The 144,179-nt window shown below is 35.5% G+C and overlaps 1 protein-coding gene across 10 annotated transcripts; it reads left to right on the forward strand.

Annotated features, from left to right (window-relative positions):
• The first annotated feature begins 11,458 nt into the window (after positions 1-11,458).
• Positions 11,459-120,885, forward strand: Hnf4 (Hepatocyte nuclear factor 4). Of its 10 annotated transcripts, none has more exons than XM_073966869.1 (8): positions 11,459-11,604; positions 19,769-20,242; positions 38,691-38,885; positions 113,689-114,046; positions 114,110-114,606; positions 114,676-114,813; positions 118,956-119,192; positions 119,253-120,885. In XM_073966869.1, exons 3-8 carry the CDS (start codon positions 38,783-38,785, stop codon positions 120,167-120,169), a joined length of 2,250 nt encoding a protein of 749 aa, XP_073822970.1. In that variant the 5' UTR covers positions 11,459-11,604; positions 19,769-20,242; positions 38,691-38,782; the 3' UTR covers positions 120,170-120,885. The 10 variants fall into 10 exon arrangements, with proteins under 10 accessions (XP_073822970.1, XP_073822975.1, XP_073822971.1 ...); XM_073966874.1 differs by having other exon boundaries at positions 11,567-11,604; positions 19,715-20,242; XM_073966870.1 differs by lacking the exon at positions 11,459-11,604 and adding an exon at positions 12,266-12,507.
• The last annotated feature ends 23,294 nt before the right edge of the window (positions 120,886-144,179 follow it).

The raw sequence follows: 144,179 nt of genomic DNA on the forward strand, positions 1-144,179 counted from the left end.
GATCCTATAAATTGAATTCAAAGTCAATATAATGACACTCGTCTGTCGCATTATATTCGATAGAGCTATCAAATTTGTCAGAAACCTTTAAATTCGTTCTTCGCCATGTATTCTTCGGACGTCGACGTCTTCTGTCTTAGGGTTCCATTCCAAAGCATATCTCACAATACTGTGTGGGCCAGTTCTTCCTTTTCATTATAGTACGTTTTTATGTAACCTGATTTAAGGGGTTATACCTAATTGTGCAGACCAAAAATAACTCATTTTTCGTGATTTATTACAAAGATGAAACTACCAATAGTTTAAGTAGTTCAGTCATTCATCTGAAAGAGCACATTCTAAACTACTTTTGGAATTTTTGTTATTGAACAAGTAAAAAAGTATCAGTCGGCTTTGCCGACAGAGATATACCCTCAGCCTGTGCAAATTGAAACACTTTTCACAAAAAACTTATGTATTTAGGGGGTTTCAAAATTTTTGGTCGTATGAACCGACAAAAATGTTGATTAGGATTAAAGTTCAAAAATTTTGCGGAAAAGGTACTTAAAGGAATGGACCGTCATAGACCATGGGGTTGCCATAGGGGTTTTTACACCATTCGGGCTGTTTTCTCAAGAAGTATGGACTTGCCCCTGAAACAACTTTTGCCAACGTAATTGAGGCAGCGAATGTAAGTTGCTTCAACAAAAATCAAAGTGATTCAAGTGAACATATCCAAAATGTGGTGTCCAAAACATGGTGTCATAGGGTTTGTTTTTCAACCTTCAGGCTATTTTTTCAGGAAGTATGGACTTGCCCCTGAGCGTGTTCCTTCATATAGGGGACAGTGAATACAAGATGTTACAACAATAACCAATGCGATTCGAGAGCAGGTCCTAAACTGAACTTTTCCGAAATTTTGTGTGAGAGGTACCCGAAGGCGTGGACCGATTGAGTCCATATTGGAACCTCATCTAAGTTTAGTAGAAATATCACGATGTGCAAAGTATGGACCAAGTCGGTTATTCCCTTCAATAGTTATCGTGCGCACAAATTTTCCGAACATTTTCGAACTTTTGTGGGGGAGGTACCGGAAGGAGTGGACCGATATAATCCATCTTTGAACTTGAACTAAGTTTGGACAAAATATAACGAAAGCCAAATTTTGGACCGAATCGGCAGATCCGTTCGAGAGTTATCTTGCGCTCCAACCACTACACACGGTGTCATAGGGTTTTTTGTAACTATCAGGCTATTTTCTCAGGAAGTATGGACTTGCCCCTAATGAAACTTACAGCGTCGTATAGAGGACAGCGAATACAACTTGCGTAAACAAAAATCAAAGAGATTCGAGACCAGGTCCTAAACCGAACTTTTCCGAAATTTTGTGTGGGAGGTACCCGAAGAAGTGGACCGATTGAGTCCATATTGGAACCTCATCTAAGTTTGCTACAAATTACACGATGTACAAAGTATGGACCAAATCGGTTATTCCCTACAAGAGTTATCGTGCGCACAAGTTTTGCGACAATTTTTGAACATTTGTGGGGGAGGTACCTGAAGGAGTGTACCTATATGGCCCATCTTCGAATTTGAATCGAATCTGGACAAAATATTTCGATACCCAAAATTTGAACCGAATCCATTGATCCGTTCGAGAGTTATCGTGCGCACCAGCCAGACAGACAGACAGACGGACGGACATTGCTAGATCTACTCAAAATTGTTTGAAACGGATATCGTACAAACATACTTGGGGTCTAAAACCATTATTTCGATGAGGCACATTTTTGGTCGTATCAAAGTGTAAATACCCTCTTTAGCCTAAAGGCTGAGGGTATAAAAATATATCCTAGTTTAGTAGGATAGATGTAGATAGATGAAAGTGATAGGTAGATGTATTCGATTGGTCGATAAAACTGAGTTGGGGTCCAAATCCGGCCTTTTTCGTCGCGTAATGAGCCCTCGATCTATAGCCTATTGTTGACGATTATGGTTAATACTTTATAAACTGAGTTAAGAAGGATGATTCCCATCCAGGTATTACAATCTTATAAGTCGCCTTCACCAAAGTGTTGCTTCCGCTTTTGGGCTTGCAATTCAACATCATCTTTTGCCATTTCTTCTAGATGTTTCCTTTTATCGGTAAGGTCAGCAGGTACCACGTTTTACATGTTTTGCAACGTTTGGCTATGTAGGTAGTATATTAGGACTGTTAAATAATTTTATATTTTAAACGATTTCTTTCTTGGATCAAGTTCCAGATATTTCGGATATTCAGCCTTTTATTTCTTGGTTACTGACATCGAATTTTATCATCTGCTAGTATCTTAGCTATTACATGTAGTTTTCCATGAGTAGTAGTTTGGCTGAAATGCATCATTTATTTCTTGTCTCATCTCTTATATTGGCGTTTGTTAGTTTTCGAACCTCAAAACGTTTCCTTTCTCCCTGAGTATTCATCCTTCTACGGTGTCTCTTGAACTTAAGCCGAATATATAGACTTCGTTTTGTGCGGATAATTGTTTGCGAACTTCTGGTAGAACAATATAAGGCAACAGCAATACCCAGCTGATCGAACTGGGCTGTAATGTTAGTGTCAAATATCATACGACATCTTATATTATAGTCTTGTGCCAGACTATTAAAATTTTTTTATGAAAATGTTTTGAGCTTGTGGGCAAGGCCTACAGAAGGTCGGCCATTCAGAGTACTGTTAACAAGATTTGACAACAAACATAATAGATTTTCCATTATTGTGATTTTAGTTTCTTTGTATTTTAAATCACAATAATGTTTTTGACATCAAACATAATAATCAGCTGGGCTTATTATGTAGGCCTTGCTTGTGGGTAAGAATGGAGAAAGGGAGATCCTTCACCTCCGCTCTCTCCTAAAAGCTAAAATATTTTCATGTATTATTTTCAGTGTCTGCCACAAGAGTTTATTTATATTTTCGATGTATATTAGGGATATATATAATGGGGAAGTTTCGTATGAAAGTTTCAGCGTGTAGCTTTAGAGTTATAGAAGCGGTACAATATTTGTTAATATCGATTATCCGGAAACCTCCGTTATCCGTGATAGAAAAGAAATGTTGGACTTTGTTCCATTTCCTCTATTTTTCGTTATAAACTTCATTGCCCGGGAGTAAAAACACACTTTCCAATTAATTTGATTAAGAAAACAAAAGGTGAACAAACAAAAACTGGAAATTCTCCCGTATTACACAATTTGTGTATTTATGGTATCACAAAAACCATGGGACAAAGTCAATTCAGATAAATCTAATGATGGTGATGATATTAAGTATCTTTTAAAATGTTGGTAGATTGCCGTAACAAACTTGAAAAATTGCAGATTTTCATATAATTGTACGATAAATTGAATTGAACTGCATAATGTCATGTTCACACGAGCGTTTGAAGTACGTTGTTCGAGAGTCGAAATACGTACACGAATTAACCTGTTTCCACGACACCATTCGTTGTTCACAGTAACGTATTTCAATTCTTCTCACTTTTTGTTTCCTTGTTTTTAAGGAAATTTGAACAAAAAACACACATGATACACATTAAAAGAACAGGAAAAACAATAGCCATTCCTTTGAATGTATGTTTTATATTTAATTACACGCATTTCATCATATTTTCAATAAATTCTGTAAATTTTTCTATTTTCCATATATTTTTATGTATTTCTATTTTCAAAATTAAGGAGAGAGAGAGACATGTCAAAACTATATTTGTGTATACAGACTTTCAGGCAGGTATTTGATTTTTGTTTCTAGATTTGTACGCGAAATTAAAACAATAGACCAAAAATGGAACTGCAATGAAAGAGAATAGAAAATTTGCTATGCTTTGAATGTATACTAATCGTTGAACCGCTTAGTTTTCATTCATGTTTTCCAGTTTTTCTAAAAATGCCCTACATTTTAAAATTTTATATTTTGTCTGTCATAATTAATTTATTTCGATAAATTCTCTCATTTGTTAGAGATGGGACTTATTTTATAGTTGTTCTGAGAGTATTTCTACACGAACAACGTAGTCAAATCGTCGTTCGTTCACAAAATTTTGTATGTGGTAATAAGTAATTTATTCGTAGTTATGGGTCGAACAACGAATAGAGAACGAACGACGTACCGTGGAAACGGCACATAAAGGCATTGCCTCCATTATCCGGGAAAATCGATTATCCGTAATGCCTCCGGTCCCGACCATTACGGATAATCGAGGTCCGACTGTATTTTGTTAAATTTAAAGCCTTTACCTAATTAACTGCGTGTTGCGTGTGCGTTCCAAAATACAAAAACAAAATACATCCCAGCAAAATAAATTGGAAGTAGTGCAATGTAGACTAGTTCTTTCACGGCATGTTTTTATGCAGTTCAAACGGAGTCGTGAAAAAGGCACTCCATTCCTCACATTTTAACTGCATTTGGATGCAATCCAAAGAATCAAATCCATTTGTCACATTTTAACAACATCCGGAGGCAGTTCAACGGAGTCGTGAAAAAGACACTCCAATTCCTCACAATTTAACAGCATCCGGATGCAGTGCAAACGGAGTCGTGAAAAAGGCACTCCGTTCGCTACATTTTATTAGCAGTTGTTAGAGATCCCTACATGTACATAAATCAGTTTGTACATCTCTACAGGCAGCGGCATACATTTTCCTAAAAGAGAGAAGCGTGTTAACATTTCCAAACATTTGTTAATACAAACTAAATAATATTTAATTTGTGAATATTTTTCCGGTAACTCACGAGAAGAAAATTTCCGAATGGAGTGCTGTTGGAGTACATGTCGAAATCTTAACTGGTGATGGGAAGACAACCCATTTAGCAAATGAAGTAAAAACAGTTCAGCTTGGAACAAATGGAGAGCGGAGGAAACACGCATGTTTGCGATTGAATTCAATGGAGAATTTTCATAATTTGTGTTAATGTTATAATGTTCTTAATATTTTTGTTTTACACAAATAATGCATTTTATTTGTTCTGGCATATTTTGTAATGGCTTGCACAATTTCCGCAGAATGCCTGTATCAAAACGTGCTTTGGAATGCCTCCTATTCTACCCCAAAGGGTTAGTTAAAATGCAATGCCAAAGGGTCAGTTAAAATGCAATGCCAAAGGGTCAGTTAAAATGCAGTGCCAGAGGGTCAGTTAAAATGCAGTGCCAAAGGGTCAGTTAAAATGCAGTGCAATGGAGTGCCTCTTTCCGTAGTCACGCTCTTGTAAAAATCATGAGTGAAAATGCATAATTTGATGCACTTCCAGATCACTTGTACATATCATTTAACTGCCTCTTTGGAGGCAAACTTTTTGCTGGGATGTATTTCAAATTGAAAACAAAAACAAATACATGTATTTTGTTTTTGTATTTTTGAACGCACACGCAACACGCAGTTAATTAGGTAAAGGCTTAAAAAAATAAAGCGATAATAAACATATGCTTCTTTGTTTTCAAAAACAAAAGTTTGAAAGAGCTTCTCCTTTTTCAATGAATTTTTAGCGACCCCAAACATTTTTGCAAGAATTCTACTTTCTGTGAGAAATTATCCATTTAGTACAATGATAGCTTTGTTCCTTTACCTGCCTGAGGTTACCATTTCTTAACATGTTTAACCTGCAAAGCGTTCCTTTACTTTAACAAGCATACAATTTATATGAGACCAGTTCACCACTTTTACCATTTTTTGCCACTGTTACCATTTTTTAAAGTAAAGGAACAGACCAGATATGAATACTTTCAAACAGGGGTGCCAAGTTGGTGGTTTTCCCGCTACTTTTTGACGTACAAAAACCACTGTTTGAGCAGGAATGTCAACTGTTTTAACCCTGCTATTACGTTGGGGTCATTTGATGACCAAAATCGTATTTATCATCACCGTATGTCTTACTGGTGGGATATAATTAAAAGTCCTTACTTACTCAGTGCATGAATTTTTGAGATATACTGAAATCAATTAGTTTCATCAATGTTTTGTGCTTAGAAGTTTATTTATTGCATGTGTATACACATAACATGTTAGGGTCATTTTATGACCCCGTGCATATATGTGGCATGTCAAAATTTAATTTTATTTTTTTTAGCATTTTCCTTACATATTTTTCTTGTTTTAGATGACAACAAAACAAAATATTAATAAATAATACAAACAATTGACATTTATTGTTGTAATTTTTACATTCAAAAACAATAAATCCTAATGCTTTCAGTTCAGTGACAGATTTTTTGCCGATAATATTGAAATCGAATTTATGTAAATTTTTAGTTCTTTACTGAATTTATTAGTGCTCAGACAAAAAATTTCTCTAATAAACAGTTATCCCCAGCCTTAAAAACCTTTTAAAAATGTATACTATATAATTTTTTCAATAAATGGGTCATCAAATGACCCTAACATAGCGTATGTGATTTTTTTCTAACGTAGTAGCAGGGTTAAGGAAAAAATCGCTACAGACCTATGGTGCGTATGTGGCTGTAGCGATTTTTACCTCGGAACAGTTGGCATACCTGCTTTCAAATTGAAAATGTAACTAATGTTCATTCATGTTTTCCAAAATATTCAATAAAACGTGAAAAAATATTAGTTTTATAAATTCCCATAATTTATAGAAATTTCCTTGTTTTGTTTACATGTACCGGTGACACTAACATTACAAACAAAAACAAATTTCTATGTGGTTGTTGTTGAATTGTATTTGTTGTAGTACTTACTCTACCATCTTTGTTCTACCATGCCTGCATTCGGATATAAATGTGCTCGATTTCATTTTTTGTGTTTGGACGATGTGCAAGTATGTTTATGGGTTTATTTGTGTGTAAACAGCGAGCCACCAATGATGATATTGAGGGCTTTACACATCGCGATAAATTCCCACCCCGTCACTCATGACTAGAGTTCAGTTGCCCATATAACTCGTCTTTTTATACCCTCAGTCTTTAGGCTAGAAGGGTATATCGTCACCTGAAATGTCCAAAGACGTAACCCTCAAAGGGTTACATTGAGGGTTACGTCTATGGGCATTTCAGGCGACGATATACACTTTGATACGAAAAATGTTTGTCTGTCTGGCTTGTGCGGACGATAACTCTCGAACAGTTCAACCGATTGGAACCAAATTTTGGGTATGGTAATATTTTGTGTAAACTTAGTTTAAGTTCGAAGATGGGCCATATCGGTCCACTCCTTCTGGTACCCCCCCCCCCCCCACAAAAGTTCAAAATTTTTCTGTAAAATGGTCTGAACGATAACTCTCGAAGGGAGCAATCGATTTGGTCAAAACTTTGCACATCGTATTATTCCTTCCTGATATATGTCTGGTTCGAATATGAACTATATCTGTTCACTCCTTCGGGCACCCACACAAAATTCGGATAAAGTGAAGTTTAAGGGCTCCACTCGGATGGTTTTGCAATTTTTTCAGTAAGTTTTCATTGCGGCTCCCTTTATGACGGTACAATTTTTTTCTTGCGGAAGTCCATACTTCCTTAGATATTGGCCTAAAAGCTCCAAGAAACCCTGACGGCACCAACCAAAATGGCAAATCCGCAAGATAATCCTCGCAGGGAGTTTTTGATTGATGCAAGCTTTGCACATTTTATTATTTGCACATTGTATTATTTTATCCAGTCATGTATCAGGTTGGAATATGGATTGTATCGGTCCACTCCTTCGAGTACCTCCCACACAAAATTTGGATAAAGTAAAGTTTAAGAGCTCCTCACGGATCGTTTTGAAATTTTTTTCAGTAATTTTTTTTGTGGCTCTCTTTACGACGGTACAATATTTTGCCGGAGTAAGTCAATAATTCCTGAGATACTGGCCTAAAAGCTCCAAGAAACCCTGACGGCAGCAACCGAAATGGCAAATCCGCAAGATAATCCTCGCAGGGAGTTTTTGATTGATGCAGGCTTTGCACATCGTATTATTTCATCCAGTCCAGTATGGGATTGAAATATAGACTATATCGGTCCACTACTTCGGGTATCTAAAAAAAAAACATTGTTCCACAACATCCTATACGGGACAAGGGAGACTTCTCTCATACCAATGAGTGCACCCCTATTCATATTTAGCTCAATGATATGGGACCTACTGTTTATCGCCGAGTCCGAACGGCGTGTCTTAAGACACCACTTGTGGAGAAGTTTTTCAAGGCTGAAATACTCAGAAAATGTCGCCAACATTACCGGGGGGTATTTTGCCACCGTTGAAAAATGTTTGATGTTGCCTGGCCGGGGAATCGAACCCCCGACCTTCTGCGTGAAAGGCGGGCGTGCATAACATTGCACCACGGTGGCACCCACCTTCGGGTATCTCCAACACAAAATTCGGATAAAGAGGTTGTTGGAGCGGCCTCATTTACAATGGTACATTTTGTTCCGGAGTAAGTCAATACTTCCTAAGATAATGGACCAAAAGCTTCAAAACCCTGTCGGATATTGTGCAAGATAACTCTAAAACTTTTTCAAAAATTTCTTTCACACTTATTTTAACATAATTTAATATTTTGAGTCCTTTATGAGGAAGTTTGGTTGCCAAAAATGTTTTGTATATGTCAACGTTACGGTACCTACAGATTTTAAAGCAAACTCGTGATATAAAATCAATATATTTTATATACGGATAATTATTGTGTTTGGTTTTGTTGTTTTTTTCTTGGTCAGTGGCTGAGGGTATTTCTCCGTCAGCACAGCTGACTGATACGTACTTACTTGTTTACAATGAACGGAAAGAAACAAAACGATTCCCGTACCAATCACACAATGCCACAAACTTTTCAGCTTCTCTGAATCGTTTCATTCTCACAACCAAAACAAAAACACAAACTTTTCAACGTAAAAAGATGGAAACCGTACGATTGGTGAAATGTAACTTCGGCTATGCTTTGCCAAGTTGTTTCATTCACCACCGAAACGACAAGTATTTTTGGGAAACGTTTGCCGTGCGTTATGGTCAATGACACACTCAGGCACACTCAGACACACACACACATGTGATGCTTAACAACCCTATAACACTGCCGACCAAGAAGAGGGCACACAAAATTCTGAATATTGGCATCTTTTGACAGTGTGTTAGTAAGGTTGTATGCACGCATGCTGCAAAACAAAAACAAATCAAAACATTTGCTCTCTTTTGTGTGCTCTTTCGTTGCCTTTGGGACGTGTGTGTGTGAATTGCCGAAAAACTTCGTAACTTCAGCAATATCAAAGAACGGCATTGCCCTATAAGATAGCATCAGCATACCACAGTGAATTTTATCAACCACCAATCAGCATACCACAGTGAATTTTATCAACCACCAAACGTTTTTGATTTATTCACATGTGTTAAGTACTACAGTCGGACCTCGATTATCCGTGATGGTCGGGACCGGAGGCATTACGGATAATCGATTTTCCCGGATAATGGAGGCAATGCTTTTATGCAGTTTTTGAACATATTTTTAAGTAAAAATGACATAATATTGTACAATAATATGAAAATATGCAATTTTTATTAAATTTGTTACGGTAATCCACCAAATTTTAGAAGGATACATAATACATATCATCATCATCAGATTCACCTGAATTGACTTTGTCCCATGGTTTTTGTGATACCATAAATATACAAATAGTGTAATACGGGAGAATTTACAGTTTTCGTTTGTTTACCTTTTCTTTTCTTTATCAGATTAATTGAAAAGTGTGTTTTGAAGTTTATAACGAAAAATAGAAGAAATGGAAAAAAGTCAAACATTTCTTTTCTATCACGGATAATGGAGGTTCCCGGATAATCGATTAACGGATAATCGAGGTTAAACTGTATTTAGTTTTCTATCTGTTGTTGTGGAGTTGAGTACTTTTCGCTTTTCGTTTTGTTCGTACTCACGAATGTAAACAAAACGAAACTAAACAGCGAGCTCGGCCAACGAGGGTTATGTTTCGTTTTGTATTGTTCCTATGGAAAATACAAAACGAAACGATTGGAAATTTTATTTAAAGTATTTTTACGTACTCTGCTTGTTTATACTATCTTATGTTGGGGTAGGTACATGGTACAATAATACAGGTAGCATTATCAAGCCAGCTGATGGTAACATAATGTGTCAATTGCATTGAATTGATGCCAAATTTTGACATCTTATGTTACCAACAATTGCCGATGCGGCTACCTGTGTATTTGTACCATGGGTAGGTATAACATTAATAAATTGTAACACATTTCCTCACTGTGTTATTGAGGCTTGTCGCCAAGCATGCAAGATTTTAATGCATGCTTAGTTCCTTTTGTAAGTAGAATGCCGACATCATTTTCTAGTCTTGATGTTAAAACTTCCCATTTTTTGGTCAATCGCATTTCACTTATCCCCAGAATTCCGATGGCAAAGATTTTTCATCGCATTTCAGGAGCAATAAAACTATTAACTTGGAATTTTATAAACATTAGCTTCGTTCCCGTACTTTTTAATAGTAAAACTCGTAAAAGAGAGAACTGTAAAAAATTATTCTCACATAAAAGTTTTTTGAAATAGTTCAGGAACGGAAAATACGTAAAAAAAACGGAACAAATGTCAAAGTTAGCGTATAAGCCAATCAGGCGCCGGCAACCACTTTACTATTTTTTACACGCTTAAATTCTTCGAGTAAAAAGTTTTTAAAGAGAGCGTCATTCAGCGCCACTTTTGTTTAAAGAGAAGTGAACATTTTACAACTTTATTGTGTACCGGAACGCTTTTTCGGGTAAAATGTTTAAAAGTGGTAAAAATTGTAAAAACTTATTCTGTAACTTTTATCGATTGAAAAGTTGTTAAAATTTCTTTTGTTTTTGTAACAACTACAAAACAAACAAATGAAATTGTTGTAAAATAAACAATGAGTAAAGTTGTTAAAAAGTTACAGAACAGCCCCCCTATTCTGTAACTTTTTAACAACTTTACTCATTGTTTATTTTACAACAATTTCATTTGTTTGTTTTGTAGTTGTTACAAAAACAAAAGAAATTTTAACAACTTTTCAATCGATAAAAGTTACAGAATAGGCCTACAGGCCTACTGTAGTGGAATTCTGTAACTCATTTTTTGAGTTACCGACAAAAATCGGTAACATTAAAACGCAAAATTATGAATAAAAAGTATCAATAAAAGTTGACAACACTGTTGCTATCGGTAGGATTTAGCAACTGCTTTATTTTGGTGGTTAACTTACCGAAAAATTTCGTTAATTACCGAAATTAGAAGCATTTTAATATTACCGACATTTGTCGTTAACTCGAAAAATGAGTTACAGAATTCCACTACTGAACTCGAGATTGTGATTACTGCCGAAATTAATTAATTACCCAACGGCAACCCTGGCATGATCAATATTCAAGTTTTCAAAACAAAACTACAATACGTTTATTATTTCGGATGAAAGAACGGGATGGCACCATTGTGCTGGTGAAGCTTTCATGAACACTTGTCAGTTACAAGTGTTCTCCATTGAAAAGGCGTGTGTCATCCGTCAATCTCATATCCACACTTCTCTCACTGATTGACTCTCTGGGGGACAAAGCTTAAAAAAAACTACGATAATTTCAGTATGCCATTGACGGACGACGTTTGCATTGTGTTTTCGTTGAGTGAGTTAAGAAATATAAATTGATTGTTTCAATGGACTATGTTGCTGCTCATCATGCTGCCCAGCTTCTTCTTCTGCTGTTGTTGTTGATGATGATAACAATTCACAACAAACAAAGATTCTACTGGTTTTTTATTGTTTTCCATTGTGTTGTTGTTTGATACATTTTATTCGCGTCGTGTGATCGCATTGAGGAAATACAAAAAGAGGCGTTGGTGTCTTCCGCATCCTTAAATTAACTTCGGCTGTCGGCTGATTGCAACTCGACGTGGCGACTCGCTTTTTACATTTCAATTAAAATTTAACCGCTAAACCAAGTCAACAATTGAAATATTTATGCAATCTACAACAACTCAATTAACCAAAACGAAAATATAGACAAGACGCAGAAGAAAAAGCAAACAAAAACAACAAACATTAAAATTTGCAAAACAAAATGTAAAAAGCGGTCGGTCCCGGTCGGTGGCTTTTTCGTCGTTGCGTGGAGACAGCGCATTATCAAAAAAATTGAGAAAATATAGCCCCCCAAAATAAACTCCTCTCCATCAGGGGAGAATACCAACTACTCATTGACAAAGAGCACAACAATCAGCCCGAGAGATAGACCAAACCTCTGAAGAAACAACTCAGACATCTTAAAGAGTTTATCTATCTGTCAGTCTTTCTTTTCTATATGTAAATTTTGAGACCATAACCGCAAGTTAGTCGGCGGAATTGACAGCGTGGTGTTGATGTGCTTGTTTTCATAGTTTAAAATTGTTTTCGCTTATGCGATTTTTTTTAATTGTATATTACAAAGAAATCTTAAACAAAACGTGATGCGATTAACATAGAAAATAATTGCAAAGTCAACCAAGTGTGAACAAATTTCCAAAGAGACACAAAAATATTTAAAAATCAAACCGTAAGTGAAGAATAACAAAAGCAGGCATTAGTTAAAATACAAATGGTGTTGACTGCAGCAGAGTTCACTAAACTTGTTTCCAAAAAGAGCAAGAGCATAAAAGACGATTAATAATAAAAAATACTCTCTCGCTCCCCAATAAAAGAAGAAAACCAGAAAAAATAACAATTGAAAACAACGAGTCTTTCACGGTAAATCTGCAACTTTTATTGCCTTTTGGTTTTGAATGAATTTGCACAACGGTATGTTTTTTCTGCTCCCCACCCACCCTTTTTTCAAACCAAAACAGCACAGCACCACTCATCAATGGGTCATCCATCTGTCCGTCTTTATTAGCGCCCGCCCCAACAAACTTTCAACCGACACAGATGTTTATGAAATGAATGTGAAACGTAATTCAGGCAGAATCTCTGTGCTACAAAAATAAACTGACATTTTATTTTTTCAAAAAAATAAAATCATTTTCCCCTCCTCTCTGCCCCCCTTTATTCATTTAATAAACAACAACAAACAAGTGTTTGCAAATTGTAAACGTAATTATTATTTTATTAAAAAAATATTTAAGTGTATCAGCGTCAATGTAAGTGAACAATAACAACAACAATAATAAGCAATAACAACGAAATGAAAACATCGAGAAAATCCGGAGGCGTCTCCGCGGCATGAAAAGTAATACGTAACGTGACAAATATCGGCCATTATCGTTGCTTGTACGAAAAGTAATGCTAATTTAGCGATTTATGTATATAGAAATATAAAATGCATGGACCAATACTAAGGGCCTGTTTCAGTTTGTCGAAAGAAAACCCTGTAGGGACTCTGGCCGATTTAAAGCTCACATAAAGCTAGCTTTTTTTTAAACATAAGTGGCATTTTATCGATTATTTTGCCTTATGCCAACTGACTAATTTTACAAGGCGATGAGCGCCTGACTAGTCAGTATTGTCCAACGCCAGATAACTTTTCGACTTATAATAAACTAACTTTTTTTTGCCTGTTTTTAGTCAATTTAAAACATAATGTGAAGAAAAAAAAACAATTTTTGTTTCTGTGTGTTTTTTATTTTTGACTTTTCATATTCTCTCTCTCTCTTTTGTCCCTGTAGGGACTGTGGCCGATTTAAAGCTCACATTAAGCTAGCTTTTTTTTAAACATAAGTGGCGTTTTATCGATAATTTTTCCTTATGCCAACTGACTAATTTTACAAGGCGATGAGCGCCTGAGAAGTCAGTATTGTCCAACGCCAGATAACTTTTCGACTGATAATAAACTAACTTTTTTTTTGCCTATTTGTAGTCAGTTTAAAACATAATGTGAAAAAAACAATTTTTGTTTCTTGTGTGTTTTTTTATTTTTGACTTTTCATATTCTCTCTCTCCCTCTCTTTGTCTCTCTCTTTTTTGTTAGAGAGAAGAAGAGGCAAATCTGTATATTTCCTTTGTGCTCCTTTTTAATTCCAGAATAATATGAGTAATATGTACGAATATGTTCAGTCCATCAACACTGTATTGTATAACTGGATGTTGCATTTATACGAAGAATATTAAGAAAAAGCAAGTGCGAATTATTTATACATTTGTGCCTTATTTTTTCGACAAACACAAATACTTTGCAGAAGGTACATGTTTCTGTTTTCAGAGTGGTTAATCTCTAGATAACTTTTCGACTAACTTTATATTGGTCGAAAAGTTATCTAGACATGGACAATTGCCGAAAATATTTTCTGTTCAAAGTGGTTCATCTCTAGATAACTTTTCAGCCAGTTTTTAGACAGTTTAAAAATTATCGATCTATTATCAACCATTTTATCAACTGGTTAATAAAAGTCCGACAGGGGTTAGACAGAAGAAGGGGCATATTTGTATATTTCCTTTGTGTTCCTTTTTAATTCCAGAATAATATGAGTCAACACTGTATTCTATAACTGGATGCTGCATTTATACGAAGAATATTCAGAAAAAGCAAGTGCGAATTATTTATACATTTGTGCCTTATTTCTTCGACAAACACAAATACTTTGCAGACGGTACATGTTTCTGTTTTCAGAGTGGTTAATCTATAGATAAGTTTTCGACTAACTTTATATTGATCGAAAAGTTATCTAGACATGGACAATTGCCGAAAATTTTTTCTGTTCAAAGTGGTTCATCTCTAGATAACTTTTCAGCCAGTTTATAGTCAGTTTAAAAATTATAGATCTATTATCAATCATTTTATCAACTGGTTAATAAAAGTCCGACAGGGAATGAATGCGAACGAAAACACCTAAACTTTGCTTTTCATTGTAATACAGTAATTGCTACCTGCATCATTCATAGCTGCATTTTCGCGTTTCCTGACCAAAACCAAATTTTAAGGCTACTATTCTCTAGATTCCTTTCAATATATTTTGTATTAGTGTACATTTAATAACTGCATTTTAGACATAGATACATCAACATTTTGGGGATTTTACTTCAATCTGGTTGTAAAAATTAAGTGTTTTTGCGAACTCAAAACACGAACAAAATTCAACCATTCTGATTTTGTATTCATATGAAGTGTGCAAAACAAAAGCTACACAAAAAAAGAGAACGAAAAGTAAAAAATTATAAATGTTTTTTCTGCCGAACTTGAAATGCACGTAAGTAATATTGAAGATATCTGTTTTGTTGGGCAGGTAAGCGAATTTAAGCTTCCTGCATTTTGGGCGTTCCTGCATAAGAAGTCGTGCAATTTCTGAATGTGCAGGTAAGCAAAAAATACTGTATTGGCTTTGTGTTTTGCTTTCAAACAACTACAAAATTTGAAAATCATACACGAGTTTAGTAGTTTTTCTTTCTTTCGTTTTCATTTTCGTTCGACATAGTGAAAGAGGCTGTAAAAGGGCCCGCACTGATGGCAATACCTATGTTCCTTTCCTTGTAAACATCTACGAGTTTTGCTAATTTCTAATCAAACAAAGTTCTCGGAGCATTTAGGGTTTACGCGCTACTTGCAATATTTTTTACTTTAACCCACTTAGCGCCTAGATTTTTTTTCGAGAAAACTAAAAATTGTTTATAAAAATTATATTTTTGAGACTTTTTAAGCATTTAAAAAAAAACAGTAAGGAAAGGATCAAATTCGGGCGGGGCAGACTATTTAATACCCAACAACACTGTGAATATGTAAAATGTATATGGGAGCTAAATCCAAATCAGAACAGATTTCGATATAATTTTTCACATTTATATACAGACCAAATTCCTTCCCATAGTCCAAATTTTATCAAAATTGGACATATATAGGGTGTTTCGTGCATCAAATACCTCAAATCGGTCGAAAATATATATGGGAGCTATATCCAAATCTGAACCGATTTCGATATGATTTGGCACAGTTATTTCTAGACTAACCTCCGTCACACATTCCAAATTTCATTGAAATCGGACAGATATAGCATGTTTCGTGCATCTAATACCTCAAATCTGGCAATTTTCGTGCGAATCGGACAATAAATGCGACCTGTACTTTGTTTACAAAAATACATGGACAGACAGACGTACATGCGTAAATCGACTCTGAAAGTGATTCTATGTATATCCCTAAAAGGAACTATGGGTCTATCTCGTTTCCTTTTGCATGTTACAAACTAATGCACAAAGACATAATACCTAAAATTAGGCCAATTGCGTGGAACTGCATCGGTCAAATGAAGCTTTATAAGCGTGAAATGACAGCTAACAGACAATACTATAACAAATGCAAAAAACCCCACAAAAATTTTCGAAAAAAAACTAGAGTTTTACGTCAATTTTTGCAACCATTTTTGTGGCGTTTAAAAGACCAGTGGCTTTATCTGGATTAAAGTCCCAAATCTCGGGAAGTATGGGTTTTCCCAGATAAAAAAAATATATGTTTGTATTCAGGACAATAACCTCTATGTGTGGTAAAATTTTTAAAGAAATCGCAGGGCCGCGATTTACCCAACTGTAACACAAAATTGTCTTATAAATAGTAATATTTCCCGAGTAGGCTGCCTCTGGCCGAGGATTTAAGGCTTTGTGCTATGAAAAGCTGTAAAAGCCAGCTAGTTTGTCCCAGCCGGCCTTTTGAATGGAATTTAAGGGGTCGATTATGTATATCAACTCAACTGTAGTTTCGTTGGCAGAATAGAAAACCATTGAATTAAAATACGTGAAATGAGTGACATTGCTGTTAAATTCGTTCAATATCATGTATTAATTTAATGGCAAATCGTAGGAATTTTACTGCGGAAATGTTTTTTTATTACATATTAAAATTGCTGTCAGCAACGCAATTGGAATTTGGTTTAGCGTTAGCTAATGGAAAGCAATAATCGATTTTTCGACTTTTCGATTTTGGTCCAAAACTAAAAATGCGATGTTTCGGTCTGACGATTATTTCAGTTATCCTAGCAAAAGCCCATATATTTCCACCTTACACCAAGAAAGTTTATATGGCAGCACTTGATCTGTGGACCATTCGAAGATGATAGCTCTGTTCCTTTACGTGCAAGAATCTTCAATTTTTACCACTTTTTACCCGAAAAGCGTTCCTTTACTTCGGACACAATGCAATCCATATGGGAGCAGTTTACAACTTTTACTACTTTTGCCGGTTTTACCACTTTTAAAAGTAAAGTAACAGACCAGATGTAATGAACTCTTCCTAATCATGTCAAACGTTGAATTGCTATCTACGCAAATTGAAGGCAAGCCTTCGTTGAATTCCCAGGCCCAAAGTACATGTACCTGTCCCCCAATTATGGCATCCCGGACTTCCTTTCTGACTGACACACAATGGAAAAGCCTGCATACGTGCCACAAAGCAATCCGAATTGCTACCGACTGTGTCCAGATGACAAATGTGGATAATTTTACCGAGATGACTAGGCTGCTGTCAGTCAGTTAACATTAGGCAGTTCCTCCTGCATGTTATCAGGCGAGTCAAACTAATGATCACGTTGTTATGCAAAATCCACCACCTAGACGCATCCGTAAGGACTTCGATGCTATCGTGAGAACATTTAAGACGTTTTTCCATCTGACTGTCGACGATCTCTGAATCCATGAATGACCACAAATGTTATAAAGTCCTAAACCTATATCTTCTAGCAATTTCAAATAGTTATCGGCTTATTTCAAGCTCAATCAATTCGTGGTTTCAAAAGTAAACGTAAATATAATATAATAATAATTGTTCTACAAACATTCCGGAAAGGACAAGGGAGACTTTTCTCGTAAATATAACACATATAAAATATTTTTCATGATATTTCTTTTTACAGTGTTTTTTTACTATGGAACTAGTTCCTACTGGGAAGAGGTCGATCACTTTTTGACACATATTGGTTTTTAAGTGCTCAAGAGTTGAAGGTTTATCTGGGTTAACAGGGTCTTTCGCGTAGCCCCTAAAAAAGTCTAACGATGTCAAATCGCATGATCTTGGTGGACAGTTGATATCGCCACGACGAGAAATTACGCGGCCAGAAAATGTGTCTTGCAATAACGACATATTTGCTCGAATTTTGTGGCATGTGACACCATCTTGTTGAAACCACATATTCTCCAAGTCATACTCTTCAATAGCAGGCAAAAATGATCGGTTATCATATGACCATAATGTTCCGAATTGACGGTCGTTCCATCGGAAGAAGTAAGGTTCAAACAGTAATATTTTCTGGATGTAATGACCTCTCTTGAGAATTCTCAGAACCCCAAATACGACAATTTTGTTTATTAACATATCCACCGAGTGAGAAATGTACTTCATTGTGAGCTGAAGAAGTTTTGTTCAAAAATCAAGAAAAAAAATCACCATTTTTGTAGTTGGTTTTGATAATTTTTATGCGTTGTGTGGTAGTTGGGAGATCCATTTTCGTCAATGTCAGAGTTTCAACTGAAAGGAAAAAATTGGCTTAAAACTTAGTCTGTCGAATTTCAGTCACATACTTTTGAAGCCACGAATAACGCAATAATTGCAAATGGCTACTGGAAGGTGTTGCTACACAGATGGCTCGCTGCTAGGCGGGAAAACGGGATGTGAGCTCTTTATAAAAGAACTACATAAAATTGTATCCGTCTGCCGTTCCATAACACGACTTTTCAAGCAATAGTCCGAGCAACTACAGAGTGTCTAAACTTACCCAATACTAACTCGAGTCCAATTCGATGTAATCACGGACAGTAAAATGGCAATGAATGTCAATTCAATAAAATCATGAACTGTGTTGCACGATGCATTTTCCATTGTATGATGACCAGAACAAAAAGTGAACTCTCTCGCAAAAACCGCGTAAAATGTAGCGCGTCTATACTAAAAAAATTTGGGCGAAACTGTGAGGAGATAGTGAAAGACTGTAAAATCAATAATCTGGGAGGACCAAACCAAAAGGCATTCTTACACGACACCCAGGCCTACAAAATATGATGTACAAATAATAGATTACGCGAAGAAGGCGATGAAACATTTCACACTTCACTGTCAATGCCCAGCATTTGCAAGCTCAGATCCCGATTCTTGGGACCTGACACCAGATCTAATCACATGGCACAGAATTCATGATGTAAAACTAAACTGAGGATCCTTCTTCGGGAGAAATCCGTTCCGAGAACGGCATTCTTGCTTAAGCCATTTCTGGTAAAAGGCAACCTCGTTCGAATTTTGCTCGTCCATTCTTTATTCATTGTCCAGAAATGACTTAAGGAAGAATGTCATGTCGGTACTTAGGAGTTTTTTTTAGAGAATTTTCATACACTTCGTTTAAAAAAACGCAAATTTTGCTTTGAGTTGACATCACTATTTCATGGTGCTGGGTTGGGGTTTATTAGAGTGCTTTACTAAACGGGTTGTTTGCTCCAAGCATGCCCCAAGTAAATGCACACAGAGAATGTAACGAGGAGTTAAAGAGAATGAGAGAATACAAAAATTGAGCTAGGTTTAATAAACCTCAATTGAGTGTGCAAACATACGCCAACCAGCCCCAAAAAAGATCAATCTGTGTTGTTCTTTCAAACATTCAAGCGATAAATGTGCTCCCCTCCATTGCCGTCATCAGCAACAACAGCAGCAACAAAAGCCTAGTAATAAACTTACAAAAGTTCAGATTCATTCCATTGCATGTGTAACGAGCGTGCGTGTATGTGCGATTGTTCCTATGTAAATGGAATTGTGTTTTATAAATATTTAATAAATTAATTTAAAAACCGATTGTTAAATAAAGAGGAGCAGCATCAACAGAGAGTAAACTAAAATGTTTGTGATTTTTTTCCTATAGCATCAAAAACAACAACAACTAAGTTAGAAAACTGCTGGTCAGTCAAGTAGTCAAGTGAGAGTGTGTCGTGTGCGCGAAGCGGTGAAATCAAAAAATAATAAATTGAACAAAAACAACAAATAGAAATACAAAAATAAAGATTGAACGAAAAGAAAACACTAAAAAACAATGGTGAATAATAAATAACAATAAAAGAAATGGAAATAACAGAAACAACAATTGTGTAAATGATAAAGAATTTGTATGTCCGTTTGTTTGATTATTATTTAAATATTTGAGTTAACAAGTTTCTACAACAACAATAATAAAAATACAAATAAAGCACCAATTGGTTGTCCTCACCAAAATCATCAGTCCAAAAAGTGCGGAAGACTTTGACAACTGCGGGATAAAACATCCTCCCGAATCAGCAGCCCACATAAGGAATTTCCAGAATACAATTTCAACATTTAATTTTGCACAACAAAAATAAAAGTAAGTACGTAAATATAACAAAGGCCCGGCCCACTAACAGACAGATAAGCTTGTCGCGACATTCGATATAATTTCTACCATATTTTAAAGATAAACAAACTATGCGATATCAAAATTATCGAGGAATGTGTCAATTTGTCATAGTTTTTTAAGACACCCACTGGAAAATTGTTATAAAAATAAGGTAATTTTTTTCCTGCACGCTTACTGAAGCGAGATTTTTTCCTATACGAAAAAAAAAACACACTGACGCGGGATTTTTTGTTTTCTATACGGAAAAAACGCTCACTGGCGCGAGATTTTTTCCTATACGGGAAAAAAGCTCACTGACGCGAGATTTTTTCCTATACGGGAAAAAAGCTCACTGACGCGAGATTTTTTCCTATACGGGAAAAAAGCTCACTGACGCGAGATTTTTTCCTATACGGAAAAAAAGCTCACTGACGCGAGATTTTTTCCTATACGGGAAAAAAGCTCACTGACGCGAGGTTTTTTCCTATACGGAAAAAAAGCTCACTGGCGCGAGATTTTTTCCTATACGGGAAAAAAGCTCACTGACGCGAGATTTTTTCCTATACGGGAAAAAAGCTCACTGACGCGAGATTTTTTCCTATACGGGAAAAAAGCTCACTGACGCGAGATTTTTTCCTATACGGGAAAAAAGCTCACTGACGCGAGATTTTTTCCTATACGGGAAAAAAGCTCACTGACGCGAGATTTTTTCCTATACGGGAAAAAAGCTCACTGACGCGAGATTTTTTCCTATACCCCACTGGAAAATTGTTATAAAAATAAGGTAATTTTTTTCCTGCACGCTTACTGAAGCGAGATTTTTTCCTATACGAAAAAAACACACTGACGCGGGATTTTTTGTTTTCTATACGGGAAAAAAGCTCACTGACGCGAGATTTTTTCCTATACGGGAAAAAAGCTCACTGACGCGAGATTTTTTCCTATACGGGAAAAAAGCTTCACTGACGTGAATTTTTTTCCTATACGGAAAAAAGCTTCACTGACGTGAATTTTTTTCCTATACGGAAAAAAGCTTCACTGACGTGAATTTTTTTCCTATACGGAAAAAAGCTTCACTGACGTGAATTTTTTTCCTATACGGAAAAAAGCTTCACTGACGTGAATTTTTTTCCTATACGGAAAAAAGCTTCACTGACGTGAATTTTTTTCCTATACGGAAAAAAGCTTCACTGACGTGAATTTTTTTCCTATACGGAAAAAAGCTTCACTGACGTGAATTTTTTTCCTATACGGAAAAAAGCTTCACTGACGTGAATTTTTTCCTATACGGAAAAAAGCTTCACTGACGTGAATTTTTTTCCTATACGGAAAAAAGCTTCACTGACGTGAATTTTTTTCCTATACGGAAAAAAGCTTCACTGACGTGAATTTTTTTCCTATACGGAATAAAGCTTCACTGACGTGAATTTTTTTCCTATACGGAAAAAAGCTTCACTGACGTGAATTTTTTTCCTATACGGAAAAAAGCTTCACTGACGTGAATTTTTTTCCTATACGGAAAAAAGCTTCACTGACGTGAATTTTTTTCCTATACGGAAAAAAGCTTCACTGACGTGAATTTTTTTCCTATACGGAAAAAAGCTTCACTGACGTGAATTTTTTTCCTATACGGAAAAAAGCTTCACTGACGTGAATTTTTTTCCTATACGGAAAAAAGCTTCACTGACGTGAATTTTTTTCCTATACGGAAAAAAGCTTCACTGACGTGAATTTTTTTCCTATACGGAAAAAAGCTTCACTGACGTGAATTTTTTTCCTATACGGAAAAAAGCTTCACTGACGTGAATTTTTTTCCTATACGGAAAAAAGCTTCACTGACGTGAATTTTTTTCCTATACGGAAAAAAGCTTCACTGACGTGAATTTTTTTCCTATACGGAAAAAAGCTTCACTGACGTGAATTTTTTTCCTATACGGAAAAAAGCTTCACTGACGTGAATTTTTTCCTATACGGAAAAAAGCTTCACTGACGTGAATTTTTTTCCTATACGGAAAAAAGCTTCACTGACGTGAATTTTTTTCCTATACGGAAAAAAGCTTCACTGACGTGAATTTTTTTCCTATACGGAAAAAAGCTTCACTGACGTGAATTTTTTTCCTATACGGAAAAAAGCTTCACTGACGTGAATTTTTTTCCTATACGGAAAAAAGCTTCACTGACGTGAATTTTTTTCCTATACGGAAAAAAGCTTCACTGACGTGAATTTTGTTCCTATACGGAAAAAAGCTTCACTGACGTGAATTTTGTTCCTATACGGACTTGCATTTTTTTCCTATATGGAAAAAAGTTTCACTGACGTGAATTGAATTGACTTGAATTTTTTTCCTATCCGAAAAAAGCTTCACTGACGTGATTTTTTCCTATACGGAAAAAAGCTTCATTGTTGTGATTTTTTCCTATACGGAAAAAAGCTTCACTGTTGTGATTTTTTTCTATCCGGAAAAAAGCTTAACTCACGTGAATTTTTTCCTATCCGGAAAAAGCTTCACTACTTGAATTTTTTTCCTATCCCGGAAAAAGCTTCACTACTTGAATTTTCTTCTTATCCCGGAAAAAAGCTTCACTACGTGAAGTTTCTTCCTATTCCTATACGGAAAAAAGCTTCAATGTCGTAATTTTTTCCTATACGGAAAAAAGCTTCACTGTTGTGATTTTTTTCTATCCGGAAAAAAGCTTAACTGACGTGAATTTTTTTCCTATCCGGAAAAAAGTTTCACTGACGTGAATTTTTTTCCTATCCGGAAAAAAGCTTCACTGACGTGAATTTTTTTCCTATCCGGAAAAAAGCTTCACTGACGTGAATTTTTTCCTATCCGGAAAAAAGCTTCACTGACGTGAATTTTTTTCCTATCCGGAAAAAAGCTTCACTGACGTAAATTTTTTTCCTATCGGGAAAAAAGCTTCACTGACGTGAATTTTTTTCCTATCGCGAAAAAAGCTTCACTGACGTGAATTTTTTTCCTATCGGGAAAAAAGCTTCACTGACGTGAATTTTTTTCCTATCGGGAAAAAAGCTTCACTGACGTGAATTTTTTTCCTATCGGGAAAAAAGCTTCACTGACGTGAATTTTTTTCCTATCGGGAAAAAAGCTTCACTGACGTGAATTTTTTTCCTATTCGGAAAAAAGCTTCACTGACGTGAATTTTTTTCCTATTCGGAAAAAAGCTTCACTGACGTGAATTTTTTTCCTATCCGGAAAAAAGCTTCACTGACGTGAATTTTTTTCCTATCCGGAAAAAAGCTTCACTGATGTGAATATTTTTCCTATCCGGAAACAAGCTTCACTGACGTGAATTTTTTTCCCTATCCGGAAAAAGCTTCACTGACGTGAATTTTTTTCCTATCCGGAAAAAAAGCTCCACTGACGTGAATTTTTTTCCTATCCGGAAAAAAGGTTCACTGACGTGAATTTTTGTCCTATCCGGAAAAAAGATTCACTGACGTGAATTTTTTTCCTATCCGGAAAAAAGCTTCACTGACGTGAATTTTTTTCCTATCCGGAAAAAAGCTTCACTGACGTGAATTTTTTTCCTATCCGGAAAAAAGCTTCACTGACGTGAATTTTTTTCCTATACGGAAAAAAGCTTCACTGACGTGAATTTTTTTCCTATACGGAAAAAAGCTTCACTGACGTAAATTTTTGTCCTATCCGGAAAAAAGCTTCACTGACGTGAATTTGTGTCCTATCCGGAAAAAAAGCTTCACTGACGTGAATTTGTGTCCTATCCGGAAAAAAGCTTCACTGACGTGAATTTTTTTCCTATACGGAAAAAAGCTTCACTGACGTGAATGTTTTTCCCACACGAAAAAACCCCAATGATGTGATTTTTTTTCATATACAGAAAAAAAATCGTTGACGTGAATTTTTCTATACGGAGATTTAAAAATTTCAGGTTTAAATAAAAATTACCATAGCCCTAATAACCGTTGACTACAGTTTGTAGTTACGAACGATTTAAAATATAATTAAAAAATATGTACATATGTATGTGATTTTAGAAATTCCCATATATCCAGTATATTAAATTAAAACAACTGTCATTACGAAATGTCAATTGTCAACATCGTTAAATGACAAAATAATGATACCACTACAGATTAAATATGTTTCGAAGTTATTAGAATGCGCTTAAAACTAGAACCCTTTTTGGGTTTGTTTCATTGAAAAAAAGAGATAAGCTACAAAGTAGGATGAATGAAATTAAATACACTAAAAAGCGACTTTTGTTAATCAACATTATGTGTTGAAATGTTAAAAAATTAAAAAAGGGTTTTGATTTGAAAAAAATGTATAATATAGGGACTTCAAATCAAGAATCTTAGCATTCAATACCTCAACATTGTTTACTTTTCTCTAGTAACAGTTTCTATTAAGCTTGTATGAAATATGTTTATATGTCTATTTAGTATTGAATAAATGTATATATATGTCATTCAACATTATTTAAAGCCTAATTTATGTGTATTACTATTTAACACCTAGACATTGTCTGTCTACTTTTTAACAACAGCAACAAAACAACACTAAAGAAGATCCACTTTTCTGCTTAACATTTTGACTTCGACTCTGCCAAGAATTTAAATTCCGGCAGCCAAAAAAATTTAATTATGTCTGGCCAGACAAAAAATCGTCTGTAGATTTTTCCAATAAACCTGTTTTGGTTCCACAACAATATTTTTTTCTTTGGTGATTGATGAAAGGTTTTATTTTTTAATTCAAAGTGAATTCTGCAGATGATAATAACCTCTATTTTCCCTAAACCTCTTCATGGTTTCCTTGTCTATTTTTAAAGATCTCCTCTCTCGTTGTTTTGTTCAATCATTTAGAAAATTTGCATAATTTAGAAGCAAGTGTGTCCCAAAAAAAAAAAAAAAATGAAACAAACTTAAGGTTTTGCCATTAATTTGAATAAAATTTGCCAACTTTCTATTTATATTTTTGTGTATTTTATTAACTTATTTTCGTGTTGTATTTGTTGTATTATAGAATCATGGAACGTGCTTATTGTAGAAACAAACAAAACGTTATGAAGAAATTTCGATAAGAAAAGTGTTTTGTGGAAAAACGCTTCCTACTAACTTATATGTTATGTTTTTTGTTATTGCAAAGAAAGTATTTTCCTTACTATAAACAATGCAAAATAGGAAAATCGCTTCGACTTCCTAATCGATGAAATTCTTTCACTTATCAAAATAATTTCCCACATAGTTTTGGTTCATTTACCTCATTAAGAACCACTGTACTGCTATGTTCTCTACAGAATATTTTTGTGAAGTTTTTTTTTATCGCTTCATCGAAATGAGCTGATTATGCAAGTGCTTCGGACATTACTGATAAGTTTAGAGAAAATATTTCCTTCAATGTCGAGATTTCACTCAAAGAAAGAATATGGTCGAAGCAAACCTATTTTAAAAGATAAAATATTTATGGTAAATATATATTGAATGTCACTGTGGTGCAATGGTTGGCAGGACTCCTGGCTACACTATTTAAAAAATTCCAATGGTGGCTAAAACTTCTCAGGACTAGGGGATATCACTACGCTTGAATCAGGCAGCTGTCATTGGTATGTGAAAAGTCCCTCTAATATTTCAGGATGTTTTTGGGATAATTTTATGGAAATTAGATTGTTTGTGCAACTATGTATATTATAACAAGATATTAGTTTGTTTTCCGCAATACACATTTTTTCTTTATACATACATATGTATTTACAAAAATCGGAACAGACCTAACATCTCCAGGGGGAGTCTCATTTAGCACCGGATATCTTCATATTTATACACGCAGAAGAATATATGTTAGAAATACATATGTTTGGATCCGAACAAATATTTGTTTGGGACTGATTACATATAAATACGAGTATATGTTTGGATCCAAACATAATTTGTTTGTGTCCAAAAAATATATGTTTGCAACATTGTGTAACATATCTCAAATTTATTGGTGTTAGAACATATTTTTTATGGGTGGAGAGAGGATTTTTGTCAAAGAGAGTAACAACAGGGCTCTCGCGGCTGTGGAATGCTGTTTTATAATAAAGAGCTGTGTGTTTGGTATAATAGGAGACGAAATAACCAACGTAGCAAGCGAGGAGGAAAAGAAACAAGTAAAAAGGTAACAGTCGGCTTTGCCGACAGAGATATACCCTCAGTCTATGTGAATTAGAACATTCATCGAATGTATTTGGTGTCTTTTCAGAATTTTTTGGCACTTGGATTAGGATTCAAGTTCAAAAGTTTTGCGGAGGAGGGAAAGGACAGACATAGTGCATTACGGAAGTGGATCTTACTTTGAGCGTCATATCTTTTCGATAGATATCGCGCCCACTAGTCATTTCATTGGGTTATCGTACACCTGTCGGACCAGTATGCCAGGAAGCATAGACTTGTCCACGGAAAACATAATATGGCTGTACATCATCGGTATAAATTTCCAAAGGATCTCCGAACAAACCCTAAACTGCACCTGAATACAAATGTTGAACTATTGTGGGGAAGGTATCCTAAGGAGAGGACCGATATGGGCCATTTTAGAAGTTAAACTAAGTTTGGAAAAAATATGACGTAGACCAAATTTTGGACCAAATCGGTCTATCAGTTCGAAAGTTATTGTGCTCTCTAACTACTACATATGATGTCATAGGGGTTTTTTACAACTTTCGACCTGTTTTCCCAAGAAGTATGGACTTGCCACTGAAAAACCTTTTACCGTTGTAATTGAGACAGCCAATGCAAGTTGCTTCAACAGAAATTAAAGTTAGTCAAGAATTTATCCGAAATTGTGTGTGGGAGGTACCCGAAGGAATGGGCAAATATAGCCCATATTCAAACCTGATATATATCTGGTAGATATATTAGAATGCGTAAAGTATGGACCAAATCGGTCCGTCCCTTCAAGAGTTATCGTGCGCACAATTTTTTTGAACTTTTGTGGGGGAGGTACCTGAAGGAGTGAACCGATATGGCTTATCTTCGAACTTAAACTAAGGGTTCGATTATGGATAGCAACCCAACTCCAGTTGCGTTGCCGATAGCAAATTTATTGATAAAAAAAATCCAATTTCTACATTGAAATTCTTACTTTTTTACAATTAAATTAGTAGCTGAAGGTTCAAAACACTGATATTGAATGATTTTTTAAATAATTTCTGTCGTTTCACTCATTGTAATTGTATGATTTTCTTTTCTGGCAACGCGAGAGTTATCTTGCGCTCCACCCTTTCAGGCTATTTTATCATGAAGTAGGATTTTGCCCCTGATGAAACTTGTACCGCCATATGGGGGCCGTGAATACAAGATGCTACAACAAAAATTAAAACGATACGAGAGCAGTTCCTAAACTGAACTTTTCCGAAATTTTGTGTGGGAGGTACCCGAAGGCGTGGACCGATTGAATCCATATTGGAACCTTATCTAAGTTTGGTAGAAATTTCACTCCCTTCAAGAGTTATCGTGTGCACAAATTTTCCGAACATTTTCGAACTTTTGTGGGTGAGGTACCGGAATGGGTGGACCGATACATCTTCGAACTTAAACTTAAGTTTGGACCAAATATTGCGAAAGCCAAATTTTGGACCAAATCGGTTCATCCGGTTCGAGAGTTATCGTGCGCACCAGCCAGACAGACAAACGGACGGACATTGCTAAATCGACTCCAAATTGTCTGAAACAAATTTCGTCCAAACATACTTGGCGTCTAAAACCATTATTTCGATGAGACACGTTTTGCCCATATGAAAGTGTATATACCCTCGTTAGCATAAATGCTGAGGGTATAAAAAATGGCATTAATTATGTTGTTCTCTTTATACCCTCAGCCTTTAGGCTAAGGAGGGTATATACACTTTGATACTTAAACTTAGTTTAAGTTCGAAGATGAGCTACATCGGTCCACTCCTTCCGGTACCTCCCCCACAAAAGTTCGAAAATGTTCGGAAAGTTTGTGCGCACGATAACTCTTGAAGGGAGTGACCGATTTGGTCCATACTTTGTACAGCGTAAACTTTCTACCAGAGTAATATGAGGTTCCAATATGGTCTCAATAGGTCCACTCCTTCGGGTACCTCCCACACAAAATTTCGGAAAATTCAGTTTAGGGCCATCTCTCGAATCGCTTTGATTTTTGTTTTAGCAACTTGTATTCACTGCCCTCCATACGACGGTACAAGTTTCATCAGGGGCAAGTCCATACTTCCTGAGAAAATAGCATGAAACTTGCAAAAAACCCCTATGACACCGTGTGAGGTGGTTGGAGCGAAAGATAACTCTCGAACGGATCTGCCGATTCGGTCCAAAATATGTCCTTAGTAATATTTTGTCCAAACATAGTTTAAGTTTGAACATAACTCATATCGCTCCACTCCTTCAGGTACCTCCCCCACAAAATTTCAAACATGTTCGAAAAATTGTTCGTACGGTAACTCTTGAAGGGAGTGGCCGAATTGGTCTATACTTTACACATCCTAATATATGTACCAGATATAGATCAGGTTGAAATATGGGTTATATTTGTCCACTCCATCCGTTACCTCCCACACAAAATTTTGGATAAGTTCACTTTAAGACCTGATATCGAATCACTTTGATTTTTGTTCAAGCAACTTGCATTCGCTGCCTCAATTACGATGGCAACGTTTTTTTTTTTAGTGGCAAGTCCATACTTCTTGAGCAAACAGCCCGAAGAGTGTAAAAACCCCCTATGGTACCAAATGTTGTGGCTGGAAATCCACTTCCATAACGGTCAATGTCGATCCATTCCTTTTAGTATCTCCTTCGTAAAACTTTTGATCTTTAATCCTAATCAACATTTTCGTCGGTTGAAACGCCCAAAATTTTTAAAAGCCCCTAAATACATACGTATTTTGGGAAAAATTTGTTTCAATATACACAGGCTGAGGGTATATCTCTGTCGGCAAAGCCGACTGATACTTTTTTACTTGTTTCTTCAGTTTTCGAAATACAATCGTTGAGTAAAGTCGGCAAAGTGAATGAATAAATCAGTGCTTTTTAGTAAATTAAATGCCCAATACATTTTATAATTGAATAAAAAAAGGTAAATGGAAATATTTTATTGGACAAGGAAGAAATCGCATTTAATATTGGTAATTACACCAATACATATTCCATATATATATAAAATTTTAAACAAAAAAACAACAAAATAAATTAAAAATAATAAAAATTAAAATAAAAAAAAATATTATATAATATTTTTTTTAATTTCAAGAACTATCGCGGAAATGATCTTCTAGAAGTGTCGCTGTCATTTCTTCACAACGGAGGCCACTTCAGGGTGACTTCCGCGACTATCGCCCTGGGCGACATGCCTAAGTCACTTCCGCGATAGTTTTTGCTTGTAGGGTGCTCTCAGAAAGCGCCCACTAGTGCAGGTGTTTGTTTTTTTTTTTGTGGCTTTTGGTTTTGTACCCAGCAAAATTTTATGGAAGTGGTTCCATGAGATACCATGATTTCACTGGATCTTTTGCATTGGTTCAAATGAAGTCGTGAAATATCCGATCTTTTCATTAGCATTTAAACCCATGCAAAGGAAGTCGTGAAAGATCCGATCTTTTCATCAGCATTTGAATCATTTTTACAGATCACTACAAAAAAAAAAAAAAAACAAGTCGATTTGTACGTCCCTACATGTAGCGACATCAAAACAAAAGAGTATACATTTTCAAAAATTTTGTTATAAAATTACAAGTTAAATAAATGTAGGTTCACGAACTAGAAATTCTTAAAGGAGTGCCGTTGGAGTCCATGTCGAAATCTGAACTGGTGATGAGAAGATAATAGAAAAGCTTTTCTAAGATGAAACAAAATCAGTGGCTGAGAGTGGACGAAGTAAACTCTGTTGCGGTGCAGCGGCGGTGTTTAGACTGCCAAAGCTGGGACAGCCGGAAGTCCAGTTTCTCACTTAAATCTACAACCTGTCGCTTGTCAAACACATCGTTCCCGAAGTCTGGAAAATAGGTCAGCTACTGAAGCCCGAAAAGGATGCCAGCAAAGGTGAATCTTACAGGCCGATTTTGTCGCCCGTAGCAAGGACCCTTGTGGCTTTAGTTCTTCCACCATCAGAAATAACTTTCCAGTTGCCGATCAATAGCATAGGATCCATAAGCAGCACAACAACTGAGCTGAAGGCCATCTCCATATTAGCCGAAGACTCACTCAGAGCAAGCTGTGCGATAGAACAGTGATAGTGACACTTGATTTAGCAAAGCCCTTTGATATTGTCAAGCAACCTCGTTGTTTGATGTCATCGAGCAGACTACGTTGAAACGTTGGATAATAAATTTTAAGTGTGGATGACAGTAGTACGTAGAATTTAGGATCAAATAACTACTGTTACAACAACGAGAACAAACTGCAAATATAGATGTAAACTTTATGATGATAAATAAATTATAGTTATTTCATTAATTCCTTTGAATTAATAAAATAAAAAAATTAAAATCATTTTTCAATACAGCATTTTCCATTTTCCGAACAAGACGTGAAAATTACATGCCAAAGGGTTGGTGAAAATGACATGCCAAAGATTAGTGAAAAAGCTATTCTTGGGAATTGGTTAAGATGACATGCCAAAGGATTGGTATAGATGCCATTCCAAAGAATTGTTGAAGATGCCATTCCATTGAGTTAGTAAAGATGACATGCTTAGGATCTGAAAATGAATTGCATCTTTTGGGGGTCACGCTCTTGTAAAAAGAATGAGTGAAGATGCTGAAAAAATGACATTCCATTTCACTTGCACCCATTCTTGAATAGCATCCTTGGCATCGAACATTTTGCTGGGTATTTGTTTGCAGGACCCAAACATATGTTATTTTTAGGACTGATTGCAAACAAATATATGTTTGCAGCAAAATATGTTTGGGGCATATGTTAGACAGGCGTTTTTTTTTTCCTCCGTGTAATAGTCAAAAAGCTCTACAAAATCGATGATTGACTATAACGGACAACTCCTTCCGGTACCTCCGTCACAAAAGTTCAAAATATTCTCTTAAGCCAAGTTTAAAGGGTTTTCGAGGATTGTTTTGTTTTGATAAAGAACGGCCGAGCCATATTCGAACTAGTTTGTCCTATTCCCTTTAGACTGCTGCCAGAAATGACCTAAGTAAGAAAGGCAGCGGCTTATGTACAGAGGCCTTTAGTTTTCTATTTAAATTTAACTTTCAATTTTTAAATAAAAAATTCACTCTCACGACTTTTATGAAAAAATTCCAACACTAACCCTAACTAAAGCATCATTGAATTCAATATGCATTCGTATTTTTTGAAATAATCATAACCAAACTGTTCTATCTTGTATTCCACTTCTTCACAAATATTTCCTAACAATTTAGAGTTGCACTAACATTCCCATTATTTATTTCTTCTAATCGTCGTTGCTATCACAAATGAGATAATCTGTCATTAATGTTTGCGGCTACCATCGAATAAATACATTTCACTATTGACGGCCCGGTTTTCTACTACTGACGGACGTCAACAAAACTTTTACTTTCGATAAAAATCTACAGACGACATCTGCAAATATTTATATTTTTCTATTTTTTGTTTAACTCTTCTAAAATACTTCAACAATTTGACAACAATTTACGACAAACGTATCACATCATTATTATCGAAGGTTGGTGGGGGATGGGGAGGAAGTCGTATTAGGGTAGATTAGCGCAATTGAAATGTCCGCCGTGGGGGGTTGTGTTGCGGTGTTAATAATCGAAAGAAACAAAACTGCAACAACAACAGCGGCGATCCGCCAAGTACATTTTGATAAAAAAGCAACGAAATGATGTTGACACTCAAGAGGGTATTATCAAATAAGTGGAACGTTTATTATTTTATTTGTTTGTTTGCTTGTTTTACTCGTTTTACTGTGGTGTGTGGAAGGAAGGAATTTAGTTTTTTTTAGCTAAAAATTTTTAGTGCAGATGAAACATTATAGTACATGGGCTGGAAGGTATGGAATAAAGGCTTTAAAGGATTGGGATATTTTGTATTTGTAAATATCGTACATAATGTGTTAAAATATTGCAGATATCCCCAATTTTAACCCTCTCATCCCCGATGTTGCATATATGCAACATTGTCTTTATAAGCATCTAAGTACCGCTATTTTACATATTCTGCTTTGAATCTTTCTCAAAAGTATACACAGGAGGCTCTATAACCTTGTACCTACAAAAAATATCGGTTGTGTCCCGATCAACATAGCTACGGTGCATTATTCAGTGTGAAGTCTAGCACTCCAGTGAAAATTAAAATTCGTTGTGTACAGTCCAAATTATTCTAGTCTTTTCTAAATCAAAATATATGAGCTTCATGTTAAATTTTAGTTTTGATTTTTCAATAGTAAGACCAAAAGAACACACCTGAACGATTAAAATATTTTTATTTACACAATTCCACAAAATAATGGCCAAATAAATTTCAGAAATAATGTACTGTATCTTCCGAAACAGGGGGAGTTACGCTCCGAAATTTATGTTATAACTTTGTTTTGACATATACTTTAATTACATGTTTTCAAAATTGCTATTGCCGCAAGGAAAAAAATTTGGGTTGAGAGGGTTAAATTAGTTCCTATTTCAATAATAAATTCATTAATAAATTTATATTATTTGACTTGACAACAATTGTATTATACAATTATATGTAGGTATCCACAATATATTTATGATCTTAGAGCACACAACAATTTTTTGTTTGCATGATTTCATCTTTTTTAAATGTCCATCGTAGATTTTGACGCACAACTGCAAGCGAAAGCATCCGTAGATACATATATTTTTGGCTTTATCAATGCATGTGTTGTGTGTTATTTCCTTTTTTTGAAAATTCCCAACACCGCCCTTGCCTTCGATTTTCAAAAAAATATTTTTGCTTAAGATTTTGTATAAACAAACTTGACCATGACCTACAGTAAGAGTTTAGACTTGTGCTACAAAAACAACACAGAATCATATAAAAGATAGAAGACCTTACTGTGTCTACTATTGATAGAGGACCTTTACAATGTTTTCTTCAGAGTGATGACCTTTATGAGGTATCCTATAAATAAAATACCTTTATGAGGACTTCTATAGATAGAAGACTGTGGTCTTAGAAATATTTTTTGAGGATCGTGGTTCCTTTAAACAAATTTTTTTGAGGTTCGTGGAATTTTTAAAATTATTTTTGAGGATTTTTTAAATCTATTTTTGTTGGGGATTGTGGATTTTTTAAAAAAATATTTTTTGAGGATCTCGGGTTTTTTTAAAAATACTTTTTTATGATCTTTATTTGTTTAAAAATATTTTTTGACGATAGTTAATTTTTTAAAAATATTTTGAAGATCGTTAGTTGTTTTAAAATATGATTTGAGAACCGTGGATTTGTTAAATTTTTTGTGAGAATAGTGGATTTGTTAAAAATATTTTTTGTGGATCGTGGATTTTTTAAAAATATTTTTTGAGGTTCGTGAATTTTTTAAAAATAATTTTTGAGGTTGTTGGATTTTTTTAAAAATATTTTTTGAGGATCGTAGATTTTTTAAAAATATATTTTTGAAGATCGTTTATTTTTTAAAAATATTTTTTTGAAGATCGTTAATTTTTTAAAAATATTTTTTTCAAGATCATTAATTTTTTAAAAATATTTTTTGAGATTTGTGGATTTGTTAAAAATATTTTTTGAGGTTAGTGGATTTGTTAAAAACACTTTTTGAGGATCGTGGATTTAAAAAAATGTTTGAGGATAGTAGATTTTTTAAAAATATTTTTTGATAATCGTGGATTTTTTTAAATATTTTTTCAGAATGGTGGATTTGTAAAAAATATTTTCTGAGGTTAGTGAAATATTTTTTGAGAATCGAGGATTTTTTTAAAATATTTTTTGAGGATAGTAGATTTTTTAAAAATATTTTTTGGGGATCGTGGATTTTTTAAAAATATTTTTTGAGATTTGTGGATTTGTTAAAAATATTTTTTGAGGTTAGTGGTTTTGTTAAAAATGTTTTTTGAGGTTAGTGGATTTGTAAATAAATACTTGTTGAGGATCGTGAATTTTTTAAAAACATTTTTTGAGAATTGTGGATTTTTTAAAAATATTTTTTGGGAATCGTGGATTTTTTTAAATATTTTTTCAGAATGGTGGATTTGTAAAAAATATTTTCTGAGGTTAGTGAAATATTTTTTGAGAATCGAGGATTTTTTTAAAATATTTTTTGAGGATAGTAGATTTTTTAAAAATATTTTTTGGGGATCGTGGATTTTTTAAAAAAATATTTTTTGAGGACCGTGGATTTTTTAAAAACAATTTTTGAGTATCGTGGATTTGTTAAAAATATGTTTTGAGGTTAGTGGATTTGTTAAAAATATTTTTGAGGATCGTGAATTTTTAAAAATATTTTTTGAGGATTGTGGATTTTTTAAAAATATTTTTTGAGAATCGTGGATTTTTTACAAATATTTTTTGAGGATCGTGGATTTTTTAAAAATATTTTTTGGGGATCGTGGATTTTTGAAATACTAATACTTTTTGAGGTTAGTCGATTTGTTAAATTCCTTTTTTAAGGTTAGTCGATTTGTTAAATTCTTTTTTGAGGTTTGTGGATTTTTTTAAAATATTTTTTGTGGATTGTGTAGTTTTTAAAATATTTTTTGAGTGTCGTAAAATATTTTGTGAGGATCATGTTTTTTAGTTATTTTTTGAGGATCATGTTTTTTAAAATTTTTGAAGTTAGTGGATTTGCTAAAAATATTTTTTGATGATCGTGAATTTTCTAAAAATATTTTTGAGGATTGTGGATTTTTTAAAAATACTTTTTGAGAATCGTGTATTTTGTTTAAATATTTTTTGAGGTTAGTGGATTTGTCAAAAATATTTTTAAGGATCGTGAGTTTTTGAAAAAAATATTTTTTGAGGATCCTTAATTTTTTAAAAAGATTTTTTGAGAATCGTGCATTTTTTAAAAAATTTTTTGAAGATCGCTAATTTTTAAAAATATTATTTGAAGATCGTTAATTTTTTAAAAATATTTTTTGAGGATCGTGGATTTTTTAAAAATATTTTTTGAGGATCGTAGATTCTTTAAAAATATTTTTTGAGAATCGTGGATTTTTAGAAATATTTTTTGAGAATCCTGGATTTGTTAAAAATATTTTTTGAGGATCGTGAATTTTTTAAAAATATTTTTTAAGAATTGTAGATTTTTTAAAACTTTTTTTTTGAGTGTCGTAAAATATTTTGTGAGGATCATGCTTTTTTTTGGTAATTTTTTGAGGATCGTGTTTTTTAATATTTTTTGATGGTTTTAGACATTCATTTGACTTTAAAGGTGTATCCAGTGGTCACAAAATATCTCTAACAAAAATGTAAAGGTTCCTCCCGATTTTCGGTATTTTAAGTATTTTAACTACATCTTTTGACCGAACTACCTGAAATTTGACGTTTGACGTTCCAAGAGGTCACAAAACATCTCCACGAAAAATTGTCAACATATGTCCATGCTTCGGTATAGCCGCCATATAACGGTACATCCCGATTTTCGGTATTTTGAGGATTTTAGCTTCATTTTTTGACCGATCTACCTCTAATTTTACGTTTAAGGTTCCCAAAGGTCACTAAATACCTGCACCTAAAATTGTCAACATAGACTCATGTGTCGGTATTACCTCCCGATTTTCGGTATTTTGAGGATTTTAGCTACATTTTTTGACCGAACTACTTGTAATTTGACGTTTCAGGTTCCCAGAGGTCACAAAACATATACAGAAAAAAATTTTTAACATAGGTCCATGTTTTGGTATAACCCCCATAAAACGGTACATCCCGATTTTATGTATTTTGAAGATTTTAGCTAAATTTGACCCATGACATTCATCTTAGTGCTAACCTCTGCAGTACATGTGATGAGCAGAGTGGCCGTAGATTTAGTGGCGTATATTTTTATATCCTCGGGTGGAAAAAAGTTGGAAAGCTCAGTCAAGAGTTGGAAAGATCAGCCTTTCACAAATGACATCAGGGACGATCTCAATGCCATCTGGAGGGGTTTGAATATACGTTGGAGAACTTCAAAATTCACTCTATAGAGCTTGGACTTCTTGTTCCTGAATTCCACATACGACTGGCGTCCACACATAAAATTGATTATCCAATTCTTTAAATTTGGCTGCTCAATGTTCTCAAACAGCGTGGAGTGCTTTTGATAAGTCAAGCGCCACCATCACTGTTCTATCGCACGGCTTGCTCTGGTTGAGTCCTCGACTAATATGTGTGGAGATGGCATGCAGCGCTGTTGTCGTGCCGTGTGGCTTACGAAACCCATGCTGATGATCGGCAACTGGATAGCTATTTCTAAAACTGGGGAGGAGTAAAAACCCAAGTAACTTTGCTATGGGCGACTAACGATCTGTACGATTCACCTTTGCTGGCATCCTAGCCTGGCTTCAGTAGTAGACCCACCTGTCCACTTTGCAGACTTCGGAAACGATGTGGGTGGCTAGCGACAGGTTGAGAACTTTGGTGATATTCTCATCTCTCATCCAGCTGTTTCAGCATTACCATGGAAATTCCATCAGGGCCCAAAACTTTGAATGAATAAGCGTTCCTGCTGGCATTCGCAACATCATCCAATGTTAATAGTGGTAGTTCCTCCTCGGCAGGTAGAGATCTAATGTGACGTTGTATATTCTCTTGCCTTCGCACTCTGGGGTTGCTCGACAGACTGTCATTTAAAATAACTTGCACACTTCTTCGGATTAGTCATGGTAACATCGCCAATCGTGACTGAGGTCCTTTCTTGCGTCTTCTCAGTGTTCGAGAATTACTTAACCGTTGTCTACAATTCACATATTCCGGCTATAATTTTGCAACTCTTCAGATGATTTAGCCACTTGTTCCGCTTATGCTCACTGACCACCCTGTTAACTTCCAGTGTCAGCTCCCTGTCTCTGGGTCACTGGAATTGGCAGGACGAAGCTCATCACGCTCATTTGCTAATCCGGCGCCTCTGCTGGAAACTTAGGTCTCACTTCGGGTATTCGACCAGCAGGTATATGGCGAGCGGCTGTAGTAGTGATGGTGTAAGATGTTTTCTGCTACCCAAACATCAGAGGGGTTGGGCAGTTCTCTAAAGCTATGATTGGTGAACTCTCTAAAACTAGATTTTTCGATGATTGATGAAAGTGCGGCGTTCAGAGGTGATGAAATCGGGCGGTCTGCTGATGAAGAACATTATGGGGAGATGGTCTAACCCAAAAGAAACGACGGGTTTCCAGGTGACGTCATTTGTCAGACCACGTGACACGATGGTTATATCTGGTGGACTGGAAGGGCCGCCCTCATTGATCGTCCAGCATTATACCCCTCTGGTCAATGCCGGAACCAAATGCCACAACTCATGATGAACATTAAAGCCCAGGTCTTCCATAGATAAAATACTTTTATGAGGTCTTCTGTAGATAAAAATCATTTATGGGCTCTTCTACTTATACATGACCTTTATGGGGTCATCTATAGATAAAAGTCCTATATGAGGTCTTCTATAGGTGTACGACCATTTTGAGGTTTTCTTTTGACAGAAGATCTTAGTGAAGTCATCTATTGGTAGAAAACACTATTCAAATTTACTTAAAAATGGCAACCCTGTTTCCTTCCTCTAATCTGGAAATAGCAACTAGCGATTAGCTACACTATAATCGATCAATACTACAGGGTTCCACGTCAGAAGAAAAAATGCAGCCTTACTAAGATTTCAAAGTTTAGCCGCAATAAAAACCCCACCAACACACATAGACGCCAATGTGGATTGCATACAGGCAGGCAGGGTATTAGGCAATTACTTGGCAAAAACACAAAAAACGTTTATGGTCCGATGATGGTAAACAGGTATATAAGTACTTCTTATCATCTAAATAGCCCCCACTGGTTAGGAGGTGGTTGGTTGGTATAAGTTTATCTGTTCGACGATCGATCCAAATAGCACACAACAAAAATCTTGAAACGTGAAATGCACGATTGGTGATATACTCGTCGTACTTGCTGTAATCGTATGTAGATGCCATTGTTCTCACCTGAACGAACTAAAACACCAAATAACAATTTATATATAAAAAACATCGTCAATTGATTGAGTTTATATGGCCAATATTAGATTGTTTTTGTAGTCATAAAAAAGTAATAAATAACCAAGTAGAACAGAAAAGAACAACTGAGTTATGGACAAATGGGTGTACAGTGGTGAAGACGTAGCCACAATTCATTGATTGTTGGTTATAAACCACCAATATTAGCCGTAATTGTGCATAAAATACTATTACAATGGTTTATAATTATTAACCTGTTTATGGTTTAATCATTTAATTGAATTGTTGTAAATTTGTAATAATTTACTATTTATGTAAACAATTATTATTACAGGTGTCTGTCGGCGGGTCCTTTTGACAACAGCACAAATTGAACATTTGGCAAGTGTAATAGTGTAATGGCCATGATTGATATCATCGATAATTATGAGAGTAGCTGAGAATATAAATATTCCGGTGCCACTAAAAACGTCTAATCAGATTGCGAAAATGGAGGTGCAGATTGAGATGCAACCTCAGGAAGAAAGTGGTAAGTACCATATCCTATATTTTTTGGTCTTCCTTTACTTTTGAAAATGGTAAAACCCGCAAAAGTAGTAAAAGTTGTAAACTGTTCCCATATAAATTGCATGGTGTCAGAAGTAAAGGAACACTTTTCGAGTAAAAAGTGGCAAACCTTCAAGATTCTTGCACGTAAAGGAACACTGCTTTTGTTTCCTTGTATATTAAGGATTTTTATAAAGAAAACACTGCAGCCAATTTTTAGCTACCAGAATTAGGAAAAAAATGGTTACACTTTACAAGTGATTGTGTTCCATCTAATCAAAGCCCCTTCCATCGCTTTATTAAAATATATGTATGTATATTGGCATTTATTTGATGTGCGTATCTCAATATTTCTGATTAATTGTTTCATGGGCTTTACAATGAGCAGTGTGTGTGTTTGTGCGTGCGTGCGTTTGGTCTAGTCTAGTCTGGCCAGATAACCTCATATCAGTGTCTTGGTCGATTGTGCGTCTGTCTGGCAAAAAAAAAAAAAAACTTTTTATATAGACTTGAAATATAGTCTGTCATTTATTACTCTGCGTTTTGATGATATGCGAGGGATGTCCGGGAATTCAGAGCGGAACGAAAAATCACATTAGGATTGAAGGTTGAGGGTTGTATGGGTGTATATTAGGCCGGGGCGATTTGTATGGAAGGAAAAAAGTGTTATCGGGCGCCTGGAGTTTCTGATTCTTGGGATTGTACTGAGCAAAAAAGTCAACTAGACCATATGTCTACGGTGAAAATCGAGCCCCCGGATTTTGACTTGAAGTTTTTTGTCAGGGATTTTCGGATATTTTGGCAAATAACAACCAAACCACTGATATTTTCGATCCAACACAAAGACAACAATTGTAGCCAAGACAATAATAAAGAACTCTCTAGTACATCGCAAAAGCATTGGAACGCTCCTTCAGGCAGTTATGACCTCGAGAAGGTGCACATTTTTCGGCAAATATCGATAAATGACACTGTGCTACAAAATGGGACTCAAATTCAATGGGTGGAAAATCCTCTTCGGAGATAAAAGCCCTTCGTGAGTGTACTAAGAACCCAAAAGGAAATTTTCACCATAGGTCAAGTTTCCGAGATATCGCGTGATTAATGGTTTAATTTTGGCCCCTTAATTTGCGAGAAAATAGCTTTATATCTCTGTTAAGCGTTATTGTAGCTTCATTTTGAGATTACATGTCTTCAGTCAAAACGAATGGTGAATCTTTTTGTAGAATATTTCATCCCTCTAACTCAATTCCTTCCATGTCCTTTTCGTCCTTTATTTTTTGAACCGTAGTAAAAGTACCACAAGATGAGATTTTACAGCATCCAAATATTCTACAAAAATGTTCTTCAGAAGATTTTAGGTACGGTTCTCATTGATGACCAATCGATATTTCCCCGTTTTCATGGTCCTTTTTGACATTTGCCCGTATTTTGTTGAGAAAACCGTGTTTTGTTTTTATGTATATTCGTTATTGGTCTGTGGTGCATCTGAAATACTTACCATAAATAGCTCTTGTAATGTCGAACACGTTAATAACAAATTTTATTGAAGGATATATCCGGTTATCTAAACTTTTGAACCGGATATTCTGATATCAAAACCGATTTTGGAACCGGTTTTAAGTAACCGATTAATCGTATATGTATATCATTGGAAAGCTAATAAAATGGTCAATCAAATGGCAGCAAGTAGCTGATTACAACTTTCTTGGTTCCGATGCTAGAACAAAAAACCGCGTTCTTAAACCGATTTTGATGTAAAATATCACTGGGTTGACGTGGTTCAAACTTCTGAGTTATGGCGAAATTAATTCATTCTTGATGAACTTTAAGTGCATGATAACAAAACAACATAACACAAATTCATCTCACAATAACTCAGAAGTTTGACCTATGACATAACTGTCTTTCCAGATTTATAAAATATCTTAATCGACTTTCATCGCCAAAAAGAATTTTTCAACCCAGTGATATTTTACATCAAAATCGGTTTAAAAAATCGGTTTTTTTTTGTTCTAGCTTCGGAACCAACAAAGTTGTAATCATGTAATCAGCTACTTGCTGTCATTTGATTGACCATTTTATTAGCTTTCCAATGATATACATATACGATTAATCGGTTCCTTAAAACCGGTTCCAAAATCGGTTTTGATATCAGAATATCCGGTTCAAAAGTTTAGATAACCGGATATATCCTTCAATAAAATTTGTTATTAACGTGTTCGACATTACAAGAGCTATTTATGGTAAGTATTTCAGATGCACCACAGACCAATAACGAATATACATAAAAACAAAACACGGTTTTCTCAACAAAATACGGGCAAATGTCAAAAAGGACCATGAAAACGGGGAAATATCGATTGGTCATCAATGAGAACCGTACCTAAAATCTTCTGAAGAACATTTTTGTAGAATATTTGGATGCTGTAAAATCTCATCTTGTGGTACTTTTACTACGGTTCAAAAAATAAAGGACGAAAAGGACATGGAAGGAATTGAGTTAGAGGGATGAAATATTCTACAAAAAGATTCACCATTCGTTTTGACTGAAGACATGTAATCTCAAAATGAAGCTACAATAACGCTTAACAGAGATATAAAGCTATTTTCTCGCAAATTAAGGGGCCAAAATTAAACCATTAATCACGCGATATCTCGGAAACTTGACCTATGGTGAAAATTTCCTTTTGGGTTCTTAGTACACTCACGAAGGGCTTTCATCTCCGAAAAGGATTTTCCACCCACTGACTTTGAGTTCCATTTTGTTGCACAGTGTCGTTTATCGATATTTTCCGAAAAATGTGCACCTTCTCGAGGCCATAACTACCTGAAGGAGCGTTGCAATGCTTTTACGATGTACTAGAGAGTTCTTTATTATTGTCTTGGCTACAATTGTTGTCTTTGTGTTGGATCGAAAATATCAGTGGTTTGGTTGTTATTTGCCAAAATATCCGAAAATCCCTGAAAAAAAACTTCAAGTCAAAATCCGGGGGCTCGATTTTCACCGTAGACATATGGTCTAGTTGACTTTTTTGCTCAGTACAATCCCAAGAATCAGAAACTCCAGGCGCCCGTGATGGTGTTCAAATCGCCCCACTCTAGTGTATATACGGCCTTTATCCCTCATAACGGAAGCAACGAACAACAACTTGTATTTTGTGTCTCAAAAACTTTTGATTGGATAGCATAAATTAATTTCACAGCTGTCTTTAACTGTAGATATTTAGTTCACTTGGAGACCAGCGGTCGATTGGGTTTATCCTCAATATTAAGGGTGATATATTTAGAGGTTCCTACTTTCTTTAAAGAAAAACAAAATAAATAAAAAACACAGAAAAATAAAATAGAATGGGGAATGTTTATTATCATTTGAAAGAACATTCCTTGACATTTATTTTTTGCAGATTATGTCTGAGGCTACGTCTCAGACGCACACTGGTCGAAACCATTGATCTTGCGGCGCGAAAGTAAAAAAATCAAAGTATAAAATAGCGAAATGTTTTCCATTGCATCGATTACAGACACTCTGCTGGCTAAAATCCCATGCTGATCATGATTGACTATTTCTCAAGATGGGGAGAAGTAAAGCCTCGAGAGTCTATGCTGAGACATGCACGACAAAGGCGATGTCGGTCTGTACGATTTGTCTTTGCTGGCTGGAATCCTTGCATGGTTTTAGTAGCGGGAACTTTCTGCCCATTTTCCAGACCTCGGGCACGATGTGGGTGGCTCGAGTAGGGTTGAGAACTTTGGTGAGATACTGGACTTACGGCTCATCCACCTCTTTCTGCATTAACATGAAGTTTCCGTCAGGACTCAATGCTTTGAATGATTTTTTATTCGTAATGGAATTTGGAACATCATCCATAGTACGTAGTACTCTTCTTTTTTCCCTGTTAGGTGAAGTTAGGTTAAAGGACGCGCAGCTATCGTGTTGGACAGCCACTCCACTCGGAGACCTTATGTTCATCCTATAGTGTGGGTTGGAGAAAAGAAAAGAAATAAATTGCATAGAAGGTATCGAGGAAAGAAGTAAGCTGTAAGAATAATTAAGTAAGTGCTATGGATTGAAGGACAATTGAGAAATTATTTTAGATAGGAGAGCGAGTAAGGAGGGTTTGCCATATTAAGGTGCTGTAATTCGTTCATGTTGAAGCCACTTCAGACCCTTGGCAAGAAGAAGCAGTGTTGTCGGCTCGGCTTGGCAGAATGTTGTCAGAGATGTTTTTGTATGTTCACCCATTGCACTATAGGTAATTTGGACAGGTTTTTAGGGAAAAAGTCGATTTTGGAACTTTTAGTAACGCGAGTTTTCTAATTTGATTCGAAGATAGAACATGTCAAATTCTATGCATGTGCAATTTGTTTTCAAAAATATTCAAAACTCGCGGTATAATTCGAAGTTAAAATCACAATTTCGAAGACAAAATAAAAAAATGTTAAAAAAGGTTAAAACTCAATGCAAAACTAAACGCAATTTGTAAGAGTTTGGTAATAATCAAATACAAAGATATGATATTCAGTGGAATGGTGGCGGTGTACTTTCTGTTTAAAGAAATAATTTTCTTCAAAATGTTTGTTACAGCAGAAGAAATCGTCATATAGGATACAACCTAAGATTTATTTTTTTTTACAAAATTATAGTTTTATATTATAGACTTTTACAAAATTGTCCAACTTTGTCCGAAATTCTGCCACCGAGAATATCTTCAGCAAAGGGTTCTGAATCAACTACAAAATTACCAAGGTGCGATTTTTTGCGTTTTTTAAGTTATATCACTTTTTTGAAGGTGCCCTCCTTGCAGAAAAAATATTTTTTTTTTTAATTTTTTGTTTGGTGAAGGAAATATTAAACACAAAAAAGCATCCGATTTGAACTAAAAAGACATTTTCTCTAAAGAGATATTCACCATGTGTTGTAAAAATGTACAGACGTGTTGTGGTCAAAATTTTTATTAATTATAGCCGTAATACGTTCTAACTAGGGATCATGATTGGGTGATTTATTTGGTCCTTTAAAAAAATATTTATAAAGATCTTTTCACGAATCAATATTTTAAACATATCAATGTTTATAAAAATCTTTTGGCGGATCAGTACTATAGTTCATTGTAATCGTTTTTCTTTTGTTGTAACCGCGTTCATTGGGTTGAAACGAATAAAAAGGTAAAATTAGAAAAGAGGGTAGGAAAAAGAATGTTTGTTCGTTATATCCGGCGTTCGTTATAAACGCGTTCGTCTGTAAAATTCTTATTAAAGCTTACTATTAAATATCATATGTTAAAATATTTAAAACAGTGCTTAAGTTCGTCGCTATCCGCTTGTGCTTCAAAGCGGGCCTGAATATCCTAACAAATTGTAAAAAATTTTACTCGCGGCGTAACAATTTTTGTTTGTTATAATCGTGGTCGTTTTAGGAAGTTGAATGTGTGTACAAATATTAAGAAACATTTTTTGGAAACACACAACTTTGTTTGCTATAAACGTAGTTTCTTATAACCGATGTTCGCTATATCCGAATTTTACGGTGCAATTCTTTGTTTTATCTTACTTTTGCATATAAAGCATTAAAAATATATAAAAAGCACCGCTATTATTTTTTGCCTCAGGCCAAATTACCTATAGTGCATTGTTTGAATTCTCCTGGTCATGAGCATTGTTTCTTCTTCATCTTCGCATAATCTGCAGTAGTCCGTGGAGTCATATCTATCCCATTGATCTTATTCTGCAGTGTCTCGTGATTATTCCAACCATTAGTTTCAGGTCGGGCTTTCTCATAGAGAGTAGAGAAGTGGTCTTCCGTTTGGAGAGGTTGGGCCAGATTGCCTTTGATACCTTACAGCGGTTCTTTGTTCCAAATCTGACCAGCCTTCTCCCTGTATACTTGTTCTAGGAGCCGCATGAAGTGACACAAGGTTGGCTTGATTGAGTTATCGATTTCGATGTCGTTTGACTCAGATCCGCGACGCGCCAGTTCATCCGCTTTTTCATTTCCCTCGTTGTCGCAGAGCCCCGGGACCCAGCACAAGGTAACGATTGATCTTGGGGCCTCCAAAGCTTTCCTGCAGTGCAAGACCGCAGCTGACTTGATTGAGTGGGATCTAAGTGATTTTAGGGCCGCTTGACTATCCACATAGATAGTCACCGGTCCAACTATGTCCCCTTCCATGTTTTTATCAACTCTGCTGCTTTCGTGGCCGCAAAGATTTCGGCTTGGAAGACGCTACAATTTTCGCTTAGCTTGTACGAGATCCGTAAGTTGAGGGTATCGCTGTAGACGCCCGCTGCTGTTCCCCTTTCCATCTTGGAGCCATCGGTATAAACCTCTATACCGAGTAGAGGTGGGGAGTTGTGGGTCCAGGCTTCTCTCTCAGGTATCCGAACTTCAATTTCGTCGAAGTGTAATTGTGGTGATATATAGTCACTGATTACCTCCGATCCCACTGATAGTCCAGATCGTCGTAAAATAACAGCGTTGAAATAGTCGAAGTTGCACCATGAGCTTATCTCCTTGAGTCGGAGAGCACTCTTTGCTGCCAACTCTTGCACCACGAGATTCATCGGATGAAGATCCAGTAATACATTGAGGGCAGCCTGTGGAGTGCTTTTCATGGCACCGGTAATTAAGAGATATGTCGCTCTTTGAACGGTATTAATCTTGTGGAGAAGGCATGTCTTACTTAATGCATTCCACCATTTCAATGAACCATAAGTCAGAATAGGGCGAACTATGGTCGTAAAAATCCAGTGGATGACCTGTGGTTTCAATCCCCAACTCATACCAATAGAGTTCTTGCATGAATAAAGGGCTATAAGGCATCTCTTGGTTCTTCGACATTCCTTTTCCACGTTAGTCGATAGTCCAGGATAATGCAAAGGTACTTGGCCTCTAGAGAGAGCTTTAGGGCCACTCCGTCCAGCGTTGGTAGGGTGAATGGTTTGACTTTTCTCTTCTTCGTAAATAGAACCAGCTCTGTCTTAGATGGGTTAACCCCAAGTCCATTGTTGTGTGCCCATCTTGATAAATTGACTAGAGCTCCTTGCATGAGTTCTCCCTGTTGCACCCTGGGTTCCCGAGAAATTATTGATTAATGTAAGATACGCACCTCCTCTGAATAGGTTTCGAGAGACCGTTTCCCACAATTCACTTCTTTTGCAATTCTTCAGTTTATCTGGTCTCACTTGTTCCGCTTTTTTTATTTTTTCCGACACTTTTAGTGTAAGCCCCTTGACTCTGGAGTAACTGGGCTGGGTCCCACTAAGCTCAGCACTCTTCCGCTGGACAATTTGGTCTCACTTCGGGTATTCAAGGAACAGTTATATAGCGAGCAACTGCAGCAGTGATGATGTCCCGAAACGTCCTTTATGCTATCCGAACATTACAAGGGTTTGGCAGTTCTCTTAAGCGGTAATTCGTGAATTCTCTTAAACAAGTCAAGGTGATGAAGTCGCACGGTTCGGATGTCTGGCGAACTATTGCAGTATCTGCTAATTAGGGGCGACCTCATTTTCTAAGGAGCGCTAAAATCCCTCCAAGATTAGACCGAAAGCGGGCTAATGTTGGACCTTTAACCCATATAGTATCTATTAATCGGCGGGATAAATGTTAAGCAACTCTACCTCGAGAGTTCCACACCTGACTGCTACTCCATTCCCCGTATCCGTCAAGACCCAGCAAAAATTGGCCTGATCCAACTTCAGTTCTGGTACGATTCTTCATTAGTTGATTGAGCTTGATTTCCTGCACCGCTGCGACCATCAAGACCAGTGATGTAGGGATTTTTCAAAGTGGACCAATATTTGACCTATTACACGCAGTAAATAGATTAATCGGCGAGATGTATACTTTTTACAACATCATATCCCTGTACCATGGCGTGATGAGTTTCTACACGCAGAGAAAAAAATATGTTTGATCCAACAATATTCCAAGAGCAAAATATATATTGTTAACATATTGTTGGATTGCTTATGTAGTATTGTCAATCCAACAATCGTTATTGTCACACTGGACTATATTATGTGCTCTAAATATAAATATGCATTGTCTCTTTGACACTATAACGTTTTGGACTAAACATGTAATTACCATAGTTTTGGTTAGAGGTAACAATATTTGTTGTTTCAAGTCACAAACGTTTTGGTCCAAATGGACAATAAATATTGTTAGAACTTACAATTGTTTTGGTCAGAAGTAACAATATTTATTGTTGCAAAATAAATATTGCTATAACTTACAACAGTTTTGGTCAGAAGTAACAATATTTATTGTTGCAATTCACAATAGTTTTGGTCAAAATGGACAATAAATATTGTTAGAACTTACAATAGTTCTGGTCAGAAGTAACAATATATATTGTTGCAATTCACAATAGTTTTGGTCAAAATGGACAATAAATATTGTTAGAAATTACAATAGTTTTGGTCAGAAGTAACAATATTTATTGTTGCAATTCACAATAGTTTATGTCAGATGCGGATTTGGCAAACAAACGTAGATTTTTTAATATTTAAGTTCCAATAAAATTATTTAATTATGTTTAAAATTATTTACCAATAAAAAATAATTATTTTTCTACTAATTTTTTTTTTAATATTATTCTTTCAATAATAAGATTTTAAAATATTATTAATTAAAACAATTTTAAAAATTTTGCTTTTCAAAATAGTCAGTTGTTTTAATATTTTATTAAAACAACTTTAATTTATTAGTTTAATAAATTGAATATTTGAATTTTCAAAAGTCATTTGACCTATCCAAACTATAAATAGCTTTATGGAGTATCCGAACTTAAAAGTTCTTAATTATTCCTTTTGTATTTCTTTGTTGACGCACCACCACTCCAAGTAAATCCCAACAAAAGTGAATCCATTGACTTTATTTTGTTCTTCACACATGTACACACTTTTTCGTCCCTTTGCATATAATATTCAAGGTGGTAAGGTGAAAATAATTTGAAATTTTAATGAGTTTGAACGTGTTGAAGCTTCATTACACCAAATAAGCATAGGCTTAAAACAACGCATACACTTATGGCGTGGAATATTTCGAGGAATGTGGAAACAAGATGTCAAAAGGTCAAATACATTTTATATTTTTGTTGAAACTATTTTGAAGTTAAGCTATCAGACCTAATGCTTGAGGTGAAAATAAAATATTCGCTGACTTTGGGTAATGTGTTTGAATGTCTTTAGAAGAGAAATAGCGATTCGAAGTGGAGATTTCATAGTGGAGCTTCCAACTCAATTCAATTCATTTATTGAACAATTGTTATCAACAACTTAATTTTCCCATAATAAATTCATAAACAAATCAGTTTCATCGACTAGAGGAGAAGTCAGTTCCGCTGTCATTATTATTTGATTTATATGCTTCCACTTCTAATGAATTCTTCTCGACAAAAACAATAAACGGAAATTGTTGTCCTGTCCACAAAGCTAAAGTAGCTAATTTCCTTGGGTGCATCGTTTTCCTCTTTTTGATACAAGACATCTGTATTGAGTAAAAATAGCAAGCACTCTTGATAGGGAAGCGACGAATGATTCATACGCCTTTCATTAGAAACGACTCTGACACCACATGGTAGCAGTGGCGGAGGTATAACATGTGTTGTCATGTTGGAACACCCTTGTTTTACCTCACAGGCAATTTCTCTGAAAACAGAAAAAAGGAAAAGCTACATTTTAGTAGCAAAACTTCAATGTAAATTCAAAGTCTCCTTATAAATATTTTTTCTTACAATTCATTCTGACGACAAAATCCACAATCCAACAACGCTCACTGCTATGAAAAACCGAACCTATGGAAAATTGCAATCGAAAAAATGCAAGTTTTCAAAAACACAGCAAGCAACAATCAACACCAGTTAGGCACTGAGGGAATTCATAAGTAGAATGCATGTCATGTCCATATGTACGAATCGTGCATGGCGTTTCTGACTAGCTAAGCAAAGTAATAAATAAATAAGGGCTAGGGAGACTTACGATTGAAATGGCTCAACGCCGAGATCATATATTTTAAAGAATAGCATTACCGTGGATAAGACTCCAAGGGTGGGGTGTATATTTGGCGGCATTTACAACATAGTCTTCTTCTGCTTCTTCTTCTTCCATAAGCTTGGAGTTCAAACTCTACACTCACTTTCTGGAATATCGCCATGGTAGAATGCGTGTAGACGCATTTAAACGAATCGAAACCGTATGTTCTTCAAGAATCAAGAAAAACAACAAAAAATAGTCGCCGGTGTTGTTGTTTATTAAGTTAAAGTGTTGTTTTTTTGTTTACTTGCAAAAAAAAACAACAAATGTTGTTGTGTTTTTAACAACACATTTATATGTACATATTTATGTAAATACACCCTACATGACTTGGTCAATACGAGTATGTTAAAAATTCTTTTCAGGAGAGCTTCTTCTAAATGAATATCAGTAGGTCTTCTGATGGAAGATCAATTGATGAAAAAAGGTAGATCTTCCGATAGGTCTTCTTGTAGAAAGTCGATAGGTCTTCTGATGGTAGATTATTAGATCTTCTTGTAGAAAAACGGTAGATCAGTAAGTCTTCTGATGGCAGATCTTCTGGTGGAAGATCACCAAATACTTTGATAGAATATTAGTAAATCTTCTGATAAAAGGCCAGTAGATCTTCTGATAGAATGTCATTGTGTCTTGCAAAAAAAAAAAAATAGAAATTCAGTATGTCTTCTGTAGAAGATCAGCAAATTTTCTGATAGAAGAACCGTTGATCTTTTGATTAAAAATCTGTACATCTTCTGATAAAAGACCAGTAGACCTTCTGATGCACAAGATCATAAGATCTTCTGGTCTTCTGTAGTAGATCATTAGATCTCCTGTAGAGGTCAGAAGATCTTATGTAGAAGATCAGTAGAACTTCTGATAAAAGGCCAGTAGATTTTCTAATAAAAGATCAGTAAATCTACTGTAGAAGATCAGTAGATTTTCTGATATGAGATAATATCTAAGGATCAGTAAATTTTCAGTGGGTCTTCTGATAGAAGACCAATTGATTTTCTGATAGAAAACAAGTAGATCCTTTAATCGAAGATAAGAAGATACTCTTATCAAAAAGCAGTAGATCCTCTAATAGAAGATCAGTTGTACTTCTAATTTAAGATCACTAGATCTTCTCAAAAGAGATCGGTAGATCTTCTCAAAGAAGATCAGTGCATCTTATGACAGGAGATAAGTAGATCTTCTGATAGATGATCAGTAGATTCTCTGATAAAAGGTCAGTAGATCTTCTGATGGAGGATCAGTAGATATTCTGATAAATGATCAGTAGATCTTCTGATAAATGATCAGTAGATCTTCTGATAGAGGACCAGTAGATATTCTTATTGAAGACTTTTTGGTAGAAGACCAATAGAGCATCTGTAGAAGATCGGGATATCAGTAGAACTTCTGCAGAAGATAAGTGGAACTTCTAATAGAAGATCGATCTACTGATCTGATCCGATAGAAACTCAGTAGATTTTCTAGTAGAAGATAGGTAGATCAGTAGGTCTTCTGATAGAAGATCAGTAATAGATCTTCTGATGAAGAAGATCAGTAGATCTTTTGCTAGAAGACCAGTAGATCTTCTGATGGAATGTCAGTAGATCTTCTGATAGAACTTCAATAGATTTTCTGATACGAGATCAGTAGATTTTCCGATAGAAGATTAAGAGATCTTTTTTATAGAAGATCAGTAGATCTTCTGATAGAATATCAGTAAGCCTTATTGTTGAAGATCAGGAGATCTTCTAATAAACGAGCAGTAGGTCTTCTGATAGAAAATCAGCAGATCTTCTGATCGAACTTCGATGGATAATCAATTGATTTTCTGAGACGAGATCAGTAGATTTTCCGATAGATGATTAGTTGACCTTTTATAGAGGATCACGAGATCTTTTGATAGAAGATCAATCGATCTTCTGATAGAAGATAAGTAGATCTCCTAATAGAATATCAGTAGATCCTCTGATGGAACATCAGTAGATCTTCTGATGGAATATAACTAGATCTTCTTTAGAAGATCACTAGATATTCTTTAGAAGATCACTAGATATTCTGTTAGAATGTTAGTAGATCTTCTGATAGAACTTCAATAGATCTGCTGATGGATAATCAATTGATTTTCTGATTCGAGATCAGTAGATATTCCTATAGAAGATTAGGAGGTCTTTTTTTAGAGGATCAGGAGATCTGATGATAGAAGATAAGTAGACCTTCTGATAGAATGTCAGTAGATTTTCTGAAAGATCTTCAATCATTAGCAGATCGATGGATGATCAATTGATTTTCTGAAACGAGATCAGTAAATTTTCCGATAGAAGATAAAATATCAGTAAGCCTTCCTGTTGAAGATCAGAAGATCTTCTGATAGAAGAGCAGTAGGTCTTCTGATAGAAAATCAACAGATCTTCTGATCGAACTTCGGTAGATATATTGATGGAACACCTGTAGATCTTCTGATGGATGATGAATTGATTTTCTTATACGAGATCAATAGATTTTCCGATAGAAGATTAGTTGATCTTTTTACAGAGGATTTACAATACCTTTTGATAGAAGATCAGAAGATCTTCTGATAGAAGATTAGTAGATCTTCTGATAGAAGATAAGTAGATCTTCTAATAGAATATCAGTAGATCCTCTGATAGAACATCAGTAGATCTTCTGATGGATGATCAATTGATGGTCTGATACGAGATCAGTAGATTTCCCGATAGACGATCAGTTGATATCTTTTTAGAAGATCAGGAGATCTTATGATAGCGTATCAGTAGATCTTCTGATAGAAGGTCAATTGATTGTCTGATATTAGATCAGTATATTTTTCGATAGAAGATTAGTAGATCTTCTGATATAAGATCAGTAGATCTTCTGATAGAATATCAGTAGATCTTCTGATAGAAGGTCAGTAGAATATCTGATAGAAGATCAGTGGATCTTTTTGTAGAATAGCGGTAGAGTTTCTTAAAGAATATCTATAGGTCTTTTTAGAGAGGATCAGAAAATAATTGAGAGATCAGTAGGTCTTCTAATAAAAGTTCAGTAAATCTTCTGAGATCAGTTGATCTACTGATAGAAGATCAGCAGATTTACTAATTTAATATCAGTAGATCTTCTAGCATAAGACAGGTATATATTCTATTATCTCTAGATCTACTGATAAAAGGTCTACTGATCTTCTATCAAAAGATCTACTGATCTTCTATCAAAAGATCTACTGATCTTCTATCAGAAGATCTACCGATTTTCAATTAGAAGATCAGTAGATCTTTTGATAGAACATCAGTAGATCTTCTAATAGAAGATCTGTAGATCTTTTGATATGAATTCAGTAGATGTTCTGCAAGAAGGTCAGTGGATCTTCTGGTAGAAGATAAATGGATCTTCGTTTTCTTCAATTTATATAAAAAACTGCAACTTATGCAGATACGTAGTGTGCCTTATAAACGGATGCGTCAACCAATAACTTGGTTACTTGCGCCTTTTTTGTTTGTTAAAAAAACTAAAAGTGCACACATATTTCGATACGTGCTATTATGGCATATCGCGAATATGTCTGTCGTCTCCATCCACATACGATTGCATGTGCAGTTAATCCAGGCTGCTGTTATTACTCAGTGCAACCAACTTAAGGTTAAAGGGGGGTAATCCGCAAACAAAACGAACAAAAAAAATAAAAACAACTTTTTTAAACCCTATCTTTGTCATTGTAGTTCGCGTTCGTCTCCTGTTGGTGTTGATTTTGTCGCTGGGTCTATTCCTCTTTTTTGTTTTTTGTTGTGTTGTGCGGGGCTTTATTCTCAAGAATTATGGAAATTAGTCACATCTGAATACAACAACAACTGTTGGCGATATATGCATTTTGGTTTCATATCTTCTTGACTCGTCGTAGTGTTTTGCATTACTCAGTAGTACCTACTACTAGTGGTCTTTAATGTGTTGTTGTTGCTGTTCCGATCATGTCATATTGTTTCATTACACGTGATTATCGCAAAAGCAAACTAAAAAAAAACATTTTAATAATATTTTGCTGCGTCATGATTGTTGTGCAGTTTTATTTTTATTATTTATTGTGTGGCACATATGTGATATGGCAACACTGTTTGCAGTTTGACGTGTACCTACTAAAAAATTAAAAAAAAACGTTGATTTGTCATCACCCGGGGGTAACAAGCAGCTTCTACTCCTGCAAATAATCAGCCGATTTCGATTATCTGTTTCTTCAAATACTTTATCGGAGAGATTTTAAAAGAAATCGAATAAAAACAACAACCGTTTCTATCAAAATAAATAAAAGTTTAAAAATATCCTCTCAATCGACCTTGCCATTTTTATGATGATAGATGAAGGCAGTTGGTATTTGAATATTTGCCTTGACTATGGTAAAAGCAAGCAATGTCATGGCAAACGGGTAAAAATAAACTCAACATTGCATTTAGACTAGATTGATTAGCATGTTCTAACAGAATACCAGTAGCACTTCTCATAGAAGATCAATATGAAATCTCTAAGAAGACCAGTAGTTCATCTCTTAGAGGACCAGTAGGGCTTCTTATTGAAGACTAGTAGGTCATCCCTCTTACAAGACAAGTAGGTCATCAGGTAGGTGAAAAACCAGTAAGTCATCATTTGGAAGACCAATAGGTGTTCTTATAGAACACCAATAGGTCATCTCAAAGATGATCAGTATGTCTTCTCTTTAGAAACCAGCTTCTTATAGAAACAATTTAGTCTTCTAATAGAAAACTACTAGGTCATCTCTTAGAAGACCAGTAGGTCTTCTCAAAGAAAATAAGTAGATCTTCTCATGAAAGACCAGTATGTCAGCTCATAGAAGACCAGTAGTTCTTCCCATAGAAGAGCAGTAGGTCAGCTCTTAGGTTAGTAAGTCATTTTTTAAAAGTCCAGCAAGTTTTCTCAACAAATGACAGTTCATGGAGGAAGGTCAGTAGATCTTCCGATAAAGAAGATTAGTAGATTTTCTGATGAAAGATATCAATAAATCTTCTGATGAAGAATATCATCAGATCTTCTGATGGAACATGAGTAGATCTTCTGATGAATTATGATATAGGATCAGTAGATCTTCTAATTTTTTATCATTAATCTTCTGATAGAAAGTCAGTAGATCTTCTGATAGAATATCTTATAATTGAAGATAAGTAGATCTTCTAATTGACAAGTACGAAAGTATCAGTCGGCTTTGCAGACAGAGATATACCCTCAGCCTAAGTGAATTGAAACGTTCATCTACAGACAGATCGAATGCAGGCTACAAAACCAAAATCCTTTTCCCAAAAAATGTGTATTTAGACATTTGAACTTGCGATCTTTCAGACCACTATGTCAGGAAGCATGAACTTGCCCACTAAAAACATAATATCGCTGTAAACAGGACCATAAGGAGAAGTATCGGTATAATTTTCCAAAGCATCTTCGAGCAGATCGTAAACCGCACTATCTTATCCTAAATATTGTGTGGGAGGTACCCGAAGGAGAGGACGGATAGAGTCCATATTGAAAACTTATCTACGTCTAGTGGAATTTTCACGATGTGCAATGTGTAGACCAAAACGGTTGCTCCCTTCAAGAGTTATCATGCGCGCAATTTTTGAACATTTGTGGGAGAGGTACCCAAAGAAGTGGACCGATATGACCCATCCGCGAACTTAAACTAATTTTGGACAAAATATTACGAAGGCCAAGTTTTGGACCCAATCTGTTGATCTGTTCGAGAGTTATCGTGCCAGACAGACGGACGTACAAAGCTAATCGACTCCAAATTGTCTGCAACGGATTTCGTCCAAACATACTTGGGGTTTAAAACAATATTTTGAAAGTGTATATACCCTCATTAGCATAAATGCTGAAAGATCGAAGATCTTCTTATAGAATATCGGTAGATCTTCTTATAAAAGATCGGTAGATCTTCTTATTATCGGTAGATCTTCTTATATAATATCAGTAGAAATACTTAAAGATAAGTAAATCTTCTTAAAAAAATCGGTAGATCTTCTTATACAAGATCGGTGGATCTTCTTATAGAAGATCGGTAGATCTTTTTATAGAAGATAGATAGATCTTCTTATAGAAGACCGATAGATCTTCTTATAGAAGATCTGTAGACCTTCTTATAGAAGATCGGTAGATCTTCTTATAGAATATCAGTAGAACTACTTAAAGATCAGTAGATCTCTTAAAAAAATCGGTAGATCTTCTTATACAAGATCGGTAGATCTTTTTATAGAAGATCGGTAGATCTTTTTATAGAAGATAGATCGATCTTCTAATAGAATATCAGTAGAACTTCTTAAAAAATCTGTAGATCTTCATATAGAAGATCGGTAGATTTACTTATAGAAGATCGGTAGATCTTCTTATAGACTTCGGTAGATCTTCTTATAGAAGATCGGTAGATCTTTTTATAGACGATCGGTAGATCTTCTTATAAAAGATCAGTAGATCTTATCATAGAAGATCAGTAGATCTTCTTATAAACATCGGTAAATCTTCTTATAAACATCGGTAGATCTTCTTATAGACGATCGGTAGATCTTCTTATAGAAGATCGGTAGATCTTCTTATAGAATACCGGTAGATCTTCTTATAGAAGATCGGTAGATCTTCTATAGACGATCGGTAGATCTTCTTATAGAAGATCGGTAGATCTTCTTATACACATCGGTAGATCTTCTTATAGAAGATTGGTAGATCTTCTAATAGACGATCGGTGGATCTTCTTATAGAAGATCAGTAGATCTTCTTATAGAAGATCGGTAGATCTTCTTATAGAAGATCGGTAGATCTTCTTATAGAAGATCGGTAGATCTTCTTATAGAAGATCGGTAGATCTTCTTATAGAAGATCGGTAGATCTTCTTATAGAAGATCGGTAGATCTTCTTATAGAAGATCGGTAGATCTTCTTATAGAAGATCGGTAGATCTTCTTATAGAAAATCGGTAGATCTTCTAAAGAAGATCGGTAGATCTTCTAAAGAAGATCGGTAGATCTTTTAAAGAAGATCGGTAGATCTTTTAAAGAAGATCGGTTTGTGGGAAAAGTATTATTCGTAGGTGTCCTCATTATCCCACATAGCGCCAATAATTTTTAAAATGTTGTATGAAAATGATATTTTTGAGGACTTTTAAGCATTTTTTAAAAATAACTTTTTTTTCTGCAATCTGGGCCATTTTTTTTTTTTGAAAATACCGGAAACTTTGATGGGTAATATAGGCGTATTCTTTCGTGCCAATCCCTTGGTTTTTGATTGAGAAAATACTCCTACTATACAAATGCCTGACTTTATATGAATGTAACATTTATGATTAACTTTTATCACCAATTTAAATTTTTCATCAAAAGACGAAAATTACAAATAAGTAGATTTTATGAATTGCTTGTGTTTTAGGCCAATTGCGTAGAAATGCATGGAACAAATGAAGCTTTACAAGTATGGAAAGACAGATAACAGACAATACTGTAACAAAATGCAAAAAAAAAAGAAACACACAAATTTGCAAAAAAAAATCCGAGTTTTACGTAAATTTTTACAAACATTTTTTGTGGCGTTTAAACGACCAGTGGATTTATGTGGGTTAAGCACCAGTAGGCATTTTCAAGCCGGACGAAGGGGTCTTCTTATAGAACACGAAAAGAATATCTTAGGGAAAGCTTGCATTTATACCCAGCAAAATTTGAAGGAAGGGGTTCCATGCGATGACGTGATTTCATGGCATCTTTTGCATTGGTTCAAACGAAGTCGTGAAAGATCCGATCTTTTGTCATGCGAAGGTTGGTGAAAATGACATGCCAAAGCATTGGTGTAAATGACATGCTTTGGATCCAAAACTGAATAGCACCTTTTGGGGTCCACGCCCATATAAAGTACATCGATGAAGATGCTAAAAAGATGACATGCCAGATCAATTGCACCCATCTTTGGCATCGAACATTTTGCTGGGTACTTATAGGGGACCAAGGGGGCTTTGTAATAAAGATCAAAGGACCAAAGGCATTGTTTTAGAAGCACCCGAGGTCTTCTTATAAAAGAGTAATGAACTTTTATCGAAGAGTCCGTTCACCAGACAGTGGTTCAGGAAACGATTTTCCTGGCCAAAACCCCAATTTGTTTGTCGTCACCGATTGTTAATTTCTATATGGGATTCGATTGTAGGCATATTGAAATTTAGGAAAGCAAAAAATTAAGTCAAGAGATTGGAACTTGTGGGCGTGGCGTGCTCCTAAAGACGACCATTTTTTTTAGCAATTTTGGAAAAGCGTCAATATTGCACATTTCTGAAGAAAGAAATAGCTACTTCTCTGAAACTACACGCAGAGAAAAAAATATGTTTGATCCAACAATATTCCAAGAGCAAAATATGTATTGTTAACATATTGTTGGATTCCTCATGTAGTATTGTAAATCCAAAAATAGTTTGTGTCAACTGAACAATATTTCTCTCTTTTCTTCAAAAATTTGTTTCTCTTCTCTCGCTATTCGATGCCGTGTTGAAAAAACAATTTTAGTGAGTTGTGGTGTGTTTGTATGACATGCTGCCTTTACCTTTGTTTTTGTGTGTATGTACTTGTGAGACTCTTGTTTTTATTTGTTTCTGTTTTGTTTCATTCTTCTTTCCTTTTCATGTTTGTTATGGTGTTTAATTATTCCTTATGTTGTGGTGGGTTCTTGTGGCTTTTTGTTTGTCTTTGTTGTCAGCCAAGGCAGCAAACCATGTATTGTGTTCATCAATGATTGCAATATTATACGCGACATTTATATCCAAGTTATGCGAAAAGTGTATATGAGAAGTATATGCACTCAAATCAAAAATTTCTGGGCTGGTTTTCTGTATTGACAATACTTTTTGTAAACAAAATTAGATTATGATAGTTCCTACAATCGGTATTGTTAACGATTTTAACAATATTGCGGAAATTCGAAAGTTGTTTTTGTTTTCTATGTTTGGAACAAAAGATGGTATTTTTGGATTTGGATTACAATGTTTGAACAAAACAAATACATTTTTGGAACCAAAACATATATTTTTGTTCCAACAAAAGCGAAAAATATTTTTTCTCTGCGTGTATAACAAACATTGTGTTCGCTGTGTTTTTTGTTAGGTAAGTAGGATTGTTGTCTTTAAGAACCGTTTCAATAAATTACCGTAGCGTTTACAAGAAGTGAGCTATTTTATTTTTCCTCCGGTACTAAATTTTTGTGAAATTCAAACTTTAGTGGACTAGAACTTTTAGGGAACAGGTTGGAACAAAGTTCCGTTTTCACAGAATGGTGCCCGAGAGTGTCCTCTTTCACCCCATGTATACTTTTGTACACGTGCCGTTCCGTCCGTTTACCACTTTTTTAATTTTTTTTGAAATTACATGGGTAAAAATCTGTGTTATTTTCATACCGTTTCCCATATAAATTATATGTAGCTTTTATACACTAAGGGACATTTTTTATATATGAGAGTTTTTATAAGAGTGGTATGAGTTTTATGAAAACCCAATGAGTACTTTTTTTAATTTTGGAAAAAAATTAAATTTTTTGAAAAAAAATTAAAACAAATTTTTAAAAATATGTTTCCATTTTTTTATACACTCCACCCATGGTAGAACAAATATAAGGTAAAGTAAATACTACAACAAATACAACTCAACAACAACCACATAGAAATTTGTTTTTGTTTGTAATCTTAGTGTCAAAGGTATATGTAAACAAACCAAGGAAATGTCTATAAATTATTCCACCGTGGTGCAATGGTATGCACGCCCGCCTTGCACGCTGAAGGTCGTAGGTTCGATTCCCCGGCCGGGCAACATCAAACATTTTTCAGCGGTGGCAAAATACCCCTCAGTAATGTTGGGGACATTTCCTGAGTATTTCAGCCATGTAAAACTTCTCTACAAAGTGGTGTCTTAAGACACGCTAATATGAATCGGGGTGCACTCATTGATATAAGAGAAGTCTCCCTTGTCCCTTCAGGGATGTTTGTGGAACAATTATATATTATTATATAATAATTTTTGACATTTGTTTGAATATTTTGGAAAACATGAATGAAAATTCGTTACATTTTCAATTTGAATGTTTCCACATCATTCCACTAAATACATAATTTCTTGCAGAAAGTAGAATTCTTGGAAAAATGTTTGGGTTCGCTGGAAATTCATTGAAAAAAGAGAAGTTGGATCAATCTTTTGTTTTTGAAATCAAAGATGCACATGTTTATTAGGGCTTTATTTTTTTCAAATTTAACGAAATACCTCACTTATTAACAAACTTTGTACCGCCTCTAAAGGCGGCGTTTTATCGGCGTTAGTAGAGCTGGCAAAAAATCGATGGCACTATCGATAATATCGATTGTTATTTAAAAATTCAATATCGATAGATAGTTTTGCCTATCGATATTATCGGAATAAAAACCGCTAACCTGAAATCCACTGAAATTAATAGAAATTTCGCCGCATTTCGGTTATGTGTGTGTAAGAAAGTAAGTCCGTAGTCACACGTACACATTTTTCGGTAAGATAAAATGTATTTTTTTAAATTTTTTATAGAATAAAAGCATTTGTTTATTCTCCTTTACATTTCTGTGAACTACTTTTGCATAATTTCCAGAAAATCATTGACATTTCCGCCATTTTCATCTCCAAATTAATGGCGATGACAATTTAACGATAATATCGATAGCAATCGATATTTTAAAACATTATATCGAAAATATCTAATGTTTGGAATATCGATGGTTTGCCAGCTCTAGGCGTTAGGCATAATTGATATGAAGAAGTCTCTCTGGGAAATAGTTTTTTTCGGAATGATATATTTTTTAATCAAAAAATATATATACCCAATGTACATCGAAATAGAAATAAATATATAAAATATAGTATGGAATTTGACACTAACGTTACAGCCCAGTTCAGACGGCTGTGTATTGCTGTTACCTTTTATTGTTCTACCATGCCCTCCACCATAGTATGGAGGTCATATTAAGTTTGTTTTTCCGTGAAATATTCATTTGCGACCCTATAAAGTATATTCTTGATCAGCGTAAAATTCTGAGTCGATCTATGCATGTCAGTCCCTCCGTCCGTCCGTCTGTGGTAATCACACTAGCATCCACAAAAATGGAGATGGGACGCTGAAATTTTGAGAAGATGGGTCTTTTGTTTGCAGACAGGTCAAGTTCGATGATGGCCTATATCGGACCACGTTTTGGTATGGCCCCCATATAATGGTACAGTCCGATTTCAGGTATTTTGACGTTTTTAGTCACATAACACATTAGCTATAATTTGACATTTGGGGTTCCTAGTGATCAACAAACTTATATTCCAAAAGATAGGGGCATAGGTCCATGTTTTGGTATAACCCCCATATAACGGTACCTCCCGATTTTCGGTATTTTGAGTATTTTAGCTAAAATTTTTAACCGACTTGCTGTAGTTTGACCTTTGAGGTTCTCAGTGGTCATGAAACTTCTCCACCAAACATCGTCAACATAGGTCCATGTTTGGGTGTAGCCCCCATATAACGGTACCTTCCGATTTTCGGTATTTTGAGAATCTTACCTAAAAATTTTAACCGAACTAGCTGTAATTTGACATTTAAGGTTCTCAACGGACATGCAACTTCTCCACCAAACATCGTCAACATAGGTCAATGTTTGGGTATAGCCCTCATATAACGGTACCTCTCGATTTTCGGTATTTTGAGTATTTTAGCTAAAAATTTTAACCGAACTACCTGTAATTTGACGTTAAAAGTTCTCAATGATCACGAAGCTTCTGCACCAAAAATTGTTAATAGAGGTCCATGTTTTGGTGTAGGCCACATATAACGGTACCTCCCGATTTTCGGTATTTTGAGTATTTTACCTAAAAATTTTAACCGAACTAGCTGTAATTTGACGTTAAAAGTTCTCAATGATCACGAAGCTTCTGCACCAAAAATTGTTAATAGAGGTCCATGTTTTGGTGTAGGCCACATATAACAGTACCTCCCGATTTTCGGTATTTTGAGAATTTTAGCTACAGTTTTTGACCGAACTAGCTGTAATTTAACATTTGAAGTTCTCAGTGGCACTAATTTTCCATTTTAATTAAGACTATTTTATGGAGGAGGGTATGAAAAGTTCGGCTCGGCCGAAATTAACGATTTTTTACTTGTTTTTGTTTGACCTTGTTTAAACAGTTAGAACATATGAAAAAACACTCATATTTGGATGAAAAATATGAAAAAAACTCAAATTTATGTTATCTGTACAACAAAAAAAGAATTATGAAAATATCTCTATCCGTTCATAGAGAAAAAAAAACAGGAAAAAACGATTCTGAACCACTGTGCTCCGTCTCTTTCGACTTCAGCCAAGCTTTACATGGGTGGAAAATTCTCCGGAAATGTGAGCCTACATTTCGCCGAGGGATTTTTGCAACCATTGAAAATGTTTACCGATTGTCTAGCCTGGGAAGCGAAGGCATTCAGCGTGAACGATAGCCATTGTCAAAACCAAAAACTATTTGCAAAGAAGGAAAAATAATTTTTTAGAGAACAACTAATGGACTTTTTTCTGAAATCCTTCCACAATATTGGTCTTCAACACGATCAACGAGTCTTCTTACAGAAGTCTTCGTTAAGAATACCTATCCAATAAGAACGCTTGTGGTCTTCTTTATTAAAGATCGTTGACCTTTTATAGGGTCCTTTCTATGAATAGCAATAATATCAAGGCAAATATTTCTTGTTGTGGAAGGCCAAGTAGACTTGTTAAAGAGCCTTAACAATAAGTGATCTTGTAGAAGCGTAATAGGAATTTCAACAGGTGTTTTATTCTGGAATATCACAGACCATTTTTAATGGGAAAATATATATTCGGACTTCTTTCCAATGAGCAACTATATAACCTGCCGCAATTGTTCTATTTCGCGTTAAAAAATCCTGGCAAATAAAGTTGTTAAAAACCATTGCAGGGAATATGTTTCTCTACTCACCCCACAAAACATGCATTGACGTTGGTTTGACAGGTGATTGATCGCTTTGACTTACTTTTAAGTCTAATCAAATAAAAGAATTTATTAGTGGGTATTAATACGCACAATAATGATGTGTTTAACAAAACATCGACTTAGTTTTAAATTTGACATTGACAAAAAGGCATTGACGCTAGAAAACCTTGAGGAATATCCCTATAATTCGGTAATATTATATTTAATAAAATAATTAAATTAGCATTAAAATATATTATAATTTTTTTATTTATCCTGTTTTACCTGTTCTAATACTCCTGCTAATAAAAAACAAAACAATGAATTAAATACTGTGGTTTTGGGAATTTTTTGTTTGGTTCTTTGTCTAAAAATAAAAAAAATGCGAATTGCCAAAAAAACAAGAGCAATTTTAAAAGCATTTAATTAGCTACAACCAAAACACAACCTCCTTCCTCCTTCTCCCAAAATGCTTTTTGTTTCAAGGCAAAAAAAACAAAGAATTTCATTCCAGATGCCAGTTGCGAGGTGCAATTTAGATTACGTCGTCATATTTTAATATTGAAATCGAACCAAAAGAAACAGGCATTTTGATTAATAATCGCTCGTATTGCATTGTTTGCCATCGCTGTGAATTATTTATTTGCTTTGTATTTGATTTATACGTCACTGACTTAATTAAAGTCCGTTTTAGGTTTCATGAATACTATTTTGAAATTTTAGATGGAAACTTAGCTCCATTTCGGTATGAGTCAATAACACTGTCGAACAGGAATAATTGCGGTTTTATATTCATGCAGGCATTGGCATTGAACTTAATAAAGCAGATTGATTCGAAGAGATGACTACAACCCTTAAAATTATTTTAAAAAATATGGCAGTTATCACTATTTGATGGATAAATGGTGGAAAATGTGAACCCATATGTTCCAATTATGAGTAATACACCTAAATTTTTGTTAATTTTATGACCCTATTTTGTAGATATAAAAGCGATTTCAGTTCGTATATAATCTCGAATAGTCCAGATTAACTGCTCCCAAACTAAAACATTAAAGAAAACTATTTAACACCCATAAATCTAAAAATATTGTAGTTGAGTGTTTTAAAATATGTCAAACTTGATATTGACCTCTAAAAAACGATAAGATAATCAGCATGTCTGGCCACCGAACATAATTTGACATAATTTATTGCATACTAAATGCCAAAATATTAATTTAAATATTTTAGAATTTAAAATTGTTCTGATTTCGACAATTGCGAAAACTCAATACCAAATAATTTAACTTAAATTTGCCAATAGCACTGTACATTTCCTCCTATACGAAGTATGATTTCTTTTCGTGGAATTAATTTTTCGCAACTTTCAAGATTTTTTAAACAATTTTTAATGTTATTATCAAAAATTTTGAATAATAAAAAAAAAACACTTTTATTTGATATTACCTGTTGAGTGATAAGCCAGCTAGCCAGGCAGTCAACAAAGTCAAGTTGGTCTATGTAAACATGTACACAAACCTTTCCGACCATATCAGCCGAAAACCATACAAGCTCTAGCTAACAGGCTGGCTATCCAACAACCATCCATCCATCTGTGTGGGCCTGATATGAGCATTTGTGTTTGTTGATAAGACATATCAAAATTTCTTCTCTTATTTTACGTTTTTTTTCCGAAGCTATTAAGCAAAGCGAACAAGCCAGCCGCAAACCCATCCATCGCAACCATTCTAACCAACAAACAAACAAATGCCACCACACACTAGCCAAACAGAAGATTACGCTCCTAGCTGTCTATATAATACAACAACTCAACACAAAATTGTTTAGCTCTTTCTTCTGCTAGAAAGATTGTTTCTTGATTACTTTCTCCCCTCTAAATGAGTTCTCGTGAGGTTTGGTTTCTCTCTGGTCATTTTCGCGCTATTAATATTTAGAAAACAGTGTTGACAACTTTGACTAAATTGTTGCGATATCGAACTAATATAGAGACATACAGGGCAATCATGAATAAAAATTGCGTGCTGAATTTGTTCCCTTTCCGCAATTATACGATTTTTTATTTCCGTATTTATGTGCAGAAATAGAATATTTTTGTCGTTTCGGCGAGAAGCAGTGATTCTAGTAGTTTTCCACGTTTTAAAATTAAATTAAATTATATTCCGTGCGGAAAAATTCCGATGGAAATATCCATGATTGCCCTGATAAAGTACATCGAAGACGGAGACGATTGACGATTTTTAAGGTTTAACCGTCAAACGATTTTAAACTTCAAAAATATCATACACATGTATTACTTACTTAGCTGGCCCATTACAGAACATTTGTTCCATAGACCGAACTAAGAAAAGATCTCCAATTCTCTCTGTTTTTCGCTTCGCTTTCTGGAATACTGCGCCTTTTCATTTCCTCATCCACTTGTATGCTCCATCGAAGCTTAGGCCTGCCGATTCTGCGTGCACCGCCATGTGGCATGTATTCATACGCCTTTTTAGCGGGTTCATCATCGCTCATTCTTATGATATGGCCTAGCCAACGCAATCGTTGCATCTCGATACGTTTACCTATATTCATGTCTTTGTATAGCTTATATAGCTCGTGGTTCATACGACTTCGATATTCACGGTCAACGCAAATCGGCCCGTAGATCTTTAGAAGAATTTTCCTCTCAAACACACCAGCACTGCCTTATCTGCTTGAGCAAGTGCCCATGCTTCGGAGCCATACATTAGTACGGGTAGTATCAACGTTTTGTATAGTGTTATTTTTGTTTGACGAGATGTGGCTTTGTTTTTAAATAGCTTACTTAAACCATAGTAGCCAATACAATTCTTCTTATTATTTCACAACTATTGTTGTTTGTTGTGCTTATGGCAGTGCCGACCACAGTTGTTCCGAGCTCTATGGACGCTTTGCGTGTCGACACCATCAATTTGGTCTTTTCGCTGTTTACCGCTAGACCCACTTTCGCAGATTCTGCTTCGATCTTCCTAAAGGTATCAGTTACTTCCTTTACTGATCGTCCCATGACGTCTATGTCATCAGCATAAGCAAGTAACATGCGGCTATTGGTGTAAATTGTGAATAGGTCACACGAAAGGCTGTCTCTTTGTCTGAAACCTCTTTTGGTACTGAACTGTTCGGAGAGGTTCTTTCCAATTTTAACTGTGGACCTAGTATCAGTTAAAGTCATCTTACAAAGCCGGATGAGCTTTGCGGGGATACCGAATTCAGACATTGCATGGAATACCTTTGATCGGAGGTGACTGTCGAATGCGGCTTTATAATCGACAAAAAGGTGATGTGTGTCGATTTGCATCTCTTGGGTCTTCTCCAGGATTTGCCGCTGGGTAAATATCTGGTCAATGATGGACTTGCCAGGTCTAAAGCCACATTGGTATGGTCCAATTAATTCGTTGACCATTGGCTTTAGGCCCCTATAGTTGGAGCATACAGTCTTATCTCCTTTATTGTGGAGGGGACACATGATGCTCAGGTTCCAATCGTCGGGTACGCGATTTTCCTGCCAGATGGTGCTAACTAGCTGATGCATACACCTTATCAGCGCGTCGCCTCCGGTTTCTGGCTCCTGCTGCTTTATTATTCTACAGCCAGTTGATTGTTGTTTTTTTCTCATCTTGGCCGGGCGGTATACATTCTATACCATCTTCTGGGATTGAATCTGTGGTATCATCGTCTTCGCTACTATTGGATACCAGCAGATTGGATAAATGTTACTTCCATATCCTGAGTATGTTATCTGTATCTGTTACCAGATTACCTTGCTGGTCTCTACAGGAGGTTGTGTCTGTACCAAAGCCATCTGTTTGATGTTTCACTCTTTGGTAGAATTTTCGGACTTCATTCTGGCTCCTGTACATCTCGATTTTTTCACACTCCCCCTTTTCCATTTCTCTCTTTTTCTTGCGGAAATGACGTTTCTCTTCTCTCCTTTTCTCCCGATATCTCTCTCGTGCGATACGCTTTCCCGCTTGGGCGATGGGCTAGTTCGGCATCGGAAACTCGTCGATTCTCAGCGTTACAGTAACTAGTTCCACTTCTGACCCCTCACAGTGCAATCAACTGTAAACTTTAACATGGGGATGTCATAGGAGGTAACCAATTGACACTCTATGCATTACCTGTATGTGGTATTGTACTAGTTCCAGGTTTACAGTCATATACCAGTTTATTTATAAAAAAAGTTGTGGGAAATAGTCACACAACTGACGCTTCGTCGTTTACTTGGGGATATATAGGTGTCAATTGGTTCCCTTCGCATTACTTATGGGTCAGTTGTGAACTAGTACCACTTACCTCTAGTTTAGGACTATTTAAATTGCGGCAATTGGAATTGCTAGTGGGTAGAGAGAAGAAGAGGGCGATTTGCATATTTCCGTCGTATTCCTATTTTATACCAGAACAATATGAATAATATGAACGAAGATATTCATTCCAACAACACTAGCTTCTGTTATTGGATGCTTCATTTATATTAAAGTTATGAAGAAAATGTAAATGTGAATTATTTATACAACTCGTCGTTTAAGTTAAGTTAATTAAGTCGCAACTGACGCCTTCTCGTTTACTTGGGGATAAAAAGGTGACAATTGGTTCCCTTCGAATTACTTAGGGGCCAATATTTGTACTAGTACTGATTAGAATTAGTTCTGGACTACTTAAATTGCGACAATTGGAATTTTCGTCCCCACAGGGTTTGCTACTGATTGTAAAGTAGCTCCATATGCCGCATTTTTCTCTTCGGTAGTAGCACGACACTCCTGGTCATACCATGAATTCCTTGGTGGAGGTCTCTTTTGCGGCTGTTTGCATGGAGTGGACAATATTTTTCCATTGTGTTGTTATGTTATCGGGACAAGGAGTGCTCTCATTAAGTAATTGGGCTAGTTGGGTGGAATATGATGTGGCTATCTGTTGTGATTGCAGCTTACCGATGTCTAACTTTCGTGTTGTGTCTGTTCGTACTTTGTTTGCTACGTTTAACCGGGCGCGTACCTTTCCTGCAACAAGATAGTGTTCCGAGTCTATGTTTGCTCCTCGGAATGAACGCACATCCAACACGCTCGATGAATGTCTTCCATCTATCACAACGTGATCAATTTGATTTCTTGTTTTCTGATCTGGAGACAGCCAGGTGCCCTTATGGATGTCGAGATGTTTAAATCTGGTTCTGCTAACTACCATGTTTTTTGCCGCTGCGAAGTCGATCAGCCTCATGCCATTGTCAGATGTTTCGTTGTGGAGACTGAATTTTCCTTTCCAATTTTGGCATTAAAATCGCCTAGAATAATTTTAATGTCATGGGCAGGACAACGGTCATATGTTTCTTCTAAGCGCTCATAATATATATCTTTGGCCTGTTCGTCCTTGTCTTCAATGGGAGCATGAGCGCAAATAAAGCTGATGTTGGAGAATTTTGCTTTTAATCGAATTGCAGCGAGTCTTTCATTCACTGGGGTGAAGCTGGAGACCAGATGTTTTAACCTCCGACCAACTACAAATCCGCAACCAAACTCATGCTTTGTGTCATGGCAGCTATAATACTGTGCGTCCCCTTTACGTGGTGTTGTGACACCTTTCCCGTTCCATCCCCAGCAAAATAAATTGGAAGTAGTGCAATGTAGACTAGTTCTTTCACGGCATGTTTTTATGCAGTTCAAACGGAGTCGTGAAAAAGGCACTCCATTCCCCACATTTTAACCGCATTTGGAAGCAATCCAAAGAATCACATCCATTTGTCACATTTTAACAACATCCGGAGGCAGTTCAACGGAGTCGTGAAAAAGGCACTCCAATTCCTCACAATTTAACAGCATCCGGATGCAGTGCAAACGGAGTCGTGAAAAAGGCACTCCGTTCACTACATTTTATTAGCAGTTGTTAGAGATCCCTACATGTACATAAATCAGTTTGTACATCTCTACAGGCACCGGAATACATTTCCAAAAGGAGATAATCGTGTTAACATTTCCAAACATTTGTTAATACAAACTAAATAATATTTAATTTGTGAACACTTTTCCGGTAACTCACGAGAAGAAACTTTCCCAATGGAGTGCTGTTGGAGTACATGTCGAAATCTTAACTGGTGATGGGAAGACAATATTAAACCCATTTAGCAGATGAAGCAAAAGCACTTAAGCTTGGGTTAAATGAAGAGCACACACATGTTTGCGATTGAATTCAATAGAGAATTTTCATAATTTGTGTTAATTTAATAAAGTTATTAATATATTTGTTTTACACAATTAATAAATGCATTTTATTTTGTTATTCAAAACACGTGCTCTGGACTGCCTCATATTCTACCCCAAAGGGTCAGTTAAAATGCAATGCCAAAGGGTCAGTTAAAATGCAGTGCCAAAAGTTCAGTTAAAATGCAATGCCAAAGGGTCAGTTAAAATGCGGTGCAATGGAGTGCCTCTTTCAGTAGTCACTCCCTTGTAAAAATCATGAGTGAAAATGCATAATTTGATGCACTTCCAAATCACTTGTACATATCATTTAACTGCCTCTTTGGAGGCAAACTTTTCGCTGGGTCGTGTTTCCTGTATGGCAGTAATGTCGGCCTTGTACTTTTCAAGTACATCTGCAAATGCGAAGACTGCACCTTCTCTATAAAGAGTGCGAACATTCCAGGTGCAGATTCGCAGATCGTGGTCCTTAAAACGTGTGCGGGGATCGTCAACTTTAGAGGGATTGGTTTTTCTTTTCTTTTGTTTTTTCATAGTAGGCTGCTTTTTCTAGGGGAGGGTTACTAACCCGGCGCCCAAACCCAAGTTTTTAACGTTCTTATGGGTGAACGCGCGGCACATGTTAGCTCACTACCTTCAACGGGTGTTAAAGACAGCTCCCCAGGTGACACCACGGTGAGGTCAGTGTCCACTTGAGATGAGAGAAGGACCAAGATAAATCCTGGACTTTGCCATGTTAAAGCCGGTCAGGACAGTTCCTTGGTATCTCTCATCCCCTACGTCACCCTTGATGTAGAGAATATTCAGGCATAATCCGAGTTTGTAAGAAATAACACGATGTACAACGTTTGAATCAAATCGGTTTCTCCTTTCGAAGGTTATCTTACCCAGCAAAATGTTCGATGCCAAAGATGACATTCAATCATGGGTGCAAGTGATCTAGCATGTCATCTTTTTAGCATCTTCATCGATGAATTTTATATGAGCGTGGACCCCAAAAGATGACGTTCTTTTCTGGATCCTAAGCATGTCATTTTAACCAATGCGTTGACATGTCATTTCCACCAATGCTTTGGCATGTCACCCATGCTTTGACATGTCATTTTAACCAATACTTTGGCATGTCATTTTCACCAACCCCTTGGCATGAAATTTTCATGTATTGTTTGGAAAATGGAAATGCTGTATTGAAATATGGTTTTCATGAAAAACAAAACTCTTTATTAATTAAAACGAATTCATGAAATAACTACAATTAATTTATCAGTTTAGCTTTTCAAAAGTTTACATCCAAAATTGCAATGTAATCACCACCGCTGCAACGCAAAAGATTACTTCCTCCGTTCTCCGCAACTGATATTCTTTCATCTTACAAAAGGTTTTTTCAATTATCTTCCCATCACCAGTTCAGATTTCGACATGGACTCCAAATGCACTCCTTTAAGTATTTTTATTTCGTAAATTACTTTTATTTTATAATTTTGTTATTTTATAACAACATTTTGGTAATTTATACTCTTTTGTTTAGTGACAGAAATATGTAGAGATCTACAACCCGGCTTGCTTTAGGGATCTCTAAAAACAAAATGTAACGAACGGGGAGGGGAGACTTTTTATGGAAAATACCATTTATGCTTAATTAATTTATTTTTAATTGTTTCTTTCCAAAAGTAGTTTCTTCTTTATTTTCAGATTCTTGTTCCTTTTCGTTTCGGACTTTTTTTTCAAATTCCAAGAAGCGAGATTTGATTGATTTCATTCTATGTCAGATTTAGAACAGACAAGGGAACTTTTAAAATAGCAATGTGTGCAGTCCGATTCTATTTTTAGCTCGATGGTTGGGACTTCATATCATACCAATTGTTTAGAAATTTTAGTTGTTTGATATGCAGGAAATGTAAGACAACATCACGACGACAGTTCTAACAACTTTGGTCTGTTCCAGAAACTGCAAGAATCTACTTATTTTTACTACGATAACAATTTTTCCTTTATGTTATCGGAAAAAATAGTAAAAATTAGTAGATTTTTGCAGTACTGGAACATACCAAAATGAAAATAAACAGGTGTGTAAATAAAAACACAAACATCATCTCCATTGGATCGATGGAATGGGTACAAATGCTGATGAAAAGATCGGATCTTTCACGACTTCCTTGGCATTGGTTCAAATCCTAATGAAAAGATCGGATCTTTCACGACTTCCTTTGAACCAATGCAAAAGATGACATGAAATCACGTCATCGCATGGAACCCCTTCCTTCAAATTTTGCTGGGTTACGTACTAGCCAGTTTAGTTGGTGCCGGCGGGCTGTTTTTTGAGCTTTTGGGCCAAAAAATTGCACCGTCGTAACAGGGCGCGCAAGAAGGACTTGTGAAGGACCTGTGAATCTATGCATTTTCCAAATTTTGTGTGGGAGGTACACGAAGGAGTATACCGATTTAGTCTATATTCAAATCTGATCTATGTCTGAAGGTAATATTTCTATATGCAAAGTTATGGCCAATTCGGTTACTCCCATCAAGAGTTATCGTGCGCACCATTTTAGTGAACATTTTTAAACTTTTATGTTCGTTCGAGAGGTATCGTGTGCACCAGCCAGACTGACGGAAATGGCTAAATCAACTCCAAGTTATCCTGAAACGGATTACGTCCAAACATATGTACTTGAGGTCTAATACCATTATTTCGATGAAGCACAATTTTGGTAGTTAGCCTAAAGGCTGAGAGTATAATTAGGATGAACCTTCAGCTTCAGAGCCGTGATATATCTCATATCGGCGACATATCGTAAATTTATAGAGAACTTTAGTGCAGGTGAAATTCTTAAAAATTAAATAAACCTATAATTTTGCCCTGAAGGCAAGCATCCTTACCGTTGCATTGGCTGTTACTTATCTCTTTGACGTCCATGATTATAAGCAGACGTCAGGATAAAATTCTAATAGGAACGTTTTTCCATTGCCTTACTTTAATTTAAACCATTTCAAGCGATATTGTGCCTCACGTGAATTTTCCATCGAAGTTTTGACCTTACCTTTCTGGTTGATGCATAACAACTTTGCCTAGACTGTTGTATACATTTACACCTTTTTCAGATGTAATTCGAATCATTTTATTTGTAATTCGAGAATTCCATTTGTAATTCGAAACATTTCAATTGTAATTCGAAACATTTCAATTGTAATTCGAATTATTCCATTTGTAATTCGAATTATTCTATTTGTTATTCGAATTATTCCATTTGAAATTCGAATTATTCCATTTGTAATTCCAATTGTTCCATTTGAAATTCGAATTATTCTATTTGTAATTCGAATGATTCTATTTGTAATTCGTATTATTTTATTTGTAATTCGAATTGTTTTAGTTGTAATTCGAATTATTCCATTTGTAATTCGAATTATTCTATTTGTAATTTCAATTGAAATAATTCGAATTACAAGTAAAATAATTCGAATTACAAATAAAACAATTCGAATTACAAATAAAATAATTCAAATTACAAATAGAATAATTCGAATTGCAAATAAAATAATTCGAATTTCAAATGGAATAATTCGAATTAAAAATGGAATAATTCGAATTTCAAATGGAATAATTCGAATTACAAATGGAATAATTCGAATTACAAATAAAATAATTCGAATTACAAATGGAATAATTCGAATTACAAATGGAATAATTCGAATTACAAATGGAATTCTCGAATTACAAATGAAATGTTACGAATTACAACTGGAATGTTTCGAATTACATGTGAAAAAGGTGTAGTCGTCCCAGGACTCTACATAACTTTCTGAGATTAGTTCAAAAGTGCTATATTTTTCCTTCATTTATAAAAATTAGAGTGCAAATTCTCTTTATAGACCATTCACCATACGGAACAATCCCAGCAAAAAAAAATCATCATTTTATTGCACTTAATGGTATTCGCAACTACTTACAAAACTCCCTACTAACTCATTATTTTAACAAGTGCAAGTCGCACTGAAGGGCATGAAAATAAGCTAAAAAACTATTTTTAGAACAGTTGAGGTGGAATTTGTTTTCAATTTCAACACACTTAATATTTTTATTATTTCGCTCTCTGCTAGATTTGATCATGCGAACTTCTAATTTGTAGCCGAACACACTACACACTCGGCCATGCGTACGAACATTAAGGGTTGTTTAAACCTCAGAACAATTTTCTTTCTCTAACACTACAATTTACACTTCACCTGCTTTCGCTCTATGATTCAGAGCCATATACAGCTCCAATAAAATTAGGATTTTATGTAGAGTGAACTTTGTCTGGATTGAAATTATGTTTGAGGAGTTTCTTTAGGCTAATCTAACATCTGTTGACCAATCTTTTAATCTCAATCTTTTAATCTCAAAACTCTCAACAGTTCGGAAGATACATGGACTCAGGCTGTCTTATATCCTTCATTAGGATCACTTTTCTTCTACAGATTCTCTCCAATTTTGTCGATCATTAGCTAGGATTGCTTGGTAAGATAAAATTGTGAGAAAGACATTCCTTTTTTACCACAGCGGAATAATGAGGAGATCTTCAAGTAACTAGGCGAATCCAAGTCCATTTGCGTCTGCAGATTTTGTGTTCAATTGGATTGCAGCAGATTATCAACATGTAAAGTTGTTCATTAGTTACCCAGTTGGGACAGAAAAATTCGCAGAATTTGCTTCAGATATTTATTATAAAAAGCTTAATTCCTTCTAAGAGATGCATGTGTTTTACTCCAGGTACTGCAACCATACAATAGCACCGATTTTACACAGCTGGTAGAAATTTTGAGCTCTGCTTTTGTTCATATATTGTTTGTTCCCACTTTATGAAATGGAAGCCGTCCGGGCTTTATTGATACTGTCGGCAATATTGGCATTTGAACCTCCGATGTAAGAGAAGTAGTTAGCACCCTCGATCAGCTGCCGATAAAAATATTAACTGAGCCGCATTAATTTTGGTTTCTTCGCATTTGCAGATTCCGGCATCTGTGAAATGTCGGTAAAGCTATGTAACAAAAGGCAAATATCGTCAGCGTAGTCGATGTCATGAAAAAAGTCGTTCACGGGCCAACGTATCCCCACAAGTACCTCGGTTATAGTTTGCTGGAGTTCGGTTGAAAGGGCTGGCTTTCTTAGCCTTTAGAACGTATTCTGGTTTTCGCATCTGTATATAATTCGCGACCAAGGTTTATAATTTTATTTTCTCCGATCCAGTGTCTAAGGTATGTAGCCTGTATTCAATATTTTTTGTTCGCTTGGAGCTGGATCATTAGTCGAATCCTCTGGTACTTACATAGGGATTTACGGACATTCTGCTCGAAATGCTTTTATGAAGCAATTGACTTTCGATTTCCAGATTGGCCTCATTGGAATGCTTAACTGGGTGAGAACCTATGTACATATATTGCAGTAGATCAGAATAATTACGTCCACGTTCTACAAGTTTGATTGAGCCTTCCACTCTGCCATAATATGTACAGTCTATTTTCTTGTAACACTATCTGGTTCTTTGGGACAGGCATATATCGACAGTTTAAATCTGGTGCTGTTGATTAGCATGAGTTTTCATTATACAGGCTACACTTTCCTGCAATAGAGTTGATAAATTTGTATGTTTTAGTCAATAGTCTTAAGTTCGTTCCTGTCAGTACATTTCCGATTTACAGATTCACTTCTTAGCAAAGTTCAAAGGGGTAAGGACATTTGCTGCAATCGATCAGAAACATTATTTTATCCACGTCCAATATGTTTGATTGGGTCTTTCAATCTGTCACAACTGCTGGGGTAAAATACCTTGATATGTTCGTCTTTATCTTCGTTGTTTCGTACGGATTGTTACCAGTTCATTAAGCGAGGTGAATCTGGATACGATCCTCTAGCTCGACGAACAGATTCCCATTTCATGGACGTTAGAGTATTGTTAGTCCTCTTCTTCGTTTTTCATAGTAAAGGATGGGGTTCTTACCTTGAAGCTTCAACTCAATGTTTTATTATTTTAGTATATAGGCTTATAATGAGTGTTAGTGATAGATCCCTATGTATCAGCAGTTAGGATCACCGTCCACTTGACTTAAAGGAGAGACCAAAATAAGTCCTACAATATGTTATATTCGGTTGGCTTTCCTAAGCCACAGGACTATTACTTATTATCTTTCATTCCGTATGTTACTCCTATGTAGACTACTCCAGTAGTCTATGCGGCAAGTTGACAACCACAATGTCAAAGTGGCGCCCAACTAAATTATTCTAAACATTTTTAACGCTTTTTCCCAACCAATATGTTGGTAACACAGTTTTGTGCTCCCCATTATTTTGAGAGAATTTCTATTTTGCTCATCACTTTTTCCCGTTTACGAATACAACGATAACAATAATAATAGTGGGGGACACCGGCCACCGGCATTCTAAGATGTTGACGTTGTTGCTGCTGTTAGTGGCATGGCTAGTGGAGAAACAGAGAGCGTTTAAGTGGTGGCGGTTTTTAGTACAACAACTAAAATTGCGCGACAACTCTGCTCGTTCGTCGGTTGGCCTAACGTGACTTCTGTCGACCATGTTTATATAGTATAATAGTGTTTTATATATGAGTGCCATGCCACCACCCTGGTGGCCCAAGTAGCACTTGTAATCGCTGCTGTTGGCATTTGTTTCGTTCGGCTCTCACCTCTTTTGTTGCTGTTGTTTTTGTGGTGTTGTTAACAACAAATTTGCTGATGTTTAATTGTCGTCTTACGACGACAACAACAGAGAGCGAGAGAACGCTCTGTGTGTAATGATGTTGTTGTCAAGATTGACGACTAATAATTCTACTATTATCTTCAACAACAACATGGACATAACACAGCCACGGCAATAATAATAATAACAATAATAATACTAATAATCATAGCAACAACGTATCGGCCGTCTGTCCGACGACGTCGAGCACAGCAATATAATACGGTCTTAATAGAATTCAGAATACGGTTTAGTATGTGTCGACAACATTTGCAGGGTTTAGTCGGCATTTTACGTTAGAACATAACGATCGGTTGGTATTTTGGATTCGTACGTTCGTTTTTTGTCGTTATAACCGAAATAAATGAAAAGAAAAATCACACAACGAAATAACGAAAGAGATACTTTCGTCGGCTACGATACAAACGTTGAGTGATCGATCCTATTTTTCGCCCATGTGTACTTATGATTGATTGTTTACATGAATCCAGCAAGGATGTCACAAATTGTGTTGTTGTAAATAATAGATAAAAACTCAAAAGAAAAAAGCCCAAAAGAAAAAATATAATATATTTGTATATAATTAAAAATAATATTTAAAATTTTAATCTATACCAAAAATAAACATTTCAAAAAATTTCCATAAACACAAGACAACAGACAACCTGTCTATGCCAAATATAACCCCAAAAAGCAAAAAAAAAATATTCACATCCAGCAACAGCTACCAAGCAAATCAAGTGTCTAGATAATAATTTTTGTGTGCAGTCATTCGTAATTCGCGTATAAAACAAAAAATCCATAAAATAATACAACTAAAAAAAATATTCAAATTGAAAACAAATATTTGCCATTCTTTAAGTGCCGGTCTAAAGCTATTGCCTAATGTACTTTCTACATCATCTCCACACTAGTACATAGATAATCTAGTTGGGAACACTGATTGTTTTGATTTACGACGACAACGAATCTACCGGATCTACCACCACGTAATGCTATTCAAAAAATCCACACGCCTCCTCTACTGCAACGCGCCACACAAATACACGTCACCGTAATATGTTGACAAATATTTGCGGATAAGGTGATTTCTGTTTGGAAATCAATTTTGTGTTTAGAAAAATATTATACAAAAAAAAAAAAAAATAATAAATAAACGGAATAAAAACAAACTACTTCAACCAAAGATCCTTTTTGCTCAGATCCTTTTGTGTTCTTTTAATTTTTGTGGTGAAAAGAAAGCAAAATAAATTGGTTTCAATGTTTTCGAATATGTTAAAAATGAAAACGGAAATAATCACAAGCAATGGATTCGAAGACAGCTATATATTCGAGGATAACCTGCTACACATGATTGGTAAATATTTAATTGCGTTTTTAGCCATATTTTGTTAAAAATGAAAATGAAATTTTTACAGTCGATAGCCTATGGCATCCTGAATACAACCATATATAATTTTCCGGGGGATGTCCATCCTTCCCTAGATATGGGTCTTGACATTTTACAATTCTAACGTGGGCAATATGGGCATCGTTTTAAAGCTTATGGAGAGTACTTTTATGCACGCGACCTATTTTTACACCTGTTTATAGGAGAATGTATTAAATTCCTGTTCAAAGCCGGCTACTTAGGAAGCTTTAAATTTACAAGAAAGGACGGCTACTTAAGAACACTTTAAATTTAAAAGAGAGTATTGATCGCGTAGCCCACTTTTGTCCCTGTCCATAGGAGAAAGTCTTAAATCCCCGGCCAAAGGACGGCTACTTAAGAACACTTTCAATTTAAAAGAGAGTTTTGATCGCGTAGCCCAATAACAACTTAATAAATTATTATTAGAAAATCGAATTACCATTTTTAATTATTTGCGGCATTGGAAAGTACTCTTCGTGAGCTTTAAAACGAGTCCCATATTGCATAGATTTTAAAAATAATGGCGATAAAAGAAAAAAAGGCAAGACCCATATCTCGGGAAGTACGGACTTCCCCCCGGAAAATAATATATCGTTGCGTTCAGGGTCCCAAGGGCTACCAATGGTAAAAATCCGAGAGGTGCCCATAAACAACCTATAGGTGTTAAAGTACGAAATTTCCGAAATGTCAAGACCCATATCTCGGGATGTATGGACTTCCCCCCGGAAACTATATATCATTGTGTTCAGCGTCCCAAGGGCTAACTATGGTAAAAATTTCAGCCCGATCCGAGAGGTGCCTATAAACAATCCATAGGTGTTAAAGTACGACATTTCCGAAATGTCAAGACCCATATCTCGGGAAGTATGGACTTCCCCCCGGAATTATATATCGTTGGAATCAGGGTCCCAAGGGCTACCTATGGTAAAAATTTCAGACCGATCCGAGAGGTGCCCCTAAACGACACTTGTTCCGGGTATTAATCCAAAATTGTCTATTTTCTCTATCTTTCTAAGCAAAGCCTAACAAAGTAGAATATCTCACCTTTACAATCAATTATGCAAAGTAGGTTGTCGTAGGTGGTCAAACAACGGAGATATCGCAATAGTCGGTAATACATCCCGATTTGTTCCATTTTTATTAGAAATGTAATGGCCAGCTTTGGTTGGGTGCATTTCGACAAAAGTGGCCAACATTAAAGAAGATATTCTGAACTTTAAATTGATACCAATTGCCAAAATTGATAACCCAACAAACCAAATGTCCGATGTCCGACACGTCAGAGCAATTTCGGTAGCAAAATCGTTCTGTAGTGGGATTCTCCAACACATTTTTTGGCTACCGACAAAAATCGGTAAAATTAAAAAGCAGAATAATGAATAAAAGTTGAAAACACGATTGCTGTCGGTAAGACTTAGCGACGACTTTATTTTGGTTGGTAACTTACCGAAAAATTTCGTTAATTACCGAAACTATAAGCATTGCAATTTTACCGATTTTTATCGGTAGCCAAAAAATGCGTTAGAGAATCCCACTACAGATATCGTTCCGATTTCTTTTCGAATTCAGAGCAAAATGTCGGAAGTAAATGTCCCTTCGAATATACCAATGTTTTTTCCGATTTCGATACGAATTCGGTGCGAAAAATCTGAAAAAAATTCCTTCGTAAAACAACTACTACCGTCACCTTATTTACGTATCTAACAACTAACATATCAGATGGGGGTGTGGTATTGTTTTCGTTTGTTGTCGCAAAAACAATGTGACTGGTTATAAAGTTCGCATATACTATTTTTTTAATATTTTTAATTGAAATGCAATAGATGAAAACTCTTTCAATAAAAAAACATAATAACAAAGAAAAATTCGTCCTGAGTGGTTTTGTTCTGTAGAGTGTCAATAAAATAGGCGTCGGCGAAAATGTTTTTCATCCGTCTTTCATACTGCATAATTTACGAAATCATTCAGAAATCTGTACGAAGATTCGGAAGAACAAATTTCCTTTCCGAATTTCTCAAGAATGGTCTTTCACTTTCGTTCCGAAATTCAGGCAACCAACCACTTCATACAACTTTCGTTAAGATATCGCTACGGTTACGGATTCGACATCGGACGTAGCGTCAGAATTTCGTAAAGATTTTGTTACGAGTCGGTACGGTTGGTTTATTGGGAAAATACTAGAGATATAGAAAAAGACGCTGAAATGCTCCAAATTTCTATTTGTGGAATTTTATTTCCATGGCGGATATCTCCGCTTCTCTTTGACATATTCTAAGGTGAGAACCTGATAATGAAATAAGACCGCCTGAGATTTAAATCAATACCAAATGTGTTGGTGTTACAGGCCAAATATCAGAATTATTACAATAGGCTGCAAACATTCCTAGTTTTAATATTTTGACACTTTAATTTTAATGAAGAATGTCTCCGCTTACATTCCGTGTATTCGAAACATGTAACCTGCTATTCTAGAAGAACAAGATTGTCGGCAGTGGTCAAATGTACGATAATATTAACTTTTTATTGTCAATTAAAAACGATTAGACGTTCCTCGTTACATTGTCTCTAATATAATTTCATTACATTTGATCAAAGCTCTAAGAAAAACATTAAACATTCGAGGCGGACAACCCAGTATAGGTTTTGCCTCTTAGTCCGCACACCTTATATTTGTACAAATAAGGTTCCTGGACTAGGTAAATGTCATTGTCAAAAGTATAGAGGGTTTTTAGTAGTTCAGCAACAGCATTGAAATGCTTTTGCAGCTACCTACGTATTGGTGCTTTTGAGGAATTCGGAAGCATAATCTTCTTCTCCAGACTTGTCGGTGCCAAATTTGACGGCAAATTCGTCGTTCTTCTGAAGGGAGTTAAGAATTCGCCAGTTTCCTATCTGACGTTTTGTTTCTCAAGTAACTTCAATATTCGTCCCAGCTATATCGAAGAAGAAGGGACCCATACTAGGGTCACCATCCCAGATGGTGTCTCATTGAGTGGTACAACTGCCAGTTTTTTGCATTCCCAAAGCGAGCTAATATCATAGACTGTCTGAACAAGAACATTTGCTTTATCCTTGTTCTCACAGCTAATCACGTTGACTTCCTTGTAAAGCGCAGCCTGGGCAGGCCGTACATCCCTGGCCAACCACGTCCGAGATGAGGATGTCCCCAAGATGACCTTCCACCAGCAACCAATGACAATCGCTGATGCTCCCATTGGAATCAGCCTTGTCGATGATTGCTATCTATCTAGTAGTGATATTCTCACTAACCTTCCTATTACCGAAGCATCCGATGCAGGCGAAGGGACTAGCTGTGACAGAGTCAGCTTCTTTGCAGCGGGAGGCTTTTGTTGGGATGACCTCATCCTCTTCACAACCACTGGTTGTGATTCTGGATTATCAGATTCTCTCCTTTGAAGCAGATGACTGTGTCACAGATCCGTCATTGCTCCGCCTGCTCGCGGTTGCACCTGTATCGGATGATTTCTCTTTGCTCATCAGCTGTTGTGTTGCTGTGTTTTGGAGCAGCTGAGGAATCAATTGAAACCTTAACAGAGGACTTGGGCACATTCTTTTCCTTTTTTGGCTGCTTCTCAGCCTTATTTGAAGGCTGCGACTTTGCCGCATTGGAAGAAGTATCATTTTTTGAACGAGAGGTTTCTTCCAACGTCATCTCCTAGGGATATCGATAAGGGATTCTCCCGTACTTGAGGTGGGAATTTCGCTGTCACACACTTCCTTCTTTGTTGCTTGAGTATAGTTCCTTACGAACTTCCTCACAAACTTCAGGTTAGATTTTATCAGCTCAAATTCCGTTACACTGATGGTGCTTGGATATTTATTCGATTTCTTCCTCCAGTGTTTTTTTTTTTTTTTTTTTTGCCTGAAAAGTAGAGGTTTATCAGATTTGTACGTTTTGTTAAAACGTCCAGTTGTACTATCGGATTGTGATGGTCAGGGATAGTGAGGTTGATGCACTTGTAGCAGTGACAATTGAGGGTGCCAAAGCATCCACACCTACAACGATCGAAGGTTTATCCATGAGATATTGATTAATGGAGGAGCTGAGGTCAACCGCGACATTGCCTCCTTACCACGACAAGAACTTGGCAACTAAGTCCAATACTCGTTGAGTCGCCCAGGTACCAAGGATGGAGGTATCCCATGCAAACCTTGAAAAACACCGATAAGTATGCTCGTCCCTGAGACGTCCCAGAGATGCAGTCTGGAATAATCAATTCATCCCATTGGCTCGCAACAATCCCTCCTCCTTTTTCAACTTTTTCCACTTTCAACTATTTCTCACTTTCAAAATATGTTTTGGCTTTTAATTTAAAAAACCGAGATTAAGCTGAATTGCATTACATTTTGTAAATTAGTTATTGTAGTTAAACATTTTTCAAAATATGGAGCACACTTCGTCATTGGTTGCTAAATTTTGCGACCCAGCATTTAGAGATTGATCTCACCAAGCCTTCACGAATATTATAAATCCACCGTAGTGCACACACACCCGCCTTGCACGCTAAAGGTCGTGGGTTCGATTCCCCGGCCAGGCAACATCAAACATTTTTCAACGGTGGCAAAATACCCCTCAGTAATGTTGGCGACATTTCCTGCCTATTTCAGCCATGTAAAATTTCTCTACAAGTGGTGTCGTAGCATTTATGCTAACGAGGATATATACACTTTCATAAGGGCAAAATGTGCCTCATCGAAATAATGGTTTTAGACCCCAAGTATGTTTGGACGAAATCCGTTTCAGACGATTTGGAGTTGATTTAGCCATGTCCGTCTGTCTGTCTGGCTGGTTGGTGCGCACGATAACTCTCGAACGGATAAACCGATTTGGTCCAAAATTTGGCTTTCGTAATATTTTGTCCAAACTTAGTTTAAGTTCGAAAATGTTCGGAAAATGTATGCGCATGATAACTCTTGAAGGAAGTAAGGTCGTCTATTCCTAAAAGACTTTTATAAGGTCGTCTATCCGTAGAAACCACCGTGGTGCAATGGTATGCACACCCACCTTGCACGCAGAAGGTCGTGGGGTCGATTCCCTGGCCAGGCAATATCAAATTTTCAACGGTGGCAAAATACCCCTCAGTAATGTTGGCGACATTTTCTGAGTATTTCAGCCTTGTAAAACTTCTCTACAAGTGGTGCCTTAAGACACGCCGTTCGGGCACGGCGACAAACAGTAGGTTCCATATCACTGAGATAATATGAATCGGAGTGCACTCATTGATATGAGAGAAGTCTCCCTTGTCCCGACTGGGATGCTTGTGGAACATTTATATATATTTATCGTGATTATGAGTACTTTATAAGCAAAAACTATGGTCTGTGTATTACGGTAATGACTTTTCCACATTTCTTCTTAAAAATGATTTCCTGTAGCACGAATGAATGAACTTTTGCCAATTATTCACTAAAATAACGTTTATTCCATTGAAATATAAAAAAGTTCACACACAAAGCGATGTAAAAAAAATTTTTTTGACAAAATGTTTGAATTGAAAAAAATTTCACAAAAATTATTTCCTGTTGCACTCCTGCTCTGACAAAATTCACTGAATTAACCCTTGAAATCGAAGTAGCTAGTCATATCCTAACTATCCCATATCAGTTTCTAGGGTTAATTCAGTCAATTTTATCAGAGCGGGAGTAGCTGACATCATTTTAGTATTTAGGACCATGCGAAAATCATTGATGTTAGGACTCGTATGTCAGATATATATTCACTGGACAATATCCGTAGACTATCCCCGCATTTTCACATACAATATCAGGAACTTATGACTTATCCTGATGACGTTATTTTAGTTTATAGTACTAAAATAAGGAATTTTACAAAGTCTGATCTGGATTATCAATATTTTCCCTATATATATTCACCATAGATATTCCAAAAACAGTTTGGATCGAGCAAACATAATCTTCTGAAAGAATTTATTATCAAAAAACATCAATAAAATATATTTTGTGACCGCAGATAACGAAAATGTGAATAAAAACGCTAGAATATGGTCCTAAATGATATATAAAAAGCGAAAGCTTCTGTAGATGTTAAATATTATAGGTAAACATTTCTTTTGTTCAGAGACTCATAATGAATTTTGATTTGGAACATTTCTTTTTGACACAATCCCCAAAAAGTAAAGTATTTTAGGAGATTTTGACTCAGTATGGAATACATTTTAATTAGGAGTCTAAAAGTTTAACAAATAGTTTCTACCTATAATATCTAATTTTGTAACGTCATTTTCTTAACAAAGTATTTTACTTAGATATCTAGTTTGTTCTGGGACTTACAATGAAATTTTGTGTAGAATATTTCTTCTTTAAGACCTTTCGTCTAAAACTAAATTTCATGTCACTTTTATGCATCAACTCGAAAAAAGAACAAAATAAATTTATTATTAATATTTGGGTGTTTTGTTGGCAAACTTGAAGTATATATTTTCTCTGTAAATGCATATTTCATTTATTCGGCGACTTATATTGAAATTTAATGGAGAATATTTTTGAATTTGACGTCTTCTATCTTGAATGAAGTATTGTGGGACAAAACTTAATAAACTCAGATAAAGTACAACATTAACCGGGAAACGTGATTTTACTTTTGGCAGATTTCTGGCGTTTAGGTAAGACTTAGGGTCAATATTATATGTGTTCTTTTACTATCTGATGGATTTGAAAACGCAAAATAAACCAATTTGGAGGCATTAAAAATATAATTTTTACATTGAAAGTTAATGCCAAGAAGCTCCTCCTTGAAATTCAGTCATCACTTTTAACTTTAAGTTAAGCGGAACGCTCTAAATCTGTTCGGTAAATCCAAACTATAACAAAAGAAGACTTGCAATAATGGGGGTTAGAGTTCTGGTATATTCGGGGACCTATAGTAAAATTTTATGACAAATAATTTTGTAGAATATCTTGATTAGATACGATCACATTTTAAAAGAGGTTTTTAAACGTTTTTGAAAAAAAGGAACCTGACTCGCATGATGGTTAACTTTTTTCATAAAAAGATACCCCGCATTGTTGTCAGTAATATTGCTAAAGACACTTTATACCTAAAATGCAAGGATTCCAAGGTATCTGATGTCGAATATTTCAAAACATGTAGAAATGGGCGGAATCTGCCACGCCTCTTAAGGTTACTTCCCGACGTAAACTTTCAAAACACCGATACACGTCTCTTCTTTTTTTTCGGTTCACTTTCATAATCTGTGCGGGGTTTCTTGTAATTTGAAAAAAGTTCAATTTTGTTGTACTGTGTAATTAAACAGGGCAATCATGTATAATTCCCTCGGAATTTTGCGCACGAAAGATAATGTTGAAAAGTGAAACTCTTTTAAAAATCAATGTTCTAAAACGTTGCAAATTGCTAGAATCATTTACTTATGGATTATTCTCGACGAGTCGACAAAAATATTCCCCTTTTGGACATAAATTTGGAAATTAAAAATTGTGAAATTGGGGAAAAGGAACAAATTCCGCACGGATTTTTTATTCATGAATGTCCTGAAAGAAAATTAGTAAGAAACAAGTGCAATGACAGTTTGGTTATCTCATGTGGCTCTAAAGTTTATTTTCAATTATATATCTGCCTACAGTGATTTCAAAAATTACCCATATATCTGATAAATTTAAATTTTAAAATCATTTTGTGCGTGACGTTCTTTTCACCGAATCACCGTAAAATTAAGATTTTATATAATCTTATATAGAAACTCATCACGCTGTGATACAGGGATATGAGGTTGTAAAAAAGTCATAACCCTACTGTGTATACATTAGACTATAACTCTGCTATCTTACCACGTATATCAACCGTATTGGTCAAGATTTTCTGCTCCAAAAATAACTTGTATATGTGGAACCAGTCTTCCAAAAATAAAGAGGTCACACAATATTTTTGATTCATTTAACTAGCTAAATATTATCAGACCGTCGTATTAAATTGCAAGTTTCTTCTTTGTCATTACCTCAAACCTTATTTAAAAAATCGGAAAAAATTTAGTTTTTGGTCCTAAATATTTTACGGTTATCACCAATTACTAATGGTGTCTATTCTGGTCTGAACCGACCTCCAAAGTTTCGCGATGATCTGTCCCTAATTGTGGTTAGGGGTTTCATTATAATTTTTAATAAGCGAACTCGGAAGGACAAATTATTGAAGATAAGATAATCCTTACCATTGATATACTTACCCAATCTCTGTCGGCAATTAATCAAATTTAAATGGAAGGTGCTTACACCTGGGAAATTTTTGCAGATTCTGAAACTACAATGCTCATAGATGAGAAATATCAAGAAACAAAAAATCGCCGGAGGGATTTTCAAATAAATAGCGATTTAATTTCACATTTTTATGAGGAGGCGATATAGTCAGTGCATTGTCTCAATTCGAACTTCTATATCTCAAAAACGGCAAAACCTACGAAAATATCATAAAGGTCTATCTTGTGGAGAATAGTCACAGCTACAACATTTTCTTTAGGCCCCTTTACATAGAACTCGCGGTTTCCAAGTAAAATCGTGAAAACCTAAAGAACCCCTAAAAATGTGAACTTAAATCGCGATTTATTTGAAAATCCCTCCGGCTCATCTATGAGCATTGTAGTTTCAGAATCTGCAAAAACTTCCCAGGTGTAAGCACCTTCCATTTAATATTAGTTAAGGCGCACCGTGTGAATTGACACTGTTAACAATATTTGCTTACAATCAAAGGACTAACTTCTTAACCTAGCCTAATCAGTAACCCTATAAATTGATATGTAATGAGGCAACCTTGAGACAACATTATGATAACAATTATAGACAGGGCCAGAATATGAATACACACGCGTATACCTACATGAATATGTCCAAACATATGTAATGAGCGATAAAAAACAATGAACTGATTATTAATTTCGGTCATTACTTGTAAAATAATAAATTTATAGGGAGAACAACAAAAATTCGAATGAAACAAATAAAATAATTTACAATTGAGAGAACAACAAAAAAATAGTAATGGACAATACTAATCTTGTAGTTTGCGATAGTGCTTTTTATTATATGTGGAACACTATAAAGAAATATCAGATCTGATAAGTAGAATTCCTATAGGGGATAGTAAAAGTATGAGTCAATTTTTGTGATATTTATAGAAATAATTGAATTTTGAAGGTGTCACAATCGCAAAGGATTATAAACTATTGCTATGAAAATAGGAACGGTGGTATTTTAGTTTATTAAATTCGTTAGGCTTTGCAATCTTTAAACAAATATTTGATTCTTCAACCACAAACGATATCAGATTAAACATATGTCTGAAACTTGGAAAGCTATAAGTGATATTGGGTGACAAGTAGAGTCGTTTTTTACACTTCAAATTCGTCATCTTTCGCATCCATACGAAAATTTTGAAAAATATTGGTCCTTCAAGCACAACTTATGAAAAGTATATTTAAAAAAATGTTCACTATGGTATATTCTTTGATGTCACATATCTCAGATTAAAATGTGTCCCAACATTAGTTTTTTGCAGCAAATATTGAGTCATAATTTACTTATCTCACCCTGACATTCAAAATCAACTTGAGATTATGCTGTTTTTTGGTTCATTCTCTTAGTGCATGGTAGCCTCTCGACATTTCTAATCTCTCGATAATAACCCCCCTAAAGGACGTTTATTTTTAAAATGGTTATGTCTAGGAAATGAAATGTTCAAAATGAACCGAAAACACTGGATTACCTGCCAGCTCAATTTCTTCTGACTATATTTATAATAGATTGTTATCTTGTGATAGCGACCAACCACCACTGGCTAGTGAATTTGAATGTTGATTTGAGTTTTTTTATGATGTTGGCGATAATTTTCAAAAAAAAAGGACTGATTAGAAATTCTTTTAATTGCGTTTTACGTTAACCAAAAAATGGTTGGTCACTAAATTGTATCAACATTTTAGGAAAGGGAAGATGTTTAGCCTTTAGTAATCTGAATAGGGTAGTAATGTAGGCCAAGGAATTCCATGCCCAATGACCATTCAATGTTTTACCCTTAATTTTATATTATTGTAAATATTCTGAGGATTCACTCCTAAAATATTTACATTCCTAATAACGGTCTGTTCCAGAACTGCAAGAATCTAATATTTTTTCCGATAACCTAAAGGAAAAAATGTTATCGTAGTAAAAAATAGTACCTTCTTGCAGGTTCTGGAACAGAACTTAAGTATTCTCCCCATTGAATGTTGTCCTAAAAATTCTATAGGGAACTTACAGCCAATTACATTTAGATCTTAACTAGATCATCACAGATTAGTTACGCGTTTTCTTTAATCTAGTTTTCTCATGGATAATGCCGCTCAAGGTTTTCAGATAATTAAGTTGTATCTATAATTGCCGTTTGTTTTTTTAATTTTTTTGCAACAATTTCACTTACCATCAACTACTAAACTGGTCAATTAGAATATGATGACCAATTATTATTTTAATAGAGTTGTTGTAATTACTTTTTCACATGTTGTGTTGTTTTTTTTTCTTCTTCGTAATGATATGAGGCATATCAAGTTATTGATAATTAAAGTAATTTTCAATTATTTAAAATGCAAAACACGCAAAAAAAGAAGAAGAGAACCAGCCAGATAAACTATTTGTAATTGCAGATTATAAAGTTAAGATTTATGTGTTAATAATAACATGGGAAAATTGTGAAACTATTCTTGGGATGTAGGCAATTTTGAAATTAAAAATTATCTTGCCCAGGATATTTGAAGGTCACAAATATTTGCTAAGCGAAACGAATTACGGCTGCAAAAGTGATTCACTCATAGTATTCCTTGAAGGCTGCGCTGATAGTTCAGCCATATATCGAAATAGAATGTATTCGCCATTCAATTCAACATTTAAAATCTATCTATGCATACAAATAATTAATTATTTTGGTCCTTCGGCAAAATGGTGCTCTTGATCACAGGATTTTTTATTAAAATTTGTCTCCACGATCATGAAGGTTTTCTAAAACCAAATTTCTTGATCATGATTTTTTAAAGAACTTTTTATTCCATGATCATGATAGAATATTTCTACTAATTTATTTTTATACAAAATTTTCCGGATCTTTTACAGAAAATTCTCCGCTATGATCTTGGGACTTTTAATATAAAATTTTCCTCTATGATCGCGGGCCTTTTTATAAAAAATTTTCGTTAACGATCGTGGAATTTTTATAAAAAAATGTACCTTATGATCGTAGTTGTTTCTAGTAAATAAAATATGATCGTGTGGGCTTTTTTATAAAAAATGTTCGACTATGGTCAGAAAATGTTCCAATGTGATCGTGGTGGTCTTTTTTATTTGAAAATTTATTCTCTTTGATCTTTGGGTTTCATAAAAAAAGCTCACCTGAGTGAGTGATTCATTCATAATATTCCTTGAAGGCTTTCCTATGTGATCGTGGAAGTCTTTTTTTGAAAATTTTTTCTCTATGATCTTGGGGTTTTTTTTAAAAATGTTCATCTATGATCATGGGAGTTTTTATAAACAATGTTCATCTATGATTGTGGGTCTTTTTATAGAAAAATTTTCTCTATGATTGCCGGACTAGAAAATTCGTGAGTTTTTTTATAGAAAAAAATTTCGTGGGCCTTTTATAGAAAATTTTCGCCTATGATCGTGAGTTTTTTACAGAAAATGTTCCTACTAATAGTGGGTCTTTCTTTTAAATTTCAGCTATGATCATGGGTCTATTTATTGAAAACTTTCCTCTATGACCTTGGGTGTTTTTATAGAAAATTTCCTTCTATGGATCTGTTTATATAAAAATATAAAAATTTAAAAATGTTTATACAAAATTTACCTCTATGATCTTGGGGTTTTTTATACACAAATTCGTGGGTCCTTTTACACTGTGCAACATTTTAAAGGTGATCTTGTGCAAACAATTCGAACTGAGGATTTTTTGAAAGTACAGACCGAAACGACAAGAAACCCTAATTGGGTTTTGTTGTGTCAGATCCAGCTAAGATTTTATGTCCCCATCTAAACAAAATATTATTAAATATTGAGTTTTTAAAGAAATTCGGGGCTATATCTCTGAAACCAATGCGAATCTTCTTCTGACCTCTGAAGCAAATTTGTAGATAAGGACAAGAACAAAAGATTTGGAGAAACATTGAATTCGAAAAACTACATTAATTGACTCAAATTTCAGAATATATTAAAAAATTCCACAATTTTTATACATTTCACACCGTATCTCCAAAACCGTTAATTTTTTCTGAATATTTTCTATTGGAAAAATATTCCCTGGAATATAATACACAACTCTTCAGAACATGTCATTGTTGTAAAATGTCTCTATGATGTTGTTTTCAGTACATTTTTCAACGACGATTTAATAAAAACGTCAATAATGTAGTGAAATCCGAAATGCGAGAATAAACTGTTGGTGTGAACTGCGTTTGAAATACGTGTTGTAAAAGATATGATGCAAAATACCGCTGAAACAAGATGAAGTAAGCATTTTAGAGTTTCAGAATGTTCTAAAGAATTGTTGAGAACTTTATTTGGAAAATTTTTGCCAAAGGGTACTTGGTTCAACTCCCAATAGTTTAGCCGATACTGACCAGAATTTCAGCAATTATGTAAAATGTTCTATATTTTATTGATTTTGATGCCCTAGATGGAGTTTTTCTTATGTGTTTTTTTCAAAAGATAAGTTCTACTAGTTTATTGCTACAATATTGCTAAAGACAGCAAGGCCAAATTCCTATTAGTTTCTGAGATAAAGGCCTGATAAATGCAAAAAAGTGTAGATTTGGCCCGGTTTAGATGAGACCATAAAATCCGAACTGGATCTGACAGGACAAAACCCTACAAGTGTTTTTATACCCTCCACCATAGGATGGGGGTATATTAAGTTTGTCACTACGTTTGTAACTACTCGAAATAATCATTGTAGACCCCACAAAGTATATATATTCTTGATCGGCGTGCAATTCTACATCGATATAGCCATGTCCGTCCGTCTGTCCGTCTGTCCGTCTGTCTGTCTGTCCGTCTGTCCGTCTGTGGAAATCACTCTAGCGTCCGAACGGATTGACGTAGGTTGATGAAATTTTGGGAAAATATGTTATATTTACGTAGGACTTTTGGTATTGAAAGCGGGCTATGTAGGTCCACGCTTTCGTATAGCCCCCATACAAAATGACGCGTGACGCGTCGTCGTTTTAAGGAATTTTTAAGGTATTTGGCCCATTTTACCACCGAATTGGTTGTAATTTGGTACTTTGTATCTCCAGAGGCCAAAAAATATTCCTACCAAAGTTGGGTTATATAGGTCCACGTTTTGGTATAGCCCCCATATAAGGCCCCATATAAAGTACGCGTCATTTTAATATATTTTGAATGTATTAGACCCATTTGACCACAGAATTAGTTGTAGTTTGGTATTTTGTGTCTTCAGAGGCCAGAAAACATTCCTACCAAAGTTGGGTTATATAGGTCCACGTTTTGGTATAGTCCCCACATAAGACCCCTTATAAAGTACGCGTCATTTTAATATATTTTGAATGTATTAGACCCATTTGACCAAAGAATCGGTTGTAACTTTGTATTTTGTGTTTCCAGAGGCTAAGAAACATTTCTACTATAAAATGTTTATATAGGTCCACGTGTTGCTATAGCCCCCATAATACAATATCTCCCGATTTTCGATATTTTGAACGTTTTAGCCTCATTATCACACCGATATGGCTGAAATTTGGTATTTAGTCTTCTTTAGGCGTATAAAACTTTCCCCCAGGAATTTGTAGGTATAGGTCCACGCCATCATATAGCCCCCATAGAACGGTACCTTCCGAATTTCGGTATTTTGAAGGTTGTGGCCACATTAATCCACCGAAATGGCTGAAATTTGTGGTGGAGGGTATAAAAAGTTCGGCCCGACCGAACTTAAAGCTTTTCTTACTTGTTGTAGTCTAAATATGTACTTTCAAAAAATGCATACTCGGAGTTGTTTGCTTTTTCAGTGTTGCATAGTGTTATTAGTTTGGCTTGAGGCCATATGATATGTGAAATGTTCTTCTATGAAATTTTCCTCAATGATAGCCTTTTATAGACATTTTCCTCTAATTTTTTTGCTCCATGATGGTCTGTCTTTTTATATAGAATTTTTCTTTATGATCATGAGACTTTTTATATAAAATTTGCTTTTATTTTTCCCCGAAAATTTACTCCGTTATCGTAGTTTAAAAAAGAATTCCGCACATGATCGTGACTCTTTAAAAATAAAATTTTGTCCACTATCGAAGGTTTTCCGGTAGACCTTGGTCCTTCTGGGAACCAACATTTTAGATATTTGGGTTAAATAAATATCCAATTCTTTCCAAATAAATACTATTTAAAAACATTGTTGGATTTTTAATAAGCAAACTATCGAAATATCGTTGGCCGATCTTGTTAAACATAGACCCATATACTAAGTCTTCCTAATATATTTCCTGTTAAAGTCTTGTGGACGGTCTATGGATACAAAATCTTGGTTGTCCTTTCAAACATGAGCCTAAATTTTAATTTTTAAATTTAAATTTTTGCTAATAGATCTATTTTAAAAGGCTTGACTTTCGAGGGTGAAATCTAGGTTTTTTGGTCCTTCGATGTTATGTGAACAAAAAAGTGTGCCGCTGTTTCCAAATCATTACTGGAGATTCACTCAATGACCGCTATTGTTGCATTTTAGTTAAATTTTGTTTCATCATCCAGTTATATTGTGTGTAAATTATTATCCCAGAAACAAAACATTGATGCATAATTTTGTCAGTATCCATTTAGCAATGAATTAAATATAATCTTCTTAAATATTTTTAAATCCTAAAAGTTTTTAAATATCTCGTAAGATAAACAAAGCGTATGGTATTTTTAAGTAATTTAGTGTAATAATGAGAGAATTTTTTTTACGTTTTTCTATAGTAAAACTCAATTCAGCAGTGTTTATAATGATAAGAAGTCAATTCAGCTAACTTCTTCTACGGAAAAACTCAATTCAGCTGTGTTTAAAATGATTAAAACTCAATTCAGCCAACTTTTTCCACAGAAAAACTCAATTCAGCTACGTTTTAGTATAGTAAAACTCCATTGAGCAGTGTTTATTATGAAACAAGTCAATTCTGCCAACTTTTTCTACATAAAAACTCAATTCAGCTGTGTTAAAAATGATTAAAACTTAATTCAGCTAACGTTTTTCTACAGAAAAACTCAATTCAGCTACTTTTTTCTATAGTAAAACTCAATTGAGCAGTGTTTATAATGAAACAAGTCAATTCAGCTAACTTTTTCTACATAAAAACTTAATTCAGCGGTGTTAAAAATGATTAAAACTTAATTCAGCTAACGTTTTTCTACAGAAAAACTCAATTCAGCTACGTATTTCTATAGTAAAACTCAATTGACCAGTGTTTATAATGAAACAAGTCAATTCAGCTAACTTTTTCTACATAAAAACTCAATTCAGCTGTGTTAAAAATGATTAAAACTTAATTCAGCTAACGTTTTTCTACAGAAAAACTCAATTCAGCTACGTATTTCTATAGTAAAACTCAATTGAGCAGTGTTTATAATGAAACAAGTCAATTCAGCTAACTTTTTCTACAGAAAAACACAATTCAGCTGCGTTTTTTTTATAGAAAAACTCAATTCAGATACGTTTTTCTATAGAAGAACTCATTAAGGCAGTGTTTATAATGATAAAAACTCAATTCAGCTACATTTATCTATAGAACAACACAATTCAGCAGTGTTTATAATGATAAGAAGTCAATTCAGCTAACATTTACTACAGAAAAACTCAATTGAGCTATGTTTTTCTATAGTAAAACTCAATTCAGCAGTGTTTATAATGATAAGAAGTCAATTCAGCTTACTTTTTTCAGAAAAACTCAATTCAGCTACATTTTTCTGTAGAAAAACTCAATTCACCAGTGTTTATAATGATAAGAAGTCAATTCAGCTAACTTTTTCTACAGAGAAACTCAATTCAGCTACGTTTTTCTATAGAAAAACTCAATTCAGCAGTGTTTATAATGATAACAACTCAATTCAGCTAAGTTTTCCTATAGAAAAACTCAATTGAGTTACGTTTTTCTATAGTAAAACTCAATTCAGCAGTGTTTATAATGATAAGAAGTAAATTCAGCTAACATTTTCTACAGAAGAACTCAATTCAGCTACTTTTTTCTGTTTATAATGATAAGAAGTCAATTCAGCTACATTTTTCTACAAAAAAACTCAATTCAGCTACGTTTTTCTATAGTAAAACTCAATTAAGCAGTGTTTATAATGAAACAAGTCAATTCAGCTAACTTTTTCTACAGAAAAACTTAATTCAGCTGTGTTTAAAATGATTAAAGCTCAATTCAACTAACGTTTTTTACAGAAAAACTCAATTCAGCTACGTTTTCTCTGGTAAATATCAATTCAGTAGTGTTTATAATGATAAAAACTCAATTCAGCTAAGTTTTCCTATAGAAAAACTCAATTCAGCTACGTTTTTCTATAGTATAACTCAATTCGGCAATGTTTATATTGATAAAAAGTCAATTCAGCTAACATTTTCTACAGAAAAAACTCTATTCAGCTACGTTTTTCTATAGAAAAACTCAATTCAGCAGTGTTTATAATGATAAAAACTCAATTCAGCTAAGTTTTCCTATAGAAAAAACTCAATATAACTCGATAATTTTGACTGTACTCTCCCAAAACCTACCTACTCCTATTGATACTTATACAAAAAATAAAGATTGACATTTAAAATAGCCGGTGCAAATCACAGGGAATTTTCACTCACAAATAATGAAATATTTCGTTTTTCGCGTATCTTTTTTATCCTTTCCATCACTTTCAATGGTTTAGAGTAAAGAAATATTGAACTTTTAAAATTTGAGTTCTTGACATTACAGCAAGAATCTGATAAGAAATACTACAGATTCTAGGAATGTGAACAACTAAAGGCAAGAATTATCTCCCAGTTAGCTATATGTTCTCTCTTTCTCGATGTCGTTCATTATATCGTTGGTTTCATATAGAAATTGATGTGGTCCTCCTACCACACATATCCCTTAGGATTTCCGGCAATAATTGTCTACTCCTGTGTTAAACCCATTTCCTTTTGCAAAACCCACTCTTATGTGCTTTATTCTCCCATTACGTCAATTCACATTTATTATGGTTTTGAATATATCTTACGATTAGTTATAACATGTCAGCACAACAGCCAAGCACCTGCGATTTAAATAAATTAAAACCAAGTTGACCGCGAGTTCACAATAATAGCTGAGCAAATAATTACAAACAATTTAAGATCATTGTAGACCACTTTTTTCGCAGCAGCAAGTTTTACGTTCGGCTATATTGTTTTTTTTTTTCGTTTAAAAGAAAACATCTTTTTATGCGAATATGGCTTAGCATGTTTTTAGCAATTTAAGTGATTTAAATACAACTTCTCCTCTCTCCGAAACATCGGTAGCAGCTACAGGTGATATTAGCTATCATTTTGTTTATTTGGATTTTTTTCTTATGGAACTCAAATTGTATATTTGATAAGTTATCTACTGGGGTCACAAGTATGCGGCGCATGGCTGACACCACAATGTATTATTGGTGGTGTACAATTAAAGAATTTTGCCTTGAACTACAACACCATCTGATGATGTTGGTTGACCAGCCATAACTCTTAAACTTCTCTCGAAACTAAAAAAAAATGTGTTTTTATTTGGTTTTACTTAAAACTATGCGACTATTACCTGTCAATTGCTTGTTTGTGGCTAATTAGTCCAAGTTTTTTTATATTCCATTAACCTGTTGTCTAGATTTAGAATCTATGTCCATTATTATTAACAACAATAATGATGATGATGACGTCTGATATTTTTTGTTGAAAATTATGACCAGTAATAATTGTCGTTAATTGCGTTTTTATAACATTTACTACGAAGAAATAAAACAGGAATATTATCAATACGTGAATTTGGTCCTTCGATTTTACTCCATATTTGCATTAAGACATTTATTACATTTTGTAAAAAAAATGTGTCTTTCGATTACAATAAATATTAATCAAATATATTTTAGTCGGAGGACCAAATATTAAATCACTAATTATTAATTACTCTAATCATTATTTGCCTATATGTTGGACCTTTGATTAGCGTAATTTATAACAGACAAGCAATTGTTTTATTTGGTCCTTCGAATGATCTTGAAATTCTAATGAAACTCTAGTGTGTAGGTAAAGCCTAAATTATATCTAAATCACAAGTTTAACTACCGAAATATTGATCCGTTTTATTATATTTATAGCAGCACGATCTAATAATATCTTCTGTATTATTTTCATTTCACAAAAATGTCAATATGCCAATGTTTGTATACGATTCCCGATTGCAATACAAACAAACATTAACGTCAAATGACTTTGATGAACCTATTAATTATAATTTGAAGTTTTAATGGGGAGGGGTCAATACATATCGTATATACATATGTATGTATGTACATTAAAAACATGACATTTAATATCTACAGATATTAGTCAAACAATTAAACATTAAACAAAAAATAATATTGAAATACATATATTAAGCGTAGAAATTGTCCCTCTCCCGCAAAATTTGTGTATATTTTTAGTTCCAAACAAATTTAACATTTACGTGTTAATGATGCACGAAATGTGTCTATATGTACATTATTGTTTTTTTTTTTTTGTTGGCATTTTTTATACTATTTTTTCTAAAAGAAATGCCAATTATGCGACAATAATTATGTGAGCACAACAAACAATTATAATTTTAAAATAATTTGAGGTTAAAAGTGCTTAATAATAGGGAAATAAACATTTTCTAGTTTTATATGTAGCTTTTAGCCATTATTTAGGCCGGAAATATTATGAAAATATTTTAAAAGGGGGACATTAAATGGTAATTTTATAATGTTTAGAATTTTAATCAGTTATTATAGAAAACACAATTTCGGGAGAAAAAAATCAATATGACATTTTCACAACGAAGTCTTTTGAAAAAGAGTATTAGAATACAGTGTAAAATATGGTCCTTCGACATAAAAAAAATTTTGCTCCATGGACTCTCTTTACAGAAAATTATGATATTCCCCTATGATCGTGGGTATTTTTAAAGGAAATTTTCCCCTATGATCGTGGGTATTTTTAAAGAAAAATGTCCCTATGATCGTGGGCCTTTATAAAGGGAATTTTTCCCTATGATCGTGGGTTTTTTAAAGTAAAATGGCGCCTATGATCGCGCGTCTTTCTAAAGGGAATTTTCCCCTATGATTGTGGGTTTTTTTAAACAAAAATTTCCCTTATGATCGAGCGTCTTTCTAAAGGGAAATTTACTCCATGATCCTGAGTCTTTTAATAGGGGTTTTTATACTAAATTTTGCTCCATGATCCTGGGTGTTTATACACTACACCACCATGTGGTAAGGGGTATTATGTCTTTGTGCATTTGTATGTAACATACAAATGGAAACGAAATAGACCCATAGTTCCTTTTGGGGATATACATCTAATCACTTTCTGAGTCGATTTATGCATGTCCGTCTGTCCGTCCATCTGTCCGTCCATCTGTCCATGTATTTTTGTTCGCAACGTACAGGTCGTATTTTTGTCCGAATCAACTGAAACTTGGGTAATATAATTTTTTTAGCCATAGAAAGAACACTATTGCTTTTGGTGAAAATCGGTTCAGATTTGGATATAGCTCCCATATATATTTTCGGCAAACTTGACGTATTTGCTGCACCAAACACGCTACATACGTCCGATTTTGATGTTATTTGGAACGTGTGACTGAGTTCGGTCTAAAAATAAATGTGCCAAATTACATCGAAATCGGTTCAGATTGGGATAAAGCTCCCATATATATTGTCGGCCTATTTGACGTATTTGCTGCCCCAAACACGCTACATACGTCCGATTTTGATGAAATTTGGAACGTGTGACTGAATTCGGTCTTAAATAAATCTGCCAAATTACATCGAAATCGGTTCAGATTTTGATATAGCTCCCATATATAGTTTCGGCCAATTTGACTTATTTGCTGCACCAAACACGCTACATACGTCCGATTTTGATGAAATTTGGAATGAGTGACTGAATTCGGTCTAGAAATGAGTGTGCCAAATTATATCGAAATCGGTTCAGATTTGGATATAGCTCCCATATATATTTTCCTCTATGATCGTGGGTCTTTTTATACTAAATGTTCCTCCATGATCGTGGGTCTTTTTATACAAAATGTTCCTCCATGCTCGTGGGTCTTTTTAATCTAATTTTTCCTTCATGATCGTGGGTCTTTTTAAACTAATTTTTCCTTCATGATCGTGGGTCTTTTAATAGAAAGCTTTCCTCCATGATGGTGGGTCTTTTAATAGAAAAATTTCCACCATGATCGTGGGTCTTTAAAATGGAACAATATTCTCCATGATCGTGGGTCTTTTTATATTAAATTTTGCTCCATGATCGTGGTTCTTTTTATATTAAATTTTGCTCCATGATCGTGGGTCTTTTTTATATTAAAATTTGCTCCATGATCGTGGGTCTTTTTATACTAAATTTTGCTCCATGATCGTGGGTCTTTTTATATTAAATTTTTCTTCATGTTCGTGGGTCTTTTTAAATTAAATTTTGCTCCATGATCGTGGGTCTTTTTAAATTAAATTTTGCTCCATGATCGTGGGTCTTTTTAAATTAAATTTTGCTCCATGATCGTGGGTCTTTTTAAATTAAATTTTGCTCCATGATCGTGGGTCTTTTTAAATTAAATTTTGCTCCATGATCGTGGGTCTTTTTAAATTAAATTTTGCTCCATGATCGTCGGTCTTTTTATAGAAAATTTTCATCCATGATCGTGGGTCTTTTTATAGAAAATTTTCCTCCATGATCGTGGGTCTTTTTATAGAAAATTTTCCTCCATGATCGTGGGTCTTTTTATATTAAATTTCCCCCAATGATCGTAGGTCTTTTTATAGAAAATTTTCCTCCATGATCGTGGGTCTTTTTATATTAAATTTCCCCCAATGATCGTAGGTCTTTTTATAGAAAATTTTCCTCCATGATCGTGGGTCTTTTTATATTAAATTTCCCCCAATGATCGTAGGTCTTTTTAAAGAAAATTTTCCTCCATGATCGTGGGTCTTTTTATAGAAGATGCTACTTCATGATCGTGTGTCATTTAATAGAAAATTTTCCTCCATGATCGTGGGTCTCTTTATACTAAATTTTCCTCCAAGATCGTGGGTCCTTTAATAGAAAATTTTCCTCCATGATCGTGGGTCTCTTTATACTAAATTTTCCTCCAAGATCGTGGGTCCTTTAATAGAAAATGTTCCTCCATGATCGTGGGTCTCTTTATACTAAATTTTCCTTCAAGATCGTGGGTCCTTTAATAGAAAATTTTCCTCCATGATCGTGGGTCTCTTTATACTAAATTTTTCTCCAAGATCGTGGGTCCTTTAATAGAAAATGTTCCTCCATGATTGTGGGTCTTTTAATAGAAATTTTTTCTCCATTATCGTGGGTATTTTTATACTAAATTTTCCCCAATGATCGTAGGCCTATTTATAGAAAATTATCCTCCATAGTCGTGGGTCTTTTAATAGAAAATTTTCCTTTATGATCGTGGGTATTTTTATACTAAATTTTCTTCAATGATCGTGGGTCTTTTTATACTCAATGTTCCTCCATGATCGTCGATCTTTTTATAGAAAATTATCCTCCATGATCGTGGGTCTTTTAATAGAAAATTTTCCTCCATGATCGTGGGTCTTTTTATAGGAAATTTACTCCATGATCCTGACTCTTTTAATAGAAAATTTTCCTCCATGATCGTGGGTCTTTTAATTGAAAATTGTACTCAATGATCGAGGAGTCTTTTTATACTAAATCTTGCTCCATGATCGTGGGTTTTCTACACTAAATTTTGCTCTATGATCCTGGGTCTTTTTATACTAAATGTTGCACCATGATCGCGGGTCTTTTTGTTCTAAATTTTCATCCATGGTAGTGAGTCTTTTTATACTAAATGTTCCTCCATGATCGTGGGTCTTTTTATACTAAATTTTCCTCCATGATTCTTGGTCTTTTTATACTAATTTTTGCTTCATGATCGTGGGTCTTTTTATACTAAATTTTCCTCAATGCTCGTGGGTCTTTTTATACTAATTTTTCCTTCATGATCGTGGGTCTTTTAATAGATAGCTTTCCTCCATGATCGTGGGTCTTTTAATAGAAATTTTTCCACTATGATCGTGGGTATTTAAATAGAAAATTTTCCTTTATGATCGTGCGTCTTTTAATAGAAATTTTTCCACTATGATCGTGGGTATTTAAATAGAAAATGTTCCTTCATGGGTCTTTTAATAGAAAATTTTCTTCCATGAACGTGGGTCCTTTACTAGAAATTTTTTGTCTATGATCGTGGGTCTTTTTGTAGAAAAATTTTTGTCTATGATCGTGGGTCTTTTTATAGAAAATTTTTTGTCTATGATCGTGGGTCTTTTTATAGAAAATTTTTTGTCTATGATCGTGGGTCTTTTATTAGAAAATTGTCATCCATGATCGTAGGCCTTTTTGTACTAAATGTTGCTCAGTGATCGTGAGTCTCTTTAAAGAAAATATTGCTCCATTATCGTGGGTCCTTTTGTAGTAAATGTTGCTCAATGATCGTGAGTCACTTTAAAGAAAATTTTGCTCCATGATCGCGGGTCTTTTTGTACTAAATGTTGCTCAATGATCGTGAGTGTCTTTAAAGAAAATTTTGCTCCATGATCGTGGGCCTTTTAATAAAAAAAATTATTCCATGATCGTGAGTCTTTTAATAAAAAAATGTATTCCATGATCGTGAGTCTTTTAATAGAAAATTTTTCTCTATGATCGTGGGTGTTTTAATAGAAAATGTTTTGCCATTATCGTGGGTCTTTCATCCATGGTAGTGAGTCTTTTTATACTAAATGTTCCTCCATGATCGTGGGTCTTTTTATACTAAATTTTCCTCCATGATTCTTGGTCTTTTTATACTAATTTTTGCTTCATGATCGTGGGTCTTTTTATACTAAATTTTCCTCAATGCTCGTGGGTCTTTTTATACTAATTTTTCCTTCATGATCGTGGGTCTTTTAATAGATAGCTTTCCTCCATGATCGTGGGTCTTTTAATAGAAATTTTTCCACTATGATCGTGGGTATTTAAATAGAAAATTTTCCTTTATGATCGTGCGTCTTTTAATAGAAATTTTTCCACTATGATCGTGGGTATTTAAATAGAAAATTTTCCTTTATGATCGTGCGTCTTTTAATAGAAATTTTTCCACTATGATCGTGGGTATTTAAATAGAAAATGTTCCTTCATGGGTCTTTTAATAGAAAATTTTCTTCCATGAACGTGGGTCCTTTACTAGAAATTTTTTGTCTATGATCGTGGGTCTTTTTGTAGAAAAATTTTTGTCTATGATCGTGGGTCTTTTTATAGAAAATTTTTTGTCTATGATCGTGGGTCTTTTTATAGAACATTTTTTGTCTATGATCGTGGGTCTTTTTATAGAAAATTTTTTGTCTATGATCGTGGGTCTTTTATTAGAAAATTGTCATCCATGATCGTAGGCCTTTTTGTACTAAATGTTGCTCAGTGATCGTGAGTCTCTTTAAAGAAAATTTTGCTCCATTATCGTGGGTCCTTTTGTAGTAAATGTTGCTCAATGATCGTGAGTCACTTTAAAGAAAATTTTGCTCCATGATCGCGGGTCTTTTTGTACTAAATTTTGCTCCATGATCGCGGGTCTTTTTGTACTAAATGTTGCTCAATGATCGTGAGTGTCTTTAAAGAAAATTTTGCTCCATGATCGTGGGCCTTTTAATAAAAAAAATTATTCCATGATCGTGAGTCTTTTAATAAAAAAATGTATTCCATGATCGTGAGTCTTTTAATAGAAAATTTTTCTCTATGATCGTGGGTGTTTTAATAGAAAATGTTTTGCCATTATCGTGGGTCTTTTAATAGAAAATGTTGTTCCATGATCGTGGATCTTTTAATAGAAAATGTTGTTCCATGATCGTGTGTCTTGTAATAGAAAATTTTGTTCCATGATCGTGGTCTTTTAATAGAAAATTTTGTTCCATGATCGTGGTCTTTTAATAGAAAATTTTGTTCCATGATCGTGGGTGTTTTTATAGAAAAATTTCTTCCATGATCGTGGGTCTTTTTATATTAAATTTTGCTCCATGATCGTGGGTCTTTTTAAATTAAATTTTGCTCCATGATCGTGGGTCTTTTTAAAGAAAATTTTGCTCCATGATCGTGGGCCTTTTAATAAAAAAAAAATTATTCCATGATCGTGGGTCATTTAATAGAAAATTTTCCTCCATAATCGTGGGTCTTTCAATAGAAAATTTTCCTCCATAGCCGAGGGTCTTTTAATAGAAAACTTTCCTGCATAGTCCTCCATGATTGTGGCTCTTTTATTCTTTTCCATTGCATACAGAGCTGTATGTATACAATTATGTATTTTTGGTGATTTATAAAGAAGACATAAATGCACGATTGTTTCACGTTTTATTATTTTTAATATTTCGTGTGTTTATACGAAACAGAGTAAAAAAGAGCCAAGTAAACGATTAAATGTTAGTGGTTGGTTGCTTTCCTAGCTTGGCTTATCAGCTGTTATCATTGGCAATAAATTTTTTTTTTTTGGGTGTTGAAGTTTTTTTTTGCTTTGTCAGAAATCGTCTTGGACAAAAATAGCAACAAAAGTAAAATTTATAATGTTTTCACTATTATATACAAAGACTACATATACATAAATATATATTTTATATTATACAGCCATGTATTTATTTACCCAAGCCTTATGGTAAATACAACCATTTTGATTGGGAAATTCAATGTATCGATCGATCAAATAAACGATCGCGTTGTTTTGCCCATTCTGGCCTCTAGAGGTGTTCTATAAATCCTCACGAATACAAAAAAGGTGAGTCAACCTTTTAGGTTTTTTCTTTCATATAAAGAAAGCACAAGAAAAATAACAAAAAAAAACGCACTGGCTTGTCACCAAGAAAAAATAAAAACAGAAAAAAGAATCACTTAGTAGACAATAAAAATCTAAAAACAAAACGATTTTATATAAAACAAAACGAAACAACAACAAACACCAAGAAACACTTAGCTTAAAAAATCACACATATGCATGAATTCATCACAAACACACACATATACATATATAGAAATATAACAACGTCGCTAAAATATGCGTGTCAAAGATCAAATTCATAGCAAAAGAAAAAAAAACGAAAAAATAAATATAAATTAAAAGCCCAGTAGCTAAAAAAGGGAGAGGAGGGCGGTCATCACATTGAGCTATCAAGTCAAGCTTCTAATACAACAACAAGAAATTTAATTCACATATATAATATTAAATCAAGCAAACAATAATAAAAACAGAGTAAAAAAAGTGAATTGAAATGGGCAGCACCCGCAGTAAAATGAAATAAAAGGGTTTTTGATAGCTTGATAATTGCAAGGTAGAAATAAGTTTTAATGGCTATTTATTTATGTACCAGATTTGTTTAGGAAAATAGCAATATAATTGCCTATTTTTTACTGATTAGATAGAAAAATATTACGTTTCATGTATGGAATATTTTTTCACTTCCTACACTGTTCAAGAAAGTGGTTTTTCAGTATTCATTTATTCAAAGATAGGTAATTTTATTTTACAAGGTGACTTCTTGATAAACGTGAATATTTTTTTGTAAAGGTCAGTTCTGGGTGAGCGGAAAATTCATTCATTAACATTTTAACATTAGGCTAGGTCATCGTTGACACTTTGAGGCTAGTTTTGTTGTAATAGGTCAAACAGGAACACAGCATTTGAATACCTTGAAGCTTTTTAACCTTTGTTTGACATTTTGTTCTAATAATAGTTGATAGAGAATATATTTAGAGGTTATTATACCCTGACCATTAAAATTAGGTATTCTTGAAAAAAAAGGTTTGGATTCCCCGCAAAAGCGGGAAATGTTGCTGCTATAACTTGGATTAAGGTTATTAATCGGCGGAATAGATACGTTAAGAAACTCTACCTAAGTAGTTCCAAACTGCTACCTCCATACATTCCATGAACGGCTCATTAGAGCTAGGCTCAAGCGAGATAGGTCTGTATTGAACCGACGGTTGTAACAGAAATGCTAATCCCCTACCTACACTTCTGTGCGATCCTTCCTCCGTAGTTGTTGTTGAGCTCTATATCTTCGATTTTGCATCGGATTGCATTGTAATTAAATTTCAAAAATAATGAATTGTAAGGGATTGTAACAACAACGACCAGTGTTAACAGGCAGGTGAGTGGTTCTGTTGGGGGGCTGCAGGGAAATGCCGTATTCTGATGAATACATAGTCCTGACGTAGTCCCTTACATGGTCGAGTCCAGAGTGTGGTAGATGCGGTTGTGACAAACCGAACACATCCACATTCGTTCTTGGCTTTCCTTTATTCCGGCATCGACCAATAGAATCCGGATCAGGCATTGCGGGATTTTGGGGCTCCCAACACAGAAAAACGATACAAATACAAACATATTTACCCTGAGGGTGGCCGCAAAATTGTTTGGTTGCGGGTCCATCCGGTGTCGAAGGACACGCCGCCGTGGGATTGAGGCACGTCTGTGGTATGTAAATGTTAGCGATACGCGGTGGACGAATATTCAAACCTGTTACAATGTCGCCGTGAGAACTGCAACAGGTTGCTTCATTATAACAATAGTCGGTCATCTTCAGGAAAACAGGAAAACTATATTTTAACAATGTATCTGCACAACCAAATGTTGCCATGCAGTCGGGGACCACCCACACCCATCGCAGCAGAAGAACGTCAGCTGTTGAGCACACTTGACATCCGGACGGTGCCGCCGCCTCAATTTGTATTGGGACCGAACTGACCTTGCCCTGCAGAATTTTTAACTTTGGAAACAGAAGATATGGATAGAAGACTTCCTGAGGTCTTTTATAGACAGAAGACCTTTTGAGGTCTTTTATAGACAGAACACTTTTTGAGGTCTTCTATGGACAGACGACCTCCGGAGTCTTCTATAGACAGAAGACCTCCTGAGGTCTTCTATATACAGACGACCTCTTGAGGTCTTCTATAGACAAAAGACCTCCTGAGGTCTTCTATAGACAAAAGACCTCCTGAGGTCTTCTATAGACAGTAGACCTTTTGTGATCTTCCGATGACCTCTTGAGGTCTTCTATAGACAGAAGGGTTTTCTATAAACAGAAGACCTGTTGAGGTCTTCTATAGACAGAAAACCTACAGAGGTCTTCTATGGACAGCAGACCTCCTGAGGTCTTCTATAGACAGAACTCCTCTTGAGGTCTTCTATGGACACAGGAGCTCTTGAGGTCTTCTATAGACGGAAGACCTCTTGAGGTCTTCTATAGACAGAAGACATCCTGAGGTCTTCTATGGACAGAAGACCTCTTGCGATCTTCCGATGACCTCTTGAGGTCTTCTATAGACAGAAGACCTCTTGAGGTCTTCTATGGACAGAAGAGCTCTTGAGGTCTTCTATAGACGGAAGACCTCTTGAGGTCTTCTATAGACAGAAGACCTTTTGAGGTCTTCTATAGACAGGAGACCTCTTGAGGACCTCTATGGACAGAAGACCTCTTGCGATCTTCCGATGACCTCTTGAGATTTTCTATAGACAGAAGACCTTTTGAGGTCTTCTATGGACAGAAGACCTCCTGAGGTCTTCTATAGATAGGCGACCTCTTGAGGACTTCTATAGACGGAAGACGTCTTGAAGTCTTCTATAGACAGAAGACCTCTTGCGATCTACCGATGACCTCTTGAGATCTTCTATAGACAGAAGACCTCTTGAGGTCTTCTATGGACAGAAGACCTCCTGAGGTCTTCTATAGACAGACGACCTCTTGTGATCTTCCGATGACCTCTTAAGGTCTTCTATAGACAAATGATCTCTGCAGGTCTTCTCCTGAAAAAATATCTCTTGTGATCTTCCGATGACCTCCTGAGATCTTCTACAGACAGAAGACCTCTTGAGGTTTTCCATAGACATAAGACCACTTGAGGTCTTCTGTAGACAGAAGTCTACAGAAGATCCCCTGTATACAGATGACCTTTGCGATCTTCCGATGACCTCTTGAGATCTTCTATAGACAGAAGACCTCTTGAGGTCTTCTATGGACAGAAGACCTCCTGAGGTCTTCTATAGACAGACGACCTCTTGTGATCTTACGATGACCTCTTGAGGTCTTCTATAGATAGAAGACCTCTTGACGTCTTGACTATAGACGGAAGACCTCTTGAGGTCTTCTATAGACGGAAGACCTCTTGAGGTATTCTATAGACAGAAGACCTTTTGAGGTCTTCTATAGACAGGAGACCTCTTGAGGACCTCTATGGACAGAAGACCTCTTGCGATCTTCCGATGACCTCTTGAGATCTTCTATAGACAGAAGACCTTTTGAGGTCTTCTATGGACAGAAGACCTCCTGAGGTCTTCTATAGACAGAAGACCTTTTGAGGTCTTCTATAGACAGGAGACCTCTTGAGGACTTCTATAGACAAAAGACCTCTTGAGGTCTTCTATAGATAGAAGGCCTCTTGAGGTCTTCTATAGACAGAAGACCTCTTGCGATCTTCCGATGACCTCTTGAGATCTTCTATAGACAGAAGACCTTTTGAGGTCTTCTATGGACAGAATACCTCCTGAGGTCTTCTATAGACAGAAGACCTTTTGAGGTCTTCTATAGACAGGAGACCTCTTGAGGACTTCTATAGACAAAAGACCTCTTGAGGTCTTCTATAGACAGAAGACCTCCTGAGGTCTTCTATGGACAGAAGACCTCTTGCGATCTTCCGATTACCTCTTGAGGTCTTCTATAGACAGAAGATCTCTTGAGTTCTTCTATGGACAGAAGAGCTCTTGAGGTCTTCTATAGACGGAAGACCTCCTGCGATCTTCCGATGACCTCTTGAGATCTTCTATAGACAGAAGACCTCTTTACGTTTTCTATAGACAAATGATCTCTTCTGTAGACAGAAGACCTCTTGCGATCTTCCGATGACCTCTTGAGATCTTCTATAGACAGAAAACCTCTGGAGGTCTTCTATGGACAGAAGACCTCTTGCGATCTTCCGATGACCTCTTGAGATCTTCTATAGACAGAAAACCTCTGGAGGTCTTCTATGGACAGAAGACCTCCTGAGGTCTTTTATAGACAGACGACCTCTTGTGATCTTCCGATGACCTCTTGAGGTCTTCTATAGATAGAAGACCTCTTGACGTCTTCTATAGACAAATGATATCTTCAGGTCTTCTCCTGAAAAAATATCTCTTGTGATCTTCCGATGACCTCCTGAGGTCTTCTATTGACAGAAGACCTCTTGATGCGATCAATAAACAAAAGACCTTTTGAGGTCTTCTATAGACAGAAGACCTCTTGAGGTTTTCCATAGACAGAAGACCACTTGAGGTCTTCTATGGACAGAAGACCTCCTGACGTTTTATATAGACAGACGACCTCTTGTGATCTTCCGATGACCTCTTGAGTGAGGTCTTCTATAGATAGAAGACCTCTTGACGTCTTCTATAGACAAATGATCTCTTCAGGTCTTCTCCTGAAAAAAATATCTCTTGTGATCTTCCGATGACCTCCTGAGGTCTTCTATTGACAGAAGACCTCTTGAAGTCTTCTATAGACAGAAGACGTGTTGAGGTCTTCAATGGAAAGAAGGCACTATTGGCTTATCTATAGACCCCTTAGGATCTTCTTCTAAAGCCTACATGTTATAGTCAAATTTTATAACATTCATCGACAATCGTATTTAATAGCAAGATATCACTTCCGCTGGGGATCGATCCTAAACGATCGGTAACAAAGTCGATTTATGTGCTTTCATTATTTCTTAAACACCGGGAACCAATGTCGAACATTTCTCATCGACAGTTTGTCCAAAAATATTTTTGACACACCTCCTTCCTATGCAAATGCTGCCACTGTGATATTCTCTCAAACACCCCTAATGGATGGTATGCGTGGATTTGAGTGTCTCATATGTGCGATGATTTGTGGCCAAATGTGTGAGCAATTGTTTACCTAAAAAACTGAAAAAAAATAGAAAACAAAAATAAAAATTTGCAAAATTTAAAAATAGACGCATTTTCCTTGCGTAGTGAAACACAATTAGCATTGTGCGATTTGGTCGCTTGGTTGGTTGACAAAAAATCTTTACGCAAATGTGAGCAAAAAAAGAACTGAAAGGAAAATTCCTGAGAAAATCACATTTTATGTAGCTATTTAGAATTTATGTGAAATAGCCAAAACCGCAAGATCATTGATGAATAAACACAAACCTACTAAAATGCATGCCATTCATTATCTTCACATGAATCCATCTAATAATAATTTGAATTGTCAACAACAATAAAGTTGAAATACAAATTCGAATAACAATAACAGTCTCACATTTTTGCCGTTGCTGACTAACCCATTACCAAGCAACCATCTTTTTTCTATCTGTCTGTCTGTCTGCAGCGACCGATCACAGACGACAATGAAAGTCGTCTCAATCAACTATGATTGGTGGCTATGATGAACTTTGAAATGTGACGCAGCTCGAATATTCACACAGTAAGAAAGGTCCAAAGTCCAGTTTATGGCGGGCCATGCAATCGAAGAAGAAGAGTAAAAGAAAATAGAGAGACAACTAAATAAATAAATATGAATGTCTTTAATTTCAATTGAACCTGAAATAATACCAGCAAACAGTCAAGTAACTGCTTTATCAATTACACCTGTGAGGGAATGTTCTTGCCAAAAGCAGAAAAAGTTTGATAACAGCAACACCAGTGGACATTAAAATAGCAACATCTTGCGAAAGGGTAGTGTGGGGGCTTGTTTTTTTGTCTAGCCGGCATTGTAGCAACAATTTGGTGTCAACAACTTTCCATCGATAGTTTAACGTTTCGTGTATTTGTACTTGCTGTTGTTGTTTTGTTGGCGTCTCATGCTAATATTCCTCCCGCTGCTGCTGCCAACATTGACTTTTATACTCAATAATGCTGACTAAGCAGAAATGTTATTTTATATTTCATGTTTTAAATAGCTCCCCGAAATCACTCTGCCTGCGTTTTTTGTTGATCTACTCTCTGCCTGTTTTGCAAAGAATTGTTGTCTAAACAAAACAAGCAAGCAAGTGGCGTTTATGTAATGCCAATTGTGGAGAGTGTTGATGATGAGACAAATATTGAAAATCTGCTTGCTAGTTGGCCGGCCAGCTACAATCTGTATGCAATTAAATGATGGCTCTTTTTGGTTTGCTTTTTATTTTGTTTTGCATAAACGAGGGCTACTTCAGAAAGTCCCAACTAAATATGGCTAATTGCCCATAGAACGAACGTTGCTAATTACATTGTACGTTAAATGCATTTCAAATAACTTAATATGAATTGTTGTGAGAAGCAAATTAAAAATCAATCAATTCTAATTGCAATTATATGTATGAAGGAAGTGAATACTTAAGAGATTGTTGATTTAAAATGCTTATCAGGGCAATCATGAATACTTCCCTAGGAATTTTCCGCACGGAAAATAATTTTAAAAAGTGAAATTCTTTTAAAAATCAATATTTTAAAAAGTTGAAAACTACTAGAATCTCTTAATTATGGAATATTTTCGCCGAAACGACAAAAATATTTTATTTTAGCACATAAATATGGAAATAAACATTTTTGAAATTGGTGAAAGTGAACAAATTCCTATAAACTATTTCGGCGTCCAAGCAATGATTTTCCAATTTGGAGATTTTAAACTCTTTGGAAAAGAAATTTTCAAAATTCCCGGTGAATTCATACAACTAATTAACTGTTTCACTATTTTGACAAGAAAAAGAAAATACAATTATTATGAGTTTTTTTTTTTTAAATTCACGAAATCTAATGCCTGGGGTGTTATGGCGCCCAACGTGGGCTGTTTTGTTAATTTGCCTTAAATATAAAAGATTGATTTTTTGCTTTAAAAACTATTAATTAAAATAATTTATATGCTTAAAAAATAATGTTTGGAATGTAACCAAATTGGCGCCCGAGCAAAAAATGTTTTGACAATTTTTCTAAAATTAAGGAAATAGGAAAGCTCCAACTTTTAACATTGCATATGTATATCATTCCTTATCAACACGGATAAAAAAAAATTGTCAAATCTAATGTCAGGGTGTTTATGGCGCCCAACGTGGGTAATTTTGTTAATTTGCCTTAAATATAAAAGATTGATTTTTTGCTTTAAAAACTTAATAAAAAGGTACGGATGAAAAGAAAAATAATTTATATGGAGCTTAAAATAATGTTTGGAATGTAAACCAAAGTGGCGCCCGAGTAAAAAAAAATTTTGACGAATTTTCTAAAATTAAGGAAATATGAAAGCTCCAACTATTAATATTGCATATGTCAATCCCAATCAACGCGGATAAAAACAAAATTGCAAAATCTAATGTCAGGGTGTTTATGGCGCCCAAAATGTGTCATTTTGTTAATTTGCTTTAAATATAAAATATTGTTTTTTTTTTTTGCTTCAAAAACTATCAACAAAATGGAACGGATGGAAAGAAAAAGGAGTTTTTATAGATCTTAAAATAATGTTTGTAATGAGGATTTTTCTAAAATTTTGAAAATGGAAAATCTCCACCTGTTAAGATTGTCCAATTTATTAACTTGTCGATTGTACATACATACATATGTTCCCACAACATCCCCGAAGGGACAAGGGAGACCTCCCTCATATCAATGAGTGGCTCAATGATATGGGACCTACTTTTTATTGCCGAGTCCGAGCGAGGTGTCTTACGACACCACATGTAGAGAAGCAATACTGAGGAGGAATTTTGCCACCGTTGAAAATTTGATTTTGCTTGGCCTGGGATTCGAACCGCAGACCTTCTGAGTGCAAGGCGGACGTGCTAACCATTGCACCACGGTGGCCCCCAAATGTCGATTGTAGTATTTCTATAGTTCTAATGGTTGGGGTTTTATGGCGCCCATCGTGGGGCATTTGTTAATTTGCCTTAAATAATGAAGATTGTTTGTTTTTTTTAACATGTTTTTTTAACATGTTTGCAATGTAAAGAAGATTGGCGACCGGTCAAAAAAAAGTTGACGACTTTTCTAAAATTTAAAAAATCGAAAAAACGGAATATTTGCTTTAGTTAACATTGTCGATTTCACTATTTCTATAGTCCTAATTTTCGCATGTGGAAATGTACGTAAAATCGTGGTGTTCAGTTCGAATCTTCCTATGGTTGCTTACATCATTTCTAACCCTGGGAATTCCATACTCAGCACCCAATTAAAAAAATATTTTTTGAAATTTTGCCTGTTAGGGCGAAGATCATTTTTAATAATTTTTATTAAATTTCTCGTTTAGAGCTAAGCTTTATGATCGACAATTTTTTGCAAGCGAAATAGGAAAGCCAAGGACTCGATCTACTACGTGACCTGGCTTCGCTGTTAGTTGAGCAGCTCTTCAGACGTATCGACTGTGGGATGGCTTCTCTGTTCTAGAACTTTTGGTTTTTCAAGTGCAAATGTTTTTTCAAATACAAAAACATTGTTTTAAGAGATTCCCATCCTGATTTACCGTCATCCTCTCAGGGACTCTTGAACAACAAACAATGATTGATGTCTTTGCCTTCATATGTCTCTCTTTTTTCTTACATTTACAGAAAATGTTTTCGAAAAGAATGATATCACAGTGGTTAACAGGTTCATTTCGTATGACTTCGACCTCAGTGAACATATACTCTACAGTAGATGACTTTGATAATCATATAGTCTACAGTAGATGACTTCAGTGGTCATCTACTCTACAGTATATGACTTCAGTGGTCATCTACTCTACTGTAGATGAATTCGGTGGTCATCTATTCTACAGTAGATGACTTAAGTGGTCATCTACTCTACAGTAGATGACTTCTGGGGTTATCTAATCTACACTAGATGACTTCGGTGATCATCTACTCTACAGTAGATGACTTCGATGATCTCTGCACCACAGTAGATGACTTCAGTGGTCATCTACTATACAGTATATAACTTCAGTGGTCATCTACTCTACAGTAGATGACTTCAGTGGTCATCTACTATACAGTATATAACTTCAGTGGTCATCTACTCTACAGTAGATGACTTCAGTGGTCTTCTACTCTACTGTAGATGACTTCAGTGGTCATCTACTCTACATTAGATGACTTCATTGGTCATTTACTCCACAGTAGATGACTTCAGTTGTCATCTACTCTACAGTAAATGACTTCATCGGTCATATACTCTACAGTAAATGACTTCAGTGAGCATCTACTCCACAGTAGACGACTTCAGTAATCATCTACTCCACAGTAGATGACGTCGGTGATAATCTACTCTACAGTAGATGACTTCAGTGTCATCTACTCTACAATAAATGACTTCGGTGATCATCTACTCTACAGTAGATGACTTCAGTGGTCATTTATTCTACAGTAAATGACTACAGTGGTCATCTACTCCACAGTAGAGGACTTCGGTGATCACCTACTTAACAGTAGGTGACTTCATTGGCCATCTACTCTACAATCGATGATTTCGTTGGCCGTCTACATTACAGTAGATGACTTCAGTTGTCATCTACTCTACAGTAAATGACTTCAATAGTCATCTACTCTACGGCAGAAGACTTCGGTAATCATCTACTCTACAGTAGATGACTTCAGTGATCATCTACTCCACAGTAGATGACTTCAGTAATCATCTACTCCACAGTAGATGACTGCGGTGATCATCTACTCTATAGTAGATGACTTCAATGCTCATCTACTCTACAGTAAAAGATTGTCGTGGTCATCTACTCCACAGTAGATGACTTCGGTGATCACCTACTTAACAGTAGGTGACTTCATTGGCCATCTACTCTACAATCGATGATTTCGTTGGCCGTCTACTTTACAGTAGACGACTTCAGTTGTCATCTACTCTACAGTAAATGAATTCAGTAGTCATCTACTCTACGGCAGAAGACTTCGGTAATCATCTACTCTACAGTAGATGACTTCAGTGATCATCTACTCCACAGTAGATGACTTCAGTTGTCATCTACTCTACAATAGATGACTTCGGTGATCATCTACTCCACAGTAGATGACTTCATTGCCCATCTATTATACAGTAGATGACTTCATTGGCTATCTACTCTACAGTATATGATTTCATTGGCCATCTGCTTTACAGTATATGACTTCAGTTGTCATCTACTCTACAACAAATGACTTCAGTAATCATATATTACACAGCAGAAGATTTCGGTAATCATCTACTCTACAGTAGATGACTTCGGTAATCATCTAGTTTACAGTACATGGCTTTTAGCCTACAGTAGATGGCTTTTGTGAGCATCTACTCTACAGTTGATGACTTCATTGATCATCTGTTGTTCAGTAGATTACATCAGTAATCATCTACTTCACAGTAAATGACATCGGTGATAATTTACTCTAAAGTAGATGACATCGTTGATCGACTACTTTACCATAGATGACTTTATAGGTCATCTACTCTACAGCAAATTACTTCAGTGGTCATCTACTCTACAGTAAATGACTTCAGTTGTCATCTACTCTACAGTAGATGACTCCAGTGTTCATCTACTTTGCAGTAGATGACTTCGGTGATCGTCTACAGTAGATGACTTCTTGGCCATCTACTTTACAGTAGATGACTTCAGTTGTCATCTACTCTACAGTAAATGACTTCAATAGTCATATATCCCACAGCAGAAGACTTCGGTAATCATTTACTCTACAGTAGATGACTTCGGTGATCATCTACTCTACAGTAGATGACTTCGTTGGCCGTCTACTTTACAGTAGATGACTTCAGTTGTTATCTACTCCACAGTAAATGGCTTCAGTAGTCATCAACTCTACAGCAGAAGACTTCGGAAATCATCTACTCTACAGTAGATGACTTCGGTGATCATATACCCTACAGTATATGACTTCAATGCTCATCTACTCTACAGTAAATGACTGCCGTGATGATCGACTCTACAGTAGATGACTTCAGTTGTTATCTACTCTACAATATATGACTTCGGTGATCATCTACCCCACAGTAGATGACTTCATTGCCATCTACTCTACAGTAGATGACTTCATTGGCCATCTACTCTACAGTAGATGACTTCATTGGCCATCTACTTTACAGTAGATGACTTCAGTTCTCATCTACTCTACAGTAAATGACTTTAGTAGTCATCTATTCCACAGCAGAAGACTTCGGTAATCATCTACTCTATAGTAGATGACTTCGGTGATCATCTACTCTACAGTAGATGACTTCAGTCGTCATCTACTCTAGTAGATGACTACATTGATCATATACTCTGCAGTAGATAATTTCTGGGATTATCTACTCTACAGTAGATGACTTCGATGATCATCTACTCTAGTAGATGACTTCGGTGATCATCTACTCTACAGTAGATGACTTCGGTAATCATCTAGTTTACAGTACATGGCTTCGGAGATCATCTAGTCTACAGCATATGGTCTTTGTGAGCATCTAATCTACAGTAGATGACTTCATTGGTCATCTATTGTTCAGTAGATTACATCAGTAATCATCTACTGCGCAGTAAATGACATCGGTGATAATTTACTCTAGAATAGATGACATCGGTGATCATCTACTCTAAAGTAGATGACATCGGTGATCGCCTACTTTACCATAGCTAACTTTAGTGGTCATCTCCTCTACAGTAAATTACTTCAGTTGTCATCTACTCTACAGTAGATGACTTTAGTGGTCTCCCTTTCTGCAGTAGAAGCCTTCAGTGGTTCACTTTTTTGCAGTAGATGATCTCAATGGCCATCTTTTCTACAGTGGATCTTCTATACAGCGTCACAATGCATAACTTTTGAATCCACTGTGCCTTATTCTCTATATGGTTAACATCTCTTTCTACCTCTCCATCTTTGCATTAATAATTTTTTCTCTCTCTCCTTTTGCAAATTTCTGTTGAGAGAAATATAATTGCTATTAATTAAAACAATTATATATAACAAAACTGCAATAAAACAAATATCAGTTACTTGAGCAGTGGCGGAGACATTAATTGCTTTGCATCAAAAAAGTATAGAACAATCTTAAAGTAAGTTGTCGAAGACGACAACAAAAACAACTAGAAAAAAATACAAATATCCACACGCAAAGGGCTATTAAATTTATTATTTAACGAAATATGATTTTTTCAGAAAGACTCATAACAATTAATTAAAATTTTCTGCTTCTTCTTCTCTCGTTTCAGATCCCGAAAATCACATGTTACATTCGGAGGCCATATCTGTGGCGGCCAGTACAAATGCTCACAGTCCAGTTAGTCAGGAACTAAGTCCATTGGCAACATTGGGTCACAACAGTAACAGTAATCACAGTAATGCCAATTCACCGGCCAGTACGGGTAGCAATAACAACAGTACATCATTTGGAATTGGAAACAGCAGCGGTGGTGGTGGAGTGGGCAACAACAGCAATACACAATCATCGACAGTGTGTGCAATATGTGGTGATCGAGCCACTGGTAAACATTATGGTGCCTCCAGCTGTGATGGCTGTAAGGGGTTCTTTAGGCGTAGTGTAAGGAAAAACCATCAATACACTTGCAGGTAAGGCGGGAAATGATTTTAAAATTCTTAACGATTTTTTAATAAAATTTGGCTCTTTTTTAGATTTTCCCGCAACTGTGTGGTGGATAAAGACAAACGCAACCAATGCCGCTATTGTCGTTTGCGCAAATGCTTTAAGGCCGGCATGAAAAAGGAGGCGGTACAAAATGAACGTGATCGCATCAGTTGTCGCCGTACTTCCAATGATGATCCGGATCCTGGTAATGGTTTGTCGGTTATATCCTTGGTCAAAGCTGAACTGGAAAGTCGACAATCAAAAGCTGGTGCTGCCATGGAAACAAATGCCAATGAAGATCTCTCCACCAAACAGTTTGCCAGCATTAATGATGTCTGTGAATCTATGAAACAACAACTACTGACACTAGTCGAATGGGCCAAACATATACCAGCCTTTAATGAATTACAGTTAGATGATCAAGTTGCCTTACTAAGGGCCCATGCAGGGGAGCATTTACTGCTGGGATTGTCACGTAGATCTATGCATTTAAAAGATGTTTTATTGCTGAGCAATAATTGTGTCATTACAAAACATTGTCCAGGTAAGGGATTGACTAGAAAGGTGGATTTGGATGCAGTTTTTAATTGTGTTGTTTCTGTTGTTGTTCTAGATGCCAGAGTGTCACCGAATTTGGATATATCACGCATTGGAGCACGTATTATTGATGAGCTGGTAATGGCCCTGAAAGATGTAAATATCGATGATACAGAGCTGGCCTGCATTAAGGCATTGGTGTTTTTTGATCCAAGTAAGTTTTGAAACTATTTACTCAATTGGAGGCGACCATTAAAGCAATTTATCAGTGGGACGCATTACAGTAGATTATTTGGATTATTTGGACCTTGTTCCTACATTCCAGCTTGTTGCAGATACCTGCGGCATGCGCGGACGACGAGTACATGTTGTCGAATTAGACCCTCGGGGATAGTTTGTGGTTGGAATTCTGCTACCATCAGATAGAATACCACTTTAAACGGACTTCTATAAAATCTGTTTAAGGAGAACTTTATAGATATGAATCTCCTTGAAGAGGACTAATATAGACAGAGGACTCTTTTCAGGGACTTTAACAGATAGAAGAACTCTTTTGAGGAACTTCTGTAGACAAAATACCACTTTAGAAGACCTCAATATGTAAAGACCACATTAATTGGACTTCTACATTTAAAAGATCCGTTCAGGGGACTTCAATTGCTAGAATACCGCTTCTATAGATATAAGACCACTTTAAGGGGACTTCCACTGGTAGTACACATCTTTAAGGGGACCTCTTCTGATAGAACAGCCCTTTAAGGTGACTTTTACTGACAGATGAACCTTTTAAGAAGACTTCTACTGATAGACGACCACTTTATGGGAACTTTTACTGAGAGAAGACACCTTTCAGGGGACTTCTACTGAGAGAAGACCATCTTCTTATAGAAGGCCCCTTGAAGCGGACTTCTATTGATAGATGAACCATTTAAGGGGACTTCTACTGAGAGAAGACCCCTTTATGGGAACTTTTACTGAGAGAAGACACCTTTAAGGGGACTTCTACTGAGAGATGAACCCTTTAAGGGGACTTCTACTGATAGAAGACTACTTTAGGGGACGTATCATTATAGAAGACCCCTAAGGGGACTTCTACCAAGAAAAAACCCCTTTAAGGGGACTTCTATTGATAGAAGACACCTTTAAGGGGACTTCTACTGATAAAAGACCACTTTAGGGGGACGTCTACTGAGAAGACCACTTTAAGGGGACATCTTCTTATAGAAGACCCCTTTAAGGGGACTTCTATTGACAGATTTAATTTAAGGGGAATTCTACTGAGAGATGATCCCTTTATGGGAACTTTTACTGAGAGAAGACACCTTTAAGGGGACTTCTACTGAGAGATGAACCCTTTAAGGGGACTTCTACTGATAGAAGATTACTTTAGGGGGCATAGTATTATATAAGACTCCTTTAAGGGGACTTTTACTGATAGAAGACTACTTTAGGGGGCGTATCATTATAGAAGACCCCTTAAAGGGGACTTCTACCAAGAGAAAACCCCTTTAAGGGGACTTCTATTGATAGAAGACACCTTTAAGGGGACTTCTACTGATAAAAGACCACTTTAGGGGGACGTCTACTGAGAAGACCACTTTAAGGGGACATCTTCTTATAGAAGACCCCTTTAAGGGGACTTCTATTGACAGATTTAATTTAAGGGGAATTCTACTGAGAGATGATCCCTTTATGGGAACTTTTACTGAGAGAAGACACCTTTAAGGGGACTTCTACTGAGAGATGAACCCTTTAAGGGGACTTCTACTGAGAGATGAACCCTTTAAGGGGACTTCTACTTATAGAAGATTACTTTAGGGGGCATAGTATTATATAAGACTCCTTTAAGGGGACTTCTACCGAGAGAAAACCCCTTTAAGGCAGGGGCGAGCTTCTTTGCTTAGATCGTATAGTGAGGGCGCCCACTGAGTTGTTTTTGCATTTGCTTCGCTCTCTCACGTACAGTGTAAATGAAAGAAAACAAACAAAAACATAATGTGGTTGTTGCTTTTTTGACTTATACGCTCATACATGTCTTCGCTTTGGTTGTATTTCTGTGGTCGTCGCTGCTTTAAGGGGACTTCTACTGAGAGAAGACACCTTTAAGGGGACTTATACTGAGAGATGAACCCTTTAAGGGGAGTTCTACTGATAGAAGACCACTTTAGAGGTGCATATTATTATAGAAGACCCCTTTAAGGGGAACTTCTACTGAGAGAAGACACCTTTAAGGGGACTTCTTTTGATAGAAGACCACTTTAGGGGGACGTCTACTGAGAAGACCACTTTAAGGGGACATCTTTTTTTAGAAGACCTCTTTAAGGGGACTTCTATTGACAGATAAACCATTTAAGGGGAATTATACTGAGAGAAGATCCCTTTATGGGAACTTTTACTGAGAGAAGGCACCTTTAAGGGGACTTATACTGAGAGATGAACCCTTTAAGGTTCTTTAAGGTGACTTCTACTGATAGAAGACCACTTTAGGGTGGCATATTATTACAGAAGACTCCTTTAGGGGGACTTCTACCGAGGGAAAACCCCTTTAAGGGGACTTCTACTGAGAGAAGACACCTTTAAGGGGACTTCTGCTGATAGAAGACCACTTTAGGGAGACGTCTACTGAGAAGACCCCTTTAAGGGGACTTCTACTGAGAGAAGACACCTTTAAGGGGGCATTTTCTTATAGAATACCCCTTTAGGGGACGTCTACTGAGAAAAGACACCTTTAAGGGGACATCTTCTTATAGAGGACCCCTTTAAGGGGACTTCTACTGACAGATTTAATTTAAGGGGAATTCTACTGAGAGAATATCCCTTTATGGGGACTTTTACTGGGAGAAGGCACCTTTAAGGGGGCTTCTACTGAGAGATGAACCCTTTAAGGGGACTTCTACTGAAAGAAGACCACTTTAGGGGTGCATAATATTGTAGAAGACCCCTTTAAGGGGACTTTTACCGAGAGAAACCCCCTTTAAGGGGACTTCTATTGAGAGAAGACACCTTAAAGGGGACTTATACTGACAGATGACCCCATTCAAGAGGAATTCAACTCTCTTCACATCTGCATGAACTGAGTGGCCGTAGATTCTACTAACGGATAACCCCATTTAAGAGGAATTCAACTCTCTTCTCATCTGCGGTGAACAGAGTGGCCGTAGATTGAGTGGCGGATATCTGCATATTCCTCGCGTTGTAAAAGGTGTTAATATCTGTCAAATAGGAGTTCTGCCTTTCTCAATTGACATCAGGGAAGGTACCTGACGCCAAGATCGTACAATCATCCGCATACGTTACGATCTCAATGCCGAATGGAGGGGCGGAATACTGGTGAAGCAGAGGTTAAACAGTTACGGAGATATCACCCCATCTTGGGGGAACTACTGTTTCACTCTACGAGGTTTGGAGTTAGTTGATTATCCAACGTTTCAGGCTGGCCGGAGGGTTGTCTGCTCAATGTCCTCAAATAGCATGGAGTGCTTGACAGTATCAAAGGTTTCGATAAATCAAGCGCCACCATCACTGTTCTATCACACGGCTTGCTCTGGTTGAATCCTCGATAAATATTTGTGGAGAAGGCGTGCAGCGCTGTTGTCGTGCTGGGCTACTTACGAAATTCATGCTGATGATCGACAACTGGATAGCTATTTCTGACGCTGGGGAGGACTAATGCCTCAAGGGTCTTTGCTGCGGGCGACAAAAGCGAAATCGGTCTGTACGATTCACATTTGCTGGCAACCTTGCCTGGCTTCAGTAGCGGAACCACCCGCGTTGTAAATTGAGGTGGTTCCTCCTCGGCAGGAAGAGGTCTAATGCGATGTAATATTCTTCTCTTCGCTCTGTTACTCCCCACAATTCACTTATTCCGGCTCCAATGTTGCAACTCTTCAGATTTTGGGCAAATCTCTGAAGCGGTTATTAGTGATCTCCCTGAAACTAGGCCAATTAGCTTTCCCATGATTGATGAAAGTGCGGTGTTCAGAGGAGATGAAGTTGGGCGGTCTGCTAATGGAGACTATTAAGACCCAAGAGAAACGGCGGGCTTCCATGTGACGTCATTTTTCAGACCAGCTGACACGATAGTTAATCAAGCGAATTGTGGCACTCTACGCTAATTCTGGTGGGGCGTCCTCATGACCGTGCAAAATGTAAAGCCAGCACTATACCCCTGTTGAAGATAACCGCAGGCATGGTCTACACTACAGTAGATGACGACTTTTTTGTAGATACCCTATTGCGGATGCAACTGTAGATTGAATGCATCTCCTGATGTTTTTGATGCTGATATGATATATTTTTACTTATATCCTTCATTTGCTCAATCATTTCTAACTGACTCTCTCTCTTTACTTTCAGATGCCCGTGGACTAAATGAACCCCAACGCATAAAAGCTTTGCGCCATCAAATCTTGAACAATTTGGAAGACTATGTCTCTGATCGTCAATATGAATCGAGAGGAAGATTTGGGGAAATTCTACTTATATTACCAGTACTACAGTCCATAACCTGGCAGATGATCGAACAAATACAATTTGCCAAAATATTTGGTGTGGCTCACATTGACTCACTGCTGCAGGAAATGTTATTGGGAGGTATGTAAGAAACAATAGAATTTCACTCACTCAGAACCTAATTGCAATGTCATTTTTCAGGAGAATTGGCGGACAACAACACCCCCTTGACACCACCCAATCTAAATAACTACAGTCCCAGTCATGGCTTAGATGTTAGTCAAGTCACATCTTCCCTGGATGTGTTGTCTTCCCCCTCCAGCAGCGATCATTTAAATGATGCCATATCCACATGCATGGAAAACACCTTGGAAGCCCAACTGATGATGGACAACAGTTCGGTGAATGGTCACTTCAATTTAATGACTTCGCTGATTTCACGTTCCTCTAATCAAATCAGTTCTGCAGCAACAGCATCTGGCCACAGTATGCGACGTGAAACAAGTTCACCCTTGTTAAATGACAGCGATCGCAGCAATGAGGCAGATCCTTCCCGGAATCATAATCAACAATATTTGGAGTCATACAATCAAGTGCGTTCCAATTTAGCCTCAGCAATGCACAATAATTTACAACAAACAAATCTACAACATCAAACCGGAAATTCCAATTCACCACATCATCATCAGCAGCAGCAGCATAACCACGGACAACAGCAGCAGCAACAACATCAACATTCACACAATATGGGACCGGGGCCCATGTCAACCCATTCCCCACCTTTACATCGCAATCATCCCTACCAAAGATCCGATTCTAGCCCTTCATCAAATTCAGTCAACGGCAGCAATAATGCCAGCCAGACACCACGTAATCCTGCAGAAATGACCCTAAATGAATACAATCGCAGTGAGGGCACCCCAGAGGAGATGCTTAGAAGAGCTCCTCTCAAAATACGTTCCTCAGAATCCTTAACTGCCATACCCAGCAATCTTCCCGTAACCAGTAGCAATACCACCTCCAGCTCCATTAACTCCTCGTACATTCTAAATCCCATGCATGATGGCAGTGATGCCTATCGCATGACCCTAAAACAGGAACCGGAAACAGGTTACTAAATGTGCCTTTTTCTTCCACAATCATCAAGCCAGCCTTAGTCCTGCTACACAATGGAGGGGACCCATTTTTTACCCACACATACACAATAATAGACATAGTCTTTTGGATAACTTTTTGAAGGTTTTCTTGCTAGTTTTTAAGCATAATAATATATAGACTTTTATATAAAGAGAAGAAGAAAAAACATTGTTTTATAAAAATAAATTGTTGAAATTTTGTTAAATAATATTTTAGTTTAGTTTGGTAATTAGGTTTTATAACAAATACACAATCTACTCCAACCAATCAACCACCCAACCACACCCCCATCCCATTTGTTCCTCCCTATGACCACCATTCTATCTCCATTTTGGCATTATAGACTCTTTATAAATATGTATCACATAGTCTTCCTTTTTTATTGAGCATCAAGTTCTTGTTTTAGCTATTAAAAATATATTTTTTAATTTGATTTTTTTTTTATAAAAATTATATTTTGAATTTCTACAATTATTGTAAATTGTATTTTGTTAGGGAAAATATTTTATTTTTTTAATATTTTTTGGAGTAACAAAAAAATTGTTGTGTTTTGGTTAAACTTAATTATTTTTATATTATATTTTTTATTTTATATATATTTTATTTTATAGGGTGTGATGAAATTATTTTGAATTATGAATAAACAAAATTATGTACGTTTATGTTTACATAAAATAAAAAAACAACAATACCATAACTGAAGGATCATTGATGATAGTTTTGATTCATAGTATGTATCACTTATAGTGGGTGCCACCGGTCTGCGGTTCGATTCCCAGGCCAGGCAATATCAATTTTTCAACGGTGACAAAATACTCCTCAGTGTAATGTTGACGTCATTTCCTGAGTATTTCAGGCATGTAAAACTTCTCAACATGTGGTATCGTAAGACACGCACTTCGGACTCGGCGATAAACAGTAGTTTGATCGAATATGAATCGATATGTACTCGTTGAGAAGTCTCCCTTGTCACTTCTGGGATGTTTGTGAAACATAACTATTACTTATAGTGTGACCAGTAGTGGAATTCTGTAACTCATTTTTCGAGTTACCGACAAATATTGGTAATTATCTGGTCATGTGTATAAGATTAATTATTGTATTAATGGTGATGCTACCTTGGGTCTATTTGACTTATTGGCATAATAATGTATGAATAATAAATAAAAAAATAAAATAAATAAAATTAAAATGCTTATAATTTCGGTAATTAACGAAAGTTTTCGTTAAGTTAACATCCAAAATAAAGCTGTTGCTAAATCCTACCGATAGCAGCAGTGCTGTCAACTTCTATTGATATTTTTAATTATTACTTTGAGTTTTATGTTACCAATTTTTGTCGGCAACTCAAAAAATGAGTTACAGAATTCCACTCAGAATATGCCCGAATACACTGGCCACGATATCACCATTGAAATAGTGGAAGATATGAATCTTATATTCTTGTTAAACTATTGATAACTATTTCCTGATTCAACAAAAAGTGTTTACCTATTCCTCTACTGTCCCCTACCTACGAGTTTTGTGGAAACAATCAAGTAACCTTTTGTGTATCTACTTCACTTTGTCCCCTACATTCGTCCTTGGTCACACTAGCGAGTTTCTGGAAAGGAATAATAGGAAAAGGCAACATCGCAAACACAGAAAACCTTGTGAGCGGTTTCACTATCTCATACCCCTCGCCTATAAACTCGAAGTCGCCACGTTGAAACAGCGTTAGTGTGATCTTCGACTTCTGAAGGGGAAACATTGTTTTATAAATAGTCTAACAGCCTGTTTCTGTATGTCGAAGAAAGAATAATGTGCGAATGAAACACGTCCAAACTCTTCTGTGTTTTTCCAATTTATTTTTAAGCAAAAGCAAAGGTAAAATTATTTCGAAAGCTAAAGTTTGGGCGTGTTTCAGTCGCACACATTCTTCTTTCGACATACAGAAACAGGCTGAAAATCCAATAATTTTGACGTTTCAGCAAGGCAACCGCTTTGTATCCGAAATTTATTCGGAGGCGCGTTCCCTCTTTTCTTTTCTAACTTCTACCCATACCAGCTTTTTAGCTAGAAGACGAAAATATAATATGATTTCACCACTACTACATGATAAACCTGTTTATTGCTAAATTTACTCCTCGACCAAAAAAATCATACTGAAATATTTCAATGGTTTGACCCATTTCGAAATCTAAAAATACTCAGCAAATGTTTATCTTCTATTAGACACCGTGAGAAATAAAATGAAGTCTAAAGGCCTCGTCACATAAGAGGATTAAGAGGATGAAGCTGAAACACAATTTTCGTATGCTTTGACTTTTGACTTAAAGCCGGAAGAACATGCAACTTAGGGGTCGATTATGCATTACCACTAAACTTGAGTTGCGTTGTCAATTGTCAGCACAACTGAGATGAAATGTTGTATTATTGGTGTCAATCCAACTGGGTTGTCGATAAACGTGTTATCGATCAGTGTTTTTATACCCTCCACCATATGGAGGGTATAATTTAATTTGTTATTCAGTTTGTAACACATCGAAATATTCGACGGAGACCCTATAAAGTATATATATTATTGATCAGCATAATTCTATGTCGATTTGACCATGTCCGTCCGTCCGTCCGTCCGTCTGTCTGTTGAAATCAAGATACAGCTCGCAATTTTAAAGATAGAGAGTCAAAATTTGGTACAGAAGTTTTTATTACTTGCAGGACGGTTGGTATTGAAAATGGGATATATCGGTCCACGTTTTGATATAGCCCCCATAGAACGGTACCTCCCGATTTTCGGTATTTTTAAGGTTTTAGCTTCATTATCACACCGAAATGGCTGAAATTTGGTACTTAGTCTACGTTATGGTATAAAACTTTCCCCCAGAACTTTGTCGGTATCGGTCCTTGCCTTCATATAGCCCCCATAGAACGGTACGTCCCGATTTTCGGTATTTTGAACGTTGTGGCCTCAATATTCCACGGAAATGGCTGAAATTTGGTATTTAGACTTCGTTGGGGTACTCAAACTTCCTCTTTAAATTTGTCGGCATAGATCCACGCCTTCATATAGTCCCCATGGAAAGGCACCTCCCGATTTTTCGTATTTTGAAGGTTGTGTGTCCAATATTCCACCAAAATGGCTGAAATTTGGTATTTAGTCTTCAATGTGATATAAAACTGTTCGCCAGAAATATGTCTGTACAAGTCCACGCTTTCATAAATTCGTCGGTATAGGTCCACGTTTTAATATAGCACCCATAGAACGGTACCTCCCGACTGGTACCAACCGAAATGTCTGAAATTCGTTATTTCGTCTTCCAAGAGTTATAAAATATTCCAGAAGAGTATTATCAGTATAGGTCCACATCTTCCTATATCGCCACAGAAGCGTACTTCTTGATTTTCGGTATTTTTTTTCAATTTTAGCCACATTCTCCTACCGAAATATAGGAAATTTGGTATTTAGCCTTTTTTGAGCCTAAAAACTTTCCGTCAGAAATTTGTCGGTATAGATCGACGTTTTGAATGGTGCCTCACATTGTTTTACCGAAATTGCTGAAATTTAGTATTAAGTCTTCTTCATACACGAAAGGAAACTAATTATTCCATTTTACTTCAATACAACTTGTGGTGGAGGGTATAACAAGTTCGGCCCGGCCGAACTTAACGCCGTTCTTAAGGCCTGCGTACATAAGCTGCCTTGCCTGCTTACCTTGCTTACTTCTGATAAAAGAATAAGGCCATGTTTATATTATAGCCTTTTGCAGGGTTAACCTTCTTTATGAGGATTTATTTGAAATATAAGCAATGGAATTGACATTTGAAACCCAGAGGGTTTGTTAAATCCGGTTATATATAAACGTACTATAAAAAAGAAAAGGGTAACCCAGTTCGAAATTTCCTCGGCCTTCTTTATTCTTTTATTTTTATTATGTCAAAAATGAAGCAGGAAAGCAAGGCAATCAGGCAGAGCAGCTTATGTACGCAGGCCTTTACTTGTTTCAAACTTGTGAACTCTATTAAATCCAAAAGGCACAATTCGCAAAAAAAAAAAAACTATTTTAAAATCATACATTCAGTGGAATTATTTTTTGATGATTAAGAAAATGTACAGGACATGATATCTATTAGAAGAAATTTGAGGGACAAGTCGAATCCATTGGAGTTGTCTCTGTACTGTAAGTTGAAGCTCATGTTGGAAAGATCTGTATAATCAGTAAATTATTTTAGGTTTAAGGCGTATTTTCGATTGCCAAAGGATGACGTAGTTTACATTGTGGAAACGTTAAAGGATGACTTCAAAGTGAGTTACAGATCAACAGCAATACCCCCACTTTTAAAAGTGTGCGCTGCGTTGAGATTTTTTGCGGAGGGAAGTTTCCAAAAGTCCCATGGCAATGATTACAACAATTGCATGGCTCAATCTACATTGTCGAATGTATTAAAGAAAGTAGTCCACTTGATAGAGAAAAAATTAAATCGTTTCGAAGTTGACGGAGGAGGAAAAAAGACCAAACAAAAATCATTTTTTTTTTTCAAAAACAAATTTCCCTGGTGTTGTCGGCTGTATAGATGGAACCCATGTGCACATTGGATTTGCACTCAATTTATCAATTAATATTTCAAACTGTTGTTTTGTTGTTATTTTCGCCATATTTTTGACACACAAAATTTATTAATTATGCAAAAAATCAACAATTGTTAAGAAAATTCGTTTTTCCTTTCAATTTTACTTCTTGTTTCTTCGAAAATATTCACTGCAACTAAAAACAAGTAAAAAAGTATCAGTCGGCTTTGCCGACAGAGATATACCCTCAGCCTGTGCAAATTGAAACACTTTATTTCACAAAAAACTTATGTATTTAGGGGGTTTCAAAATTTTGGTCTAGTATGAACCGACAAAAATGTTGATTTGGATTAAAGTTTAAAAATTTTGCTGAAAAGGTACTTAAGTCCCAATTTACATTAGGCGAGTTTACTTGCGGCAATTGTCAGTTTGTAGGTGAGAGAGGGTGCTGAGAGGCAAAGGGTTACCATATGCCTCACCTCTTACAAAATGACAATTGCCACAAGTAAACTCGCCCAATGTAAATTGGGACTAAAGGAATGGACCGACATAGACCATGGGGTGCCATAGGGGGTTTTTACACCCTCGTGCTTTTTTCTCAAGAAGTATGGTCTTGCCCCTGAAAAACTTGTACCATCGTAATTGAGGCAGCGAATGTAAGTTGCTTCAACAAAAATCAAAGTGATTCAATAGCAGGTCTTAAAGTGAACTTATCCAAAATTGTGTGTGGGAGGTACGGGATGGAGTGGACAAATATAGTCCATATTCGAACCTGATCTATATCTGGTAGATATTATGAGAATGTGTAAATTATGGACCAAATCGGTCACTCCCATCAAGAGTTATCGTGCCCACAATTTTTCCGAATATTTTTGAACTTTTGTGGGGTAGGTACCTGAAGGAGTGGACCGATATGGCTTATCTACGAACTTAAACTAAGTTTGGAAACAATATTACGAAGGCCAAATTTTGGCCGGAATCGGCATTTTCGTTCGAGAATTATCTTGCGCTTCCACCCATAAACATGGTGTCATAGGGTTTGTTTTTCAAATTTCAGGCTATTTTTTCAGGAAGTATGGACTTGCCCCTGAAGAAACTTGTACCTTCGTATAGGGGACAGTGAATACAAGATGGTACAACAAAAACCAAGGCGATTCGAGAGCAGGTCCTAAACTGAACTTTTCCGAAATTTTGTGTGGGAGGTACTCGAAGGAGTTTACCGATTGAATCCATATTGGAACCTCATCTAAGTCTGGTAGAAATTTCATAATGTGCAAAGTATGGACCAAATCGGTTACTCCCTTCAAGAGTTATCGTACGCACAAATTTTCCGAACATTTTCGAACTTCTGTGGGGGAGGTACCAGAAGGAGTGGACCGATATAATCCATCTTAGAACTTGAACTAAGTTTGGACAAAATATTACGAAAGCCAAATTTTGGACCGAATCGGCAGATCCGTTCGAGAGTTATCTTGCGCTCCAACCACTACACACGGTGTCATAGGGTTTTTTTGTAACTTTCAGGCTATTTTCTCAGGAAGTATGGACTTGCCCCTAATGGAACTTACAGCGTCGTATAGAGGACAGCGAATACAACTTGCGTAAACAAAAATCAAAGCGATTCGAGACCAGGTCTTAAACTGAACTTTTCCGAAATTTTGTGTGGGGGGTACCCGAAGGAGTGGACCGATTGAGTCCATATTGGAACCTAATCTAAGTTTGGTAGAAATTACACTATGTGCAAAGTATGGACCAAATCGGTTATTCCCTACAAGAGTTATCGTGCGCACAAGTTTTGCGACAATTTTCGAACATTTGTGGGGGAGGTACCTGAAGGAGTGGACCTATATGGCCCATCTTCGAACTTAAATCGAATCTGGACAAAATATTTCGATACCCAAAATTTGAACCGAATCGATTGATCCGTTCGAGAGTTATCGTGCGCACCAGCCAGCCAGACCGACAGACAGACAGACAGACGGACGGACATTGCTAGATCTACTCAAAATTGTCTGAAACGGATATCGTACAAACATACTTGGGGTCTAAAACCATTATTTCGATGAGGCACATTTTTGGTCGTATCAAAGTGTAAATACCCTCTTTAGTCTAAAGGCTGAGGGTATAATAACTGGTTGCTGAGAAATAGTCGGGTCGACAACTGAGATTCGCAACTTCAGTTGAAGGTTGCCATACATAAAGTAATTTTGACAACTGGCAACTCCACTCAACGATAATTACTATCGATGATCGACCCCTTAATGAATTAAGCCAGAAATCCTCTTATGTGTCGTGAAGGTTGGAGCTATAATATTTACGTTATTTGCAAAAATATGAAGAAAATCGTATCCTAATTTTATTTTCTATGCTTTTATAGGAAAAATTGAAGAAAAAATTTTTGAGTTGTTTTATATTTTTCGTCAAAACATCGCGCAACACTGAAGATATTCCGTTGGAACCAAATGTTGCTTAAAGTTTCAAATCAAAAGGATTTGCGCAATTGGTGCATAAAATTAAAATTAACTTCTATTGAATATTACAACTTTTGAAATGCATATAATCCGCGAAATCGTCAGGATGACTTGATGCGCATTTTATTTTTAAATACAGCCAATCAATGTCTTTTATTTGATATACACTTCGTGAAATTGTATTTGGCGACCACGATTTTTGCATATTAGAGTGCAAAAACCATTTTACTGGTTTACTGGTTACCATAAATTCCGTAAAGCTCTATCTTAGAAGTAGTTTACACTATCTATCAATGTCATATGTGATGAAATTTTTCATCCTTATACTGTCCCTGATGTTTGCAATTTTGGGGATTTTCCTTACGCTATTTACTTTTTGCGTCCAGACCAATACAAATGCAGTAAAATTACGTATCCACATTGCCTGCGTGGGTAGATATGGAATGTTTTTATTTCATGTCGACAACGAAAACGCGATATTTTCAAAAATACTTTTTGCAGATTTTCGAAATTTGAGAGGTATCATATCCGCAGATCTGGATGGATTTTGACGCCCCCTGGCTTATTAGATTCACAATGCTAAGTGTTTGGATAAATCCAGCTGCGCATCCCGATTAGAGTAAAAATTCAAAAAACACAACTTTTCAGTCTTCAAAATGTCAGCATCCATAGATACATTGGATATATTAAAAAATACATTAGAAGTGAAGTGTATTCTTCAACTTCTTTGAACATTGAGATCTACATTCTGTTGTAAAGCCACTAATTGCAAACTAAGTCCCGGTCCACACTAGAGTGATTTCATTGAAAAAATTGCATGAAATTATGCGTCTCTAGATCGACTTCCATAGTAGAGTAAAATTATAAAATTGCTGTAGTGGGGGATTCGATTTAAGAACGCCTAATTTCATAAAATTTTTTAATGAAATTCACGCTAGTGTTGACCGGGACTAACTAAAATTGTATTCTATAAAATAAATAAATACAAGCGTTTACCATAAACGGGAAATTAATATATTGTCCTAATGTGGTGCAAAACTATTTTTTTTAGTTGTTACGGTAAATTTGTTCTAATTTATTAATTCTTGTTTTGCTTCATATCGCATATTTTTACTTAGTCCCGGTCCACACTAGCGTGAATTTCATTAAAAAATTTCATGAAATAAGGTGTTCTTAAATCGATCTCCCCACTACAGCAATTTTATGATTTTACTCTACTATAGAAGTCGATCTAGAGACGCATAATTTCATATCAAAATTTCAGTGAAATTTCTGTAGTGTGGCCCGGGACTTATCACAATAAAATTCTCAATAATTGAAAGCATACTTGTTTCTTTGGCGTTTTTGATTTTATGGCTACTTTGTATTACTTTAATAACATTGACAACACTGTTATTCTTATTTCATTCTTCCTTCCTTTAGTTTTTAAACACTTGTTAAGGCGGTCGGTTGCGAATTGTGTTCGTTAAACGTATTTGGCAAATTTCGCGGAATATAATGATTAAAATTAACTAAAAAGTGTAATATGTCATAATTTATTTCATAAACAACAAAATAATTATCAATTAAAATATGTTTCGTGTGTAATTTGAACATAAATAGTGATTCTTTTTCTTTGCAATAAAAATGCAAAATTTGTTCTTTTTCTTATTGAACGTGTGTATGTGTAAACAGGAGAGAATCAACTCTGTATGATTGTTGTTTTTGGCGGTCGTTATTGTTTTTGTCCGGTTTAACTGTGATTTCTTCACCATCATTCGTTTTTGAAGATGTCATTTAAACAGAAAATTTATACCACAGATAATGTTTTTGGAGAATATAGCATTAAAATCTTAACAATAATAATAAACAAACATAGTGAAATAACATCTCGTTGTTGCATTTAATGTATGTTTAATTTTGTGTCCTTCAGTAAAGTTCACATTGATGTTGTTTATTCCTTCAGTTGTCAATCACCTTTTAAGTCGGCCGGTCGTGAATTTTTTCTTTGATCCACAAGTGTAAATATAAAGCTAATTATAGTTGAAGTTTATCTAAAAAGCGCAAATATATGTAATATTATTTGTGAACAAGAAATAATTGTCAAAATATAATGTTTTCGGTTGAAGAAAATTGTTTAAAAACAAACCGTCGAATTAGATTTTTTTCTTATTAGAGTGTTGCGTTGCCGAGAGAATCAACTCTGTACGGTGGTTCGTTATTGTTCGGCAGTGATCTCTCCAAAATTCGTTGTTGAAATTTCCAGCGAAAAGTTTGCCTCCAAAGAGGCAGTTAAATGATATGTACAAGTGATTTGGAAGTGCATCAAATTATGCATTTTCACTCATGATTTTACAAGGGAGTGACCACGGAAAGAGGCACTCCATTGCATCGCATTTTAACTGACCCTTTGGCATTACATTTTAACTGAACCTTTGGCACTGCATTTTAACTGACCCTTTGGCATTGCATTTTAACTGACCCTTTGGAGTAGAATAGGAGGCAGTTCGGAGCACGTGTTTTGAATAACAAAATAAAATGCATTTATTATTTGTGTAAAACAAAAATATTAATAACTTTATTAAATAAACACAAATTATGAAAATTCTCTATTGAATTTATGTAATTGCAAACATGTGTGTTTCACCCGCTTTTCATTTAATCCAAGCTTAAGTGCTTTTGCTTCATCCGCTAAATGGGTTTGATATTGTCTTCCTATCACCAGTTAAGATTTCGACATGCACTCCAACAGCACTCCACTGGGAAATTTTCTTCTCGTGAGTTACCGGAAAAATGTTCACAAATTAAATATTATTTAGTTTGTATTAACAAATGTTTGGAAATGTTAACACGATTATCTCTTTTTGTAAATGTATTCCGCTGCCTGTAGAGATGTACAAACTGATTTATGTACATGTAGGGATCTCTAACAACTGCTAATAAAATGTAGTGAACGGAGTGCCTTTTTCACGACTCCGTTTGCACTGCATCCGAATGCTGTTAAATTGTGAGGAATTGGAGTGCCTTCTTCACGACTCCGTTGAACTGCCTTGGGATGTTGTTAAAATGTGACAAATGGATGTGATTCTTTGGATTGCATCCAAATGCGGTTAAAATGTGAGGAATGGAGTGCCTTTTTCACGACTCCGTTTGAACTGCATAAAAACATGCCGTGAAAGAACTAGTCTACATTGCACTACTTCCAATTTATTTTGCTGGGTTGTTAATGTTTAAATAAAACATTGAAGTGAAGAAAATATTACAATTAATAATACAGTATATTGGATCAATAACAAAAGAAAAGGACATAATAATGAATAACAACAACAAAAATAAAATAAATCGCATTGCCGTATGACTGCAGGTTAAACATTTGTGCAGAAAATGTTAAAGAGAACATGACTCCAGGAGAGCTGATGTTTATTTGTTCCTTCAAGTCGATCGGTCGTGAATAATTTTCATCAATCAAAAATTTGTAAAATATGTGAAAAAGTATAATATTATGATCCAGCGAACAAAAATGATCAAATTAGCGTATTCGGTTCTAAAGCAAGTTTTCCTTTTTCTTCTGACATGCATGTTGTTTGTTGGTCGGCCGGTTTTTTATGTACGGATTTTCCGCGGTTATTTGTCTCTTAAAAGAAGAAGAGTTCGTTGCTTTATTTTTAAGGCGATTGTAATGAAATTGTAATTTGTATTATTCTCGTTGCCTTGTGAAAATTCTGTGAACTAATACCATTTTATTCGAGACCAAAAAATGTTTGTCCAATAAAAGTATTTTCGTTATTATTTCGTTCGATTTCAGTTTCCTGAGACTCCTGTGTATATGAGGGAAGTAGTATTCGACTGTTGTTCTTTAACCGGTGATAGTCGGTTAAAAAGTGATTCCGCAATCATTTTAAAAATGTCGTGTAAATAGATAAGTGTTATGCAAAGAAATTAATAAGAATACAATGCCACTTCCTGTAAATTTGTTTCGTTATTGCCGGTCACAACAATAGATTAATGTTAGTCTCACGAGATTGCGGTATAAGCGGTCGTTCGTGTACGGTCTAGTAATATTTAATTTAAATTCGTTCGCTAAATGTCGCTGAAAATTTCCAAAGCAAGTGTCAAAGAGCGCCCTTCAACAGTTGAAGTCATTCTTACTGGATAACATCCAAACATGGGGATGGAACTTAGTCAGCGGTCTATGAGGTAAGAATAAAGATAAGATATTTATTTATAATGTGCATATCTATAATGTTCATGCAATAAGCACTATTTTGGGTTCTTATATAAACATCATGCCCCCATTATTATATAAGATCTTCTTAGCATTAACTTTTAATATGAAATATTATTTGCGATTTGATCCAATAATAAATCGTTTATTATTCTGTAATTAAATCGTAATTATTTTAGTAACAAAAATCTAAATGTGGATAACGTTGGTTTTGAAAATTTTTAATAGAAAGAAAAGTTCTTAGTCACAACTTTTCTCTCCTTGTGACGCTCTCTAATTCTGTTATGCCAAGTTTACACTAGCGCTCCAAAATCCACTGGATTTCATGAAATCTTAAAATACATCCCGGTGTTTGCACTTATTTTTTGTTGTTGATTTCAAACATTTCACAATAATCAAGGTAGACGCATATGTGCAGCTGATCGAACATGAATTTTCAAAAGCAGTTGTTGTAAACTTTACAAGTTTATTTCAAAAATTATCGTAAAGTTATCTATATATCTTATTAATTGTGTATAGTACTAACAAATGAAAAAATAAAAAACGAGCTACAGTGGGCACCGCGTTCCAAAATGCAATTTTGAGAAAATCGCGTTTTAAACTTCGATGTTACATACAAAACACAATGAATTTTCTCTTTCTAATGCGCATATCTCAGCTAATTTTTGTCCAATCGACTCGATTTCGTAAAATTTGTAAGTGGCCATAACCCCTTAAATTTCTTATGTGACTCACCAGGGTTCCATCTATATGTGAACGAAGCCAAATGTAAATTACTGCTTTCTTAGCACAGACAACAATCATATCAATCAGTTTGGCTAACATAGCAAAGCTTCTCAAACTTTGATTTCAAACTATTAAGCGTCAGTCAACTAAATGCTTCAGATAATAGGTATGTACGATAACCAAAAATGTGTACAAATTTTTACTGAATGCTGTTCGATAACAAAATTGTCCAGCAAAAGAGAGCGAGTTTAGAGATATTATTGGAAAATTTATCCCGCAAAAATTTGCAAGTCTGATCAGCTGACTTTTAATTAAAGCATTAAATAAGTAAACTGCTATTTTAAAATTTATGTTTTTATTCTGTTTGGTTTAAAATATCAAAAAAAACAAAAACCAATTTCATACATTTTCGGAAACAGCTAATTTTCTTGCAAGTTTTTGCAAAATGCTGTTTGATACCTTTCTGCAATTTTTCTTGCTTGAGAGAGTAAAATTCACTGAGAGAGGTTGCTGGAACTGACTGAGTAATTATTGCTGGGAAAGTTATCGTACACACCTAATGTTGGCACTCAAGAAAGAATAGAAATTTATACTCTTTAAATTACACTGTGAACACAAATTTTGGGGCAGAGATAATTCCTTTTGGAGATGAAAGCCCTTGATGAGTATATTAAGAATCCTAAAGAACAGATCCGCCGTGAGTCGAACTTCCGCGTTATGGCGTGATGAAATTTTTGCTAGGAACCCTGTAAGGCATCAGGAATTATCGTTATATCTTTGTTCACTGTTGTTTTAGCTTATTTCTGAGATGACATGTCTTCAATCAAATAAATGAGGATTATTTTCGTAGAGCTCTTCAGGGTTATTAATATACTCGCCAAGGACTTTCTTCACCAAGACGAATTTTCCGTGCCCCAGACTTTCACCTCCATTTTGTTGCACAGTGTTATTTGTATCTCTGACCTAAATTGTTGTATGTGTTGGTGTTATATGAAAATTGTATTAATGTTTAATATAAGGACACTATATATGTATATAAAGACATTAAAATTAAATTTATTGAGCCTTTCACACAATCGATAAAAATTGTACAGAGTTTTTATAATATCTAGAAATACTTAAGACTATAATGTATGGTCGAAATTTACAATATGTCTTTGTGTTCAGCACCATGCTTTAACATAAATTGAAGAAAAACAACAACAATTTGAGGATGAATAGTTATAATTCCTTGCTCCCGGGAATACATTTTTTTGAGCGTTTATAACTCAATTAAACTTATATATATAAAGACATCCTTATTTGATATCAGCAGAATTTTAAAGATAATATTTTTTCGATTGCCTTTGTAATTTTGGTATGAAGCATGGCTTAAAGTGTGGTTGTTGTAACAGCATATGATATGTTTGTAAGTTCGTTTTTTATACTCTCAGCATTTATGCTAACGAGGGTATATACACTAGGGTTATGAATTTTCGAAATTTTTTCTCAAAAATGATTTCCTGTAGCGCGGATGAATGAACCTTTGCCTATTAAGCACTAACGTTTGTTCCATGGAAATATAAACAAGTTTACACAAATCGATTTAAAAAAATATTTTTTTTAAAAAAAATTTATGAAATGGGAAAAAAATTCTCAAACATTATTTTCTGTTGCACGAATTAATAAACTTATGCCTACTAATAACTAAAATAACGTTTATTCCATTCAAATATTGAAAAAGATCATGCACAAACCAAATTGAAAAAATTTTGATTTTTGTTTTTTTTTGTTAAAGAATATATCTTTGAAAAAAGCGTTTCGACATGGATCTCCGAAATGAAGAAAATTAGTGAGAAACAAATGTAATGTCAGTTTGATTATCTTATTGCCCATAATTCTGATGAATACAAATTTTAAAATCATTTTGTGCATGAGGTTTTTCACCGAGTCACCTTATAATCTTATATAGAAACTCAGTACGATATGACAAAGGATGTGAGGTTTTAAAAAAGTCATAACCCTAATGTACCTTCATGCCGGCAAAATGTGTCTCATCGAAATTATGCTTTTAGACCCGAAGTATGTGTGGACAGAATCCGTTTCAGACAATTTGGAGTCGATTTAGCAACGTCTGTCTGGCGGGAGCGCACGATTAACCGACTTGGTCCAAAATTTGGCTTTCGTAATATTTTGACCAAACTTAGTTTAAGTTCGAAGATGGGCTATATCGGTCCAATCCCTCGGGTACCTCCCCCACAAAAATTGTTCGCAAAAATTATGCGCACTATAACTCCCGAAATGACTTGCCAATAATAATATTTCTACCTGACATAGATCAAGTTTGAATATGGACTATATCGGTCCACTCCTTTGGGTACGCCCCACACAAAATTTCGACAGTACAAGGGGCAAGTCCATACTTCCTGAGAAAATTACTGGAAAACTGTAAACACCTGCTATGGAACCATGTGTAGTGGATGGAGCGCACGATAAATCTCGAACGGATAAACCGATTAGATCAAAAATTTGCAATCGTAATATTTTGCGCAAAATTAAAACAAGTTCTAAGATGGGTCATATTGGTCCACTCCTTCCCCCACAAAAGCTAACAACTATTCGCTAAAAAGGTGCACAGTAGCCAATTAGATCCATACTTTGCACATTTGGATAGAATATAAAATACTAGCAAAGTGCCCGCTACTTCGTATGCGGAAATGATATAAAAACAAATAAATAATATATAATATGGAAATGGCGAACACAGAAAATTTTGTTGCACTATTTAGTTTATTTTAGTACTATTTGTGCCCTTTAGTTCGATTTTCAAAAAGATCACCCTTATCTCACCATTACACATTACCAGCAAGGCCAAAGTTGCACCCCAATACTCACCCTAAATCCAAAAAACACAAATTCCAGCACTGTCCCTACACTCAACAACAAACTGAGTACCATTAGGCACTTTTCGTATATTTTTGGTACGTATTTCGACGACATACAGTGGCTCCAAGCGAAAGTCGTACACCTAATGAATTTTTTTTAATTGACTTATATCTCCGATACAAAAAGGGATATGAAGAAAGTATTTACGCAGCTTTATAGTGTATTTAGTCGACAATTTAGAAACACGATGTAATAAAATAATCAACCCGTTTACATTGTTTTAAAATTAAAATATCTAAAATACTATGAATATTAGCACCAAGCGAAAGTCGTACAGCAATTATAAAGACAAATTATTTATTAATATAAATCGTCCTTCATCATATTTCTGGTTTCAGTTGAATTCTGCAATCGATTTAGAATATTTTTGACAAGTTTTGAACAGATGAAGTTTAAAATATGTCGCTGTTTGTTTTGAAAATCTCTCCTATAAGGATGTCTGGAAGTATAAGTCGTCTGGAGACAATTTCCATTTATAGAACCACTATAGACGATTTATTGTTCAAGCTTGGACTACAGTCCAGCCAACCCATCTATAAGGATGATCTCTCCTATAAGGATGTCTGGAAGTATAAGTCGTCTGGAGACAATTTCCATTTATAGAACCACTATAGACGATTTATTGTTCAAGCTTGGACTACAGTCCAGCCAACCCATGTTTATTGAAACAATTATTTAATACCAGTGGTCGCAAATAATAAGCTTTTATGCTTGAAGTCAGACTTTTGGCAGAAAGAACAACGCTTACCTTGACCAATACATTATTCGCCAGGTAGTGAGAACTAATTTTAATTATAAAATCTCACAGTTTGATTCCCAATGACTTCAAAAAAATTATAAAACAAAGATTCAAATCTGAAAGATAAGCCCCACACACTCACAAATACACTGATGCGTTATGTTATATTATTCGTGTATTAGACATGAAGCAATTTGTGGGATTTTACCCAATGTATTGTCAGGTTTCGCACAGAACTTGTTGGATCTATGAAAATTACACTCTTTAAGAAAATTTATGCATTCATCGCTATTGTTTTGATATTCTAAACATCGCTCTTAGATAAATTTATGTATAGCTTTTTTACGCCTTTTTTTATCACCAATTGACAAGGTATTTATGTTGTAAAAATTTGACTGCACATTGGAAAAATAAGCTTCCAAATATTTTTCTCAATCGATTAGAGTGTCGGGACACTAAAAATCAACTCATTTTGCACTTCGTGTATTAAACTATCCAAAAGAAAATATTATTTTTTTATACCCTCCACCATAGGATGGGGGTATATTAAGTTTGTCACTACGTTTGTAACTACTCAAAATAATCATTGTAGACCCCACAAAGTATATATATTCTTGATCAGCGTGCAATTCTACATCGATATAGCCATGTCCGTCCGTCTGTCCGTCTGTCCGTCTGTCCGTCTGTGGAAATCACTCTAGCGTCCGAACGGATTGACGTAGGTTGATGAAATTTTGGGAAAATATGTTATATTTAAGTAGGACTTTTGGTATTGAAAGCGGGCTATGTAGGTCCACGCTTTCGTATAGCCCCCATACAAAATGACGCGTGACGCGTCGTCGTTTTAAGGAATTTCTGAGATATTTGGCCCATTTTACCACCGAATTGGTTGTAATTTGGTACTTTGTGTCTCCAGAGGCCAAAAAATATTCCTACCAAAGTTGGGTTATATAGGTCCACGTTTTGGTATAGCCCCCATATAAGGCCCAATATAAAGTACGCGTCATTTTAATATATTTTGAATGTATTAGACCCATTTGACCACAGAATTGGTTGTAATTTGGTATTTTGTGTCTTCAGAGGCCAGAAAACATTCTTACCAAAGTTGGGTTATATAGGTCCACGTTTTGGTATAGCCCCCACATAAGGCCCCTTATAAAGTACGCGTCATTTTAATATATTTTGAATGTTTTATTCCCATTTGACAACAGAATCGGTTGTAACTTTGTATTTTGTGTTTCCAGAGGCTAAGAAATATTTCTACCATAAAATATTTATATAGGTCCACGTTTTGATATAGACCCCATAAGACGATATCTCCCGATTTTCGGTATTTTGAAGGGTTTGGCCTCATTATCACACCCAGATGGCTGAAATTTGGTATTCAGTCTTCGTTGGGAATATAGAACTTTCCCCCAGAAGTTTGTAGGTATAGGTCCACGCCATCATATAGCCCCCATAGAACGGTACCTTCCGAATTTCGGTATTTTGAAGGTTGTGGCCTCAATATTTCACCGAAATGGCTGAAATTTGGTGGTTAGACTTCATTTGGGGTATAAAATATTCCATATGAAATTTTTCGGTATAGGTCTACGCCTTCATATAGCCCCCATAGAACGAATTCGGAAAATTATAAATATTGGTCCATGTTTTGGAAAGAGCAAAAATGTCGCCCCATATTAACTGTTTTGAAGGGAGTATTATTAGTTGAGATATATGTATTACTCCTGCAATAAAAGGTAGAGTTTAGTACTTTCATAAACGAAATAAAACTAATTGTTCCTATTCACTTCAATACACTTCGTGGTGGAGGGTATAAAAAGTTCGGCCCGGCTGAACTTAACGCTTTTCTTACTTGTTAATGTTTGAGTTATTTTAAATATTTCATATGTGTTTTTTCTTATTAGTAGACATCAAGGTATTGAATAGCTTTGCAGTTTTAATTTTCGATATCTGCTGAATCTAAAAAAAAATGTTTTTGTAAAGTTGAATAAATCATTTTCTCATGTTGTTTCATAAAAATAATTTTTGTTTGATTTTTACGCTTCTTTCCCATTTAACCTGATACAAGTTTCCAGAATTGACCCTCTCAATTGTAAAGAAGCACAGATGTTACACTAAATCGATCGTAGGATTTAACAAAAATCAGGAACATGTACTAGAATTAATTGTATTAACAAATACTTTGTCTTTATAATTGCTGTACGACTTTCGCTTGGTGCTAAAATTCTTAGTATTTTAGCTAATTTAATTTTTCAACAATGTAACGGGGTTGATTATTTTATTATATCGTGTTTCTAAATTGTCGACTAAATGCACTAAAAGGCTGCGTAAATACTTTCTTCATATCCCTTTTTGTGCCGGAGATATAAGTCAATTAAAAAAATTTCATTAGGTGTACGACTTTCGCTTGGAGCCACTGTATCTCAACCCTACACTGAAATTAATACAAAATAATAACAGTAATCGTAATTCCAAATCTCAAGATTCCAGCCGTATCCGTTCGCCCAATTCCAAATTGTACCAAACTTAGTACCATTTCGTACTCGTCGTACCCATAAGTAAAATTTTCGAAAGCTACCTCAATCCTTCACTTTAACAATAATCTTAATTCCGAATTTCTGGACTCCAGCTCTATCCGTTAGCCCAAATCCAAATTGTACCAAATTTAGAAAAATTTAGAACTTTCGTACCCATAAGTACGAATTTTCCTTCCTCAATCCAACAGGCCTACAATAATCATAATTTCAAATTGCAGGATTCCACCGCTATCCGTTCACCTAAAACCAAATTTTACCGAATTTAGTACCACGTAGTACTTTTCGTACCCATAAGTACGATTTTTCAAAACTACCTTAATCCTACTCTTCAACTGTAATCGTAATTCCAAACTTCAGGATTCCAGCTCTATTAATACACCCAAATCCAAGTTGTACCAAATCTAGTACCATTTAGTACTTTTCGTACCCATAAGTATGACTTTCCAAAACTTCCTGAATCCTACATTTCTACAGTAATATTAATTCCAAATATCAGGATTCCAGCTTTATTTGTTCATCCAAATCCATATTGTACAATATTTAGTACCATTTAGTCTTATCTTACTCATAAGTACAAATTTTTAAAACTTCCTCAATCCTACACTCCAACAGTAATATTAATTCCAAATTCCAACTCTATCCGTTAGCTAAAATCCACATTGTACATTGTTTAGTACTTTCCGTAACCATAAGTATGAATTTCCACAACTCCTTCAATCGTACACTTCAACAGTAACCTTAATTGCAAATTTCAGGGGTCCAGCTTACCATTACCATTTAGTGCTTTCCGTTATTTCAGGATTCCAGCTCTGTCTGTTCAACCAAATCCATATTGTACAAAATGTTGTACCATTCAGTGCTTTCCGTACCCATAAGTACGAATTTCTAAAACTTCCTCAATCATGCAGCCCAACAGTAATTTTAATTCCAAATTTCAAGTTTCCAGCTCTATCCATTCACTCAAATCCTAATTGTAACAAATTTAGTAACATTTAGTTCTTCTCGTACACTATATTCATCCAAAATATACAATTAGTACCAAATTTAGTAACTTTTAGTACTTTTCGTACACTTATTGATTAATACAAGGTATACCATATTTAGTATCTCTTTTGTATTTTTCGTACCTTTCTAGGATAGCTTTCCAAAAACCCCTTTACACAAAAACTAATTGTACCAAATTCTATACCATTTAGTACTTTTCATAATGTGTATTTCCAAAGTCATCTATCTGCATATCTTTCCCCACACACAAACAGTGACTTTAAGAACAAATTTTTGAATTCCAGCTCTGTTCCTACACTCGATAGGAAATTTCGAAAGATTTAGTACTTTTCGCATAATAAAATAATAACAGTAATATTAATTCCAAATTTTTAGGATTTCACCTCTATCCGTTCGTTCAATAACAGATTGTACCAAACTTAATACCATTTTGGAAAAATCGTACTTATGGGTACGAAGAATACTCGTACCCATAAGTGCGATTTTTCCAAAATCACTTTAATCCTTCGCTTGAACAGTAACCATAATTCCAAATAACAGGATTCTAGCGCTATCCGTGTACTCAAATCCAAATTGTACCATTTAGTACCATTTGTTACATTTCGTGCCCATAAGTAAGAATTTCAAAAACTACCAGCAGGTCTCAATCGTACATTCCAACAATAGTCTTACCAAATTCCAGGATTCCAGCTCTATCCGTTCCCCAAATCCACATTGTACCAAATTTAGTACCATTTTGAACTTTTCGTTCCCATAAGTACGAATTTCCAAAACTACCTCAATCGTACATTCCAATAGAAATCTTAATTCCACATTTCAGGATTCCAGCTCTATCTGTTCACCCAAATCCCCCTTGTACCAAATTTAGAACCATTTAGTCCTTTTTGCATTCTAAGTACTAATTTCCCAAACTACCTTATTCCTACACATAACAGTAATATCAATTCCAAATTTCAGGATTCCAGCTCTATCCGTTCACCCATGTCCAAATTGTACTAAATTTAGTACCATTTAGTGCTTTTAGTACAATCATAGTTTCCAAAAACTCTTTAATACATCTTCTTTATTCTTCATCAGTGACCGTCAGTCCAATTTTGGGGAATCAAGTTCTATTTGGGTGAAAACCCAAATCCAAATTGTACTAAATTTTGTACCATTTAGTACTGTTCTTACATATAAGAACGAATTTCCAAAACTTCGTCAATCGTACACTTCAACAGTAATCTCAGTTACGAATTCAGGATCCCGGCTCTATCAGTTCACGCAAATCCCCATCGTACCAAATTTTGTACCATTTAGTAATTTTCGTACACATAAGTACGAATTTCCAAAACTACCTCAATCGTACACTCCAACAGTAATCTCAATTCCGAATTGCAGGATTCCAGCTCTATCCGTTCACTCAAATCCCTATTTTACCATTTTTAGTACCATTTAGTACTTTTCGTACACATAAGAACGAATTTCCAAAACTATCTTAATCCTACACTCCAACAGTAATCTTAATTCCAAATTTCAGGTCTCCAGTTTTATCGTTTCACCCAAATCTAAATTGTACGAAATTTAGTACCATTTAATACTTTTGGTACACATAAGTACGAATTTCAAAAACTATCTCAATCCTACACTCCAACAGTAAACTTAGTTCCAAATTTTAGGATTCCATCTCTAACCGTTCAGTTAAATTGTACCATATTTAGTACCATTTAGTACTTTTCGTACACATAGGTACGAATTTGCAAAACTACCTCAGTCCTACACGGGATCAGCAATCTAAATTCCAAGTTCCAGGATTCTAGTTCTATCTGTTCACACAAATCCAATTTGTTCCAAATTTAGTACCATTTAGTACATTTCGTACCCATAAAAATGTATTTTCTAAATTACTTCCATTCCACACTCCAACAATTACCTTAATTCTAAATTACAGGATTCCAACTCAATCCGTTCACCCAAATCCAAGTTGTACCAAATTTAGTACCATGTAGTACTATTCGTACCCATAAGTACGAATTTTCAAAACTACTTCCATTCTACACTCCAAATTGATCTTAACTCCAAATTTGAGGATTCTAGCTCGATTCGTTCATCCAAATCGAAATTGTACCAAATTTAGTACCATTTAGTACTTTTCGTACACATAAGTACGAATTTCCAAAACATACTCATGTCTCAATTCTACACTTCAACAGTAATATTAATTCCACATTTCAGATTTCCAAAATTGTACTAAATCCAAATTGTACTAAATTTAGTACTATTTAGTACTTTTCGTACACATACATATATACGAATTTCCAAAACCATTTCCTTATATCAGCACCACTTCCCAACTTCGATTTCCATGCCAAATTTCAAGACTCTAGCTGTATCCGTTCAAAATATGCAATTGGTACCAAATTTAGTAACTTTTCGTACACTTATGGGTCGAATTTCCAAAAACCCTTTGGTACATCTTTCTAACTCTTCAGCAGTGACCCTTATTCCAAATTTCAGAGTTATAGCTCTACATATACAAGTTATAGCTCTACATATATAGCTCGCCATATACAAATGGTACCATATTTAGTACCTTTTAGTACTTTTCATACCGTTCTAGGTCGAATTTCCGAAAACCCAGCCTTATCTGACACCTTCGGACCAAGAGTGACCCTCACCCAAAATTTCAAGATTCTAGCTCCAGCCGTTTAGCCTGGGCGTTGATTATGAATCAGCAAGTCAGTCAGTGAGTCATCATTACTCAACTCTTTTATAAGTATAGATATGTGTCAACTGCTTCGGGTACCTCCCACACCAAATTTCGGAAAAGTGCAGTTTAGGACCTCCACTCGAATCGTTTTGATTTTTTTGAACAAATTTTTCTTGGAACAAGTTTTTTGAGTGGCAAGTTCATACTTCTTGATAAAATGAAAATCCCTACGGCCAGCAAGAGGCTGGCTGTGGCATTGGTCCACACTTTGCATATCGTAATATTTCTTCGAATAGCGGTGCTGATAGGTCCACTTCTTCCGGTACCTTCCCCACAAAAGTTCCAAATATTCGCTAAAATGGTATCTCATAAACGGAGCAAACAATTTGGTCCAAACTTTGGATCCCGAAAAGCTGTGTCCAAACTTAGTTTATGTTCAAAAGTGGGCCCTATCTGTTCACTCCTTGGGGTAACACCGACACAAATGTTCAACATTTTTGTTTAAATGTTCGCGGAACTTTTGGAATTTTTTACCGAACGTACATCTAGTGTCGCTGTTTGCAGTGATAACATGTTTTTCATGCGCAAGTCCATGTTTCATGATATAATGGTCCAAAGGTCTATGGTGACCAACGGAAATAACTTGTGGGCGCGATATCTATCGAGGCGAATGACTCCCAAAATAAGACCCTCTTTTAGACCCACATAATCTTTCCTATTGCATCAGTCTGTTCAATACAGACCTATCTCGCTTCAGCCTGGCTCTAATGACCCGTAGATTTGCTTAACGTATTCATCCCACCGATAACTGGAAGTACTCCAGATTATAAGGGCCAACATTTGCCCGCTTTTGGGAGGTCATAACCGACTGGTCATGGGGGACTTTAATGCTCATTATGAGTTGTGGCATTCGGTCTTCGGAAATTACCTGACGGGTACGGTGCTGGCTGAGCAAATTAATAGCTCTACGTTTTGGACGGTCGGTGGGTGTCAGTGACCCCAGATTCTGGGAACTGACACTGGAAGTTATCAGTTTATTCGGTGAGTATGAATTGGTTAAGTCACTCTCGAACCTTAGTCACGTCTTGTGACGTTAAGCTGACTGATCCAAAGTGGTGCATATAATTTTGAATATTTCGTTACAAGTTGTGTAAATTCTTCAAAAGGTATAAATGTGAAAGAATATTGAAAATATATATTAATATTAAAATATATATGAAAATATTACCTCAGACGTAATCAAGTTAGTAATCTAATATTGCCTTTGCATATAACCGGATTAAATAAATCGACTGGATTTTAAATGTCAATTCCATTGCGTATATGTCAAATAAATCCATACACTGTTATTATACCCTCAGCCTTTAGGCTATGAAGGGTATATACACTTTCATACGGGCAAAATGTGCCTCATCGAAATAATGGTTTTAGACCCCAAGTATGTTTGGACGAAATGTGTTTCAGACAATTTGTAGTCGATTGGGCAATGTCCGTCCGTCTGTCTGTCTGTCTGGCTGGCTGGAGCGCACGATAACTCTCGAAGGGATGAACCGATTCGGTTCAAATTTTGGCTTTCGTAATATTTTGTCCAAACTTAGTTTAAGTTCGAAGATGAGCTATATCGGTCCACTCCTTCCGGTACCTCCCCCACAAAAGTTCGAAAGTGTTCGGAAAATTTGAACGCACGATAACTCTTGAAGGGTGTAACCGATTTGGTCCATACTTTGCCCATTGTGGAGCGTGTACCAGACTTAGATCAGGTTTTAATATGGACTCAATCGGTCCACTCCGTCGGGTACCTCCCACCAGGGACGTAGCCAGGATTTCATTTCGGGGGGGGGGCCACCTGACCAAAATTTTGAAAGTTCATGTTAGCGAAAATGCCTAATTTAGCAATGATATAAACCTTATTTTATACTTATATTACTGATGAAATAATTCTCATTACTATTTTTTTAATAAAATGATGTTAGACTTCTTGGAGAATTTCCCCTTGTTTTCAGAATTTTTTGACAATATATCAGAGTTAATATATGTTCAAAACAATGAATATATTAATACCCACATATACTTTTGGGTGTATAAATATTGAAACATATTATCAAATAACTCACAACTACACTGAATGTTATGTAATTCAGTA

The sequence above is a fragment of the Musca autumnalis genome, unplaced genomic scaffold (assembly GCF_047663935.1).
Source record: "Musca autumnalis isolate F117 unplaced genomic scaffold, ASM4766393v1 scaffold_2, whole genome shotgun sequence".
Lineage (NCBI taxonomy): Eukaryota > Metazoa > Arthropoda > Insecta > Diptera > Muscidae > Musca > Musca autumnalis.

Excerpts from the sequence above, each read along its gene's own strand:
- Hnf4 (XM_073966869.1), top strand. The coding sequence starts at position 38,783 with ATGAGAGTAGCTGAGAATATAAATATTCCGGTGCCACTAAAAACGTCT. Across the intron at positions 114,814-118,955 it reads ATTGGTGTTTTTTGATCCAA|ATGCCCGTGGACTAAATGAA; the intron begins GTAAGTTTTGAA and ends CTTTACTTTCAG. Across the intron at positions 119,193-119,252 it reads GCAGGAAATGTTATTGGGAG|GAGAATTGGCGGACAACAAC; the intron begins GTATGTAAGAAA and ends GTCATTTTTCAG.